The 144,179-nt window shown below is 35.9% G+C and overlaps 7 protein-coding genes and 1 long non-coding RNA gene across 10 annotated transcripts in view; 3 read left to right on the forward strand and 5 right to left on the reverse strand.

Moving 5' to 3' along the window:
• Positions 1-5,397: 5,397 nt before the first annotated feature.
• LOC107761669 (uncharacterized) lies at positions 5,398-6,836 on the reverse strand. The gene has a single exon (XM_016579914.2). It carries the CDS (start codon positions 6,532-6,534, stop codon positions 5,557-5,559), a length of 978 nt encoding a protein of 325 aa, XP_016435400.1. The 5' UTR covers positions 6,535-6,836; the 3' UTR covers positions 5,398-5,556.
• A 26,910-nt stretch (positions 6,837-33,746) lies between these two features.
• LOC107786898 (uncharacterized) lies at positions 33,747-37,754 on the reverse strand. The gene is made up of 2 exons (XR_001648243.2): positions 37,658-37,754; positions 33,747-34,352 (listed from the first exon to the last, which is right to left on the reverse strand). It is a non-coding gene; the product is annotated as an uncharacterized LOC107786898 (long non-coding RNA).
• Positions 37,755-51,379: 13,625 nt separating this feature from the next.
• Positions 51,380-72,506, forward strand: LOC107779009 (DNA-directed RNA polymerase V subunit 1). Its single transcript, XM_075238405.1, has 19 exons — positions 51,380-51,656; positions 52,272-52,369; positions 52,702-52,828; positions 53,055-53,170; positions 53,848-53,901; positions 55,563-55,727; positions 56,722-56,880; positions 56,972-57,127; positions 58,699-60,432; positions 60,530-60,705; positions 61,964-62,039; positions 62,126-62,250; positions 63,470-63,627; positions 64,121-64,395; positions 65,151-65,324; positions 65,429-65,569; positions 67,626-69,532; positions 70,453-70,567; positions 72,022-72,506. The coding sequence occupies exons 2-19, from the start codon at positions 52,289-52,291 to the stop codon at positions 72,235-72,237; spliced, it is 5,955 nt and encodes a 1,984-aa protein (XP_075094506.1). The 5' UTR covers positions 51,380-51,656; positions 52,272-52,288; the 3' UTR covers positions 72,238-72,506.
• Positions 72,507-77,312: 4,806 nt separating this feature from the next.
• LOC107779008 (uncharacterized) lies at positions 77,313-82,714 on the forward strand. Its single transcript, XM_016599347.2, has 8 exons — positions 77,313-78,026; positions 79,321-79,380; positions 79,462-79,671; positions 80,724-80,842; positions 80,933-81,030; positions 82,093-82,217; positions 82,302-82,392; positions 82,480-82,714. Exons 1-8 carry the CDS (start codon positions 77,511-77,513, stop codon positions 82,563-82,565), a joined length of 1,305 nt encoding a protein of 434 aa, XP_016454833.1. The 5' UTR covers positions 77,313-77,510; the 3' UTR covers positions 82,566-82,714.
• An 8,317-nt stretch (positions 82,715-91,031) lies between these two features.
• Positions 91,032-96,976, reverse strand: LOC107779007 (phosphatidylinositol 4-phosphate 5-kinase 6-like). Of its 2 annotated transcripts, XM_016599346.2 has the most exons (9): positions 95,300-96,976; positions 94,307-94,474; positions 93,854-94,019; positions 93,250-93,366; positions 92,958-93,151; positions 92,105-92,250; positions 91,947-92,025; positions 91,693-91,820; positions 91,032-91,599 (listed from the first exon to the last, which is right to left on the reverse strand). In XM_016599346.2, the coding sequence occupies exons 1-9, from the start codon at positions 96,466-96,468 to the stop codon at positions 91,532-91,534; spliced, it is 2,235 nt and encodes a 744-aa protein (XP_016454832.1). In that variant the 5' UTR covers positions 96,469-96,976; the 3' UTR covers positions 91,032-91,531.
• Positions 96,977-111,511: 14,535 nt separating this feature from the next.
• LOC107830424 (NAD(P)H:quinone oxidoreductase) lies at positions 111,512-117,179 on the reverse strand. Its single transcript, XM_075238406.1, has 3 exons — positions 116,971-117,179; positions 116,666-116,857; positions 111,512-112,050 (listed from the first exon to the last, which is right to left on the reverse strand). Exons 1-3 carry the CDS (start codon positions 117,071-117,073, stop codon positions 111,743-111,745), a joined length of 603 nt encoding a protein of 200 aa, XP_075094507.1. The 5' UTR covers positions 117,074-117,179; the 3' UTR covers positions 111,512-111,742.
• A 20,950-nt stretch (positions 117,180-138,129) lies between these two features.
• Positions 138,130-139,281, reverse strand: LOC107803476 (NAD(P)H:quinone oxidoreductase-like). The gene is made up of 3 exons (XM_016627215.2): positions 139,066-139,281; positions 138,775-138,969; positions 138,130-138,605 (listed from the first exon to the last, which is right to left on the reverse strand). The coding sequence occupies exons 1-3, from the start codon at positions 139,148-139,150 to the stop codon at positions 138,295-138,297; spliced, it is 591 nt and encodes a 196-aa protein (XP_016482701.1). The 5' UTR covers positions 139,151-139,281; the 3' UTR covers positions 138,130-138,294.
• LOC107803475 (uncharacterized) overlaps positions 139,215-144,179 on the forward strand; it is a 14,705-nt gene continuing 9,740 nt past the window's right edge. For both annotated transcript variants that reach the window (XM_016627212.2, XM_016627213.2), the window contains exon 1: positions 139,215-139,300. The gene's annotated coding sequence lies outside the window, so the exon portion shown is untranslated. The remainder of the gene's footprint in view (positions 139,301-144,179) is intronic.

The following is a 144,179-nucleotide window of genomic DNA, read 5'->3' on the forward strand; positions in this document are numbered from 1 at the left end:
AGCAGGAGCTGAATTACCACCGTCACCCAAACCAGCTGAAAGACATTTACGACGGTCGTATCCTGTTTGCGAGCATATGCCATATTTACGCGCATAAACGATATCACCAATATCCATTTGGTTCCGTATATGCATTCTTTTTTGCACTTGTCGTTGGTGTATATACTCCTTGTTATACACCATTTTAAATGGTTCCGATGGCCAATAATGCTCAGCACCCACTGACTACAACTGTCCACTATAGGTGTTTAAGTATGCAGCAACACTATATTCTTTATCAACGTAGTTGGTTGCCGCGAAACCTATATGTTGAAATCACTTCATGACATGTCAGAACGATATGTGGTAGATGGACCATTTCCCACAAGAGCATAACCTTCTGGCTTCATTTACGGTATGTGTATTATTCCCCTGGTTTTGATGGATAGCGGTACGAACTTCAAAAATATTTCTCTCGTTAAAATACTGTAAATATGAATGCCAATATGCTCGTCGTCTGTATTTCTCAAATATTTTTATTGGTATTGGCATATATTCAACACCCCTTTCCATCAATGACGATGCACCTCTAGTCCTTTCAACAAACCTCCCCGCCATCTGCTTGAATGACATTCGTACCATGGCAGTGACAGGCAATCCACGTGCAGACTTCAATAACACGTTGAAAGATTCTAACACATTTGTAGTCAGAATTCCCCATCTTCTGCCACTATCCGCATGCAAAGTCCACTTGTCAAGCTCATGTCGCATCAACCAACGATAGGCTCCTTCGTCTTCCTGCCTGATAGATTTCATGTGCCTCCTGAATTTACACTCTTGGTGATATCTTGTAGCCATCCACATTAAATCATGCAAATCCTTATTGGGATATGCCTTCTGAAAATTGGCATTCAGGTGCCTCACACAGTAACAGTGGTAGACATACGGTTCCTGCCATGCACGTAAATTATGTACAGAACTTAAAATACCACCATGCCAATCAGATATTAGACAAATAACTGAAAGTTGTCTGACAATGTGCTCCTTCAAGTGGTTCAAAAATAGTGTCCACGTCTCTTGGCTTTCATTGGCACAAATATCAAAAGTTAGGAGAAATATACTTCCATTAGCATCTACTGCAACGAAGATCAAAAACTTAATATCATACGTTTCTTAGACATGAGTGCCGCTTATGGATATTACCGGCCGGCAATGCACAAAACCATCAATTGCTGATTTAAATGCCCAGAACATATATTTACAGACTCCGCTCTAGCTTCCATTCAACAACAGTCGCGGGGTTAAAGTGTTGCAATGCGGCCATATACCTGGGTAGAGATGCAAATGACTTATCTCAGCTACCATAAATAATTTCAAACGCACGTTTGCCCCCTGAGAAATGCCTTTCTTTTGGTAATGGTACACTCATATTCCTGGTGGACAGATATTATACACTCTTTGATCTTGTACCTTATGAACGCTTCAATGTGTGGAATCAAGACAAGAAAAATCAAGTCAATATTCAAGTTAAAATGACTCTGATACAGTGATCTCACGACACTCTTTTACGTTGTACATTCGCACCGCCCTACTTAGGCGCACTTTATCAGGAAAACGCATGCCCTTTGATAGTACCGTTTCTCTAGATTCATCCCACATTGCTGTCCGAATTTCATCAATATCCCTTGTGAGGGAATCTACATCCGGCATACTTGGCAAATGATCAAGGTAGGGAATCTCCCTTGAATGAAACGGCACGTGGGACTCGTACACTCTTGGTCTAACAGGAAGTGGAGCATGCTCCCTCGTCAAATCAGGTTCAACATTCTCTTCCTCTTCATCATCACCCTCATCAGGGAAGGGTGTGTCATCTCCAAACTCTTCAGAATTGTTGTCATAATCACTATTCTCTTCTTCACTCTGCGCATCTGCCAGATCCCGATTAAATATATCGTCTTCGGGCAATTGAGTAAGGACAGGACCTTCAAGTTGCTCGTTTTCACTACACAACTAACAAAATAATGAGTTACTCAAATTGATCCAAACTTTACATATAACTTTATCACTTCACCTACAAATCGTAATGACATAATTTGTTGACATCCCATGATGGACATTATCCTGTTGGTGATGACTCTCAGATAGATTACCATGATCCAACATATCAGAACTAGGCATATTTCTACTCGGCGTTGGTTCATAACTTATAAAATTTATATCTGGCAGGTACCCCCTGTGGAATATATGAGTGTTAATACAAATTCAATACATCAAAAATAAACATCGTAACACAAAAGAAAATTGAAGTTTACCACTCGTCTTGTGGATTATGTAAACTAGGAGAGAAATTACCTCGCTCATCATTCGCCTGTGGAGATAAGTTTAGATCAGGCCAAACTCTTTCAGCCGGAACCTGTTCGGCTAAAACTGCTCCAAAATAATCACCCGATGACTGAGGGATATCCCTACTTTGCGCAACCTCATTATTGCGAACGTCTTCAGCTTTGACGTACATTTCCAACATTTTTATCACAAGAAATTCCCGGTATTCATCCGGAGTCCTCAAAAAATCTCTCAGAGTTACATCGTTTTCGATGTTAAACTCAGCATAACAAGCAACCCCTTGCGGAGTGATATAATATGGATATCTTCTGGTTACTTCAATATTCACCGAATGTTTGCTCACACTCATTTTTTTACATAACAACGATACCAATATATCGTACTCCATTGTAAGTGGCAACTTAACATGACACTGTGGAGATAAACTATAGCTTACTGAGTTATTCGCCACCACAACCTCACCCCCCCTCCCCCTCCCCCAATATAATGAAACCCTAATTCTTCGCTCTTCAGACATTATGGCAAAATACAAAATAACTTAACGAATAAATATTTTAGAAGACTTGAGAATATTTATGAATGGATTTTTACAAAATCTTTAACCTCTTTAAATTAAGGCAAAAACCAGTCCGGGGGTACAATTATTTGAGGTATAGCGCCTTAACTATGGGCACTATACCCAGTTGAATTATTGTTATGTTAATTAAGCCTAGAAGAATTATTGGTGGGCCCACATAATATATATATCGTCTTTTAAAAGGGCGTTATACTTTACTGGGCAAACGGTCGTTAAGGTATAGCGCCCTTTAAAAGGGCGTTATATATATATTATGCTCATTGCTCATTTTTTCCACACATTTTGGTTCTTTGAGTCCAAAAGAACCACATTTTGGTTCCGCACTCGCAATAAGAGTAATACTCTATTTAGCTAAACTTTTAAATTTTGCTTACTTTGAGAGAGTTTTCAAAAATTACTTTTGTGAGAGTAATATTTTGTGTTTAGCTAAATTACTTTTAAAAAAGCACTCTTGTTAGTATTAGATGAGCAACTTATATTAGACCAATCTTCCCAAAAATATGCTTTTGAACATCAAATTACCAGCTTTTGAACATCAAATTACCAACAAAAAAAAAGATGTAAATACTCACCAAATAAATTAATGATCTGAATTATTTATTATGAGAGACTTAATTAAGTTTAAAATCTTATTGAATTAGATATAAAAATGAAAACTACCAAATAAATAGAGGAAGCAAGTTTGTGAGACTTCGGCCATAGATGTGTTGTTGACTGGCTAGCTTTTGTCCATACAATGGGAATACATTGACAAATATAAATTATTTGTAAGTACTTTTATTTTGAAAATTAAAAAATAAAAATAAAAATTGTTTCTGCTTCTAAAAGAACAAACGCCATAAATTCTCCAAGATAAGCACTTAAGCACTCTGAAGTGAGCAAACCACTAACTGGTGCGCAAGAGGAGTTCCTACAAACTGCCTTTAAGATATAATCTATGTCAATTACTTGCATTACGTTCCAACAAGATCAGATTTGTAGCATTCCTTAGGAACTACAAATTATCTAACTTGACTAAAGAAGTTTTGTAAGGTAAGCTGATCATAATTTACATGAAGAGGTAGTAGAGATTTTCTTGCAAATTTCTTTGTTTGAAATATGCTGTTTACTGTGTATGAATAAATTTTCAGTTCTTCTGTATGTTTTGAGCCTCATAAATGGCTTCTGATAAGTCACTCTGCCTATTAATCAGTTTGTCTCTTTGTTCAGAAATCATCTCTGTTTTCAAATAAAGTTCTTGAATTTGAAAACCTCCAACATTTTGCACCCACCTGCATCTACCCAAACGAAGACTCTGATGCTATACTTGACATACCTTTACACTAAGGGGTCGTTTGGTAGGGTGTATAAGAATAATGCGGAATAAGGTGTATTAGTAATGCATGAGTTAGTAATGCAAGCATTAGTTATGCAGATATTATTTCTTATTTACTTTTTGGTGTGGTGTATTTAAATTATAATGCATTGCATAATTTTTAAGAAAAATAATTATTTACAAAGATGCCCTCCATATTCTCAACCTTTAAGGGACTTTAAGAATAATTTTGTCTTTAACCATACTAATGAATGCATTAATAGCCTTGGTATTACTAATGTCATGGTTTTCTATGCATTACTTATACATAGAATAATACCAAGTATGATATATAACTAATACAAACATTAGTTATACACATATTAAAAAAATATATCAAACAAGGTATTAGTAATACATAAAGCTAATACTTGTATTATATTTTCTAATACCTCCTACCAAAAAGCCCCCTGAGACTCTGTGTGCGCGCGCCCCTTTCAGTCTTGAAGAGTTGTTTGATTTGACTCTATCAAAAGTACTACTTGTGAAAGAAAATAAAGAGTCTTTTTTTTTTCTTTGGTTAAATAAGTGCTGAGTGTATAAAGTAAGGCTTCAAATGCAAAAAAAGCTAAGTACACATGAAAGCATCTATTTCTGTTTAGGTCGATGCAATGACTACGCTGCTTACTTGTAACTCAATTAGAAAAGAGAAGAAAGGCAGGGGAGGGGAAACTTTGTTGCCCTGTTTAGCAAAGATAGTTCACAACGAGCATTGTTAACTGATATCGAGTGCCCACTTCATGGTAAATTAAAATCTTGAGTTACAATTTTTATTGAATTCCTAAATTCATAAATGTATTATAAACAACCTAGTATAACTCCTTGGTGGACTAATAAGCAAAATTGATTACACTTTAGGGAATTTCATGTGATCTTTTATTTCTCAATGTTTTGGGCGTTATGCAATTCAGTTTAGTCTTGGATATGGTTATAAGTAAGAATATATATATATATATATATATATATATATATATATATATATATATATATATATATATATATCTGATGTTACTACATATCCAAAAGTTACTCTAATTTTCATTTTACAATTAAAGGAACAGAATATAAACAAAATGGAGGGGTAAAATTCCTAATGATTAAAGAATCACAAAGCTCTCAAAATGCAAGACAAAATAAGTAGCAATTAAGATGAATAGACATTTTGCGAGCACAGACAACCTTCATTAATAGAGCAGTATAATATATATACATCTCTTAATTAACTTCAAAATAAATGTGACATGATCTGATGTTTTTATATCTATACAGGTTTAATTTGCAATATATAGCTTATTTATCAACATCAGTATGAGAATGATGGATTGGTAATATGGATAACCCAGTGCTGACCATCGACTTGGACAGTGAGATTATGAACGCTGGCAAACAAATTAACAGCCCTTCTTACTCCTCTATTATCAGCTGCGGTGAAATAGTCATGTCCAAAAAGGACACCACCGGCACTACCGGGCTTCAAAAGCTTAAAAGCCCGGTTTATATCAGACCAAGCCGAGTGAAAATCATGTCCGGCATCAACCTCAATCAACTCACCAAACACACCCCATTCACACAGTTTCTCCAGTGCTGACCCGCTTGAAAAAGGCATGTAAACCACTGACTCCGTCGCGTTCCCGTTCACCACGTTTTGCATGAACTGATACATCAGCAAAACGTCGCCGTTCACCATCTTCATATCCTTGAACTTTTGATGATCTGAAAAACCTGGCCAGCCTCGAAAGTCGTCTATGCACACGACCTGAGTGTTGTTTAGACCCAGTCGACGGGTCAGCTCAACCATATGAAGCGCCGATGCACCCAAAAACGTGCCTACTTCTATTATGGTCTTGGGTCTCACCTTGCGTATGAGATTCTCGAATACCGCCCCTTTTGAACCCCAACCTTTGACCCACTTTTTTCGGAGGAGATTGTCCACGCGTGGCGGCGGGAAATTCTGCCACGGCGATATCCCCTTGAAGACACGCTCTAGAATTGTGTGGCGGATGTTTTGTGAAGGAACCGCCTCACCACACACCGCCCCGAAATTGTTGTGGTCGCCTTCTGTTCCGCTGCTAATTGCTGTGTTTACATAGCTGACGACAGCGTTAACATGCGCGGGTGGTTTGTTATGAGTATAATTATTGCGTGTGTAGCTAGATAGATAACCCAGCGAGTAGGCCAAGAGGAGACAGATGAAGTAAACAACAGGTTTAACGGCAGATGAAATTCTCTTTGAGTAGCGAAAGTGGTGCGGCAGAGGTGGGGATCGTGGTTCTTGTTTCATGTTACAAGACTAGTTCTTCGATCGGCGGGTTTAATTTTGGTTATAAGAGAAAAGGGATTGCTAATTAATGGACAATGGTATTGTATATATGGAAATTAAAAGAGGGGGAAAAATTTTCCTTTTACAGCTGCAGCAATAATATAACATTATAATGGCTTGGAATCCAGAGAAAGAAAGTTCTTAATATTTTCAAGTGAATTATGGAATTACGATCATGAAAAATTGCTACCCTTTCTTCCTGTATTATTGCAAGAATTAATATACTTAAAATGGTTGATAAATATTCATCTGAACGTCAGCTCACTCCACAGGTCAACAATAAATTAAGATTAATGAAAAGAGCATAATATTTCTTTTGTTTGCTTGCTTGTGTTTCTTCCCCTCTTTTGTCATGTTAAATTATAATATATGTATGTCAACTACAGCCGGATAATAATTAAGTACAGAGAGACGACTTTGTAGCTTACGCTATCGAGCCCTCTTAACTAATTTTCGACACTCTGGCCTTAAGTTTAGGTGCTATTTTGCATTATATTAACGTACTATTTTTTTCTTGATTAAACTTTGGCCAAGTAACCAATTTAACTTATTAATTGTATTTTAATGTCCTTAAGCTTCTAGAATGCAGTTACCTAACGTACATTTGGAATGTCAAGAACTTAAAAACTAGTAAGACGTAACAATCTGACATCCCCTGTAATATATTCTAAGTTCTTGGAGATCTTTAATTAAAAAAAGGATACATTAAAGGACTTGGATAATTATAAAAATAGAAAAATGTGACCCCTTCCAACAATATTTTAATAGATAATAAAGAAAATTGTGATTTCATATATTTTTATTTTTTTTATTCCCGACTCTCTAAGCAACCCCTCTTGTCCCGAGACTTCATTTCAACGAATAGATATGAAGAAACTTGTAGACTTTGAAGAGTTCAAAATTCGGTTGTCATTAGGGAGGTCTTTCTTTCTCAAGGGCTTCAGGCACGCCCAATCCTTAAGGAAAAAAGGGTGAATAGAAGTCATGAAGTTTTATTGTATAACCACCCTCGTTATTTCCAGTTACTAAGAAGGAACCGCAGTTTTGGATCAGAAGTTGTTGACCATGGTTGTCACAACCCGCACTTTGGGGTTGTGACTTCGGCCAAGAACTGATGAGAAAAGGCTCTTCTAATTGTCTGACATAGATCTGTCTACTCGGGTAACTTGGGCTTTTTAATTTTAAGTATATATAAGGGGTATAGGTGATGAAAGCTCCCACCTGCCTCCCCTATACGTACTGCCACCGAGCCGTATTGAAAGAGCTACCTGAGGGGAAACCTCAAGGGCCTGCCTAGATGACTCAAAGGAGTGTCCTAGGTATCCATACGAGTTAGGGAACTCTATGGACGGCGCAACGCCTTCGGGCTAGCGTTGGGCATCAAGTAGGCGCTGGAGGCTCGATGTGTGGGACGGCCTGCCCCACGGGCTGCCGAAATATTAAAAAGAGACCTCCGTGCCAATTGGATACTTGATGCACCTATCTTAGGGGCATCATGTGTCGACTTGTGAGCATGGCTTGGGTTCAACCATGCGAGCAAAGGTCCGTTGGCCTAAACGTGCAATTGTGGGCGACACTGCACTATTCAAGATGGAAGCGTGTCGCGAGGGCTATGTATGGGCATGGCACGAAAGACGTGCATGACAATGGCCAAGGACTAAAGGTTGCCTTACTCGGGCGAGGCGCGAGCCGATTACGGATGCACTAGGCGATTGTCAAGCTTCAGGATTGGGCTGTGCACGCGAGAGCGATGCTCAGTCTTGGCAAGGGACAAGACATGTCCTAAGCCAACCCCCAGGGCGCGCATAGATTATGATCCTAATATGAGAAGCGCCACGACATGTCTAGGGCCAAGTGCCTAGACATCTTACGGGCGGCACAAGTTGGGGCGAGCCTCTTGGGCGAGTCCTACCAACAGGCACACGATCGTGTTTGAAAACCTGGGAAAGAAGATAGGCTGGCCTGCAACGAGGAGAACTGCAGGCGCCGCACGGGCAAATCGGTGTTGCTGGCGAGCGTAAGGGAGTCGGTCCTTGACAATGGTTCTTAATTAGATACTACATAACAAGGTCTCACTTATATAGCAACTATAAAAATATTTTTAACGGTTCGCTATAACGCAAATTTCCAGCTTTGACGTTAGAGATGAGAAATCCATAACAAATATTCCGAAATATTTTACTTTAATTTAACAACATCAACCAGAATAAGAAACATTTATGCCATAAGACGCATAATGATAGCTTAGCTTCTTTTATCATCCAATCTTCCTGTCTTAGCACGTCAATAAATATCGTACTTCTGCAGATGTATGTTAAGTCCGCTTAATTAACAAGACTAAACAGTCTAGCTAACGAGCTTTGAGGAGATACCCACGGCCAACATTAGAAAACCATGCTAATTGATCTTGTTAGAACAAGGATTACAACAATATTAGAAAATAAAAAATAAACTTGCTTGGCTTAGAGGCACGTATAGAAAATATTTCTTGAAGATAGTTGGAGTCTCTTCCACGAGCAAACAGAAGAATAAATAACAACTCTATTTCAGGGATTCAACTAAGCCACACAACATGTAGCATTCAAGAATGTTGCTCTTCGATGAAAATCGAAATCCTTTGACACCTTACGAACATGTGTCCAGAAACCTTTTATCTAAGTGCTTTAAAATTTTTCTGTCAAAATCTTATTGAAACGGCCTCCACTTCGTACCTAGAGCGGTGATATCATCAAGAGTTACTTTGCATACTCCGACCAAATAGTCTATGAATTCATTAAGAGAAATTAATCTCACCCTCATTCACAACAAAATATCAGTAAATCTATCAAGAGTATTCCTACACACCCCAACCGAAATCGATCTTATAGATTTATTAAGAGAATAAAATCACATCCTCCTCTACAGTAGGAATATGCACATCTATCACAATTTTTTTGCAAATGGAATTTTGTTAATGTGCTCAATTATTGTAACATTACTTGTTTGTCCCTTTGAACCTAAGATGATACCATTAGGTAGGGTTTCTATAAAGTACAATCAATTTACAACAGGTCTTATTCCCATCCATGTAACGACCCGACCGGTCGTTTTGAATATTTACGTTTCTTTCAACTATTTAAAGTCTTGAATAACTTCCTATGAGGTATTATGACTTGTGTGAATTGTCTGTTTTGGTTTTAAGGTATTTCGGAGTTAGCTTGGAATAATGAATTTTCATGTTGGAAGCTTATGTTGAAATAGTTGACCGGATATTAACTTATGTGTAAATAACCTCGGAATTTAATTCTGATGATTCTAATAGCTCTATATGGTGATTTTGGACTTAGGAGCGTGTCCGAAAAATTATTTGGAGGCCCATAGTGGAATTAGGCTTGAAATGCCGAAAGTTGAATTTTAGAAAGTTTGACCGGGGGTTGACTTTTTGATATCGGGGTCAGAATCCGATTCTGAAAATTTAAATACCTCCATTATGTCATTTATGACTTGTATGCAAAATATGAGGTCAATCGGACGTGAATTGATAGGTTCCGGAGTCGTTTGTAGAAAATAAAAATTTCAAAGTTTATTAGGCTTAAATTGGGGTGTAATTCATGGTTTTAGCGTTGTTTGAGGTGATTTGAGAGTTCGACTAAATCTGTATGATATTTTAGGACTTGTTGGCATATTTGGTTGAGGTCCCGAGGGGCTCGGGTGAGTTTTGGATGGTTAACGGATTATTTTTTGCCTTGGTGAGATTGCTGATATTTGTTGCTGTATTTTTCGGATTTTTCTCTTTCGCGTTCGCGAGTGGGTCCCTCGCGTTCGCGAAGAGGAATTTCAGGCACGCAAGATTTACTCTTCGCGTTCACGAGGGGGCCTCGCGTTCGCGAAGGGAAGCTGGGTTGTGCATCGCGCTCGCATATGGGGTATTGCGTTCGCGAAGGGAAACATAGTAGGCACGGGTTTTTTGCCTTCGCGTTCGCGAAGGGGAGCATGTGTTCGCGAAGAAGGGCTCCGTAAAGCATCGCGTTCGCGAAAAGTGTCTCGCGTTCACGAAGAACAAATGTTGGAAAGCACATTTTGTGCTTCGCGAACGCAAGGGACCTGTCGCGTTCGCGAAGAAGAGAGGTCTGGACAGAAAGCTTAAGTTCACAAAATGGGACTTCGTCCCATTTTCCATTTTTAACGATTTGGAGCTCGGATTGAGGGGATTTTTGGGAGATTTTCAGAGAAAACAACGGGATAAGTGTTCTTAACTCAATATTAGTTAAATTGCCCGAATCCATGGTTGTTTTTAACATTAATTGGTGAATTAAGTTGAAAAAATTGTGAAAACCCTCTTGGTTTAATTTGGAGATTTGAGGGTCGAATCGATGTCGAATTTGAGTAAAATTTATATGGTTGGAATCGTGGTTGAATGGTTGTTAATATCTTATAACTTTCGTCAGATTCCGAGACGTGGGCCCCATGGGTGATTTTTGGGGCGTAATTTCGGATTTTATGGAAATATTAGTATTTTGATATGGAATTAATTCCTATAAATATTTTGGGCTGAATCAAATTAATTGTGACTAGATTCGAGCCGTTTGGAAGTTCATACACGTAGAGTAGAATTGTTGGAGCATTGTTTAGCTTGCTCGACATTGGATTTGGCTTGTTCGAGGTAAGTAACTCTTCTAATCTTGGAGTTCGAGGTAAGTAACATTGGATTGCTGATATTTGTTGCTGCATTTTTCAGATTTTTCTCTTTCGCGTTCGCGAGTGGGCCCTCACGTTCGCGAAGAGGAATTTTAGGCAGGCAAGATTTACTCTTCGCATTCGCGAGGGGGCCTCGCGTTCGCGAAGGGAAGCTGGGTTGTGCATCGCGTTCGCGTATGGGGTATCGCATTCACGAAGGGAAACATAGTAGGCATGGGTTTTTTGCCTTCGCGTTCGCGAAGAAGGGCTCCGTAAAGCATCGCGTTCGCGAAGAACAAATGTTGAAAAGCACATTTTGTGCTTCGCAAACGCAAGGGACCTGTCGCGTTCGCGAAGAAGAGAGGTATGGACAGAAAGCTTAAGTTCATTTTTAACGATTTGGAGCTCAGATTGAGAGGATTTTTGGGAGATTTTCAGAGAAAATAACGGGGTAAGTGTTCTTAACTCAATATTAGTTAAATTGCCCGAATCCATGGTTGTTTTTAACATTAATTGGTGAATTAAGTTGGAAAAATTGTGAAAACCCTCTTGGTTTAATTTGGAGATTTGAGGGTCGAGTCGATGTCGGATTTGAGTAAAATTTATATGGTTAGACTCGTGGTAGAATGGGCGTTAATATTTTATAACTTTCGTCAGATTCCGAGACGTGGTCTCCATGGGTGATTTTTGGGGCGTAATTTCGGATTTTATAGAAATATTAGTATTTTGATATGGAATTAATTCCTATAAATATTTTGGGATGAATCAAATTAATTGTGACTAGATTCGAGCTGTTTGGAAGTTCATACACGCAGAGTGGAATTGTTGGAGCATTGTTTAGCTTGCTCGACATTGGATTTGGCTTGTTCGAGGTAAGTAACTCTTCTAATCTTGGAGTTCGAGGTAAGTAACATTGGATTGCTGATATTTGTTGCTGCATTTTTCGGATTTTTCTCTTTCGCGTTCGCGAGTGGGCCCTCACGTTCGCGAAGAGGAATTTCAGGCAGGCAAGATTTACTCTTCGCGTTCGCGAGGGGGCCTCGCGTTCGCGAAGGGAAGCTGGGTTGTGCATCGCGTTCGCGTGTGGGGTATCGCATTCGCGAAGGGAAACATAGTAGGCACGGGTTTTTGCCTTCGCGTTCGCGAAGGGGAGCTCGCGTTCGCGAAGAAGGGCTCCGTAAAGCATCTCGTTCGCGAACAGTGTCTCGCGTTCGCGAAGAACAAATGTTGGAAAGCACATTTTGTGCTTCGCGAATGCGAGCGACCTGTCGTGTTCGCGAAGAAGAGAGGTCTGGACAGAAAGCTTAAGTTCAGAAAATGGGACTTCGTCCCATTTTCCATTTTTAACGATTTGGAGCTCGGATTGAGGGGATATTTGGGAGATTTTCAGAGAAAACAATGGGGTAAGTGTTCTTAACTCAATATTAGTTAAATTGCCCGAATCCATGATTGTTTTTAACATTAATTGGTGAATTAAGTTGGAAAAATTGTGAAAACCCTCTTGGTTTAATTTGGAGATTTGAGGGTCGAGTCGATGTCGGATTTGAGTAAAATTTATATGGTTGGACTCGTGGTTGAATGGGCTTTAATATTTTATAACTTTCATCAAATTTTGAGACGTGGTCCCCACGGGTGATTTTTGGGGCGTAATTTCGGATTTTATGGAAATATTAGTATTGTGATATGGAATTAATTTCTATAAATATTTTGGGCTGAATGAAATTAATTGTAACTAGATTCGAGCCGTTTCGAAGTTCATACACGCAGAGTGGAATTGTTGGAGTATTGTTTAGCTTGCTCGACATTTGATTTGGCTTGTTCGAGGTAAGTAACTCTTCTAATCTTGGAGTTGAGGGTATGAACCCTGAATATATGTATTTCATGAATTGTTGGGAGGTGACGCACATGCAAGGTGAAGGGCGTGTGGGCGTGCACTATAGAAATTATGGCATAATTGTTTTTGTGAAATTTTGTAGTTAAATGATCTTGGCATTTTTCATGCGATTTTATGAGTTAAAAGAAATTGAGCTGAAAAACATATTAAAAAATCATGTTGAGGCTATGTGCCAGTATTATTGGGACCCACAGAAGTCATATTATTGTGAAATATTTATTTTAAAATGAAAATTCATACCCAGTCATATTTATTACATTGCATATTATATCCTAGTCTCTGTTGTTATTTATTGATACATCATATCATTATTCTTTTTTGGGCTATTCTCATGACATTGTGAGCCCATGAAAGAGAGACTGGAGAGATTGATGACTGAGGGAGGCCGAGGGCCTGATTGTGAGGATATTTTTGGGATCAGGTTGCACGCCGCAGCATGCCATGTTGTATTTATATATATTATATTATTGCATGTGAGTTGGTCGTGCGGATCTATATATTATATTATTGCACGTGAGTTGGCCGTGTGGATCTATATATTATACTATCGCACGTGAGTTGGCCGTGCGGATCCAGATATTATTATAGCACGTGAGTTGGCCGTGCGGATCCAGATATTATTATTGCACGTGAGTTGGCCGTGCAACACGTAAGTTGGCGTGCAGATCCTTGTATTATTATTGCACGTGAGTTGGCCGTGCAGCACGTGAGTTGGCCGTGCGGATCCAGATATTTATATTATGGCACATGAGTTATCCGTGCAGCACGTGAGTTGTCCGTGCTTATAGCGCTTGGGCTGTAGGAGTCCCTCATGAGTCTGTACACCCCTAGTGAGCGCAGTCGACTATAAACAGGGATCGGGCTGCACACCGCAGCAGGTATTGTATAGCGTTAAGTGATTGAGTGTGCTGAGCACAGTGAGAGAGAATGCGAGACAATGAGATTGAGAAATCTCTGAGATACATTACATTGGCATGCACACATGACATATATGCATAGAGATGTGTTTTTCTCATGCTGTATGGTATCACATTATTCATGATTTCTCACACATGTTGACAAATAGTCATACTGAGGCATTTGTTTTACATCGATTATCTGGGAAAGAAAATGAGATATTTTATTTATTATTGAACGGATTTTGGGAAAATTATTGCTTTCAAACTTATTCATATTTTTGAAAATTTCGGTAAACGATTTGGGTTTTTCACTGTTGTACTTGAAAGGAAGAACTATTATTTTTGAAATCATAATTTGGCTGAGCATTTTATCTCTGAGTTATTTCTGGTATTATTTGCTTTATGTTGTTATGGACTGTTGTGGACTAGTGGTTTTGGACCCGACCTTGGTAGAAGCTCATCACTACTTTCAACCTACGGCTAGGTTTGTTACTTACTCAGTACATGGGGTCGGTTGTACTGATAATGCACTTCTGCACATTGCGTGCAAATGTTGGCTGCTATTGTTGTTGTGCTCGATGGTTGCGGGACCTGAAGATGTACCTGCGTTCCTGTTGTAGCTGCCTCTTATTCAGGGTAGCCTTTAATTTTATAAAAGCTCTGTTTATGTATTATTCAAACAGACTATGTATTTATTTCATTTCCGCTTTGTATACTCTATTCTTAGAAGCTCATGATTTGTACTACCAGTTCTTGGGGAAATGTATTGGTTTTAGATATTTTCTTTTAAATAATTATCATTATAATTGAATAGTTGGTAATTGGCTTACCTAACGGGTTGGGCTAGGTGCCATCACGACTAGTTGGATTTTGGGTCGTGACAATCCCTTTACAAGTCTCTACCACCAACTCTTTGCCTAATCCTTTAGATAAAGGATCTGCTAAATTAAACCTAGACTTTATATATTAAAGGGATATTATGTCATCCTCCAATAATCTTCACATGATTGTGTTTAAGACGAACTTGTCTTGATTTGTCATTATAACAATCACTTGAAGTCCGAAATATAGCAGCTTTATTATCACAATAAATAGTCAGAGGTGGTACTGGCTTACTCCATAGAGGAATATCTACCAGATTACTTTTAAGACAATCAACTTCTTCTCCAGCCGAAAACATAGCTATAAATTCTGATTCCATTGTTGAGGGAGTAATACATGTCTATTTTTTGGATTTCCAAGAAATTGTTGCTCCGAAAAAGTGAAAATTCAAGCATTAATAGACTTAGAGTCATTCGGATCAGAATTCCAAGTAGCATCACTATAGCCTTGAAGAACTGCTGGAAATATAGAATAATGTAGGCCAACATTAATTGTACCCTTTAAGTACCTTAAAACACGAATTAAGGCATTCAAATGCTCAACTCTGGGGTTACTAGTGAACTTGCTCAAGGTTCCTACTGCATAACCAATACCTGGCCTAGTGCAATACATGGCATACATTAGACTCCCAATAATTTTAGAATAAGTCAATTGATCAACACCATCACTAGAGTTCCGCACTAGTTTGATGCTAGAATCAAATGGAGTAGGAGCAGGCTTATCGTCAAAATGACCAAATCTCTTTAGAACTTTCTCAATATAACTGTCACGACTCAAAATCCCACTACAAGCGTTGTGATGGCACTTAGTCTCTAAGACTAGGTAAGCCGATTATAATAATAATTCAAGCCATTTTTTTAAACATATAATTTAATACAAGTGTCAAAACCAACAGCGAAAATATTCAAACAACCTCCCAAGAATGGTAATACTGAGTCACGAACTCTAACTGAATACATGGAATGATCTCGAGGACCGAATATACAATATTGTTCGAATAAGAAATTAACAGTACAACAAAAATGGAAAGACTCCAAAGGACTGCGACGACCAAGTAACTCTACCTTAAGTCCTTGCGATCACACTCTAACTTTGTCCGAGTCTAATATCTTCAATACCTGACTCTACATAAAAATTTGCAGAAGTGTAGTATGAGTACACCACAGTCGGTACCCAGTAAGTATCAAGACTAACCTCGGTGGAGTAGTGACGAGGTACAGTCAAGGCACTCACTAGTCTAATAACCTGTGCAATATAGTATTCAAAAGTAATAGAAAACAAATAGCAGTGATAGCAATAATAATCCACTAGTGATGTAAACAGCAAAGCAGTAAGAACTCCATAAATATTGCTCAAACAGATAATGAACACAAGTACAACCAATAATCAAGCCCTTCAAAGTATACACCTTTCATTTATAAGTTTTTCAATAAAAATCTCTAGAATATAATCCTTTCCAATAAATATATTTCGAATATACTTCCTTCAAATAAATATCTTTCGAATATAATTCTTTCAAATAAATATCTCTAGAATATAACATTCTTTCAAATAAAAGTCACCATGTGGCACCTCATTTCATAATCATAAAATATGTGTTTCAGCCCACTTTCATATTTTTCGTAACACGGGTCTCATCCCGCTTTCATATTTCCACGGCACCTCGTGCCCATATTTAAATCATCATCTGCACGGACAGTTCACATGCCAATAATAAAAACCATCATATTTTCCCCCGACACCTCGTGCCCATATTTCATATTTGTTGTGGCGTGCAACCTGATCCCATATAATATTAATCATATATGTTGCGGCGTGCAACCCGATCCCATATAACATTAATCATATATGTTACGGCGTGCAACCCGATCCCATATAATATTAATCATATTTGTTATGGCGTGCAACCCGATCCCATATAACATTATCTGCTCGGCAATAGCCACAAGCTCGCGATTTCAACATAGATCAGACTATTATCAAGTTAACCGAAACAACAAGACAAGTTGCACAAGATATAAGAATAAACACAAGGAAAATCACAACATCACATAAAAATCACCAACACAATAATCTCACATCATCACATATCATCCCTGACAATAACCACCCTTATCTCTCCGATAGCCGCCCTTATCTCTCCTATAGCCGCCCTTATCGCTTCATATAATAGCCACCATTATCACTCCGCCCAGACAATATCTCAGCACACATAACCACAGTGAAATGCCACCCTTATACCTATAAAATATTAACGGTGGAATGTCACCCTTATATCCTCATAATAATAACTCAAATCACACAACAATTTACACAAATTATTATCACGACAACACAACACAATCAATTCATATCACAATTTGCCCAATGACCACAATCAATTCCAAAGATATAGCAAATCAATAAATTTCTCAACAAATAGCCCAAGACTCCACACAACGTATATAAAACCTCAAAACAACAACAAAGATGGAAAAGTAACTCAGCATATGACAACGCCTTCATTAATTCAAATTTTAATAAATATAAATTAATGCCTCATTTTAAACTTATTTAATAATTATTTGCAGATAAGGATTCCATAATGAATTTAATTCCAAGAAAAATATCAAATCAACAACACACGGAATTCACATAAAAATCCATGTGACAATAACACCAAATTATCATATAAAATACAAATTCGACAAACAAGGAATGAGGCATGATAATTCAAGGACTTACTAAGTTCCAACAATTTTCCAATTTAATACATAAGGGCGTCTACGAATTTCAACCAATATAATTTGCACATATAAACCAAGTACGTACTCGCCACCTCGTGTACACGGCTTCCAATCACACAATATCCACATAAGACTCAATGCCTAAGGGGTAATTCCCCCACTCATGATTGGCAAGATACTTACTTTTTTTTGAAGTTAGGACGTTATTCCAAAATTGCCTTCTTGCTTGAATTGACCTCCAGACAGCTCAAATCTATCAAAATTAATTGTATAACTTCATTAAAATTCATCGGAAACAATTCCGGATACTAATACGTCGACTTAGAATTTCATATTTAAAAAGTCAACCAAAGTCAACGCAGGGCTCGTATCTCAGAACCTGGCATAATTTTTACGAAATCAGAACACCCATTCCGATACGAGTTCAACCGTACCAATTTTATCAAATTTTGATAAAAACTCGGCCTCCAAATCTAAATTTTCCGCTTTTGAAAGATTTTGCAAAAATTCCAATTTCTTCCATTTAAATCCGAATTAAATGATGAATATAGCCATGAATTTATGAAATATAATCACTTTTGGATATAGGACACTTACCCAAGTTGAAGTTTTGAATAAATCCCCAAAATGGCCCAAGAATCGTGCTCCAAAAATCCAAAACGAAATTAAGGAAATGATCATTTTTGGTCCTTAAATTTCTACCCAATAAAAACACTATTCTAGTCGCTAAAAGTCCAATTCTCGTCGCTAAAAGTGCCAAATCTGGTCGATAAAGGTGCGCACCAGAACTGTTTACACCCGATGTTTATATTTCACTAAAAAGGCTCTAACTCCTTCATACGAATACGGAATTCGGCGATTCTTAATCTTATGAGTCACAAAAAATCATACAAACCTACTCATTCAATCGGAACTCAATTCGGAGCTCATTTGCTTAATGCGATACCAATTTCGTTCGTTAAATAATTAACTCATGTTTCGCGCTAAAACCCAATCGCAACTTGATGAAATTAGACCAAACATTCCAGATCATTCCTATAATTCATTAGCAAACTCCCGGAAGTCTCGAAATCGATTTTCGATCTCTAGAACTAAAAATGGACCTTTGGATCATTACATGCTTGTGCTCAAAACACCAAACTCTTCCAAAAACTCTTCCCAGATAGCCTGTATTGTATCAACCATAACTTTTCGTACCTAACTCCACTACCAAACGGTTTAAATTTATGAAAACTAGATACAAAGGGATACAACTTTCATTTTTGTATCATCGCCAAATTCCTTATAGATTACGAGATATAAGCTTCCAAAGTCAGTCATGTGTATCAGAAATTTTTGCGATGCACTATATCAGGCAAAACAACTGCAGTACCAGGCTTTGGTTAATCGATCATAAGTTTCTGTACAAATGTCCGAATAATGAATGGTTTATATTTCTAGAAATTAGACTCAAAAGTCTACAACTTTTATTTTTGGATTATCTCCAAATTCAACCGTGTGCAACATAAATTTATGCGATGCATACTGCAGTAGCCAAAAACCAGCAATTAAAAATGGCCTAGAAATGGTCCGATACCATTTCGAAACTCACCCGAGCCCCTAGACACCCTGTCTGAACTTACCGACAAGTCTCAAAACATATTACGGACTTAGTCGAGGCCTCAAATAACATCAAACAACGCTAAAAACACAAATCATACCCCAATTCAAGCCAAATGAAACTAACAAATTTCAACTTCTACATTTGATGCCGAAACCTAACAAATCGAATCCGATTGACCTCAAATTTTGCACACAAGTCATAAATGACATAACGGACCTATAAAAATTTTCAGAACTGGATTTTGACCCTAATATCGAAAAGTCAACTCCCCGGTCAAACTTTCTAAAAATCTTCCATTTTTCAACTTTCGCCAAAATGCGTCGAATTGTCCTACGGACTTTCAAATCTAAATTCGGACATACGACTAAGTCCTAAATCACCATACGAAGCTATTGACATTATCAAATTTCTATTCCGGAGTCTTTTTGCTCAAAAGTCAAACTCCGGTCAACTCTTTTCATTTAAGCTTCAAAAATAAGAATTGTTCTTTCAATTAAATTCTGAATCTTCCGAAAACCAAACTCGACCAGACAAGCAAGATATAATGCACATTACAAAGATACTCGGGACTTTAAGTCACTGAACGGAACGTAAATTCTCAAAACGACAAGTCGGGTCGTTACAATAACTTGATTGAGTAAGAGTCAAGCCATTAGCTGATCTTATAATTTTAATGCCCAAAATCACATCAACTTCTCCAAGATCTTTTATTTCAATTTGAGAAGCAAGAAATGATTTAGTTTCCTTGACTCTTTCAATATCATTTTCAAATATCAATATGTCATCTACATATAGACAAATTAGAACACCAGAGTTTCCTTGAAATTTACTAAATATGTAAATATCACCATCATTAATTAAATAGCCATTAGAAATAATGATTTTTTGAAATTTCTCATGCCATTACTTTAGAGATTATTATAATCCATATAGAGATTTAAGAAAAATAAAAACTTTATGTTCCTGATCAAGAATGACAAACCCTTCTGGTTGTTTCATGTAAACTTTTTCATCTAAATTTCCATTCAGAAATACAGTCTTCACATCCATTTGATGAGTTATCAATCCATGAATTGCTGCTAAAGCAACTAAAAGCCGAATGGATGTGATCCGAGCTACTGGTGCAAAGGTATCGAATTAGTCAATATCTTTCATTCGAGTAAAACCTTTGGACACCAAACGCGCTTTGTACTTATCTAAAGTACCATCAGACTTCAATTTCTTCCTCAAACCCATTTGTAACCAATAGGTTTACATCCAGGAGGAAGATCCAATAAAATTCATGTGTTATTTGACATGATAGAATGCATTTCATCATTAATAGCTTCACGCCAAAAAGTAGCATCATGTGAAGACATTGCATTGCATCTTGGTTGACTTTCTTCCAATAATTCAACTACTTTTCTTTTAAGATGAGGTATAAAAGAAATTGTATATTGTTTTAGAGATCCTTCTTTTTTAGAAAAAATATGCTCAAAAAAGTTAGCATGTACAGATTCAATAATTGTGTGAGGGTTTGGAGTTTCAAGATTTAAGAATCTATAAGCCTTATTGGTTAGATAATAACCAATAAAAACCCAATTGATTCCTCTATAGCCAACCTTAGTCATATGTTGATCTAGTAATTTAACATGAGCCAAACAACCCCGTACTTTAAAATAACTAATATTTGGCTTTCAATTCTTCCAAAGTTCATAAGGAGATGTATTAAATTCCTTGTAAGAAATTCAGTTTAAAATATGATAGGCTAAAAATATAGCTTCAGTTCACAAATTTCAAGGTACACCAGATCCATAAAGCATAAAATTAACCATTTCTACGAAAGTCCTATTTTTTCTTTCAGCTATACCATTTTGTTGTGGTGTATAAGACGTAGTCAATTGTTTCTCAATACCTTCTCTTTCACAAAAATCAATAAAATCTGAACTCAAGTACTATCCACCTCTATCAGATCTAATTGATTTAATCTTCAAATTCAACTGATTCTCAACTTCTGCTTTATATGTTTTGAAAGTCTCAAAGGCCTCATCTTTTGTTCTTAATGGAAAGACGTATGTATATCTTGAATAATCATCAATAAAAGTAATAAAATATCTCTTTCCATTGCGTGACAAGTAATCCATCTCACAAATATTAGTGTTGATTAATTATAAAAGTGTGAATTTTCTTTCAACTGTCTTAAAAGGGTTTTTGTTATCTTGCACTTACTGCGAGTAAGACACTTAGCAATATGATGATTTCTATATTTTTTTAATTAAACCATGATTCACCATAAGTTGAATGGATCTAAAATTCACGTGACCTAGACATTCATGCCAAAAATCCAGAGACTCCACAATATAAACAAAAATATTTTCATTATTAATATTGAGTTTGAACATGCCATTTGTAGCATAACCTTTTCCCACAAATATGTTATTCTTAGATAAAAGTAATTTATCTGACTCAAAAATCATTTTAAAACCATACTTCAAAAGAAGCGTACCTGACACCAAATTCTTTTGAATATCAGGAACATGCAATACATTTTTAAATGTGGCCATCTTTCCGGAAGTAAACTTCAACTCAACAATTCATTTTCCTACAACCTTAGCAAAGGACAAGTTTCTCATATACATGACTTTATCGTCCCCCACTAATTCATAGGTCTTAAAAGTATTTTGATCACTGGATATGTGACGAGTTACACCGTGTCTATCCATAATTCGACTGGATTTTCTGCTACAAATGCTTTTGTGAACATCGCTACAAGTTCATCATTTCTATTGTTGTTGATTTTTCCTTTCTTCTTTTCAGCTTTAAGAATTTTACAATCACGAGCATAATGACTAATTTCATGACAGTGATAACACTCACTTGACTTAGAATTAGCATTAGTACACTTAAAATTTTTACTTTTCTTTATCTTTGTAAATTTCTTGTTTTCTGGTTCCCTTTTGGTTGATTTCTCTTTAACCATGTGAGCTTCCATGACTGGTTCTTTGAAAATATTATTGTCACGATTTCTAGTCTCTTGTTCAATTTGTAAATGTTGCAACAATTATTCAAGAGTCAAATCTTCCTTCTTATGTAAGAGTTTGCTTATGTACTCTTTCCACGACAGAGGAAGTTTTGAAATAATAGCACCAACATGAAAGTTTTCATCAAGATTAATTTCAGAAATAGCAATTTTATTAGCTATAAACTTGAATTCTTGCACCTGATCAATGATTGACTTGACATCAATCATCTTGAATTCCATATAATTTGAAACAAGAAACTTTTTTGAGCTCGCCTCTTCTGCCAAGTAAATAGCTTGAAGAGTATCCCAAAGTTCTTTGGCAGATTTTTACTTGACAGAATATTTATCATAATATTTGTTGGTCATTGCTCCAAGAATATAATTCTTGCATAAATAATCATCATCTTGCCACCTAATAATTTATTCTATAATCGAAGTAGCCTCATTAGTCGGGTCGGGTCGTTAATTTTTAAAACGACAAGTCGGGTCGTTACATTCTCCACCTCTTAAACAAACGTTCGTCCTCGAACGTGCTAAGAATTATTCTGAGGTTACCAAATTGATGATTTTACTTTTACACATATACTCCCGGTTAATCCCACATTACCGTATTTGAGATAAGCCCGACAACACCATCTCAATTGAGATTATTTCTTTTATCCATATTTGTAAACTTTAAGACCAATTTCTTACACTCCAAACATTTTCAAAAAGCCTGATTTTCACAACAACGCACGGTATTAGTCTCAATTGGCTATAGCAACTCGTGCCTACGCACACATTATTTTTTTTTTATAGTGTTAAGTACTTCAAAATTTTTGCGGGATGTTATATTCTCCCCCACTTAGGATCATTTGCCCTTGAATTAGAAGTAGAGTCCGCTCTCAAACACATAACATAACTTATCTCTTCTTTTGCACGTCTCAATCCCCCAAATTTTACTAACTCCCAAATTTTACAGAAATTTCGGTAGAGTCTCACGTGTAAATGGGGCCTGTCCACCTGCCAGAGTAACACCAAAACAACTCCTAACAACACATCCATAACCCAACAAAGCACCACAATGTATATATCAATAACACTAATCTCATCATTACAAGCACCACATTATCATAATGATATCATGACATGAAGCGCATCATATGTATGCCCATCACCACATCTCTTATCTTAATAGTTGTTCATAATCGATTACAACATCGCCAATTAACCTCATATTAACCAAAACCTCATTTTGAATTTTCACAACACTGACAGTAAAATGTGAGGCATGAAGACCTCATAACTATTTACCCGACTTAACGAGTCACATTTAATGCCACCTAGGCACTCACCTCGTAGGCTAAAACTCAATAATTACATTACAATTATGGCACAAAAACACATAAAAGAATTATCACATAAGCCTAACAGACATAATTCCCTATTAGTACTATAGTACAAATTAAACTTCAGAAAGGGAGAATTTAAACTCATAAATATTTTACCACAAGGACCTCGTCCTTATATAACCTCCACCGCGGCTTGTAGCCCGGTTTAAATATTTCACATCATATAAAAATGCGAGGATCTCGTCCTCAACTCCGAATCACAAGTATTTTGCACATTGCGCCAATTGATATTTTCAATTTCCTTTCTTTCTTCTTTTAAATAAATTTCGTAAACACATAATGAACCCTCATACCGGTAGGGCACAAAATTCATAGAAAAAAATTGGAATCAATTATTTCGAAATACATAAAACCCACTGTAGTGAATAATAAAAATTGCTTTTGGACTTATAACCCTCAATGGTACAAAAAAAATAAAAATGACCGACACAGGATCACATCTTTAACTCTCCCAACAGGGATAAATATATATGTGGGTCACACAATTACGAAGCTCACCCATGAGCGGAGCATAATAGGAGGATTCATCTCAATATTCAGAATCGAATCAAATTAAGGAAAAATATCCTTTTATAACAGAATCAGGATCGTACCTGTAACGACACCATTTGGTGTATCGGCCTCAGCCAAAATCATAGTGATTATAAAAATGGGTCGGGCCTCCACCTCTTAGGCGCCCTCTACCCGCCTGTCTTCCACCTCTAACTGACCATGCACGTGGAGTATTAACTGGAATAACCACTGTAAGAACCTCGTGCTGATGGTGCATTAAAAGAACTTACTGTAGCACCCCGAATATTTTAAAATTGTTGTTGTGACCCCACTAGTACTGAAATATAGAATTATTAAGGACGCATGAATACCGCAAGTCCCAGCATCATCCCACACAAATATCACCCCTTAATCATATACAAGTTTCAGAGAACCTTTCATTACCACATAAATACATCTCAGGCCAAAACTGATATAACACATGATCCCGCAATCTAATCGTTGATAGTAGACTCCCCTCACTTGGCGCGAAGCCATAGGACACATGTCGATGATCCACAATACTAACCTTCACCGATCATAAGACACCTCAAGCCATTTATTTGGCGCATGTCACCCTCATGACAGTTAAAATCGCTTTCTCTAGTGCCTTGGCTACCAGTATGTACCCTTCGCTAAATAGAAATCCCATACGAACCACTTAGTCGCTAATACCACCAACTATTTCAGATCTACAACCACTTCGTGACCCTACCACAACTGTGATGATTAGGCAATTAATTAAACTTTCCTTATATCATACTTATTAACCAGATGTCAGAACCCGCTGCACCCCAATGTGCACAACTGAATGATCTCTCAATACTTTCGCATCCTCAATCTGGACGACACGTCGTAATAATGGTTGAGCAACCTTGGCTTCCTTATAACCCCTCTGTAGTATCCCGAACCGTTTGCGCATAGTTGATACCGAGTGTGCAATTTCATACACGAGTGGATGCAAAAGAACATAAGATATATGCTTCAAGCTGAATAAATGCCGCACGATAAAGAATGAAAGAAGTGAAAAATTTTCCTACTAGCTCTGTAGCCTCTTGAAGATAAGTACAGACGTCTCTGTACCGATCTACAAGACTCTACTAAACTCGTTCGTGACTCGTAGAACCTATGAACCTAGAGCTCTGATACCAACTTATCACGACCCAAAAATCTCACCACAAGCGTCGTGATGGCACTTAGTCTCTAAGACTAAGTAAGCCGATTATAATCATAATTCAAGCCATTTTTTTATAAAGATATAATTTAATACACCTGTCAAAACCAAAAGTGGAAATAATTTTAAAAACCTCCCAAAACTGGTAGTACTGAGTCACGAACTCTAATTGAATACATAAAATGATCGCAAGTATCGAATACTCAATACTGTTTGAATAATAAATAACAATACAATAAAATGGAAAGACTCCAAGAAACTGCGACGACCAAGCAACTCTACCTTGAATCCTTGCGATCCCACTGTAACTCTGTCCGAGTCCGATATCTCCAATATCTGGCTTTGCATAAAAATATGCAGAAGTGTAGTATGAGTACACCACGGTCGGTACCCAGTAAGTATCAAGACTAACCTCAGTGGAGTAGAGACGAGGTACAGTCAAGACACTCACTAATCTAATAACCTGTGCAATATGATATACAAAATAATAGAAAATAAATAGCAGTAATAGCAACACAAATCAACTAGTGATTTAAACAGTAAGGCAATAGGAATACCGTAAAATATTACTCAAACAAATAATAAACACAGGTACAACCAATTAATCAAGTCCTTTCAATATACATCTTTTATCTATAAGTTTTTTAATAAAAGTCTCTAGAATATAATCCTTTTCAATAAATATATTTCAAATATACTTTCTTTAAATAAATATCCTTCCATTATAATTCTTTGTGAGAAATATATTCAACGTATCACATCAAATGGCACGGTAATACCTTTGTGCACTTGTCTCATTCTCACCCAGTACATATATGTAGATCAAATCAATTGGCACGGTAACACCCTTCGTGCATTTATATCTTTCTCACCGTGCATACATATAACAGTACCAACTAGGTGGGAGAAATGCCAATAACAATAAAAGAAATAAAGTGGAGGCACACAGTAAGCAACAACGACTACAAGTCACATAGAAAACAAAGGTGCACAATAACATCTCAAGATAAAGGCATGAATGTATACACAACAAAACGATATCACAATATAATGTATGTCTCTCGTCCTTGCCTGCACGGAAACACCCTTCGTGCCATGAATAATATGATAATATAAAAATAATTGCACGGCATCACCCTTCGTGCTTTTACTCTCATCCTCACCTGATAATATAAATGAAATAGCACGGCATCACCCTTCGTGCTTTACACTCTCAAATGGCACGGCATCACCCTTCGTGCTTTACACTCTCAAATGGCACGACATCACCCTTCGTGCTTTATACTCTCCCTCGCATGATAATATAGTTCAAATGGCACGGCATCACCCTTCGTGCTTTATACTCTCCCTCGCATGATAATATAGTTCAAATGGCACGGCATCACCCTTCGTGCATTACACTATTCCTTACCAAGCACATGTATATCATTAACAAGCAAGGTAGGAAGCATAAATAACATCAAGGAGAGTGTTTAAACCACAACACAATACAACAATTCATATCACAATTTGCCACTAACCAAAACCAAATTTCAAATATGTAGCAGAATCAATAAATTCTTCAATAAATAGCCCAAGGCTCCACAAAACGTATATAAAACCTCAAAACAATTAACAGAGGTGAAAAATACTCAGTATAGGGCAACACCTTCATCAATCCAAATTCTTGATAATTATATTAACTCCTCAATTTAAACTTATTTAATAAATATTTATAGATAAGGATTCCATCATGAATTTAATTCCAAAAAAAATATCAAATCAACAAACACATGTAATTTACATAAAATCCAAATAACAATAACACCAAGTTATTATATAAAATACAAACTTGACAAATAAGGAATGAGACGTGATAATTCAAGGATTTACTAATGCCAATAATTATCTAATTTAATACATAAGAATGCCTAAAACTTTAAACCAATAAAATTTGCACATATAAGCCTTAGTACGCACTCGTCACCTTGCGTACATGGCTTTCAAATCACACAATTTCCATATAAGACTCAATGCCTAAGGGGTAATTCCCCCACTCGAGGTTAGGCAAGATACTTACCTTATTGAAGTTATGCCGATATTCCAAAATCGCCTTCTTGCTTGAATTGACCTCCGGACAACTCAAATATATCCAAATTAATTGTACCACTTCATTAAAATTCATCAAAAATAATTCCGGATAATAAAATACCAACTTAAAATTTTATTCTAAAAAGTCAGCGCGGGGCCCGCCCCTCGGAACCCGACAAAATTTTTACGAAATCCGAACACCTATTCCGATACGAGTTCAACGATACCAAAATTATCAAATTCCGATGACGGATCGCCCTTCAAATCTTAAATTAAAGTCTAGAGGATTTCTACCATTTTCAACCCAATTCACTAATTTAGTGATAAAAACAACACTAGATTCATGTAATTTAACCAAAATCAAGTTAGGAATTCTTACCCCAATATTTTTCTTGAAAAACTCTCGAAAAATCGCCTCACCCGAGCTTCCTTGGTCCAAAAATGGAAGTATTCTGCTGCCCAGGGATTTGTTCTTCGCGTTCGCGACCCTTCTCTCGCGTTCACGATGAACAAATTCTCCAACAACCATTTTCAAACTCTTCTCAGACAGCCTCTAGTATAATGGTCATAACTTTTTGTACAAAACTCCAAATGATAAATGGTTTAACTTTATGGAAACTAGACTCAAAGGAATATAACTTTCATTTGTTGATTATTTCCTCATTTCTTATAGATTCGAGATATAAGCTTCCAAAGTCAGCCATGTGCAATAGAGATTTCCAAACTCTTCCCAAACAACCTGTAGTATATCCACCATAACTTTTGGTACACAATTTTAAATGATAAATGGTTTACCTTTCTGAAAACTAGACACAAATATCTACAACTTTTATTTTTAGATCATTCCAAATTCCTTATAGATTATGAGATATAAGCCTCCAAAGTCAGACTATTGCAACAAAGATTTCCTTCTTCGCGAACGCGAGAGTCAAAATCCCAGAAGTCAAATCCTTCTTCGCGAACGCGAGAGGCTCCTCGCGAATGCGAAGAACAACACCAGATATCAGCAAATCAGCATCCAAAGTAGCCCAAAATGATCCAAAATACACCCGAGGTCCTCAGGACCTCAATCAAACATACCAAAGCGTCCCATAACATCATACGAACTTAGTCGAACCTTTAAATCACCTTCAACAATACCAAAAATACGAATTACACACGGATTCAAGCCTAATGAACTTAGAACTTTCTGAATTCCACAAATGACGTCGAAACCTCCCAAACCACGTCCGAATGACCTCAAATTTTGCACACATGTCAGAAATGGCACAACAAAGCTATTCCAATTTCCAGAATCGGATTCCGACCCCGATATCAAAAAGTCATCCCCCCCCTCCCTTCAAACTTTCCAAAAATTCATCTTTCGGCATTTCAAGCCTAACTCTACTACAGATCTCCAAATAATTTTTCGGACACGCCCCTAAGTCCATAATCGCCATACGGAGCTATTGATATCATCAAAATTCTATTCCGGAGCAGTTTGCTCAAAAGTCAACTCCCCGGTCCACTCTTTACATTTAAGTTTCTAAATAAGGATTGTTCTTTTAATTTAATTCTGAATCTTCAGTAATTCAACTCGACCACACCCGCGAGTCATAATACATATTGTGAAACTGCTCGAGACCTTAAGTCACTGAACGAGGCGTTAATTCTTAAAACGACAAGTCGGGTCGTTATAATATTTCAGCCCTAGTACAATCAAATCTCTTTATAACAACCCCATATATTAAGTGTCGTTATAGTTAAGTGTTGTTATAGAAAACATATATTATAACTTAACATAAAAATTGGTTCCAAGAAAAATTTTGACTTTTATAGTGAGTGATTATTATATAGGAATGTTATTATAGAGAGGTTTGACTGTATATATAAGATCAGGGTTATTACCGAATAACTAGTGACCGTTTGGAAAAACAATTAATTACTACTACATAACGACATGCCTGAAAAAAAAAACTAATAAAAGCTCACGTCGCCTAATATACCAAAGGGCCTGTGAGATGTCTGGTTCGTAAAAGAGTTTTTTAACCGTAGAACTCTTATTACAAAACATTTATACAAACAATAGTACTTTTGCTCTTTTTTCAAAAATAACATATTTATTTACAGTTATAGCATTTTTAATGATTCTGTACCTTATTTAATGGTCTTCAATTTCTTAAAAATAAACCGTTCAACACAAATTCACAATTTAAGAGACTAGTTTTGAGCCATATTAATCTATCCATAACTCTCTCTCATCATTAATCAAAACTTTCTAAACTTATGTTTTTCTATGAAATTTTCCTTCTAATTAATAGTTGCTCTTAGACTCACATTTTTCGTTATTCTCTCGAATAGAAATGCATAATACATGCATATATTTTATGTATATATATTATATATTTAACGCATAATTATTTAAAAAATGTATAATTTTGTATATATTCGATGTATATAATGTGTATCCAATGTATAATATATGTATATTTGGTGAAATCTGTATATATTTTATGTATATCTGTCATTATAACATATATACTTTGTATATGTGAGGAATATATTATTTACTATTCAATATCTATTTTATGTACAAACAATAGCAAAATTTTATATCTATATGCTTATGTATACCATTATTATTCCTTATGTATATATATACGATAAAATAAATTTTAAAATTCAATATAATATAAATAATATTAAATAACCTTTTTATTGAATTAAATTCTTTTTGTGATAGAAAGTTCTCGCTCAAAACATGGGATACTATGCCTACAGGGAGGAAGAAATTGTTTTTGGGTTGAAATTATCCTCCTAATACGTTTCCACTCATATGTTCTTATTTTAGGAGTATGATTATTCTTGGGAAATTCTTTGGAAATTGAAGGCCTTGGACATTTTTTTTTTTTAGGAACTGAATACTTTGATTTTTTTGTTAAACGTGATTATTGATTCATGTTTATAGTTTTCTGCTAAAAAAATATATTTATTTAGCTGTCATGTCAGTATGCTAGAGAATATATTTATTTAATTGTCATGTCAGTAAAACACCTTCTACTGCTAGGTTTTAAAAAAAAATTCTTAAATATTGCCTCTTTGTGTTTTTTCGCCTTAGTAAAACTGAAGGTGTAATGGTGCATTGAATTCAAAACATAGCTTGTTGTACTCTATCTTTCTTTTTTTTTGTCCTTTTCTTTTTGTTGAACTTTGTCTATTAATTACCAAATCATGTTGTTTTCAGTTGCATTTTGTTAGATTATCTAGGCAAGTATGGGGTTATCGTTACTTATTAGAAGCTAAGCATTTGACGTGCCTGTCTTATTTAGGATTTAATTATTTTTATGCCAAAAAGCCTAAGCCCGTTTACTTTATTTTTTAGAGAACACTTATTAAAACTTTATTATCTTATAAACCGTACCACATAAAAGCTTGGGATCATTTTGTTTCATTTTTTGGGGGGGAAATAATTATCAAGATTGTTTTTTTCCAATCATGGAAATTATTTATGTTCATTTTTAGCTTAAAATGTGAGTCTCCTTTTTCAAACTAGTCCTACATTCCAGATGTCACATTTTAGAGCTCTTGGTTTCATCTAGAAATCCTGTTTTAAGGCTCTATATATTGATTTTGTTTGAAATATTCGATGTGGTAAACCTGAAATTTTAATTGAGAATCAACTTTCTGTGTTCTAAGTTAATTATTCCATACATTAAACTGTATTATATCCATGATTTTTGGGCAAGAGTATTCAAAGGAAGACTTCATAGCAAAAACATTGGGGACAATTGAAAGTTAAATACAATATAGATTAGGTTATTTTACGAATACGTGTGTGTTCACTTTTTTGATTTTGTTATCTGACTCCGGTTCCCATGATATATATATATATATATATATATATATATATATATATATATATATATATATATATATATATATATATATTTGATGTTTGAGACTTGGGATGTAAGAATAAGGATTGCTATAAATATGGTATATGAATAATGATTTTTACGTTTTGCAAAAGAATGAACATTTTATGTTGGAGTTTAGGTTACCAGACAATAAGAAACATTTAAGAAAAAAAAGATTATACATTGAACGCATAAGATTTTTTAGGTATGTTAGGTCACTATGATAATTTTAACGTTGAATCATTAGGGTATTTTAGAAATAATACTTTTTTCCTAGCTTAACGTATGTTAGATGAATATACATTTTTATACGGATAACTTTGTCCTAAAAAAATATATATATTTTTTTTATTTTTGCCTTTGCGTCCTAGAAAAATTGCTTTTTGGTTATAATATCTTTATCTACTAGATGGGGCATGGCCCGTGATAGCACGGGCCCAACATATTGTGAAGTACCTTAAAAAAAAGTTGTTAAACTAAAGTTTTGCGACCTATAAGTAGAAAAAATAGAATTTGTATTCTTTTTCCTGGTACTACGTGGGCGTTTGGACGTAAGAATTGTAAAATTCCAAAAAAAATGAAAAAAAAATCAAGTAAAAATGGTATTTGAAAATTAGAGTTGTGTTTGGACATGAATATAATTTTGGGTTGTTTTTAAAGTTTTGTGAGTCATCTGAGCGAATTTTGAAAAACAGTTTTTTGGAGTTTTTCAAATTTTTGAAAAATTCCAAAATACATTTTCAAGTAAAAATTAAAAACAAACGCTGATTTCGAAAAAAAATTAAAAAAAATCGAAAAAAGAAAAAAATTTCTTATGTCCAAACGGGCTCTACATCTAATGAACTAAAAATGGATAAGCATTAATTATAGCACCAAAATACAACAGCAAGATGCTCTTCTTATATGCTACCTTCTTCCGGGTATCAGCAGTTCAACACAGATAAATTTAACCTATCATAAGCTGAGCAAATCAACCCTCTTGAGTTCAACTGTTTATTAGCTGTACTAATCTACAATTGGCCAAGGATAGGGCTGGCAAGTGGGTCGATCCCGAGCCTAAACGGGTCAAGTGGACTGGTCCCGGACCCAAATTAAACTGGCCAAACGGTCCCAGGCTAAACGGGATTTTTGTAGGGACCGGCCCGGAACCGGGACCGTTTGATTCCGGACTAAACGGTCCCGGCCCGTAGGCTAAACGGGCTAAGTGGGCCCAACATATATTTTTTTTAAAAAAAATTAAATAAATATTAGAGACAAAAGGATGTTAAAAAAAATATCTAAGGCAATACTTTGTAAATTTTATTATAGAATTGTGACCTAAATTTTATTTAACATCCTAAATTTTAATATTCAATATTTAATATCGAATATATATAGTATATAAGATGTATATATAGTATATCGATATAAGATGTATATATAGTATACATGGCATGGACATTGTGATCTTTTAAATCCATGGCATGCATGACCATTTCTTCAGCATCATTATCGTTATTCTTTTTCCAGAGGTCAAACGTAGTGACCTCTGGATAAGATGTATTAGTATATAAGATGTATATATAGTATAGTATAGTATATATATTAAATATATAAAAAGTTTGGGATTAAAACAAAGTTGGGGGGTTAAATGGCTATTTTATAAATAGCCAACGGCTATTTTTGACAGCCCAACGGCTAATTAAAAAAAAAAAGCTGTTGGGACCGTTTGGCCCGCTAAGGGACCGGTCCGGTCCCGGTCCCTGGCGGGCTAAATGGTTCCGGGCTTGGCGGGCCCAAATCATATGACCGGTCCACGAGACCGGTCCAGACCCACTAAAACCGGGCCAAACACTCCTGGTCCGTTTAGTCCATTTGGCCCGCGATCCCGGGCCGGTCCCGGACCTGGACCGGCCCACTTGCCACCCTTAGCCAAGGAACAAACTTTAATGTTAATTCTGTAATCAGCTTAGACAAACAGGTTATTTGCATATAATATAAAGAAAATAACTTTCTACAACCACCTAAAATAATTAAATAACAACCAGAAAAATACAAAACCAAATGATCAGATTAAACAAGCACTATCTAAAAGTCGTTATAATGATGTAATGCAACAAAATTTGTCAACCACCATGCATACCACCAGCTCGCAAGCAAAAGATCACTCTATTTTTTGTCATCAAAATATCTAGCATATCATATGAATTTGAGCTATATTGACTACTCAACTCATATTACAACCACGAAGCAAAGAGAAATGTCGACATCTCACGTTCAATTCTGAATTAAATAGAGACATTTAGGATATGTTCAGCTCATGAGTTACTTTGCTCTTTAATTTTTTATTTTTGTTTGCATAAATAAATGAAGTTACAACCAGCACTTATTGGCTACACTTAAGTTGTTCATGAATTTATAATGTACAAAAAAATAGCATCATAACTTAGAGACATGAACAGTAGTAGTATGCACAAAGCAAGGAAACAAAATAAAAATTGACACAATACATATCTCAGCCATGGGACTCATTTCAACTCTCTTTGATAATTAATTAGTATCTATCAAAATCGAAAGATGGAAATTGTTTAGATGTTATAAAATATAGGAGAGCTTATACAATCAGACATATAATGTCTTTCAAGATATAGTCCGCTAGAAATGGTGCTTATCTGAACCTTTCAATCAAAAGTTAATCAATTAACTTCTAATGCTTGATCAGCCAACTAACATTGATAACTAGTTTGTATAATTCTATCTGCAAGAGCATCACATGCTTGAAATGCATTCGACCTAAGAAATATGTATTTTTCTTTCTCAAACTTTTGGTTTGTTCTTGGCATCATTTTTGCGTCAATTTATATTTTTCTTTTTTGATATGGTAACTCTTAACTTTAATTAACCATATTTCAACTTAAAGGAGTCCGCATAAGTTCCTGTGCATATTTTTCACCATCTTGACTTGAACAAATAAAAATCCTCCTGAAAGAGTAGCATATTATGTTAATTTCCTGGTGTACTTCATTGTACCTTCATCTCATGAATATCCTTTCTTCTTCTCTTCCTTCAGGCTTAACCTGGCAGTTACAATAATATATCTTTGATGAATACTTAATTTAGTGGCAGGCTACTCCTTAAAAAAGGCTTGCTAATTGCACAAAAAAGGATAATTTAATAATTGCCCTCAAGATTTATAATTTTTTAGTGATCAAAGGAAATCATCACTGCAAGCATGAGTTTGACTGAAATATTACCTAAATGCAACAGTAAAAAGCTCTTATTTAGCGTGCCGTCAGATGAAAGGGTTATGCGAAGAACCAGAGTGTCGCCTAGAGAACAAAAACTATCAAAGTCTAACTTCAGGCAGATCCATCGAAATGCCTGACTAATACTGTTTAATTCATCACAGCGCAATTAGGTCATGTATCACACACGGTATGTTAGCCACCAGAAAGCACAAGAAAAATGAAATAAGGTAGAATATGATATTTAAATGTAGGAGTTAATAGATACAGCCATAGTTTTCCGTAACATCTTGGGGAGCAGGTGAATAACGACATACAAATATATCAGACAACAAGTGACTCAGAGTAATTCTAGAATAAAAAGAAATAAACACATAGCTTGAATGAAACTATGCCATATATTGATATATATTCCATAACACCCTTACCTTTAAGAGTTCCATTAGCAATTGTAATAAAATTTCTACCTTCCTTTAAAAATAGTTTAAGGAGAAACTATTACGTCGATTAGCTGAGCTACTTGTATCCTACTGCTAACATATGACTTCGTGTAAACCATACAAAATGATATACCAAAGGCACTATTTGTTCATTACTTAGTTTTTGAAATATCTTTTGCTAGTAAGTAGCTACAATTATTGCATGACAAAGTTACCATAGATAAGATCAGATAAAAAGGTAATGCAACTCCTTCATACATCAATTATTGATGTTCCTAGGATGAACATGCATTCCAATCATATGTTAAAATAATAGAAATACAGGAACAACCATATTCTTGATCCAATAGTTTATTAGCTATAACAGATAAACATTTGGGCACAATTTGTTACTTTCTCTACCGTAAAGCCAAATCTCTACTATAACACAAAGAGTACTTTTTAGGCGTTTCACTTAATTAAAAAACAGTACGGTAAAGATGATCTCAAGCATAGAAGTGTTCAGAAAGAATGCTTGACTTCTTCTGAATGCTCGACTTCAAGAGTATATATTTCAAGAGATACATGTCTCGGACAGAACATGGTACTTGGTTTATTGTTACTCTACATAAATGAACAAGTGATAAAAGTAAAAATAACCAAATAGATAGCTAAGAATTACAAATCAAGCACCATAAGTCATGATGTGGAATGTGGTATATGGCATCTAATGGTGTGGGAGGCTTATCCTGAAGCTTAAATTGTAAAAGATCTATATATGATTTAAATAAAGATTATAGGTGGTAATATGGCGAGTTTCATGTTCAAAAGGAAACTGATGCTAATGCTGCTTTAGCGTGTCTATTTGTTGATATTAAGAAAGTGGCTAAAGCAGAGGAGAAGCCTATAAATTTTGTGACATGGTATCTAAGCACATGTGCAAATTAATGAAGAAGAAACCTATGTGGTTAGTCAATAACACCCTATCAGATATCAGAAGCACTGTTACTATACTGATACTAACTCTATAGTTTAAGTTCTGCCCTAGAAGAGGAAGCCTCTTCCACTGAAATAGGTTCATGGCTCATGAAATATCTAATAGTTTTTCCAAGTCTGTAAATATTTTAATTTTGCTACATAGACATACATCACTAAGAAGACATCTGATACAAAAATAAGAATGGTATATATGAAGCGTCGATAAACATTGTAAAGTGTCAAGCTTCATCTAGCTTCTTAGCAAGAAACTAAAAGAAAGATTTCATTATTTCTTAAAATTATTCATTTAAGGATTAAATAGCGATAATTTTTTTTATCTATCATAAAAGATTGCGGTAACAAGAACTATCGCTCAATTTCAAATAAGAAATAAAGAAATAATTAATAATAAAAAGATTTATGAAGATCTAATCGCTCACCTTTTGGCAAAAAGTGTCAAATTCTATCATGCAAACCATCAGGAATTTGCAATTTGGCCAAAACATCGGATCGCATGAACTATCTTAGCTTGCGCCTTCATTCTTTTAAAATTAACCACGGTTAACTTCAAGAAATTTTTTACCTTAATAATTAGTAATTAAAGATTCGGAGTATGATAAAGACTAAAGTTTGGGGGAAGGGGGGGAGAAAGAAGATAGGGGAAAAAATAAAAAGGAATTCTGACTGTTGCTTCTAGAACCAAATATATGATCAAAGAGAAAATGGACTTTTGTAGTTATAGCAACAATACTCATTGTTGACAAATGAGTAACTTCAATATAGCTACATTTATAAAATATTTTGAAAAATGCATACATATTGAAGACCCATTGGAGCAGTTCAATCAGGAACCCTTAAACCTTGAAGTTCTCAGGCTTTTAGTCCTTTAGTTCGTCAACAGTCCTCTGGATATGACTTTATTTCCTCGATTTTAGAAGAAAATTTCTAAACATCAAGATTGTTTTACAAAGTATATAGAGGGAATTTCTTTTCAATTTTTTTTTGCATAGGATGAATCAGTCTTAAAGTTTTACAAATCGCCAATTCTTAAAGTAAATCATAAATTTAACTAATAGTTCGACATTGGCTTTAAGACATTACTTTTAGGTTTGATGGGTTTTCAGAGTGCTGTCACTTTCTGCTATTCTTCATTATGCTAATATACTACAACTTATGACTGGAGTGTTATATTAAGATTAAGTTTTTAGTAAAGACAAACTCCTATAAACAAAATTTAAGAGAGAGCAAAAGCAAATTTTCTCTAGCACCAGACCAAAAAACTAACATGCCAGTTAATAGCGTATTATACATAAAATAAAATTGAAATCGTAATATGATTAGAAAAAAAGCAATTGTTGTTAAATTTTCGCTGCACTTCTTCAAAATCTGATCATGGTTCAATTACAGAGCTCTTATTTATGAGAAATAAAAATCTTCCTGACAAATATGATAGCAAGACAACAACTAAAAAGGATGTATATGCTAGCTTCAAGAATTAACCGAGAGGGAGAGGGAGACAAAGAGAAAGAAGAAGCTGTTATTGGAAATACAGAGAGAACAACCTAATAAAATTAGAAAAGCAAAAAGACAATGTTAAGGAAACATCATTGAAGCAAAAATGACCGGAGTTCTTCAAGAAACGAGCAACAATCAACACAAATATAACAAAGGTAGACCAAAAATTGGAAGGAACGAAGACAACAAAGAGAAATTTTAGTAAAAATTAAAAGGAAAGCATACCTGGATGAAGAAGATGAAGAAATGAGTTAGATGTTGCACGTTGGTGCTCTTTTTTTGTTAGAAATGAGAAAGAAAATGGATCCTTCTAGAGTTCTATTTTAACCTTGTGATGTAATTATCATTTTGCCCTTAAATACAGCTAAATTTGCAAAAATGTCATTGGTCAACCATCTTTGCCATTTCTATATAATAGAAATATCTTTTTTCGAATCAAAGCCAAATATCTTAACTCTTCAAAATAAGTATTATTCTTTAAAGATAAGCACTCCTAATCTTTCACAAGCTTGACAAAACAAGCTAGAATATGCAAAATTCATTTATAGCCACTCAGGCCAAATTTATACACCTGGTAGTCCAAAATTACAATATACATTTTATAGCCCAAAAGTAATTCTAGTGGCTAGCCACCGAATTATGTATTTGACCCACAAACACAAACACAGGTTCACTGGAGAAATGATTTTCGACCCAAAATGGTTTAGCCGGAAAACTTCACCGGTCGCAGCAGTGGCCGAAAAATTCACAGTCGCCGGAAAAGCTATATACATGCCTGATCTGCCGAAATCCAAATAGCAATCAAACCATATTTTAGATCTAGATTTTTATAATATCAAAAGCTCAAAAAACAGTAAATAAAACGAGAAGAAAGAGTCGCCGGATTTAATTGAGGGTCACCGGTGTTTGAGTTTCAAAAACTCTTCCTCCTATTGTAGGAGGAAGTTGTATTCTCCTATTAGGTCTTTTTGTAGGTTTTGTAAAAATATACTAGTTGGGTACTTACAGTATCATATGTTGTCGGAACAACATATTGGGTAAAAGGGTATGACATATTGAGGCGACAAGGTCCATTGTTTGTCGAACAAATACTCTTTGCTTTCTTTAAGTTGTATGTTGTTGATGAAATGTTCACATTCATGAGCAGTATGACACCTTTAGAGTTTTGATTTATGATGCCAATGTGTAGTTTCAATACCTTAACCAATGAGGTTCGCATTAATTCAAGGTTGTAGGCAAATTTACTACAACCAACTAGAAACAAAAGAAAGCAAGAGGAATTGTATAGGACTGTCACTATACAATTTATATACAATAGACTATCACTATACAAAATATATACAAAAATAGACTGTCATTATACAAAAAATATACTAAATAGACTGTCATCGTACAAAATATATACAAAATAGACTGTCACTATACAAAAATATACTAAATAGACTGTCACTATACATTTTATATACAATAGACTGTCACTATATAAAATATATACAAAATAGAATGTTACTATACAAAATATATACTAAATAAACTATCATCGTACAAAATATATACAAAATGGACTGTCACTATACAAAACTATACTAAATAGACTGCCACTATACATTTTATATACAATAGACTGTCACAATACAAAATATATACTGTCACACCCCTTTTCTATCCCCCCCTCCCCCTCCCCCCAAAAAAAGATATGATGTATGTTATTTTATGGATTGTGGGTTAAAGAGTTTTTCCAATTGAAGTAACAAATTTGAATAGGAATTATTTTATTTACAGAGTCGTCACTTGAAATTGATTTTTCGATGTTCCAAGTCACCTTTTATTTGAATCCCTAATCAAAGGAAGGTTTGACTCTATTATTAATTGATCTGCGAAAATAAAATCCGAGTAAGGAATTATGTTGACCGGGGAGAAGGTGTAAGGCATTTTCCGAGTCCCGTGGTTCAACCACGGTCGCTTTATTGACTTAAACTTTGCTTGAATTCATTTTGGATAAACTGTGTTTTATTTGAATTTTCATGTTTTACCTATCCACTTTTAATTATTAAAATTATTAAAGAAAAGATTTAAATAAAATTGTCCTAACCGCATCACGCAAACGAATGTGTGACTGGGATAAATTTTATTGATTTTGTCATAACCGCGCTACGCAAGCGAATTCGCAGTCATGACGAGAATTATTAGTACATTATTTCTTTTGGAGAAAATTACTACATTCGAAGAAAATAATTTTGAAATTTATTAAAAGTTAACTATCGCGCTACGCAAACGAATCCGCGAGTTTAGCAATGGATTTATTAAATTAAAAATTAACTAAAACTAACGAGTATAGTATGGCATTATTGAATTAAATTATTGAATGTTAAACATCACGTTACGCAAGCGATTCCATGAAGTTAAAGCCCGCCTACTAATTGCCTAGCGTCTAAATTAATTAAAAAGCGCTTCTTTTTTATTTATTACTTGTTCGACCGAAAAAAAAATATTATTATTAAAAACAATTTCTAACTAATGCAAGACATTAAATCCGGGTAATCTTATGTTAAACTTTCATAGTATTAGGCCACTTATTTTATTTCACAAAAGACAATTTATTGATTTTAAAGAAAATGCCCATCTTACTTTCTATTGTCATTGTGCCTACAGATTTTAGCTTATTTGGCCCGTGTTGCTTAAGTGCCTCGATGACCAAGACAATACAAAATAACAAGTATTCTTCTAAGCCCAAATTGCTTCTTACATTGATGTCCAAACTAAAATTATTTTTCATAAAAGAAACTTACATGCTAATTATTATCTTTTATCTTCTTAACCAACTGTTTCTTAAGGACTGACATAATATTTCTACTCATCTACACCAACATGGCACTAATCAAACTACACTCATTAGCAACATAAAAATCACGACTAAATATAAAAACTACAAGAAACGGCAATACTTTAATACTAAAGAGAAGAGTTATATTATAACATTATGTTTACTATAATTCAAAGCATCAAAACATTTGAAGCTAGAAGTCTTTCTTAGATAATTATAAATGAACCATGAAAGTAACTCACATAAAAGATCCCAAACTAAAAAAACATGGTTAAAAGTGGGGTCTTTATCTTTTTCTTAAACTAAGTAAACTTAACAGAATACAATTTCTACCACATATATAAAGAAGAAAACGATAATTTAACTAATTTTTAACAGATTTATACGATGACACTACAAGAAAGTGAGGATACGACGGTATTTATTTAGCGACATTTGAAATAAATGTCGGAAAAACGTGAAATTCATGTCATTTATGAACAAATGTCGTAAAAACTACGACATTTGATACAAAATGTCACAAAACAACGACATTTGATACTAAGTGTCATCAAAATATGACATCTGATACGAAATATCGTAATAACGACGACATTAATGAAGAAATGTCATCAAAGTTACGACGTTTGATACAAAATGTCATAAAAATAATGACATTCGATACTAAATGTTGTAAAAAAAAAATGACATTTGATACTAAATATCGTAAAAACAATAACATTTATGAAGAAATATCGTAAAAACATCAACATTTATGAAGAAATGTCGTAAAAACTACAACGTTTGATATTAAATATTGCAAAAAATAACATTTGATATAAGACGTCAATAAAAAAAAAAGATAATTGATACAAAATATAGTAAAAACACGATGTTTGAACAAAATATGTTAAAGGTTATGACATTTGATACAAATGCCAAAAAAATAATGAGTTTTACTTTAAATGTCATATTATCAGTCGATAATTACGTACGAACATGTACATCTAATATTGGAAATTTCTGTATTTTTTAATTGTTAAATTATTCTTTGTCTAGAATCAAAACATCGTTATTCATATTATTATATTTTTTAAAATATTGTGATGTTTATCCTTCGAATAGACGAGTTATGCAATTGTCGATTAATGTCTTAAAAATCTTTCTGGGACTAGTCCATGACTCACTCCTGGGCGAGGCACTTATTGCGGCGGCTTATGTGCGAGGCTTACGCCCCAAATGTCAAATTGTACATCCTGAACACACCTATCCTTAGCGTTCGGGAGTTACTACGTAAATCATATGTTAAATTTTATAATTAGTAATATTGACCCTAAAAATAATTTAACAAATGAATGATAAAAGTTCTATTCATATACATAAAAATGAAGATTCAGATTAACTAAGATATCGAGTCTTAATATTGCATATTTACTATTTGAGTGAGAATATCGCGAAGGTGAAAATCATTTGAATATTTATTTTGAAAATGAATAGCCGAAATTTATATCGTCACTTGCTATTGGCCTCTATTTCTTAGCATTATGTATACTTATAAAACAATTCTAGATATTTTATTTTTCTTCGATTTTTTTTTAATCTTTTTAAATTTTATAAAAAAACTAATGTACTTTATATATTATTTTATTATGTTATTTTTATAATTTATTAAAAAAAATTAAAGATTCCCGTATTAAGTAAAACGTTAATCCTTTTTAAAAAAATGTTGCCGATTTTAAATTTTTTGAGTAAAATTTCAATGTTCCATATTATTGCTAGATGTTGAATTTAAAGATGAAAATACAAAGTTAAACTATATGTAAATGGACCACAATTGCCAACTAAAGGCCCCGTGATACTCCTAGGGCTCCTTTGTTAGAAGCATCTCAAGACCCCGTGATTTCTCAAATCGGCTCATTCCCTTATCAAATTCAGTCCAATTTTAGTGAAATTAAAAGATTTTGGCGGTAAGATTTTGGGCTTCCCTCCTTCAAATTCAAAAAAATACAATTTTCTTTATTAGTTATAATTCTTTAAAAGACCTAATTTTTTGAGTTCTGTTGTGCTATCGCAGTTACTTTGAGAAGGACAAGGTTTTGGCGTTGAGGCTTTTGAAGGGTTTTATCTGTTTTCTTCTAATTGCTTTCAACGCCGCTAATCTCCACAAAACAGTGCAAATTCGAATATTTGCAGGTACCCAGTTTAGATAATAGTTTTCTTTATTTTTTAGGTTGTTCAGATGTTGTTTTTTAAAAGAATTTGTGCGTGTGATATTCGAGTTTTTGCCGGTTCCTAGTTTAGTTAATACTAATTTCTTTCTTTTTCGTAGTTTTTTGGATTTTATTAAATAGAACACAAGAAACATAGATTTTTATAGGCAACTTTAACTTGCTAGGTTCTGAGACATGGTTGACTAATCGATGGATGAAAGGAAGTTTGTTTTTCTTCTTTTTGGGTAGGTCTTTAATTTGTTTTATCTTTGTCGTATTTTAAATACGGGATTGTTGTGTTCTGGAAGTGCTTACTAGGTTTCTTCTTTCCTAGTTATTTATGCTCTTTAGTTTGCTTGCAAATTATGTTTCTAGTATTTGAACTTACTGTATGTGACCACCAAATTTTTGACTATATTTGAATTTTTATCACCTTCCACTATGTAAATATTTTCAGAATTTAATATATATATTTTTTTAGCTTTGTTACACTTATACACACATATATATATATATATATATATATATATATATATATAATTATTAATAATTTAAAAGATCAATTATTACTATTAGTATTATTATTATTATTATTATTATTTTTATCTTTATTTTTAAATAAAATGAATTAAAAACCGAAAATAAATAAAAAATAATTATTATTAATTTTTTTTAAAACAAATTTCGGATGGGAATTAAAAAATAAAAAAAGTAGAAATATAAAATTAAAAAGTAAAAGTAAAAGTAGGTAGAAATTGTTTAATAAAAAAAGTAAAAGAAAGTGAAAATTTAAAAAATAAAAGTAAAAGAATGTGGAAATTTAAAAAATAAAAAGTAAAATAAAGTTGGAATTAAAAAATAAAATTAAGGGTATCTGATTTTTTTTTAAATAAAAGTAAAAGTAAGTGGAAAATAAAAAAAGAAAAGTAAAAAAGTGGGATTTTAAATATATTAAAAGTAAAAAAAAGTGAGAAATTAAAAAATAAAAGTAAAGGAAAGTGGGAAATTATTTTTTTTTAAAAATAAGAAAAATGGGAAGTGAAAATTCTTTTTAATTAAAAATAAAAAAATAAATAAAAAATAAACATCTGAAAATTTCGGATTTTTTTTCTATAAATAGAAGAGAAATGTGATGAAAAAAAGAGGGAGAGAAAGAAAAAAGAGGGAGGAGAGAATTGAGAGAAATTTATTTTCTTCTTTTAGGATAAGTGAATTTCTACTTGTGTCATTCTTTCTTCGTCTTTCTTTCGAAAAAACCAGCAGCTTCACCACCCAAAAACAACATTTAAACCTCCATAGAACAGCCCTTTTAATACCATAAACTACCATCCAAACCCAGTCGAATTAGTGAGGTTTTTAGTTGAGGTCGTCAGCGAGTTTCGATGCTCCGTTTGAGGTCTTGCGTGCGGTCTGAATGAGTTTAAGATTCAAAGTTGTAAAACCGTAAAGTTTCAGATTCAACTTTTGAGGCCCACTTCTTATCTTGTTTTGATTAATGATATGAGTTACTTTTTTTTTTTTTTTGGTGTTCTTTGGTGTTCATTTATATCTTGAATGAATGAAATTATTCTCTGTTAAACATGCCAATTTTTTAGCTTCCTCTTTGTATATTTATTTTAGTTCATTAGCATGTTCTCTTAAAAAAGGGTTCATCCATGAATAATTTAATGAAATTTGCTAATTGATAAGTGAGTTGTGATTGTTTATAAATAAATTAAAAAAAAATTCTTATTGAAATGGAAGCTCAAACAATGTTACGTCTCTATTTGGTTATTTAGTCATTCATGTGTTAATAAATGAGCTTTAGTAGTTCCATCTTTATTTTAAATTAAGCTGTCAATTGTCTAAAGTATAGAGTTAAGTTGTTAAACAAGTTTAACTAGAATTATATCACCGGTGAATATCCAATGTTTGGGCCTAGACATATGGGTTGTTGAAGGAAGTGGAGTTGTGAGGTTACTATAAGCTAATGAAGAAAGTTATTTTATTTTTGGGCCAAAACTTAAAATTTGCTAGGCCCATTAATCTCATACAATGGCCCCCTTTTGTAGTTCTTGTATAATTAATTTAATCTATTTCATGCTTTTCTACAATAACATACTCTTATGGCTTTACAAATCTCAAATTAGTTTAAGACAAATAATTCATAAACTTCGTAGCTTGCTTTAGGCACGATTAATAAATTATCGTGGCCATGGGTACGGTTCCCGTGGCATGGTCACGATATGTAAATCCCAATTCGAGTGCGCGTTTCACGCGACTTGACCATAACTTCAAATAATAATAATAAACATGTTGTAAATCGCGGGTGCGTTTCATGTGACGCGGTTTGCAATGTGTACCAACCGACAAGTGTACGACATCGTAACTTGTTCAAGAAATAACTCCATAAATACTAAAAATTGATTTAAATACATAATTAAAAGCGGTCAAAGGTAAAATACACTATAGATTTAAAACAGGTAATAAATCAGATAATTAAAAAGTAAAATAATAATAATAATAATAATAAAAATCAGATAATTAGGCCAAGTATTAATTGTTAAGTGACCGTGCTAAAACCACGAAACTCGGTAGTGCCTCACACCTTCTCCCGGGTTAACAGAATTCCTTACCCGGTCTTCTGTGTTCGCGGACCAAAAATAAGAGTCAAATTTCTTCTATTTGGGATTCTAAAATAAATCGGTGACTTGGGACACCATAAATTATTCCAAGTGGCGACTCTGAATAAATAAATAATCCCATTTCGAATAATGTCACTTAAATTAAAAAAACTCCCTATCCCATATCCCCTCGGGAAAAAGGAGATGTGACATTGTATAGAAAGAACGGTTCTATTTGAAAAATATTAGATTAGCATGATCTCATTTAGTAGTTCAATCTAAAATTATCCTAAATTAAGTTCAATCAAATATCAGTCTGATACTAGTTTTATGGTAGTTGTATTTATTCAAGATGCTAATTCTCGTGTTCTATAGTTTGATTTTGCTTATTCATGATAAAATATTATATTTTTTTGCAGTAGAATGAACTAGTTTGCAAGATTCACTTCAGGAAAAAATTGAATCTAGATACGTGGCCCGAACAACATCAGGATAATACTATATTTAAAAGTGAAGAAGATATTGAATGGATTAGAGAAGGTGTCCCGGGAATAGAATTCGGCCCATTAACTTTGAAAAGTAATGAAATATATGTTGAAGAAAACGACATATCTTAGTTATTCTTCTTATGTTTGTCACTATTTTAGTAAATATTGTTATTAAAAATAGATCATTGAGTTTTTTTTTTTTTTTTACTATGCTTATTAATGTTTAAATCTCTGTCATTATTCTCACTTTTTCTCCCTTTTCCTCTAAATATTGTTGTTTTTGGTTTTGGTGTTTGACAGGGAATTGTCTCTAATATATAAAATTGTATCTAACTTTCTAGGAAAAGAGCGAGAGGAACAAACAAAGCCGAAAGAATGTGACTATACCACACATATAAGGAAGAAAAATCATTCTCAAATTATAAATAAGGTATGCCATATTCACTATCTGCTTTCTGCAATTTATATATCCGTACTTATTTTCTTAAATTTCTTTGATACACCTTTTTACTATATAAACATATGAAAAAAGGATGGTGTAATACCAAGTCGTATTGAGGTGTTAAAAAAACACATATGAGAAAGAATGAACAACCAGTAAATGAAATAGATGGTGAAGTTATGGTAAATTCTTATTCTTTATTATAAAAATTTATAACTTTTTATTGCTCGACTCTTTCTTAAAAAAAGAAAGAAGTGAATGAACTTGCTAAGGTGTATCTGAGTTAAATGTTCCTGGAATTGATCTCAATGATGTGTATGGATAAGTTATGGACCAGACACTCATGGGATTGTTCTAACTCCAGAAAAAAGAGCAGCTCCAAGTTTTGTTTACGGCCCTGTGTATAAACTTCTATATTATAATTTAGTTTTCTTTTAGTTACAATAATCTTCCTCTTTTGTAATAGATTTCTGATAACTCAATTGAAGATCGCCAACAATCACTATCACCTATATTTCAGTTGTTCAGGCAAATAAGGTGAGTTTGTACACTTGTTTAAACTATATATTTTTATACTTAGATTCGAGGAGTAGGAAACATCTTTGGCATTTGATACTTTTGCTTTTACTTGAACTGGGTAAAAGAATTTATATCAACATTGTTTGATCATATGGGTAAATGCTGTCATGTTTTGTTATCTTCTTATACTTAATTAATTATCTTTCATAAAATGAAAAATATTATATGGCTTTATCTTTTCTTTTTTTTTTGTATCTAATATTCTATAATTTGCCAAGTTTTAAATTTTGTACACTATCAAAGTAACCAATTTAATGTTTCTTCTCAGGTTAAACAATCAAGAAGACGCGAATTAGTGAAGTAGACACACAGAAAAACTGGGTAAGTTTGATAATATTACAAGATACTGATTCCTTTGCCTTATTTTCTCTGTTTGTTTTCTCTCTTCAGTTGGTGCTATTATACCCATTATTCAATATGTTTATTTTTTTGAATCCCAATCTGTTGTTTTTGGTATCCCAACAGATTGGGATACCAAAGTACAATGGGTATAATACCAAAACTATCTCTTCAGTTTTACTTTGTACAAAGTACTTTTTATACCGCTACTTTGTTCTTTAGTTATAGTATTAACATGCATTCGTTTTACATACATTTCAGGTTAGTTATAAAGGTTGACATTTGTGAATGTACAAATTAAATATAAAGTATTGTGATTAAACTAAATAGAGGATTATTATTAATATTTTAAAATTTTGGTACCGACATTAATCTAAATGTCAAAATTTTTAATACGACATTTTAAACAGTTGTAAAAAATGCCACTAATCGGTTTTTGACATTCATGTAAATGTGGATACGACATTTTCATAAATGTCGTAAATTTACCTACTGGCATTAAATAAAAATATCGGTAATTTTAAGTGACGTTTCATAGATGTCTTAAACTAAATGTCGTAAATTTTTTGTTGACATTTACGTAAATGTCATAAACTACATATCGTAAAATTCATACCAACATTTACCTAAATGTCGGAAAATTAACGACATTGAAATTTACGACATTTGATGCAAATGTAAAATAAATGTCGCTAAACGAATTTGCGACATTTAAGCATCTTAATATGACATTTAATAAATGTCATCATATCTCTAATTTCTTGTAGTACATGATAACACTAATATAACATTCAACTTGAAATAAAATCAGATCTAACATGTTCCATCAACCAAACCGGGATCAAATCCTTCTTATTATCATCAAGAATCTGCAATATAAGAATTTAAAAGTTACCTGGTTTGTAGAATAATAAAATACAGCAGTGCAACAACAAAAAATTCAGCAGCAAATACAGTAGAAACTACAGCAACTCAAGTGTTAAGACAACCCAAAAAACTCAACAAAGATGCTTGAAACTCGTAGCTATCAACTTCACAAATTGCCTAAGGGATCTTTTTATTTTTCTCAAAGTTTTTGCACTCAAATAATACTCACAAAACTCTGAAATTTTAGCTTGTTATATGTATTAAACTGCTGATTTTTCTCAAAGATATATGTCTTTAAACAACTCTCCAAGATGTGTGTTAGTGTAAGATAGTGTGTGAGTCCTTTTATAGGAGAAGAGTAGCCTTTAAATAGGCAAAATAAAGTCAAATTTTTTGGACAGATTTTAGTCCACCAAAAGTCTGACTTTGTGTGCTAAACACTGTTCAGAAGCTGTAAAAAAAAATATTGTATTTATCACCACACAATGACTTTTGAGTTTTGTACTCCAGAGTATTTGCACAGTAAAAATAACCAAACTTATACTATTCTTTCTTTAATTTCAAAATTCAAATACTCAAATCCAATATAAACAAATTCACTAAGCGCTTGAAAATTTTATTATCAACTATCATGACTAAGCAAATAGCTATTTTAAAGCTAATGAATAACTAATTATCAGTGATTAATAACTATGAACGACTAAGTTAATATAGATTAAACACAACTAATAATAAAAATAAAAACAAAAATCATAAATTATGCTAGACATAAACTAACTACAATACAATTAGTAAAAATAGGCAGAGGAAATGAGAATAGGGGTATACCAAACGAGGGCGTTCGGGGTGGTCGCCGGAATTTGGCCGAATTTTTAGTTGCCAGATTTTCGGGATGGAATTGGTATGTAGGTCTTGATGAGCTATATCCATTGATGTAGGTATTGTGGGGTGGTAGTGGCTAGAGCTTCAATAATTTGGGCAAAAAAGTGGCAGCTAAAGTTTTTCAGATATAAAATTCAAGAATTTTGAGGGAGTTTCGAAGGATTTGGTTTGGAGATATGGAAAGAGGAGGCTGTGGAGATTATATGGTATGAATTTGGGGTCATTTGGAGGTTGGCCGCCGCCGGTGGGCGATTTTCGGCGGGCGCCAGCGGTGGTGGGGGCGGATATGGGAGAGAGAAGAGAGAGAGAAAAGAGAGGAAGAAGAAAAAAATTATGGGGGAAATGAGGGCATTTTTCAAATTTTCGAGGCTTTAAATACCTATTGAGAGATCAACTATGGACCATTAGATCAAGGGGTGATCAATGGTTGAGATTTGATTTTGGGTCACTTAATGAAACGACGTAGTTTTGAGGCAAAACTACGTCGTTTCAGACCTTTTTAAGGGCAGCCCCTTATCTTGCACTTTTGGTCACTTTCTCTTTCAAATTTAGCCCAATTTCTTCCTTAATCCTACTTATTAAACTAAATTTACATAAAAAATAAATTAATTAAGTAACTTATTCAAATAATCAATTAACTATATTAATTCACCAATTGAATAGTTAGTTAATTCCTAAAATGCATAAATGAAGAAAGAACTATTTTTTGGTATTTTTATGATAGGAAATATGCAATCAAAGACACAAAAATTGGGTAAATAATTAAAGTAACAAAACACTAATGACTTTAGAAGGTGTTAAAATAGTGTAAAAATCAGGTATTCACATATACAAAATAGACTGTCACTATACAAAATATATACTAAATAGACTGTCACTATACAAAAAATATACAAAATAAACCGTCACTATACCAAAAATTATACAAAATAGACTGTCACTATATAAAAAATATACAAAATAGACTGTCGCTATACAAAAATATACAAAATAGATATTTCGGGCTATTAGATGTAATATGTTTAGGCCGGAGGGCCATTTCGTGTCAATGGGAAAAAAATATGGGCTATTAAAATTTTGAGGGGTTTCGAGGGTCATTTTTTCTTTTTTGTCGCATTATTTTTCAAAATCATTTTATCTTTTCAGTTTCAAACATGAACTTTAATTTGTAGAAAAGTGCACCACACCACGAGAGAAAACATTAATACGATTATCATAAATTTGATAACTTAAATACAAGTAATTAGCTTTTTGTTGTATGTGATCATTTCTATCCTACTAATCACGTCAATCATACTCAGTAAGTATCATTCAATTTTTTTTTTTCGAATTTCATGTAGTTCACTATTTACCTAGTAATTCATCAATAATCTTCCACTCATTTTAACAAGTATAGTGATTTATGAATGTATATGACATCTTCCAAATATAATAAAAATTACCTTGTTAAGATTAGCTTCAATCTTCTGATGCAACAATTTAACCAATTTGCGCATTATACCTTAGTGAAATAGAAGTGTTAGATATTGTACGCAGGCGTTAGTTGCATCTAATTGTGTTGAAATTCACCCCTTCATGCAATTTAACTCTAATCACATTATCAACGATCAATTAAGTTTCAATAGTAACAATATTACAACACAATTAATACTTCATATCAAATTTAAGATTAATCTTAACGAGATATAACCTTAAGATGAAATAAAAAAATTACCTTCAATAAAAGCAACGATAGATATACTTATAATGAAATTTAAATATCTTCTATAATCCAAACATGCATAATTTATGAATGTGAGGACTATGAGGGCATAAATTGCATATCAATGAATAATTTGACATATATTTTAAATACTATATCGATTTAAGAACTTCTATACGTCTAACAAATTTGTTGGAATAAATGCATTTGTCCTTCCATAAATTCACTTGTTATTCTATTAACCGATGTCACTATATTTTCACTATTAACGAGAATATAGTCATTGAAACAATTGAAATCGTTCTAATGAATCAATTTATTATCGTGATATTTTTTCTTACGTGAATAATGACTTGTTTGTGAATGCTTGGTCATACCAAATCTCTCTACCCATATATTTTTTGGAGAAGGGCCAAAGTTACTTTTGTATTGTTTGCAATTGCTAAATTTTGCCATACGTTACACTCTTATTCAAATTATACCTTACAATTAGCAGATCTTGTATTTGTTCTTATCATTAAGAGAAACTCTAATGTAAAATAGGTGGATTTCATGTGTCTAAATTTTTGGGAAAAATGTTTACGTATATCCCTCAACTTACTTTATATTGGAGATTCATTAATGGTCAAAGGTAAAAAATGAGTTTTTTTTCCTGAAAAAGAGGATAATATAGAGCAAAGATTTAATGAATGATAGAATTGGTCAATTTTAAATATATGTACAGGTGTAATTTGACTATGTTCACATTTTCTGGTCAACTTTTCAAACAAATAGTGAGTGTTGGCTAATTTTAACCCATTTTAAGAACCTTATTTTTTTATTTAAAAAATCTGATACGCACACCTTGATAAATGAAGCGTTATACTAGCCCGAGGTCATTGTCAATTATTTTAATAGGCAACGGCATCTTTTATGATAGCTACGTAAAATCGGTATAGCACATAGTACAACATTTTGAATACATATATGTATATCGGTCCAACTCCAATTTTCTTTAAAAAAAAAAGGGAAAAGGCAAAACCTTTTTTTCTCCTGGTCTCCTCTTTTTTCCCAATTAGAAGAGCGGAGCATCCAAATCACACACTAAAAGTGTCACTCACTCTGTAGTCTGCATGCACGGAAGAAGCAGTGTCCTTTTTAAGCTACTGAGAGCGAGTGGGTAGTGGGTACTGTAAAACCCTCCTCATTTTGTCCGCTCTTCCTCTTCTTCCCACTATAGCCACACTTGAATGTGATTTGAAGAATTTCCCCAAAACTCTGCTAAAACGTAAACAAGAGAAAACAAGAAAGAACAAGTGGTACAAATTCGGTATGCATTCTTTTCTTTTCCTACAATTTATGCTGAAAATTTCAATGGCTTTCATCTGTAATGCTTCTTTTGCGTTACCCACTTATTGAAAAGGGTATTTTTGTTTATTTGCATTTTAGAAATTGCTTTTATTATGTGTTTTTTTTTACGGTGTATTAAATTGGGGTTTATTGACATATGCCTTGTTGAAAGATTAACCTTGTTCTGTCTTGTTAGGTTCGCGCTGTTTGGTAGCTAAAACTAGGGTTTTGGGTTTTCCCTAGGGTTTGATTCTTGGTTGTGTTTTGCTTTTTTTTTTTTTTTTTTTTTGCATGGGGATTCTGCTTAGAATTATTTGTGCTGTTGGTTGGATATAAGCAGTAGAGAAATTTTTTGACATTCTTATCTTCACCTTTAGGTTTTGATGCATGTTAAATCCATTTATGAAATTATGTCACGTCTTAAAGATTAACAAAAAAGTCAATTTATGAATCTGATTTAGAGTTGTCTTACATTGACTATTTTTCTTTAGCTGGAAGCTGAAAATTTACCCAAAATGATGGTCAGAGGAGATCCTCCTATGTAGCTTTAGCTGCAGTTCTGGGGACCTAATGATTTTTAAACTTTTCTTTTCAGCTGCAGTGTATAAAAACATGGAGGAAAGTTCGTCATCTAAAGTAGCGGATGGAACTATTAGAGGTATCACATTCGGTTTGGCGACACCACAGGAAATAGTAAGTACAAGTTTATGCAGTTTTAATTTTATGTTTGTTACAAGGTTCTCAAGAAAAAAGTACCGGCCTTATTCCATACATGCTTTTTTTAAAAATCAAACTGGTGCATTTAAGGCTTTCTGAAGTAATGTTGATGAATGGTTCCTGTAATATTCTTACTTCTTTAAAGAAAAAATAGTATTTTGTTATTTTCTCAACTTTTCAAGTAATTGTACTGAATGATCTTAGTTCAACTATGAAACCAGTTACCCTTACAATTAAGTTTCTGAGTTGGCTAGTGTTTTTTTATGCTGTGTCGGTTATGAATTCCTAATTTTTCTTGTTTCTGGCAGTGTAAATCCTCTATTAGTGATTGCCCCATTACCCATCCCAGCTTACTTCTCAACCCTTTTCTTGGTCTGCCTCTCGAAGCTGGCAGATGTGAATCCTGTGGTACTGCAGAGCCTGGACAATGTGAAGGTACTATAACATTTTCATCTATTTCACTTCTATTATTTCTTTAAAACATAGAGGTAACGCTAAGGTGCAAGTGGAGTGTAATATGGTATGCGTATGTCGATAAATCAGTGAAGTCGAGAAGTCGACAGGGGCTAAATGCTGGCTTGGCTTAATGCGTAATTGGAATTATATGCAATTGCTGAGCCCTTCTTCTGAAGGGTCAAGTAACCCCAATTTTCCGTTTCAGGTCATTTTGGATACATTGAGTTGCCCATTCCTATTTATCACCCTGACCATGTCAGTGAGTTGAAAAAGATGCTAAGCCTGCTTTGCTTGAAGTGTTTAAAGATGCAAAACAGAAAGGTATTGGATCTTATTAAGTTCTCCGATTTATGATAAAAAAAAAAATTATTTTTGTTCAAAGATCATACATGAGGAAGTTTAAGATCAGTAGCGTTGAAACTGTTTTTCTTTAGAATTATTTTTGTTGCCGTTAGTCAATATATAAGCAAACATCACAATGTTACTGGTGATATGTCGGACCCTACATTTGGACTTGTTATTTTAACAAACATAATGTGGCCATTTGCTAATCTTTCTGGGCCCTTTTTAGATCAATTTTCTTTAATGCTGCCAAATGATGATTTTGTGGAGGTTACTGGCTGTCAGATATTAACTCTGGTAGTTTTCAAAATGAAAAAATAATAATCTGATACTAACTCGACAAAGAGTATTATTCAAGCTGATAAATAGCTAAACTATTTTTGGTAGGTTAAGTGGTTGATATCTTCGATTCCCATCGAGTCGAGTTGCTAATTCTGTAATTTGTTGCGAATGTACTCCAATTTTATAGGCCTAAATTGTTCCTTTTCCCCATCTAAGGCTACGGAAGTTGAATTGACGATTTTCATGGACTTGTCTTTGGAAGGTGCTTAGTCCATGAGTTTTGGCTTGTTTTCTGCAGAGATGTAAAATAATTTAAATTTGATGTGAAAGTGCTCTCTGTGCGATCTTCTAACCTTTATTGGGATAATACTCAGGTTCAGGTCAAGCATGTTGGTGTTCTTGAACGAATGTTGTCCTCATGTTGTGAGGTGAGTATCTAGCTGCCGTGCAATTATGTTTAGTTGCTAATAAAAAATATATTGTTGTTGAGTATCGGCATTTATGTGCCTCTAAACTGTTCAGAGTTTCTTATGTGTTGTAAACTCAGTTATTCATATTCTTATAGCAAGGTCAGGTTTTGGTCTTTTCCTTGTCTGTGTTTTGATTTGCATGGTTTCCTTTTTTTTTTAAAATATATATATAATTCCTTTCCTTTTTTGATCGGTTATAAATTGGAAATTCTAAGAACCAACCAACAGCAGCATTGTTATCGATCGACCTGATAGTAATTATTATATGGACTACATATGTTCTCAATAAGACCCTCTATCACTTGGAGTGTATAACTATTTTGTGCCCTCTAACTGGGTTTGTAGTGTCATTTATTTGTCATGCTTCATAGAAATAGTGTGCTTCAACCAACCTTTTTTGCTTGTCCCTCTGCCTCTTAGTTAGTAATGCAAGTTTTCTTAGGCACCTGCATGGAACAATGATTTTTCTTTGTAAGGGTGACTAAACCCGTGTTGACAATGGTGGCTTTTTTAGTTTTTTATTGAGGGAGCTCTTTGAGCTTTCTGTGGAAGAGTCGTTGTCCTTGAAATTTATTTGTTGTATGCCATAAAAAGTAAATGAATCATAGAAAAGTATGTGCAGAGTTGAGATTGCTGTATATGAGATTGTTATACCTGAGTACGATCTAGTTATTTGACTTCTTTCAACGAGGTAATGAAGTTATCTTGTTGGGGGCATAGAGTGGTGGTCCTTTTCCTGTCTTTCTTTAAACAAAAATGAAAGTTTGATAAAAAAAGTGAATAAAAATGAATGAAGTTTTGAAGAAGAGGCTTTTCTTCCTTAGCCCCACCCTTACCCACAGAAGGGGCATAACAGGCAGGAAAAACAAAATAAAAACCAGTGGGGAGGAGGATTGGGCGAAGGGCAGAAAGAAGGTGAGGTGTCTAACACTGTTAACATTTTATTGATGCAATATTTAACTTTCAATTGGCATCGTTTCATTATTTCTTGTATAGTTTTGGTTAGATTAAGTAGATCAATACCCTAAAATTGGTCATATTTAAGCCACATAGTTCAACACATATAGGAGCAGACATGTACTTATTGTTTTGTGTGGCGAGGAAATCACCATGTTTAGTTCATGAAATTTTGATGAAAATCAAAAGGGATATCCCTTCTTCTGGAGATTCGTGAATATAATAAACTGATTGAACTGGCAATTTCTTCCACGTTCACCTGTGTGCTAAACTGTTCATCGAGTTATGTGCTAATGTCAATTCTATCAATAGTTATTCATAGCAAAAGGAGATAGTTGGTATCTGTTTGTATTTTTTGATTTTGTTTACCAGGAGGTTCTTCGAGGAAAAGCTTCAAGTGTTTATCCAAACAGTGTTGTCTTACCGACAACCTGTTAAGAAGAGATTCTCTGTAGGTACTAAAAGAGAAGGAGCTCATGTCTTGTTGCCTAGCCATAGTCCTAAACTGAAAGACACTGAGCACTTTATTTGACTATGAATATTTATAAGCTGGAGTCTGTTTAAATTTGTAGCAATTTTTCTTATTGAATTCATAACCAGAAGCTGAACTTTACTTCTTGAATAAAGTGACTTATGGATTTAATATATTTGATATGATGTAGGATGTCGTACAAATCTCAATAAATGAGGGTAAAACCTCAGATGGTGCTTCCTATTTGGAACTGAAAGTTCCAAAAAATGCTGCAAATCTTCCAGACTGGAACTTCTTGGAAAAATATGGCTACCGCTATGGTGACGGTTATTCTCGACCTATGCTTCCTTCTGAGGTTAGCTTCTCAGTCGCTGCAGAATCACCACACCATTTAACAATTAGGGGCTGAAGAAAATCAGCTTATAAAGAGTTAACTTCTGTAATAAGCTGAATTGAATTGGATTGGATTAATGTCTTTATTTTGCTTCTTGAGATGCTCGTAAAAGTTAGTATACATTTGGTGCCTCTTGGTCTATCTCTAGTGGTTAATGTATTTGATATTGGTTGCTTTTTCTATGTTGCCCTTCTGATATGGGATATCATAGCTTCATGGTTCCATCACTTAGTCTTTCATGCAAATCCATTACCTGTGAAGTCAAATCTTTGTCATTCACTGGCAAACTAAAATGAACGGCAGCTGGGAGAATTGTGACTGCATTACAATTAGGTGCTAATCCCCTTGTCCTTTTGGTCATGCCTCACGACTCTGCCACTGGGACATGGTCAGAAGAGTATGCTGCTGTCTTTACGATTTTATGAATTCTGACCTCCCGCAATAAAACTCACTCATTTTATAAATATTTTTAACCAGTGCACTCCTATATACAGCCTAAAGACATTGTTTAGGGTAGCCGACTAAGAGATGGAAAGATACACGAATAGTGATAACAATAGTGCTTTTTGAAAAATACTAATGCTGTGGTAGTGCGATTAACCTATAAGGAGAGTGGAAATAACTAGGATGAGTTCTTTTTCGCTGGAACTCAGTATTTTCTGCTAGTGACAATGTTTAAGATGGGCTATTATGAAGTACATAATCTGGTATATGTTTTTACTTTTTAAACCTTTGATGACATTGGAGATTTCATTTGTTGGATCGTTCTCCTTGATATATATCTTGGTGGTTGTACCTATCATAAAATAAATGTCTGGGAGTTTGCTTTCTGGTTCATCAATTAATTCCATTTATTGATATTATTTTACATTGCAAAATCAGTATTTTGCTCTGGCTAATAGATATCTCAGTTTAATTTGCTTTCTCTTGTTTTTGTTATCACACACGATTTTAGGTTCTTACAATTCTGAGAAGAATTCATGAAGATTCTAGGAAAAAGCTGTCAGCAAAAGGCTATTTCCCACAGGATGGATACATCCTGCAATACTTACCAGTACCTCCTAACTGTTTGTCTGTGCCTGATATATCTGATGGGAATAATATCATGTCTTCGGTAAGACACATAAGTAGAATCTTATATATTGTTGGTATTCTCTTGTCTACGTCAAGTTGCAAGTTATCATAATTTTATGTTGCTTTTTCAGGATCATTCTATAACAATGCTCAGGAAGGTACTGAGGCAGATTGACATAATTAAAAGTTCAAGATCTGGTATACCTAATTTTGAGGCTCATGAAGTTGAAGCCAATGATTTACAAGCATCAGTTGTCCAGTATCTCCAGTTTAGGGGGACAGGCAAGGTACTGAGACTGCTTTTATTGTTGGATTTGAACAACGATTTTAATTTCCCCATCTGTTTAACTGTTAGAGTGCTTTGTGATTTTATTGGTGAGGCTTCCAATGTTATGACACTTCTTATTTGGAAGAAGTTTGTTGCATTTGCAATTTCTAACAAATAGTTACTGCACCACTTTGTGCTTTGAGTGTTCGACAGTTTGCTGTTTCTTTTTAAATTCCTGAGTATATATATTAAGTGTCTGCATCTATGAGACTTGACTAATTTGCATTTCTAAACAAACAGAAAAGTCAATGATGCCAAAGTTCAGGCAGTGATGAGTTTCTTCAAATTGCTCTGTTTCATATCTGAAGAAATAGTGGCGGGCATAGTTTGGGCAAACCCGAAATTCAAATCGAAATCCGAATATTTTGGATTTTTGGTTTGGATTTTCGGATTACGGATTGGATTTTGGATTTAATTTTTAAAATTTTTGGATTTCGGATTTGGTACTTTGGATTTTTGGATATCCAAAAATCTAAGTTTTTTTATATTTTATATTTAGTCCATTATCCATATGTCAATCGTAACAAGTTCAATACCCTACCCATTAGATAGTATCTCATATATTCAATATTAATTACTAAGTTACTGTCAGAAAACTTTCTATTTGGACATGGTTTTACTATTGCTACTTCTTATCGGCCGTATTAATATCTCTGTTGCATTTCCTTGATAATAATTTTATTACTTAAATACTTTATTTGGATGATTGCGGTGAGAATGAGGAACTTTTCATGAGTAATTCATTTGGCTATTCATTTTTGTAAACCGAAGAAACATCTCAACTTATAAACTCAAAACCGAAAATCCAAAATATCCAAACCGATCAATACGAAACCGAACTTAAAAAATCCGATCCATTCCGAGCTTATTTGGATTGGATTTGAATTGTCATTTCTTCAATCCGAAAACCGAAAATACAAACCGAAATTTTCATATTCAATCCGAACTGCCCGAACGCCCACCCCTAGAAGAAATCACAAACCATTTTCTGTTTCTATGTTTTCTTTTATACTTTATTGAGAGTTTGTTCACTGTAGCTAGTGGAGTATTTTTGTTACCAAACAATTTAAGAAATATCACGTCCACTCGAAGAAGTTCCTCAGTATACTTTGCTGAATATAAATTGTCGGCTCCATGTAACGTGGAAGGAAATGGTGAGGAAAAATGAAGATGGTTCTGTCTTAAACTGGACAGTGCACTCCAACAGTGTTGCAGGGGTTGATATGAGTTGCCTTGACCTTGTAGGAGAGGGAGGTATTTTTTTTTGGTTGGGGGGGGGGGGGGGCAGTAAAGGCCTTGACCTTGTTTTGCAGTTGGAGAACAGGAATGCAGCCTTTATCTGATTTCAAATGGGACTGAAAATTTGGTGAATTTTCTGAATAGTACCTAATTTAGGATGAAAAATCTATTTTCTCAGTGAATCATGGAATGTAGAAAAACAGAGAATTGCTGGGTTTGAACAGAACCCAGAAACTTTAGTTCTTTGATATTTAATTCAAGAATATAATTGATGTTCATTCTCAATACTAGGCATCTCGTGACGTTGATAAACGTTTTGGAACAAACAAGGAAGCAGCTGATACCACCACTAAAGCCTGGTTGGAGAAGATGAAGACCTTGTTTATCAGGAAGGGGTCTGGTTTCTCGTCTCGAAGTGTCATAACTGGTGACCCATATAAAGGGGTGGGTGAGATTGGCTTGCCATGTGAAATTGCTCAGAAAATTACTTTTGAGGAGAGAGTAAGTCAGCACAATATGGCATACTTACAGAAATTGGTGGATGAAAAGCTTTGTTTAACCTATAAAGACGGGTCAAGTACTTACTCTTTGAGAGAAGGGTCAAAGGGGCACACATTTCTACGACCTGGACAAATAGTGCACAGGAGGATAATGGATGGTGATACCGTTTTCGTTAATAGGCCACCCACAACACACAAGCACTCCCTCCAAGCCTTATCAGTGTATGTCCATGATGATCACACTGTAAAGATCAACCCCCTCATATGTGGTCCCCTTAGTGCTGATTTTGATGGGGACTGCATTCATTTGTTTTACCCTCAGTCCCTTGCTGCCAAAGCAGAGGTTGTGGAGCTCTTCTCTGTAGGGAAACAGTTACTGAGTTCACACACTGGTAACTTCAATTTGCAGCTTGCCACTGACTCATTGCTGTCATTGAAGTTAATGTTCTCAAAGTATTTCTTCGATAGAGAAGCTGCCCAACAGTTAGCAATGTTTCTTCAGATGGCCTTACCTGATCCTGCACTAGTAGATGTTCGTAAATCAGGTACCATGTGGACTGCCTTACAGATCTTGGGGACTGCCTTACCTGATGGCCTTGATAGTTGTGGGGAGACGCATACAATTGGGAAAAGTCAGTTCTTGGGGATTGAGTACAACAAGGACTTGCTTTCATCCATTCTGAATGATGTTATCACATCTATCTATTTTATGAAGGGGCCAAATGATGTGCTGAAGTTTTTCAATTCTTTACAGCCTCTATTAATGGAGAATCTGTGCACAGAAGGTTTTAGTGTTAGTCTCCGAGATTTTTACACGTCAAAGGCTGTTAGGGATGGTATCCAGGAAAGAGTTCAGTGCATGTCCAAGTTGTTGCATCACTTGCGGTCATCCTATAATGAGTCTGTGGAAGTACAATTAGAACATCACTTGCGTAATGAGAAACTTCCAGTTATTGACTTTGTGCACAAGTCATCTGGCATTGGTGTTCTAATTGATTCCAAGAGTGAATCTGCCCTTAATAAGGTGGTTCAACAAATTGGGTTTTTAGGCATGCAAATATCCGACAGAGGAAAATTTTACTCAAAAACATTGGTAAATGACATGGCTCGACTGTTTCAGAAGAAGTATCCTTCTGCTGGTAGTAACCCTTCGGAGGAATTTGGGTTGGTTGGAAGCTGTCTGTTCTACGGGTTAGACCCTTATCAGGAGATGATTCATTCGATCTCTAGTAGAGAAGTGATTGTCCGCTCAACAAGGGGATTGACTGAACCTGGGACTTTGTTCAAAAACTTGATGGCCATCCTCCGTGATGTGCTAATTTGCTATGATGGGACTGTTCGGAATGTCTCCAGCAATTCCATTATTCAATTTGAGTATGGGGCTAGTGGTGGGTCAAATTTCCCAAGTGAATTTGGTGCTGGTGATCCTGTTGGAGTGTTGGCTGCAACTGCTATGTCCAATCCTGCATACAAAGCAGTTCTTGATTCCTCTCCGAGCAGCAATTCCTCCTGGGAGATGATGAAGGTAGTGCTTCGAATACAAGTCCTTTTCTGCCACTTCTGACCAGCTACTTTATATGCACTCACCTAACTGTGTCCCCAACCCCTTTTTCTTATTTCAGGAGATACTGCTTTGTGGAGTGAGCTTCAAGAATGATGTTTCTGACCGTCGGGTAATCCTTTATCTGAATGATTGTGGGTGCCGTAGAGGGTGCTGCAGAGAAAAAGCAGCGTACCTCGTCAAGAATCATTTGAGTAAAGTATGTCTTAAGGATGCTGCTGATGAGTTCTTGATAGAGTAAGCACCCTAATCTTTCATTTTTTATGCTACCACTTTCTTGTCTTCTAATAGTGTGTCTGTGTACCTACTATCTGCCCAAAACAAAAGTACACTGTTGAAACCTGACACATGAGGCTTGTGGAACAGGTGCGTCATTGGACTTGAGACCTGAATCTCAATAAGGAAATAATAAAAATTAGTAGGCTGGCTTTAAAATCTAGTGCGTTTTAGGGGGTTATTAGGCCAATTTTGCCAATAATAATTTATAGAAGTTGAGATAAGAACCATGGAAGTTAGTTTGATGGGGGTAGGGGAAAGACAATGATTACCTTAATATACTCCGACCAGATTGTAGCCAACTTAGTTACTGCGTCAAAAAACATTTTTCCTGATCTAATGGAATTGCATTACACTGGTTTCACAGTTAAATATTTATTTTATTAGACTGCCTTGGTGAGGTTCTGCAAATTTTCAGTTGAACTTTTGCTGCTATTCTCTGATGCCTGCAGTTATCTTTTCTTGTTTATAAATTTTTGAACTCCATTTTCTTTTGCTGCCCAAGTGGTATTTCTGGTACTACATGAAAGTGAAGAGTTTCTTTCTTATTTTTAAGTTTGGGATAAAGTAACAAATGCTGTTGATTAAACTGGAAAATTCGGCATAAGATTTATCCAGAAAGTAGAAAATCGTCATAGAAAACATGATTATCTGCAAATAGCACCCATCATTTATGCTTACTGAAATGTCGAAGGTACTCAAAAAGTGTGAAAGAACGAAAAGGTTCCTCTAATATGTACAGAAGACTTTTTTCACTCCCTTGAAATCGAAGAGAGCTAACGCAACTGCTGCAAGGTGGCGACAATCTTCAGAATAGGAATGATTTCAAGTACTTTTTCTTCTCATGATAAAGATCTGGCAGTTTTTCCCAAATTATTAGACATGAACAGCTTTTCTGTTCATAAACTATCAAGCACGTTAGTTCCATTATCATCATTTTGAGTTAGTTATTTGTTTTACCTCAATTTAATAGCAGCACTTCTTGCACATACAGTTCATTGCTTTCATTATAAAGGTACTCAAACTTTTACATCTCAAGTGTCATGCTAAAACCTGTTGATTGTTGATAAAATTTGGATTCGAAGTTTGCACTATTGTATCTCAGTTTAACTTATACATATCCAATATGCTATAAGATATAGTAGCGACCTCTGTGAAGAGGTAAAAGGAAAATAATCTAATTATTTTAGTCGGTGATCTTACTGCTTCTTTCTTGTAGATATGGAGGGCAACAAGCAGGATATGAGAATTCTGAAACAGGGACTGGCCTCATTGGTCATATTACTCTCAACCAGGTTCTACCTATTTTTCGAACTTACAAGCTTTGGAGTATTTTTTTCGTGAACTATTTCGTCATTGATGCTTCTGTTTGGGTTAACAGGGACAGCTGGAAAATCTGGGAATCAGTGTTCTTGAGGTTCTTGAAAGATGCCAAGAAAATATCAGTTCATTCCAGAGGAGAAAAAAGATTGGCAATCTTTTCAAGAGAATAGTTTTGTCAGTGAGGTCAAACACCATTTTTTTCTTATTGCTTCAATATGACTTACTGATCTTGCTGTTTTATCAATCGGTATGTTGTTAAATTTCTTAAGTTTTTAGCATCACAGACCATTATGTTAGACGGTTTAACTTTAGTGACAGTATGTGATGTAAAGACAGTCATATGTGTATGCATCTCTAGAGCGGGAAATCTTAGCAGCTCTTTATTCATTTTAGTACTACAGGTCCTATCATCTGTGGAACTGTAAACATGGCATGCGCCTTGTTTTCAACTCATCCTATTTACCTGAATATGTTTAAATTCACTTATTGTCCGACTGAGAGACTTGATAGTCATGCATGAGGAATTGTCCGCATGTTGCACCAACTGTGTAGTACTTTTATGCTTAAAGGCTACAAGGTCAATATTAAAGTGATGAAGGACTCTGATCGGTTTAATATTTTTAAAATAGTGTAGAATAGTGTCCTACACCTATGTCAAGCAATTAACTGTGCCTCAATCCGAAACTACTCGGCTTCAGCTATATGAACCTTTATATGCGTTCTTCTCTCCTTGGGTCCATTTCATCCCGAATCTATTTCTATATGTCAGGCAGATGTGGCTCTTTATTCGTGGACTTGGAATGCAATTCATCTCTTTACATATCCTAGAAGACTATTCATCGTTTATGTGGCAATTTCTATAATAAATAAGCTCAGGCCCAAATAATGTTAGGATTGGCTAAATGAATCCTCTGGAACGATTTTGCTCTATTAGGTCATTGTAGTCCAAGTCATTTTAATATTACTTTGCTTATAGTTTTTTCGGCAAATTAGGGGTTCTCTAAAACTAAAGTTTTTTTTTAACACTTACTCCTACACTTGCCACTAAAAAAGCGACTGTTTCATTGAAAGAACCATTTGTAGATAAATTGGCATCAATAACTAGTATCCCTTGCATGAGCTATTGTTAGTATGTATCCATCTTTATGGACCTCATCCTAAGGATGCCTTCTTGCCTTTCTTGTTTCATTAATTTTGTCACAGAAATCAGCCTACAAGTCTTTGTGCTGCGATTCCTGATCTGTTTTATACTCTTCTATCTACCTTGCATCTTTATCAATTCAAGAGACTAATCAACTGCTGTATAATCTTATTACCCATCTTTAATTATTACTTTGTGTGCAAAATAAATCCTATGCGCTTACAAAACATTTGCATCATTATGATTTTTTATGTTATGCAGTGAATTTTGTTCGTTTTGCTACAATTCTGGAAGCAAGTGTTTGAACACACCATGCTTGAGGTTCTCTTGGCCAGATGCGAGTGACGATCACTTAGAGAGGGTTTCTCACATTCTTGCTGATATGATATGCCCAATTCTGTTGGATACAGTTATCAAAGGTAGTTTTGGATTAACTGAACATGTTTCACGGTATTTGAGTGTGCGCGTGGTCATTTTGAGTATAAATCCAATCCAGTTTTTACATCTAGTGTACTGTTAAATTTTCTTTTTAAATTGAGTTTTGTCATGGAAAGAGAAAAAGGAGAAGGTTGATAGTATAGGTTGGACCAAGGTTCCAAACCTGTTTGTGTTGAACTGGTTTATTAGTTAAAACGGAGAACTGGATAGTTACGCTGGTTCATTAGTATAAATGTAAAGAATGATGGTTGTTTTGTCATGAATAAGGTAAAAAGGTTTCAGGGTTTCTCTATTCTTATTGATGTCATCTTAAGGTGTTACAGTATATCACATTTAAGTACTATGCACATATATGCATTTTCTGTTATGGCTTCCTAGGATAACTGCAGTTGCGAAGAATTTCAAGAAAATTATACCGCGGTTTTTCTTGGAAATGAATGCTTGATTCTAACAAAGTACACTCATAATGGACAGGTGATCCAAGGGTTTCAAGTGCAAATATAGTTTGGATTTCTCCTGACACAATGACTTGGATTAGGAACCCGTCCAAGAGTCAAAGTGGTGAATTAGCTCTGGATATTGTTCTCGAAAAAGAAGCTGTTAAGCAAAGAGGAGATGCTTGGAGGATTCTCATGGATTCCTGTCTTCCTTTCATCCATTTGATAGACACTAGGCGCTCCATCCCATATGCAATAAAGCAAGTCCAAGAACTGATTGGAATTTCTTGTGCCTTTGAGCAAGCTGTTAAGGTACACCATTAAATGCGTTGACTTTCTTTCTATTGTGCGGGTAATGCTCTGTGTGCAGCCACACACGTACCCTGAGGCATTCTCATGAACAAACATCGCGGCCACATCACAGTCTCTGAAAACAGACCTATTTGCAAAGCCACTTGTTGACCCCCCCCCCCCATTTTTTTTTTTGTTATTGATAAAGTTGCTTCATTGAAAGGCATCAAGCAGATGCAGTGATTACAAAAATAGAGATGCTAGCTCCATTACAAGATGTTATGATAGGATCTGGGAGCTAGCCAATAACCAAAAAATATACCTTAAAGAGGCTAGTCTAGAGTGAGGGAGCTCAAAAAATCTAAAAAGACAGTAAAACTATTTACATAGGACTGTTTGGCCCAACAAAAAAGACTAAGCAAACATCTGGCCTTCAGCAAGTGAGTTGGAGGTGAGACTCCATCAAAACATCTGAGGTTTCTTTCAGTCCATACCCTTGTTGAACCTTGAAACTTGAAAGATATCCTTACCATGAGAGATAGGATTTTTGAGTAGTAATTATAAATCTGATCTATCCACAATATCTGTGGACTTCCTGGGATGACTATGGTGATTGGTTCAGCTACAATTTTATTCTTAAACATTTTGATGATCAACTTTTCCTTCCTAAAGTGTACTTGACAACCAACTGTGTGTAAAACAAGAAATTATATATTTTCCAAAGGAGTTCCTTTACATTGTAACTCGAAGTGCTTACAATATGGTTTGTTTTGCAGCGCCTATCAACGTCAGTTACAATGGTCACAAAGGGTGTTCTCAAAGACCACCTAGTTCTATTGGCTAATAGCATGACTTGCGCAGGAAATCTGATTGGTTTTAATGCTGGTGGAATAAAAGCATTGTCTCGAGCATTAAACGTGCAGATACCATTTACGGAAGCAACGTTATTTGTAAGCCGCATTAGTTTTCTTCTGTTCTCTACAACATTTTACATTGACTACTTTCCCTGTGAGCTATCTTTTTAATGAGAGTCCTATTTTATTATCTTTCTTAGACCCCAAGAAAATGCTTTGAGAGGGCTGCTGAAAAGTGCCATGTTGATTCTTTGTCAAGCATTGTGGCTTCTTGCTCCTGGGGAAAACATGTGGCAGTTGGTACAGGATCTCCATTTGAAGTTCTCTGGAACACAAAAAATGTACGTCTTTTGCTGTAACATCTTTTAATATTTATTTGGTATAAGAATGCGTTATATTGGCTTTTGATTTGATTGTGTCATGCGATTGGTTGATATATGCTATCAGATACAACCATTTCTCTATATTGTTATGTCTCGTTCTTTCAATAATTGGCCGACCGGAGTTATATTAAATTACAGATCATTGCATGCTCTGACGAATCTTTAGCTGTGTGACATCACTTTTCTCTAATTATTGCTCTATTATGTTTGCATCTTATATTTTGGAACACCTGTTTTCCAGTTCTACAGTAATAATTTTTCCTAGTTTGAATACAATATAACCTCTATTACTCCAGATACAGAAGTCAAAAATTGAACCCACCACTGCCCCCTCCAACAGCAAGTAACTCAACTAACACGTTCAGTTCTTCTCTTGATAGTCATGCCGATCAACTAGCACAATTGTAATGGAGAGAGTATCTGGCTAGAGGTTGAAAGTTCAATGTTTTGGTGAACATGTATTCTCTTTTAGGATGATGAAATTTATGCTTTGATGTTTACAGTCGTCCACTATGATCTTTTTGAGATAAGTTCACAGTGCGAGAACCAAGAATGTAACCAAGGATGCAAGAAGTGTGTGGTTATTCTTTCCTCTAATGATTGACTTGTCTAAATTGGTTCATGCCACTGTAAAAACTAAAACTCCAGGAAGAATAATTACCTATGTACTATGTATCCCAAGTGTAACCTGTGCACCTTTATCCTAGTTTATCCAATACATGTATGGTAACAAATATGTGGAGTAAAAATGGTCTATACTAACTTATACTTCGTGCCAAAGAAATGCATTTGCTTTTCCTAGATGGCTTGATCTTATGTTTATATAATGTTAGAAGATTCAAATCACTGAACCATCTTTTCTATAATTATCCGTGACAAATTATGTAACCTTAAGGAAGAGAAGACATAAATAACCTTGAAACTTGTGCAAAAAATGCATGGAGCAGTAGATTAGCGGTGCAATATGATTTTCCCATTCCATGCAAAGGTGATTTTATTAAGGTAAAAGAACATAAGATGGAAAGGTTGGACAACTATGGAAGCAACTTTTCCAAGGACTTGGAAATTTGAATGCAATTTTTCTTTTTCTTGTTGTAAATATAAAAAATTGGGGACCTATGTGCCTCAAACAACCAGAGAGTTTTGACACTGTTATCTGATCTCTGTCCTTGGCTAAGTTTGATTTCTGTGGTAGCATGTTGCAGTAGACTGGAAGGTTGCTATTTCTTGTCACCTTGAAATGGAAGCAAACACATTCTGTCTTATACCAAAAGTAAAGTAGACACCTCATCGATCAATAAAAGTATAAATGACTCAATGTATTGCATGTATGCTAACTCATGCATAAGAAACTTATTTTCTCATGTCTGGACAATTCATGTAATAAGATATTTAATGAAACATGTGAGTGATCCTTTTATTTATCCCTCCCCAAGAGCTCCCCACTTTGCTCCCTTGGGGATTCGAACCCACAACCTTTGTGGTTGGAAGTGGAGGGTGCTTACCACTTGAGCAACCCTCTCTTGTGACATGTGATGATCCTCAAAGAATTAGTTGACTGCTCTATACAGATTATGATGTATTATTTAAACAGTGAAATACTATGTAAAAAATTTAATTCAAATTTGGACAGCTGTAAAATCAGCACAACGCATTGAACTTTTTTGGTAGGCCAGGAGCCATTATGTTGAAATGGTGGTTTTAATTGTTGTATTCTCAGCAGCCATTAAATGCAAATTTGTGTTTCAAGCAGGTTGATTACATTTTACTTGGTTGAAAGTTCTGTAGTTGTCATAAATAGCTTTCTTGACCTGTACCATTAAGCTGAAATCTTAACCAGCTTACCACTAGCATGTGTATTTTCATCCAACACATCCAATTTTGGGCCTAGTTTAATGGTCTATGCATTTAAGTTCTTTTGTTTGATAAGCAGCTGAATATCTATTGTCGAAGTTGCACATTTTTTTGGTTTAAGGGCCTTGAGGCTAACATGTGAAAGTCTTTTTTGTGCAAGGTTGAATTGAATATACCGGATGCACATGATGTTTATAGCTTCCTGCACTTGGTGAGGAGCAGCTCTGCTCAAGAAGTAGAAGGTACCAGTTGTCTTGGTGCGGAAGTTGAAGAACTGGAGGTGGAAGACGAAGATATGGGATTATACTTGTCTCCCGATCGGGACTCTGGTTCAGATAAGCCCACTTTTGAAGATAGAGCTGAATTTGATAATGGTATAGAAAATGAAAACTTAGATGAAGGAAAGCTAAGTGGCTCTGCATGGGAGAAGGCATCATCTGAGAATGTCAAATCTGGTGGTAGCTGGGATATGGCTAAAACCCAAAATGGTGCTGAAAAGGCTGTCAATCAGTCAGATTCCTGGTCTTCTTGGGGCAGAAAGGTTGATGAAGCTGAGAATAATCCTCGTCAATCTGGGAACGGAGAGCAGCTAGAATCATGGTCTGCCTGGGGAGGAAAGGCTAAGGAAGTGGACAGTAATCCTCAGCAATCCGGGAATACAGCGCAGTCAGGGTCATGGTCAGCATGGGGGAAAAAGGTTGATGAAGCTGGGAATAGCCCTCGCCAGTCCGGGAATGAGGAGCAGTCAGGATCTTTGTCTTCCTGGGGGAAAAAAGTGGAAAAAGATGGTGGTTCGTGGGGTAAAAGGGTTGAGGAAACGGAAAATCATAATCACCAATCTGGGAAAGATGAGAAGTCAGGATCTTTGTCCTCATGGGGGAAAAAGGTGGAGAAAGATGGCGATTCTTCTTGGGGGAAGGTGGAAATTGATGGTGGTTCGTCTTGGGGGAAAAAGGTGGAAATTGATGGGGGTTCTTCTTGGGGGAAAAAGGTTGAGGAAGCAGAAAATCATAGCCACCAGTCTGGGAAGGAAGAGAAGTCAGAATCTTTGTCCTCATGGGGGAAAAAGGTGGAAAAAGATGGTGTTTCTTCTTGGGGGAAAAAGGTGGAAAAAGATGGTGGTTCCTGGGGTAAAAAGGTTGAGCAAGCGGAAATTCATAGTCAACAATCTGGGAAGGAAGAGAAGTCAGAATCTTTGTCCTCATGGGGGAAACAGGTTGAAAAAGATGGTGGTTCTTCTTGGGGGAAACAGGTTGAAAAAGGTGGTTCTTGGGGAAAAAAAGTGGAAAAAGATGGTGGTTCTTCTTGGGGAGAAAAGGTTGAAGCTGAGAATACCCCACGACCATCTGGGAAAGGAGAACAGTCAGGATCTTGGTCCTCATGGGGGAAACAGGTGAAAGAAGATGGTGGGGCTTCTTGGGGGGAAAAGGTGGAGAAAGATGGTGGGTCTTCTTGGGGGAAAAAGGTTGATGAACCCGAGGATAAGCCTCACCAGTCTGGGAATGGAGAGCAGCCAGGATCTTGGTCCTCATGGGGTAAAAAGGTGGAAAAAGATGGTGGTTCTTGGGACGGGCCTAAACAGTCAAATTCTGAGTCGTCTTGGGGAAAAACTACTAAAGGTGGTGGATTTGGTTCAGCGGCTGCTGAAGGCAATAGAAGCGTTGACCAGTTAGTTAATGGATGGAGCTCTAATATAAGCGGAGACGAACAGTTAAATGAACCAACTCGTGATGACGCTACAAAAGTTGGTGGTTGGAATTCTTCAACAGTTGGTGGTTGGAATTCTCAGAAGGTTGGTGTTGAAGAGAGTGATAAGCAACCTCAGTGGGGTCAGCGCAGACGTAATACAAGAGGAGATTTTAGGGATAATTCACGAGGTTGGGGCTCTTCTAGTGGTGGAGAGTGGAAGGGCAACCGGCCTGCAAGATCAGCTGATGACTCCAATAGAGGTGGGAATTTTACAGCAACAAGGCAAAGGATGGATATATTCACAGCAGAGGAACAAGACATACTTTCAAATGTTGATCCTATTATGCTGAATATCAGAAGAATAATGCATCAGACAGGGTAAGTTCTATATATCGCTGAATTCACTATATACATTTGTGACAACTGCTACATGATGAAAATGTTAATTCCAGCAGAGAAATTGAGTCTCATTTCCGATTATTTATTTTTTAAAATTTATAACCGTGGTTGGGTAGCTGTTACCACCCACCAGCGCATGTCAAGGATGACTTTATCCACCAAGGCTTCGATAGATGAGAAGAAATCACCTAGTGTTTGCCTCCATTGGGATTTGAACTTGAGACCTCATGGTTCTCGACCCACTTCATTGACCACTGGGTTACACCCTTGGGTGCCGTTCCCTCTTAATTCTTTCTGCAGAAAACTGGCTGCTATTGGATTTACAATTTGTTTGTAGTCTACCATATCAAGTACTCTGCACCTACTGCTCTCAACAAAAAAAAAAACAACAAAAAGGTTCCAAGCACCTATAGACAGGTCACAGATTCAAGAATTTGAACAATTATTTTTTTTCAATCTGCATATGTTTTCCCCATATTATATTTTGTTAGCAGTTTCCTTACTGTTAATGGAAAACAAGGGATCACAACTACCCTTGGTAGGGTCAAGTTATGAGTTCACAGAAAAAGAAAAGGCTGACGGATGTTTTGGATAGAAAGAGAGAAAGGAAAAAGAGTATGGTGTCATTTTGAGTTTGGATTAGTTCTAGTGAGAGGGAGGATTAAGTCGTGGATAAGGTAAAAGTCAATTTCGTTTCCATCCAATAATGCCGAAAAAGGCCAAGCATTACAAATAGAATAGGTACAATATTCAGGATGTCACGAAAAATGACATCCATTATTTGCTCTGCTAGTCAATAATGAAAAGCTTATTCTCTTCCCCTTCCTTTATTCTCAATTCTGCTTAAATGGTCTATTTTCCCCCTTATAACATTTTCTGGTTACATTTTCTTCGCGAAGGTACAATGATGGTGACCCATTATCTGCTGATGACCAGTCATATATCATTGACACTGTTCTCAATTACCATCCGGATAAAGCTGTCAAGATGGGAGCTGGTCTTGATTATATCACGGTAAGTGACTCTTTGCCACTTTTTTAAAACCTACAGTATTTAATGATGCTTTTAAGATATTTTCTTACTCTGGACCATATTCTACTCTAGACAATTAGTACCAAGGTTTTGAGCAACAGTATTTTTTTCTTCTTGACATTGTTCAAAGTGGAGCCTTGGAGCAACGGTCTTACTCTGGACCATATTCTACTCTTGACTGTTATGTTAGGTCACGGGTTTTTGCCGTTGGAATTAGCCACTGATGCTTCCATCAGGGTAGGCTGCCTACATCACACCCCCTTGGGGTGCTTCCCTTACCCTGCGTGAACGCGGGATACTTTGTGCACCGGACTGCTCTTTTACTTGTTAAAGACAGTTCATTAATTTTACAGCAAAATGTGCGGTTAAAGATGTTGGGAAAGGCAAGAAAAGATATACTGAAAGGACTATAGAGTTGATAATTAAATTGCTCCCATTGTAATCAAGCTTGTGTGAGCATCGGGGTATAATGGTGTTTTCTACAGCTTTTTTCAAGTTGTACATTAGTATTGATACCTGTGGCGGTCAGCCCATCATATTCCAATTGATCCTATATTATCTAATTTTAAGAGGTGATAAACATTCGTGATATGATAGTATTATTTTCAGCCAAGTGGATAATGCTAAGTCATTATGTTGCCAATGTTTGCAGAATTTTGCTGCTTTCAGTGCTGGAAGTTGTAACAGTTGGTCTGAAGAGATTGAGAACCTTGTGTTAGTTTTGCAATTAGACTCAAGTTTTTTCTTGGTCGCCATTAGACTTAAGTTTTTTCTTGGTCGCCGTTAGACTTAGCTTTCAGTTGGTCATTACTTACTGCTTGAGGAATTTTTGAAACTCTCCACTTGGTTGTCATTAGACTTGAGGAATTTTTGACCCTCTCCACTTTTCATGATTGGATAACTTCTCCAATGCAGATTAGAGACAACATAGAAGCATATACTTTGCTTCTTTCTTCTACTCCCCAGGTCAAATGCACCTGGGTCCTACTTGCCGAGTGCTCCCCTGCCCTATATATGTCATTTGCTTTTAGGAGAGCAGTTTATTCCATTTTCCGACCAGTTAATTCAATGAAAGGAAATTACAGTGGCAGTGTTTAAATCACATTATCTTCTGCATCTATGCGAACTTTATTTTTATAAGCACCAATACAAATGGCTTTCATTTGTTCCCTTGCGACAACTTGAGAAGGAAGATAATGTCTTTATTTTGGTTTGAATGCGTTCTTGAATAAATGAGGATGGGTGTTAGCTGTTACTCTGCTACATAACTTACATTGTTGAACTACTTGGTTTTCAGGGGCCATGAATTTTGTGTTAATCTTGTTTCTTGCATAATTTTAGTTGTGTTCATATGTTACACGCGTCATATTTACTGTGAGCATTGATGACTTTTAGGTTTCAGTTTAACTGGGCTAAGATTTAACCTGTGTAAACAGGTTAGCAAACATACCGAGTTCCAGGACAGTAGATGCTTCTACGTTGTTTCTACTGATGGTGCTAAGCAAGATTTCTCCACCCGGAAATGTCTGGAGAACTTCATCAGGTCAAAGTATCCTGATAAGGCTGAGACTTTCAATGGCAAGTATTTCAAAAAGCCTCAACCTCGCAGCACTAGAAATGCATCTCCATCTCCATCTCCATCAGTTGGTTGACCTTCTCTTGAGTTCAGATAGTTGTACAGTTAACTTAGTTGCTTTGTGTAATTGATGGTAAGACAATGAGCTAAAGGACACGTGTATGTTGGCAAAGTTGGCAGTTAGAAATCTCTCGTGTATATAGTTTAGTCCCTAACTTATAGAATTTTCAGTAAAGTCCTTTTCAAGGCTGTTTGGTAGCCAAGAGCTGTTAGCCTATTCACCTTTGTAAACCACCAGCACACTAGCGTTGATGAATGATTGAAAGCTTTAGCTTTTTCTGTTTATTTCGTTATTCCATTCCAGTGTCTTCTTCCGCATTTTAGTCTCAATAGTTTTCTTCGTTTCCTTTCGTCTCAATCTTGGCATTTGCTGGAGCTAGTAACGATTCTCGTTACGCCTTGTAGAAAATTGTGCTGGTAAAATGTGAAGACATGCAGATGAAATTTGTATGCTTCTTTCATCTGACTATAGAAGAGGCAAACAACCTGATGTATATCAAAAAGTTAAACTGTGCAGATTTTATTTTGTTTGAAAAAACCCCCAAGTGCAGAAATGTCTTTGAACATATTGTTGTATTGGAGTTATGTCAATGCTAGAGCAGAGACCATCAATGTTTCTAATATATTGACTGTAAAAAAAGAGTTTCCAAATAAATAGCAGACGTCTTTTACAAGAAGTTGCCAGGTAGTATCTGAGTAGTCCTGAAAGTCAGATTGGCTCAAGAAATAAGCGAACAGTCGCTGCGCGAGATCGATGCCAGGTCGCCCTCGTAATAAATGGGCTTAACTATACTACAACAGCTTATTTGTTAAAACAATTTTCGCTAATATGATACTACTAATAGGTGGATGTTATAAATATATTATATTATGGATGTTGTAAATAAGCTTCCTGAAGAAATGTATCCATATGAGACTCCGCCGTATATATGTTTATCTATTTAGTACTCTATTGGAAATAAGCCTCCTGAAGAAGCTTATCATTTTGGTACTCCGTTATGGATAAACATAACCCCGATAGAAGATTATCTATATCTGATACAGTAGCAACTTACAAGCAGCTTACACAGCAGCTTGCAGTAGCAGCTTACACAACAGCTAGTGAGGATTTTGAACCCCGATCTGTCGAAGAATGTCGACAAAGATTTGATTGGCCAAAATGGCAAGGGGAAATTCAATCAGAATTGAACGCACTTGCTAAAAGAGAGGTCTTTGGACCAGTAGTCCAAACACCTGCTGGTATAAAATCAGTTGGTCATAAATGAGTTTTTGTGCGAAAAAGGAAGGACAAAAATGAAGTTGAAAGGTACAAGGCTCGCCTTGTCGCACAAGGATTCTCACAATGACCTGGAGTCGATTATGAAGAAACATATTCACCCGTTATGGATGCCATAACATTTCGATATCTCATCAGTTTAGCCTTACGTGAAAGGCTTGAAATACATATGATGGATGTGGTTACAGTTTATCTGTATGGGCCACTTGATAATAAGATTTACATGAAAATCTCTGAAGGATTTAAAATGCCTGAAACATATTCAAAATCTCGGAAAATGTACTCAATCAGATTACAAAGATCTTTGTACGTTTTAAAGCAATCTGGGCGCATGTGGTATAATCGCCTCAGTGAATATTTGCTGAAAGAAGGTTACATAAATGATGTTATTTGTCCATGTATTTTTTATAAAGAAAATGGCATCCGAATTTATTATACTTGTTGTTTATGTTGATGACATAAATCTTGTTGGAACTTCAGAAGAGCTCCAAAAGGCAATTGAATATATTAAGAAAGAATTTGAGATGTAAGATCTTGGAAAGACAAAAATTTATCTTGGTCTGCAAATTGAACATTTAGCAGAAGGGATCTTTATCCATCAATCTGCCTATACAGAAAGGGTCTTAAAACGCTTTTACATGGACTAAGCGCACCCATTGAGTACACCAATGGTTGTTATCACTTGAAGTGAATAAGGACCCGTTCACCTCCAGAAGAGGAAGAGGAACTCCTTGGTCATGAAACACCATATCTAAGTGCAATTGGTGCACTTATGTATCTTGCTAATACTATAAGACCTGGCATAACATTTTCTGTTAATTTACTAGCAAGATATAACTCTTCTCCTAGAATGGGATTAAGCATATTTTGCGATATTTAAAGGGAACTCTTGATATGAGTTTGTTTTATGCTAACAAAGGTAGTGCAGATCTTATTAGTTATGCAGATGCAGGTTATTTATCTGATCTCCATAAAGCTCGATCTCAAACAGGATACGTATTTACATGTGGAGGTACTGTCATATCATGGCGCTCCACAAAGCAATCTATTGTTGCTACTTCTTCAAATCATGCTGAGATAATAGCTATTCATGAAGCAAGTAGGGAGTGCGTATGTTTGAGATCAGTGATTCATTTTATTCACGAAAAATATGGTTTGGAATGTGATAAAAGATCCACAATTTTATATGAAGACAATGCTGCATGCATAACCCAATTGAAGAGAGGATTTATAAAAGGAGATAGAACGAAGCACATTTCACCAAAATTATTCTACACACACGATCTTCAGAAAAATGGTGACATTGATGTGCAACAAATCCGTTCAAGTGACAATCCGGCAGATTTATTCACTAAATCTTTGCCAACTTCAATTTTTAAGAAGATGGTATACAAGATTGAAATGCGGAGACTCAAATATTTGAAATAAGATTTTCATGAGGGGGAGTAAAATACGCGATATACTTTTTTTCTTACTAAGGTTTTTCCCACAGGGTTTTCCTTATAAGGTATTTGAAATAAGGTTTTTTTCAGGGGGAGTAAAATGCGTATTGTACTTTTTTTTTCCTTACTAAGGTTTTTCCCACAGGGTTTTCCTTATAAGGTTTTTAATGAGGCAGCCAGCAATGCGTATTACTAAATATATGTACTCTTTTTCCTTCACTATGATTTTTTTCCCACGGGTTTTTTCCTAGTAAGATCCTAGGGCTGGCAAGTGCGCCGGTCCCGGGCCTAAACGGGCCAAATGGGCTTGTCCAAACGGTCCCGGGCGGGTCCCAAATTAAATGGGCCAAACGGGCCCGGGCCTAAACGGGCTTTTTATATGGACCGGCTCGGGACCGGGACCGTTTGGTCCCGGGCTAAACGGTCCCGGCCCGCGGGCTAAACGGGCTAAGTGGGCCCAACATATAAAAAAAAAAAAAAAAAATAGATATTAGAGACAAAAGGATGTTAAAAAAAATATCTAAGACAATGCTTTGTAAATTTTATTATAGAATTGTGACCTAAATTTTATTTAACATCCTAAATTTTAATATTCAATATCGAATATATATGGTATATAAGATGTATATATAGTATATATATATATAAGCTATATTCGATAAGCTATATATACATCTTATAATATCTTATATATTATATATAAGATGTATATATAGTATAGTATATATATTAAATGTATAATATATATATATATATATATATGTATATAAGATATATATCAGTATATATATATATATATCGATATAAGATGTATATATAGTATATATATATATAAGTAATAAGCTATATTCGATAAGCTATATATACATCTTATATACTATATATAAGATGTATATATAGTATAGTATATATATTAAATGTATATATAGTTCGATCGATATAAGATGTATATACATCTTATATACTATATATAAGATGTATTAGTATATAAGATGTATATATAGTATAGTATAGTATATATATTAAATGTATAAAAAGTTTGGGATTAAAACAAAGTTGGGGGGGTTAAATGGATATTTTATAAATAGCCAACTACTATTTTTGACCGCCCAACGGCTATATTTTAAAAAAAAATAGCCGTTGGGACCGTTTGGCCCACTAAGGGACCGGTCCGGTCCCGGTCCCTGGCGGGCTAAATGGTCCCGGGCCTGGCGGGCCCAAATCATAAGACCGACCCACGAGACCGGCCGAAGCCCACTAAAACCGGGCCAAACGGTCCTGGCCTATTTAGCCCGTTTGGCCCGCGGTCTAGGGCCGGTCCCGGGTCTGGACCGGCCCACTTGCCACCCTTATCCAAGGGGGAGTGTTATAAATATATTATATTATGGATATTCATTTACTCCATTGTAAATAAGCTTCCTGAAGAAGTTTATCCATATGAGACTCCGCCGTAAATATGTTTATCTATTTAGTACTCTGTTGGAAATAAACCTCCTGAAGAAACTTATCATTTTGGTACTCCGTTATGGATAAACATAACCCCCGATAGAAGATTATCTATATCTGGTACTGTAGCAGCTTACAAGCAGCTTACACAACAGCTTGCAATAGCAGCTTACAAGCAGCTTGGAGTAGCAGCTTACAAGCAGCTTACACAGCAGCTTGCAATAGCAGCTTACAAGCAGCTTGGAGTAGCAGCTTACAAGCAGCTTACACAACAGCTTGCAATAGCAGCTTACAAGCAGCTTGGAGTAGCAGCTTACAAGCAGCTTACACAGCAGCTTGCAATAGCAGCTTATGCAGCAGCTTCCTTTCTTCTATAAATAAAGGAGTTTTCAGTCCATTATGTACATAAGTTTGAAATTTGAATAATATATCAGTTTCTCTCTATACATGTCTTTACTTTACTGTTTTTATTTTATAACAGTGGAGTAATTTTTGCAAATACTCCAATATTTAGTGGCTTGTTGACTTGCATTTGAGTTTGTACGGCACACTTAACATTATGAAGTTGTGTGATCCTATTAGATATTACGGAAATATTTTTTACTATTCATACACCAAAATAATATGGGACATGTGAATTTTACATATAGTTTATCACTTTTTCATTGTTAATTACTCATATGTTTTTTTACTTTAATTTATCACTTAATTCAATAAACTAATATAATTTGATACATACATCACTTAGTTCTGAATGCTAGTGAGTTTTTCTATGATATCAGAATAATTAATGTTACAAATCCAATTAAGACTAAACAAAAGAACAAATGATGAGGCAGTATGCATAAGGACTATTTAGAAGAAAAAAAAACACCACTCTGCAAAAAAGTGATTGTATATACAATAAATATGTTCAACGGGAAAAGCATACAACAATGAAATATAATTTGGGAAGTTAGTGTGTACGCATACAGACGTTACCAACAGTATAATCCCGTTTCAGGGTGTTTACCTTGTCCAACGGGAAAAGCATAATAGCAGATATTTCTCCTACCTGGATATCATATTTTCCCGCAATATCCAGAGAGAAGAAACTGTGCGTAACAGAGAGAAGGTGAGGGAGCTATGATTGGTTTGGGCGCTTGTCCATGGCTTTGTGGAGCCTATCCCTATCCTTCTGGATTCTTCAAATTCCCATCTTCCAACACTACCACCTGCTCCTCTGTTCCTGCCTTTATCATACATTGCAGTAATTCCCAATTTACACCTCAAGGCCCGGGCCCCTCGCAAACTGACCTCAAATTTGTTCTTCACGATGCTCTCGACGCGTTTGGTGTCAATACAACCCATGCCCGTATAGCTAGAGAAGGTTTCTGCTCTCAAATTCGAAAACTATCGGATATAGAGAGAGGAACGAGTATTTGCATAAACAGAGGGGTTGATTTAGGGCAAGCCGCTCTTCATATAGCGGCGGAACATGATTCCCTTATTTCACACTCTTCTGTTCCACTCCCTGTCGCTGATTTCCTTGAGAGATTAGATCATCTTTCTATGGAGTACTGCTCGCGTTATAGCTCTTCCTTTAAATCTTCTCCAGAACACTTCATTCACTGTTTAGAAACGTACTTGTACGTTAATAAGGTAATTTTAGAGTATTTGATTTTATCATGTTTCTTCTTTGCTATATCTGTTTGGAAATGGATGCTTACTCGTTGATCATTTATAAACTGCTTGAATGCCTCGCATTGTATTTTGGATACGAAGAAAGAAGCTTGCATACTCCATGAACTTTTAAAAGGTTGGAACTTAAAGCGTTTTTTTTTTTTTTTTTTTTTTTTTTAAACTTAAAGCGTTAATAAGTTAATTTAGGGGATTTTAAGAACAGGAGAATGAGATGTGTTATTGCATCATTGAATGTACCGTTCAAGTGGGAGATTAACAGATATTTTTCAGCCTAAGGAGCATTCTTACCCATAAAAAAAAATAGTATTCTATTCGTAGGATGTATCGCTGTTAGATTCCTGACTGATGTGTGGTTCTCATTGTTGGCTGAATGGCGTGGCAGTTGACAGCTTTTTTCCAGTTGCGTGGAAAGTTTCTAATTCAAAATTGTGCGCCCTATTGCCATGAATGGCCATAATTATTGAGTTATGCTAAACTTGTTTTTTACAACAGTGATTTGAGAGCCGATACGTTGCTTGGATGTTTCTTTAAAAGAGGTGAGGGAGTAAGAAGTTAGTTGGAGTTCCAAGCAATTTTCAATTTAAATTGCTATTAGTTGTGATCTTTGGCCTTGAGGCTTAGCTGGTTGAATTCGATACTTCTGTTCCCCTTTCACCCTTTCCCATTATTACATAAAGCTGGAAAGGTGGACCATTTGTGAAATATTTCAAAAAGATGGCTCTCCTAGAGAATTACCTTCTCTGCCTACCCTTTGCTTTCCGTCAGTGGGAAAGGGAACATACCCCATTACTAGAAGACATGCATAGTGAAATAAATACAGCTTGGCAGAGGGAAAGAATGGAATTATCATGAAGAATTAGAAAATTTTGAATTTTTTTCTTCTAACTTGAAAAAGGGCATGCAGTTGAATCCTATAGGGATCAGATACACAACCTGTTCCACCATACAACTAAATACAACTGCAAAATGGTTGCACGCTGAAGAAGTTCTATTTTCATGACTGAGGCTGACAGGTATTATTGGATCTGATTGCAGCACAATATTTCATGAGGGGAACATGAATTTGATGGCATATTTAATTGTGTTAATGCGAAACTCCGTTCGTATTCAACTATAAATTGTATCTGCTTGTATGTTTTTCCTTAATTTGTGAGTAGAAGGTACTATTTGGTTGTTTTAAGTTTATGGCTGGTCTTATTTCCTTCAATGATCGACATTATCTTCAAAAATCCTGACCTGGTTCAATTCACAGGGTTTCCGAAGGACTGGTGATAGGAATCAATCAGAGCCACGCGCTCTTTATCTTCACTCAGTGTGTCCCTTTCTCTCTTCTGTTTTCCATGGCTACTAACTATAGCCTTCATGTTAAACCAACATTTTTGCTTAACTTCAGGTTTTAACACATCGCTTCGGTTCTGCTTCACTACTTTCACTTATATACTCAGAGATATTGAAGATGCTTCGCCTGTGCGGTCTTTTAAGTTTTGATATTGAGGTTTTCTTCCCTCATGATTCTTATAGCTCTCCTCGAGGCTACTGCAAACAAAAAATGAAAGAGTCTGATCAATCACATGTCATGACTACTCAGTCGTTGCTAGTGGAGGTAAATTTTCCTGCGAGAGTGATCGAATCTATTTCCTTCTGATTTTCTTTCATTGACTTATCATATATTAAATGTGTGTTCTAATGTATTCTTTCGATAAGTGTTCTGCATTCCATTCTTATTAGGTTCTTGGAAAGTATTTTGATCAAGTAGGTTCTTGGAAAGTTATGGAGAAATATCTAGGAATGCTCCCTGAAATTATAGAGGACCATAAATAGTTCATTGTCTAAGAATGCTCCCTAACAACTTCTAAGAGACCAGAACATTTGGAGTCTTCAAGATTCTCCTTCCCGTTTTAGAAATGCTGCCTCTTTACTCTTTGTTCAATTCAAGTTGTCATCCCTGATACTGTCTTTTGGTAATGTCTTTTAAGCGAAAGTCAGGTTCATTTCAAGTCCCAATAATTTTGTAACCTTTTATATGAGAGAGGAGAGAAGTTACAAAGCTGTTTTTGGCTTTCTAATTTACTTCAGTCAACGTTTCTTAAGAGATGGCTAATTGTTCCATATATAAATTCTACAACTTTACTATTTAGTTATTTGACCAGAGTGTGTAACTGATTGAAAGAGGTAAATATCACTTTCACTGTATCATACCCTTATTAGCTGGGTGTTTTTTGGTTGCTTGGCTTTTATGCCGTTGGCACCTTTTGTGCCAAGGCTGGGGCCCATTTGGGACTGCACTGATCTAATTTACTTATGAAAGAGGTATACTGTAACTGCTCTGATTTGTTCTATTTCCAGAATCTGAGAGGATATTCTGAAGGTAGAGGTAAGGTCTGCGTTAACACTACCCTCCCCAGACCCCACTTGTGGGATTTCACTGGGTTTGTTGTTGTTGTTGTTGTTGAGAAGATATTCTGAAGAGAAACCTGCTAAAGCTAATTTCGAACGATACAACTAATCTTCATTATTACATGCCTTCATTACATTTACATTTTCTTGCTGTCATATCTTGAAAAGCTCTCCATCTGACTGTCAATTGAATTAACTAAAAGTCTGATGTGCTTTTTTGCTTAATTCTACTTATAGTTGCTCCATGTCTGTATATAGATGCTGAAAGATTTGAAGGATGCTTTCTGGCCATTTCAGCTTGATCATACTAAGAGTCCTTTCCTGAGAGCAGCACGAGCTGCCAACTGTTCTGAAAGTGCCAATGATTCTGAAGAAAGGTCTTTCAGCAGTTGAGCAATCCATAAATTCCCTTTCACAAGATAAGACTACACTTGTTTACCCATCCTTATTATATTATTTGCATGCAGTGCATTCGAGCTTGCATCTGTCAAGGCTGCTCTGCATAGGCTACAGCGTGGTGTTTGGACCAGTGTTCGATTTGGGGACATGAGACGTGCACTCTCTGGTATGTGCATTTGACCGTTTCCCTCTTTCGCATGAATTGTTATACTTTTAAGAATTGTCATTGGTTCCATTAAGGCTTAATCATTATATATTTCAATTTTGATACGTAATAATTATACATTTCATGACATTCCAATAAACCTGGATGTTCATTTTATGTCTGAAAAGTTCAATAGCAGTGATTGTTTGGATAGAAATGAAGGGTTAAAATTTTGTAAGAACATGTTTCTTGGTAAATAAGGCAGCTTAGGATGCTCTGTAAAAAGTTACCGATGGAATATCAGTTTTTTGTTATAATATTGGTTTCTAGTTGATGAGATATAATAGGATACAGTAGTTAGGAGTAGGTTCAAATTTACTTAATGTGCCATATTTGGCTGCACAATTTCAAGAGAAGGGTAGGTTTATCTTGATTACACCTTTTTTTCCTTTTTTCTTCTTATCTTGATTACATCTTAAAATAGAGTCTATTGTTTGGAGACTAGGTTGCACCTGAAGCAAGATTTGATTCTGTTTAATGAGTGATGTTCCTGGGGCAACTTCGGTTAATTAGTATTTAAATCTCACCTGACTTAGAAGATCAATCACTGGGTTCCTTATAATAAAAAATAAAAAAAAAGAATCAATGACTAGGTTAGATAAACACTTCAGAGGGTTTTGACAAGTAAAAAAAATACAGATGAACTTTCATCAGCGGAACTTCCCCAGCATGAAGAGACCCACACTTCTATTTGCTTGTTTCTTCTAAAAGGTGTTGGAGGGTACAAAGGCGTCGTTTCTTAGAAACCATTATGTTCTAAAAATAGGCTTGAAGACAGTTATTTCTGACTCAACTTGTATATTTCATAGGTTGTTCAAAAATAATATAAAGAGTCGGGGACGTTTGGATTCCTCCGTGCAGTGATATAAAATGCTTCCCAGGCTATGTCAATTCAGTTTGAAGTTTATGTGCTTTTCTTCTGATATGATTCCCAGAGGATTTTTATTACTAAGTTGACTTGCTGTTATAGCCTTACAATGTCTGGTCTATCTTTGCCTGTTATGATCATTATTCTCTTGGCAGCATGTGAACATCTTATCCTCTTGCAAATTGATCGTAAGGAATTGAGGGATTATGGTGTTCTGCTCTACCATTGTGGATTTTATAAGGAAGCACTCCAGTACCTTACATTATACCAGGATAGGAAGGTAGTTTTCCTCTGCTTAGTGACTCTTGATTTGGTTTCGTTTCATTTCTACCATTGACTAACTTTGCAGAATTGCATTATACAGAAGGACTTGTTTGGTTTGATTGATAATGTGGAGGAAGAAGAAGCTTTGGAGAAATTAATTATTCGCCTTAACCTCATCTTGATGGAGGAAGGTTGGTCTCCCCCCTCAGATAACAGAAATTTCCTGAGCAACAACTCTGAGCCCTGGTAATGCTTGTAACATCTTGTTCAATAAGCAGGTTCAGGTGTACTTGAAGTATGGACAAGTCAAACTTGTGGAATCTGTCCCTCCAAAGGATCTAAAGATAGAACCGATCCTCTGTAGATAACTGTACACCAGGAACTAACGTATCTAAGAATAGGTTAAATGTAACACAAATTCATAGTCGTGTATAGGAGAATGCTAATGTCCCTTAACCCATAACAATACGCTTAACAATTCCAATTAACCAATGAAATAATACAATGCTTCGTGGAATAATACGTTTGTGGTGACAAATACCATTAGAAACTCTTCTTGCTAATAAGCTTCTCTAGTAGGCTCTTCTTGTTAATGATTCTGACTTACTGAGAATAAATAGGGTATACCAGAATCCTTATCTGTTATCAATTATTTTTTTAAGTCTAGCTTCACTAATATAAGTATTTTTAATTCGTTAATACTGAGTAATTGTTTTGCTTATGATGATCTTTGTTATGATGCTGTTTCATAAACTTGCTTTTCCATCGAGTGGCTTAGATATTCTCCTACTGAGAAGGAAAAAAGGAACTCAAATAGCCTTCTAGTCGCAGCTTATTCTTTGCTAAATGCAATACTTTGGTAAATTGTTTTCAAATTCAATTAAGAGAATCGTGCAAAGTTTTGTGCATTTTGTCGTTAAATTTGTGATGGCATATTAGAAGGAATGGAGGAATTAGCAGTTAATCTACCCGTTCAAACATTACATATGGGCGAGGCAATCAATGGTACTTTTACAAATATTTGTTTGTATAAGTGAACCAAACACCATTGCAGAAAAAGATTTCAGCTTTTGTAAAATCAATAAACAACTCTAAAGTTGTATAAGTATTTAGTTGAAAAAAGTTCTCAAATTTTAAAAAAGAAAAAAATTCGGAAAAGGTTTTCGATTTGTTTTTCAAACAAACACCAGAGACAACCAAGGCTCTAAATCCCCTTTTCCTCTCTTGGATCTCCAATTCTCCATTCTCCTCGACAGCATTTAGATGTTAAATAGTTTCTGTGTGAAAGCCTTCCTCTACTTCATGACTAGCAAAACTTGTACTCCTGTTTTGAATTTTGAATTTTGAATTTTTGTCTTCGCAAGATTTAGTCAACTTTTTTTCTTTAAGAAAAAGAACTTTTGCAAACATATCACATAGTAGCAAAGTTTTGTTATAAATCTGTATTGTTGTAATAAACAATTAAACCATTATACTTTCTGAAATATATAAACAAAACAGAAAGTTAGTAACACTTGTTTAACGAAATAAATTCTGGAAAAACAGTATAGCAATAAATCGAGCCCACTGAATACACAGTGTGTCCTTAAGGAAATTATTCCTCTCAAGTACCCGAGGTGCTGGAATATATCCTCACAGGATAGAACGATTTAACTCACCGGAGTGTTGGTACCAAAAACGCCGGTGAACAGCGAGCCACTCGAATGCTGTAAAAACACACTGGAATTTTTGTGCACAAGAAGAAGAAGAAGATCAGAAAATTTCGTAAGGAAAGATTCTGGGATTCAAAGTATATTTATAGAGTTGTTGGCATTATTTTTGAAAAGGTTTGCAACCTTTCAGAAACAGCCATGGTTGTTGGAACAGGTTGTGTGAAACATTGCGGGAAAATGGATTTAAAATAATACGGGAAAGAAAACGGGACAGACCGGACCGGGTCGTGGGTTATTCCGGATTGAATATTTAGTCAATTATTTAATTAATTAATTAAATAATTGAAGAATTTTTTTTCAAAAAGATTAATCAATCAATCGTTGACCAAATCCAAATCCGAAGCCGAAGCCGAAGCCGAAGCCGAAGCCGAGCGAGCGACGACGACGGCGCGAGGCTTGCCTTCTTCTTAACTCTTTAAGAGCTAGAAGAAGAGCAATTATATATATACCCATCAAAAGCCTTTTCTTCCTCCAATATGGGACAATGTCCCTTTGCCAAAGAGGGAAACTCAAATATTTTATTTTTCCTCCATTTTTCATTCACCCTCTTTAAGCTACACAAGCTTAAAATCCCAACAATCCCCCACATGAATGGGGAATGGCTATAAAATAAAGGAATGCACGGACGCGTGTGTGTTTTACATGCAAGAATTAATTGCATCTGGATAAGTAGGTTTCCCTTTGAACTTTCCGTAGTGAACTTATATCGGATATACTCGGTCAATCGATAGATTTGATATCTTTGAACCGTCGAGCTTTGTTGTATACCTAGACAACATAAGTCACACAATCAATCCTTAACCATCTATGGTTCTCACGGTTGTGTTCGTTTCAGCCATGAACACCGCCTGGTTTCATGAGTGCTTAGAGAATGAGCCTTTACTTTCATTCCCCTTGAAGCGGCTTACACTTCACACTCACATAGGTGATTTCTAAACGTGTAATCCTATAGACACACTATCTGGTCATTTCCTGCCAGACTTAGCAAATCATTAAAAACCTTTAAGCTTTGTTGACTCATCAAAAAGCCTTAATACTTTACCTCGATTTCTGAACATTGTCTTCATCACGAGAATGGGTTGAGTTATTTGACAATGTTGAACCGTCATTCATAACTTTGTTTGATCTCTTTGAACCTAGCTCGTGGGATCTCCAGTCTGCTAGGTAGAGTTACGACCATGATAACTTGTCCTAGACCTTAACCTCATTCCCTTTGATGATCTTTCAACTGCCTCTCTAGATAGGCCTTTTGTAAGTGGATCCGACATGTTATCTCTTGACTTTACGTAGTCAATTGTGATAACACCACTAGAGAGTAGTTGTGTAATGGTATTTTATCTCCGTCGTATATGACGAGATTTTTCGTTATACATAACGCTCCCTGCCCTGCCTATTGCCGCTTGACTATCACAATGTATACAAATAGGTGCCAAAGGTTTGGGCCAAAATGGAATATCTTCCAAGAAATTTCGGAGCCATTCAGCTTCTTCACCGGCCTTATCTAAAGCTATGAATTCAGATTCCATTGTAGAACGGGCGATGCATGTTTGTTTGGATGATTTTCAAGACACTGCTCCACCCCCAATTGTGAAAACATATCCACTTGTGGATTTAACTTCAGATGATCCAGTGATCCAATTTGCATCACTATATCCCTCGATCACTGAGGGATATTTGTTATAATGTAAAGCATAATTTTGGGTATGTTTGAGATACCCCAAAACTCGTTTCATTGCCATCCAATGTATGTGATTGGGATTACTTGTAAACCGACTCAGTTTACTAATAGCACATGCTATATCTGGTCGCGTACAATTCATAATATCCATCAAACTTCCCAATACTCTTGCATAGTCCAGTTGTGAGTCACTTTCACCTTCATTCTTTTGAAGTGCATAACTCACGTCAATTGGAGTCTTGGCAATTTTGAAATCCAAATACTTGAACTTGTCAAGTACCTTTTCAATGTAGTGAGACTGTGATAATGCTAGACCTTGTGGAGTCTTGTGAATTCTGATTCCTAAGATCACATCAGCAACTCCTAAGTATTTCATATCGAATTTGCTAGCCAACATGCGCTTAGTAGCAATTATATCTGCCATGTTTTTGCTCATTATCAACATGTCATCGACATATAAACAAACAATGACTTCATGACCTGGAGTGTTTTTAATGTAAACACATTTGTCGCACTCGTTGATTTTAAACCCACTTGCCAACATTGTTTGGTCAAATTTGGCATGCCATTGTTTGGGTGCTTGTTTAAGTCCATAAAGCGACTTAACAAGTTTGCACACTTTCTTTTCTTTGCCAGGAACCACAAAACCCTCATGTTGTTCCATGTAAATCTCTTCCTCTAATTCTCCATTTAAGAAAGCTGTTTTAACATCCATTTGATGGATTTCAAGACCATACACGGTCGCTAGTGCCACTAACACCCTAATAGATGTTATTCTCGTTACTGGCGAGTAAGTGTCAAAGTAATCAAGGCCTTCCTTTTGCCTATAACCTTTGACAACAAGTCTTGCCTTATATTTGTCAATAGTGCCATCAGCTTTCACTTTCCGTTTAAAGATCCATTTCGAACCTAAAGGCTTATTTCCCGGAGGAAGATCTACCAATTCCTATGTATGGTTATCCAAAATTGATTGAATCTCACTATTGACTGCCTCTTTCCAAAACGCTGAATCAGAAGATGACATAGTTGCTTTAAAAGTTTGAGGATCATTTTCAAGCAAGAATGTTACAAAATTTGGTCCAAAGGAAGTAGATGTTCTTTGACGTTTGCTATGCCTTGGATCTTCTATACTTGGAGTATTTTCCTTTGGTTCTTCCCGAGATCGTTTAGGTATTTCACTTAACGACTCAAATTCAATTTTATACGGATAGATGCTTTCAAAGAATTCAGCATTATCGGATTCCATTACCGTATTAACGTGAATTTCGGTATTATCGAATTTATGAACCAAAAACCGACATGCTTTATTGTTTGTAGCATATCCAATGAAAATACAATCAACGATTTTTGGTCTGATTTTAACCCTTTTAGGTAAAGGAACTTGTACCTTTGCTAGACACCCCCACACTTTGAAATATTTCAAGTTGGGTTTTCTTCCTTTCTATTTTTCATATGGAATAGATTACGTTTTGCTGTGGGGTACTCTTTTGAGTATTCGGTTAGCTGTAAGGATAGCTTCGCCCCACAAACTCTGCGGTAATCCGGAATTTATTAATAAAGAATTCATCATTTTTTTTAATGTCCGATTTTTCCTTTCCGCAATTCCATTGGATTAAGGTGTGTAAGGTACAGTACTTTGATGGATAATTCCATATTCCGAATATATTTCTGCAAACGGAAATTCATATTCTCCACCCCTATCACTTCTAATCATTTTGATCTTTTTATTCAATTGATTCTCCATTTCATTCTTGTATTGATTAAATGCTTCAATTGCTTCATCCTTACTATTAAGCAAATAAACATAACAATATCGAGTGCAATCGTCAATAAAAGTAACAAAATACTTTTTCTTACCTTTAGATGGTGTCGACTTCATATCACAAATATCAGTATAAATTAAGTCTAAAGGATTTGAATTCCTTTCAATAGACTTATAAGGATGTTTTACAAACTTAGACTCAACACATATTTGACATTTTGATTTATTACACTCGAATTTAGGCAATACTTCTAAATTAATTAACTTCCGCAAGGTTTTGTAATTGACATGTCCTAAACGAATATGCCATAAATCATTTGACTCCAATAAATAAAAAGAAGCTGAAATTTTATTCATACTGTCAACAACCATTACATTTAGTTTGAAGAGGCCCTCTGTGAGGTAGCCATTTCCAACATACATTTCATTCTTACTTACAACAACTTTATCAGAAATAAATACACATTTGAATCCATTCTTAACAAGCAAAGAAGTAGAAACTAAATTCTTCCTAATAGTAGGAACATGAAGAACGTTGTTGAGCATTAACACCTTGTCAGAAGTCATCTTCAGAAATATCTTCACATAACCTTCAATATTGGCTGTTGCAGTATTTTTCATGGAAAGCTCTTCTTTGGGACCAGTAGTAGAGTAAGTCGCAAATGCTTCCTTGACAGCACAAACATGTCGAGTGGCTCTAGAATCAATCCATCACTCCTTCGGATTTCCAACTAGGTTGCATTCCGAAAGCATTGCACACAGATCATCAATGTCATCATTCTTCTCCACTATGTTGGCCTGTCCCTTCTTCTTATACTTTTTCGGGAGACGACAATCAGGGGCTTTGTGACCGATTTTTCCACAATTGTAGCAGCTGCCCTTGAATTTCTTTTTGTTCTGCTCCTTAGTCTGTCCAGAAGACCTCTTTCTCTTCTTACTTTTTGGAGCAGTCTCCTCAACGATATTAGCTCCCATGATCGTTGAATTTCCACGAGACTTCTTCTCGGCTGTTTTGTTGTCTTCCTCAATCTTGAGACGAATCACAAGATCTTCCAACTTCATTTCTTTGCGCTTGTGCTTAAGATAGTTCTTGAAATCTCTCCACGAAGGAGGCAATTTTTCAATCATTACAGCCACTTGAAATGCTTCATTCACGACCATACCTTCAGCAATAAGGTCATGAAAAATAAGTTGAAGCTCCTGAACTTGGATTCCAACAGTTTTGCTGTCTATCATTTTATAGTCTAGAAACTTGGCAACCACGAACTTATTCAAGCATGCATCTTCAGTCTTGTACTTCTTCTCAAGTGCGTCCCATAATTCTTTCGAAGTATTTATCGCACTGTACACATTGTACAAGTCATCCTCTAAAGCGCTTACGATATAGCCTTTGCAAAGAAAATCTGTCTGCTTCTACGCCTCAACAATCATGAATTTTTCGTTGTCCGGCATGTCCGCAGCAGGCACTGGAGGTTCTTCACTAGTGAATTTCTGCATACCAAGTGTGGTAAGCCAGAAGAACACCCTTTGCTGCCATCCTTTGAAGTTGGCTCCGAGAAAATTTCCCCGGTTTCTCTGCCGGTGGAACAACAGTCCGGCTTGACGAGGCTATCGTCGTTGCCGCAACAGTCGCAGAAGAATTTCCGTTATCAATTGCCATTTCTCACTGTAAACAACAGAAGAGTTCAATTAATGGCAAAACCAGAACAGTAAACAATACTGTTATTAACAATAACCAGTATGTATAATAAATAAAACCGAAGTTTTTATATACTATTTCACAGAAAACGATGAAGTTTTTATGTTCTTCAAATCGTTTTCTGAATTTCAATACTCTGATGAAGTTTTTATATCTTCAAATCAGAATAGTAAATTTCAGAAGGAGTAGAAAACACACAGGTTTTAATCTCCACAAATAAAATATATTATATAATGGAGTAATTTCCTTAAGATTGTTATAAATCTGTATTGTTGTAATAAACAATTAAACCATTATACTTTCTGAAATATATAAACAAAACAGAAAGTTAGTAATACTTATTTAACGAAATAAATTCTGGAAAAATAATATAGGAATAAATCGAGCCCACTGAATACACAGTGTGTTTTTAAGGAAATTATTCCCCTCAAGTACCCGAGGTGCTGGAATATATCCTCCTAGGATAGAACGATTTAACTCACCGGAGTGTTGGTACCAAAAACGCCGGTGAACAGCAAGGCACTTGAAGGTTGTAAAACACACTGGAATTTTTGTGCAGAAGAAGAAGAAGAAGATCAGAAAATTTCGTAAGGAAAGATTCTGGGATTCAAAGTATATTTATAGAGTTGTTGGTATTGTTTCTGAAAAGGTTTGCAACCTTTCAGAAACAGCCATGGCTGTTGGAACAGGTTGTTTGAAATATTGTGGGAAAACGGATTTAAAATAATCTGGGAAAGGAAACGGCCCTGACCGGACCGGGTCGCGGGTTATTCCGGATTGAATTTTTCATCAATTATTTAATTAATTAATTAAATAATTGAAAGGAATTTTGTCCAAAAAAATTAATCAATCAATCGTTGACCAAAGACGAAGCTGAAGCGCCGAGGTCGAGCGACAATGACAGCGCAAGGCTTGCTTTCTTCTTTAACTCTTTAAGAGCTAGAAGAAGAGCAATTATATATATATACCCATCAAAAGCTTTTTCTTTCTCCAATATGGGACAATGTCCCTTTGTCAAAGAGAGAAACTCAAATATTTTATTTTCCCTCCGTTTCTCATACACCCTCTTTAAGCTACACAAACTTAAAATCCCAACAAGTTTAATGCAACCCACTCTCCAACTGCTCCATATTTTGATATAGCTATATGGCGTGCACACATGTTCCTTTCATCAATATTAACCATTATAGTACACTTTCTTGAAGTCCAAATGGAGGACTTCCATTTTCTGTTTAGAAACGTGCTACAGATTATCTCTTATATTCATTTTCTTGAGAACGAAAACAATTCGAGTCCGTCTTTTCAGATATTTTTCTCAATTTCTCTCCCGTCAATTCTTACTACATCTAATTCATCACACGTTAGACTTAGACATTTCTTTTACTCTGCTGTAACTCTCTCTCTCTCTCTCTCTCTCTCAAGTCTGCTCACTATAACAGTAAGCAGAATAACAACCATTTGATCGATTGCTCTTACTCTTATCATTCTTTTGCTGCCACAGAAAAGAGAGAGCACTTCCAAAACCAAGGATAAGTATCAAAGATAAGATGCACAAGCAAGTTGGTTTGTCATCCCTCTAGTTAACAGCAAGAATCTTTCCCTTGAATGGGAAATGTTAATATGCCTCTAAGATGAAAAGAGTAAAACAAACCATGAAACTTTTGCTATTGATCTTACAATTGCTGAAAGTGGAAATAGAGCTTGTACCTAATTCCCTTTGAACTACTATATCCAAAATTGCCGCCCTCCATTACTCTACAGAACCAGCATAGCTCACAGACGAACATGCTAGCATGAGGCCCTGAGCCGAAAAGATGAAGACGGATGGTTAGACTTGTACTGCCTTCCCAGTCCGATCCTCCTGCATCTATATATAAATACTAGTTTATCAAGAAAAGTACTACGAATTGTTGATTAATCCTGATTGATGGCTTAGAACCAATAGTTCATTGTCTCTCTTGATGTTATAAATATTGTTGTAGAGAAGTAGAACGTCTTGCCCAATTTCAATTTCCTCTTTTCGTTGGCGTGCTATACATTTTTATTCCATAAGTAAATTTCCAGAGACTTGACACTCTGGATCAAAATAATTGGGTTGCAAGAAAAATCCACCCTACCTCAGCTTCACCCTTCTATATTCATGTACAATTGGGGCAGGCAGGCTTAAATATTACATGGCTGGACATTTACTCACAAAACTAATCTATGCCTTCTGCTGAATTATGGATTATATGCCTGTAACTATATGTATAAATAAAAGGAAGAGGAAAGTGCAGTGCCCTTCTTTTGCCATGGCAGCTTGTCTTGCTGGGGCACATAGCCAGATCCGTCGTTCCAGGGCCAAGCATCCGAGCTTTCATGACCAGATAATTCTCATCATTGCTGTGTGGTTAGCATGGTTATCTCAGCGAATGTCGACTGTACATGGAAGGCCTACTAGCTGGCAGTGAAAATCCTGTGTCATGATTTTCTGAAATTTTCAAGTGTCTTCTGCAAAAACTTTTAATACGAAGTCCCGAAAACGTTTCGAGTACTGCTTGGGATCAACTGCAGAGATTGAAGTTGGATCATATTGGAATGCTTTATATGCATGTTCCAGCTTCTTGCTTATGTCATAATTTTGTAGTATGTCAATTATACCAAAGAATAGGATGACATCATAATACTGCCCTGTGGGTTCTCCCACTAGCTGTGCCTCGAAATCGCTTCTTCTCATTGTTAATTCAGCCTTTGCTGGCATGTTGATGCCCAATCTAATGGAAGCCCACCTGCCAACACTCAAGGGAGAAAAAGAAAACTGCCTAGTCAAAATCCAGTTCAAGTTAAATAAAATAGCAAAAGCACAAAAAATTGGCAAGTAAATCCCAAATGATATTCTCATAAATGTGAATTACCCCGAAGGATCAAAAAGAAGATCCATGTCAGCCCTGGAAAGTCGAGGAGTTGATCCATCACCACCCTGGTCTACATTAGCTGAAAGACGAGAAGAAATGACAATCCTCTCCTTCATCAAGTATTCTGAGAACGAATGACTAAGGAAAGACATACATACCAGTAGGAGTCCGAACTCCAGAACTACGCGTCTCAGTTGTGACTGGTTCACCAGAACCTGAAACTTCTCGAAAGTGAACTCCAACCAAAAGACTGTAGTCCATGATTCTCTCCTGTTCAAGGAAATCACAATCGCGGTCCACTTGCCTGTGCAACATAAAGTTCAGCCCACATTGTGAAAGGAGCAAAACTGAAGGTAAAATTAAGAATGTCATTTGACCCTGGCTTAGGCTGCAAAGGCTACATGTATACAGCTACGGATATTGATACAAAGATACAATCCTTGTACTTGTGCAGCTAATTAGAAATTATGCTGCACTATGCTGAGCTTTTTAATTTTGGAATATCAAGCATAAAGTTCTAATGATTCTTCTTTTAACAAGTTTTAAAAGCCACATTTTCAGGCTTTCTTTTTAAGGTCCTTTTTTCTTTTTACTAAATCTAATTTAGACCTTCTATTTTATCCTCTTTTAAAACTTTTAGTGCTAGAAAATGCTTTAGTGTTGTCAAACCAAAGGGATTAGGTACTTTGTTAATTCCAAGGCACATTTTGTGTAATACTAATATTTTCAACAAACAAGCACTTGAGAAAACCATGCAGCTACAGTTGTTAGGCCTCTCTTGCGTAAAAGCCGCCTATTTATTGAAACAGCCAAATCAGACATAAAACAGAAAAAGCATCTACTAATGGCGTAGGTCTTTTTGTTTTCTCAGCTTATCTCCTTTTTACTGGCAAGAATTATGGCATGTTCGGTCACCATTGTAGCAAAACCATGCTTTTCTTCATTTGTATAGCTATAACGTTGAAAAGGATTTCTTTTTTTCAAATAAGAGAAAGAGAAAAAAGAAGTCACCTGCAGAACTCTTGGAACCAAACTTTCTGCAGCCTGAATATAAAATTGAGATCCAGGTCCTTGAGGGTAGTAGTGGACTCAATTTGAGATTCAGGTTTCTCAGTGACGCGGCCATGGGAAGAACCTTTCAAGTCAAAACGTCTGTGAATGGCATACTCAGTACAGAACAAGTTCCCCATAATGACAAAGCGAACCTGCTCAACAGTTGTTATTAAGGACAAACTCGATGAAACAAAAGCATGAACTTGTCAAATACTATATTGAAAATCATTGTTATACTTGTCTCATATACCTTTTTCTGAGCAGGTCCATTCAACTTCACACAATGAAGGCCAAAAAATTTAGTAACTAGAGTGTTCTCAAATGCTCGGACATGATTGTAATAAGCTGGAAGCATTCCTAGAAGAACCTGAAGTTGTGTGAATAAAGCCCCATTAAATTGTATAAATGTTCAAGTAAACTGAGAAAATTTGTGATATGATTATCCATGATGTTTCACAAAGGTGTTTTGACTAGATTGATTACTTGAAAGACATCAGACATCCCTGGTGTTAGACTTTAATTTTCATAACAGCTATATTTAGAAAATTCACAAAGATACTGAAAAGAAATTTGATGACTAAGATCTAGGCATCAGTGGAGAGGCATATCAAAATGACACTGAGCAAGTAATTTATATTTTGTCTGGAGAGAAGAACGGTGTTTTTTATTTTGTTACGAACTTAAATCAAAACTATTTGAAATATCAAGAACTTATTAAAAAAAGTATGCATCAAAAACTTAGTTTCATATTTTTATCAAATCTATACAACTATTCAGAAGAAAACTGACGGAGAAAAAGATTCAGACTGCAAAAAAATTCACTTTAAGAATCGACAAGCAGAAATTTAACTCACCTTTACTTCTGACTTCTTTAAGGTCTTTATCATGTACTTGTCATCATTGGTCAAGTAAAAAAAGCTTCCACTTTTTCCCGGGGATGAGAGCTCCCGAAGTGCATCATTTCCGCATAGAGATATCATGTAATCAGCTGGATCCACCTTAAACAGTTTCCTTAGGGTCCTGAAAACATTTATCTCAACTGATGTTATAATGCTGAAAGATTCTCAGTGATATTCTGTTCTATGAAACATCAGTGAAGTTAATTTGATAAAGGAGTGTGAGTTTTGATGTCTCAATTAAGGTTCATATTTATAAAGGAACTGTGAGTTTTGATGTCTCAATTAAGGTGCATATATGCAATGCATGGAACTGCAATATTTGTACTATGTTATGTATTTTGAGTTAACATACATAGAGGGGCAATCAACATAGTCTATTTATTTCAGAGTGTAGCGCATCAAATCAACCTGAAAACTAACGGGCAGTAATCCTTCCATTTGAAGTCAGACGACTGGTGTGGAGGAGTATGCTTGGATCCTTCTGGAGGGAACTTTGTCCAAATCTTTTCCTTGGTATCAAAAGCTGTAGCTCTAAGATCAAGTGATGTAGCTGGAGCAGGCCTTCCTACAGAATGTCTGAGATGGCACCATAAATGAGCTACAAGCATCAAGATATTGAAAAGGATATAAAGATCTAAAAGCACTGCCATGAAAAATGCAAGCTGTCCTTCTTAGATATTTAATATATATTTGTGCATCCAGTAAAGATAAGGTAAAGATCCCAAAATGGAATTCGTGTGTAATGTCCAATACCATCGCTAGGACTTAACCAACTTGTGATCCCCATAAACGAAAAAGCCTGGGGGCTTCTAATACAGATTAAGTTCTTCTATTTCTACCTCCACTAGATTTGCAACTAAATACAGAAAGAGGGGGAAAAGTGTCTCCGCTTTCTTTGTGTCGAAAATATATCAATCATTCATTCACTATTGAGCTTCTTCTGCCAGAAAGCTAGCAGCATTTACTCAACTATTGACATGCAAAACATAGTAACAAGAGTAATTTCAAATGCCACTTTCAATTATATTACCATGTTTAAAGGATTTGCTTATATAGCAACATATTGAAAGAAAAGCTCTAGTGAGTTATGAAAGCTAAATTGGAGTCAATAGTTAGTGGCTAAATTTTGAAGTACCATTTTTGAAAGACGAAAGCCTTAAGTTTTTTTTTCACAACATTGATGTCTTTATATAATGAAAAGTATATATACCAAATTTCTTTTCTTAAGGTCACTGAGGATTAAGGGCCTTCCTTATAGTACTACTCCATATATATGCTAACAAGAAAACGGTAAACTGAAGACAAGGTCAATGCAGAATTTTCCCCAATACAACGAAGATGGTACTAAAAACCACAAGAAAAAGACAAGAATAACAGTGGTTATCCAATTCAAACAAATACCTTATTCCCAGCTGCAAATTAAGCATAAGCTCATAGTTCTTATGCCCTTTGGATATTGTTTGTCCTGGCTTCTTGGTTGGTTGAATTTTGATGCAATGTGGTTGAAATCCTCTTGAACTGTCTAAATCATCAGCTGAAAAGCTTCTCAATCCTTCACTTGACTCTCTTTCTTGGCCTGAATACACATTATCATTATTCGAACTCGTATCAGCTTCTGACCCCCAACTGTAGCCATCGACAGAATTTCGCCTAGACTTTGCATCATTTGCTCTTGGAGTCTTTGCTATTGGCAACTTCTGCAGAAATTCCCCTTCACATGGCCAACTTACCATCTTTTGTGAAGGATAAACTGATATTCTTTCACCTGGACTAATCTGACATTCTAATAAATCAATTGAATAAACATCCTGAGGATCCCAATCGAAAGTACCTGTTCTTGAACTTGATGGATAATAAGTTCCACTTTGCTCTCTAGAATCGTTACTCCAAATACCAACATAAAAACTCCCATCTCCCCATCGATACGTGCCATTCCCTTTAGGAAATCCATCTTCCCAAGAACCATCATACCTATTCCCATTAGCCCAAATCATTGTACCATTCCCATTCATCTTCCCATTTCTCCATTGCCCAATATATTGATTCCCATTGTTCCATTGATACCTCCCTTGCCCATCTGGCTGCCCGCGGCGCCATTCTCCTTCATAGTGATCTCCATTCACATAATCCCTTGTCCCTTTACCATGTTTCATATTGATTACCCAACAACCTCTATATGTATCATTTGAGCAACCTGTATATGTTCCTTCACCATCCATATATCCATTCTTGAACTGGCCTTCATATGTAGCACCAGAAGGCCAACTGAATTTTCCTTTTCCCATTGTTTTTCCTTTAACCCAATCACCAACATACATACAACCATCTGACCATAAATATTTCCCATGTCCATTGGGGCAGTTATCACTCCATTGACCTGTATATATATCACCATTGTTCAAGATTTTCTCTGCATAATAAATCTCACCAGGGGTGTCAAGCTCATCATCAACATGTGCTACTGACATTGTTGCAAAGATAGTGTTTTTAGCTCTTTTCTTTGCAGCTGCTTGTGATTTCTTTACTGTGAACTCCCAGGCCTTCACAATGCCACTAAATTCTTTGCTCATCTCTCACCTATATTCCCTTTTCTTTTGTTTCCCTTCCTTTTCTCCCCTCCACAAAACCACCTTTTCTTTTTTAGCCCCTTCCTCCTCAACCTAAATCAATCTTCATTTGAATCACCAATATGAGCTTCACAATATCAACAATCATTTTGAAATATCCAAAATCAGACCAAAAATCCAATCTTTGATGCTATGTTGTGTTTTTGGTACATTTGCAGAAAAGGGTCTGGATTTTCTTTGGTTTCTAATATGGCAAATTGATAGGAAGCTGTTGGATTGAAAAGAAAATGAGTAGGTCTGCAAATTAACATGAAAAACAACAATATCGTTTTTTACTTTTTTGTTTTGTCTTTGTTTCTTAGATTGATTTGCTGAACTGGATTGTCTTTCTTCTTTTTTTTCAGCTTTTCAGGAATTTGGTGTAATGGAGTACTTTGAAACAGAAGCTGTTAGGTTGATGGAATAGCAAAAAGAGCAGAACAAATGAAGGAATGGTTTTTTATTTTGTTAGAGCTTTTTTCTTTTTTCTTTTTGTGTATTTAGATTTTAAAAAAACATTAATATCTCTCTTGTTCTTTTACTTTTTTTTTTTTTTAATGTTCTTTATTTTTAATTTAATTTAATTTTATGTATTTTCTCATTGGATGTCAATTGTCAAGTTGTCAACTAAAGGTTGAACAGCAAGGTTGCACTTTGTCTCCGAGTTTGGCTCCTAAATCCACTAAAACACCTGACAAATGTAAGGATGAAAGACATGTTACGCATTATGTGTTGCCCAATTTATTGGTGTCTTAATTTGGTAGAATTCATAAATGATACTCCTAAGTCCTACTTACCTACTACTACTATTATTATTAATATCTTATCTTTTATTGAACTTAAATGTTATTTCTGGAGTTAAATAACCTCTTTACCATAATTTTGAAAGAGTATCGATTTATCGTATTGTGTAATTTCTATTTTTGAAACTAGTTTTTAACTTGCACCATATTTCTAGGTTCAAAATCAACTCAAGAATAATTCTGTAAATTTGAGTTGAAGTTTGCAACGACAGATATGAGTTTTGTTTGACCATGAACTTCTATTAGGGAAAAAAAATTATTTTGTGAAAATCATTATTTCATTTGAACTACACTTTTAAATCACTATTCCAATATATTTTTTTGATAACCGTAATTTTCGGCTTAACTTGCCAAAAAATTACTACCTATTATTTTTATCTTTGTTGGAATTTGAATATGAGACTCATGTTTTCAATCCACTTCATTAATTACTAGGCTATGCTTTTGGGTGCTAGTATTCCAATATTTTACTCAAGTTCATGTATTAAATTCAGAATTTGCAAATACTCATGACGACAAATAACAAATGACAAAGTAACCAATTGCAAGTATTTAAATACTGTAATATTTATGCACAAACGAGACTTATATTCTTTTTTCCTGGTGCATGTTGGATATGTTTAAAAATTGCCTACTTAGTGAGAAATATGTTTACAAGACTGGCTACTTTTAGGTGAAATATGGTAGTAATTCTTGTTGGAGTAGTTTGTACTAAATGACAGAAAGTCCTCCATATCGTGAAACTTAGGCTGCAGGTTACATGAAAATTGCAAGAAATTTCATTAATATGAAAAATCTAACACAACCTATATCAATTTATTTCTTAAGCATTAATATTATCTTTAAGAATGAAAAAAATATAGGATATTAACAAGAACTCTCTTCCTTTTTATTCTTCTACTACAAGTAAATAAAAAACTCGTACCGTCATACAGTAATCAGTATAATATACTAATGAACTAAAAATATTCTAGGCATTTGATGCATGATATATATGACTACTATGAGAAGTTTCTGATAAGTTTGCAAGGAGTAAATAAGAGTGAGTGGTGAAGCATTTTTGTCATTCCTTCCCCACGTTTTGCAGGGAATATAGTAGTATTTTCTATACTTTAAATAATACTTATACACAATTGGGGATAATATTGCTTCCTAGTGCATGTTAAATATGTTTAAAAATTGCCTACTTGAGAAAAATGGTACTTCTTATTGGAGTAGTTTCTACTAAACGATAAGATAATCCCACATTGGTTGAGTTAAGCTACACTATATCTTGTGCTAATACTTTCTTAATTCTGGTTAATCCTCTCTCTCTCTCCAAACTCCTTATTATTCCAATAAACATATTAAACCGATATTTCAGGTATTTGAACCTGAAACATCTTATTAATTTGAGGTATTTGTACATAAAACCTCTTATTAATTTGAAACTTAGGCTGCAAAATAGATGCTATCTGGTTAGATGATAATAGCAAGAAATTTCAGTAAGATTAAGGGTGTGTTTGGTACGAAGAAAAATATTTTTATGGAAAATGTTTTCATGAAAAATGAGTGGTTTTGTCACTTATTTTTTCTTGTTCGGTTGGTGAGTGAAAAGCATTTTCCGGAAAATATTTTCTAGTGTTTGGTTAGAGAAATACTCTTTTTTTGGTTGAAAAAGAAAGTATTCTTTCTAAAACATGAAAATAAAGTATTTATTTTATTGAAATAAAAGAAAATACTTTTTCTACATCATGAAAAGAAAATACTCATTTTGTTGAAATGAAAAAAAATACTCATTTGTTGAAATAAAAAAAAAAAATCTATCTATAACATGAAAAGAAAGTACTATTAATAATATTTTTATTTAGGGTGATGTTGGGGTGGGTTGGTGGGAATGGGGAATAGTATGAGGAATGTTGAGAAGGAGTTTTGAAAAATATTTTCCCTAAAATGAGTTCATGAGAAAAATATTTTCCAAAATATTCAGGTCAACCAAACATGAGAAAATTGGAAAACATTTTTCGGAAATATTTTCCTTCATACCAAACACACTCTAAGAATCTAACACAACCTACATTAATTAATTACTTGAGTGTTGGTATTGGAAACAACACAGAGGTAGGGGTAAAGTCTGCGTACACACTATCTTTTTAGACCTCACGATGTGGGACAATAGTGAGTATATTGTTGGTGTTAGGAATGAAAACATAAAATTATACTAGTAGATAACAAGAAGTCTACTGTTTTTTTCTTTTTGTAATACAAGCAGGTGGATAGGATTCATGAACTTCCGTTTGGTTCACTAATTAATGTGTAAGGTGTTATCCGAAAACTCAAATAGAAAAAATAAACTCATAATATTAATATACTATAATGAAGTAAATAAGAGTGAGTGGGGAAGCAGTTCTGTCTTCCCTTCCCCGCGTTTTGCCGCGAATATAATACTAGTATTTTCTATACTTTATTTTGAGATAATATCTCCGACCCTAATCCCTATTACATTTAGAGATATATTTTAAATAAAGTTCTTCCTTTTGTCGGAAGAAATGCAGAGCAAAAGTAGTGCTCAATTGGAACCATTAACAATATAACAAAATTACACTATGGGATTTCGTCATTTCTAGACTCGATTGATTGAGAAATTATCATAATTGAGAGTTGAATTAATGTTTTTATCTTTTAGTGGTAATTTATTCTTTGATGACTAACCGTGGAAAGAGTTAGTTGACAGTTTAAATTTATGAGAAAATTAAAGAAATCTTTTAATTTATTTAAATATATTAGAAATGATTCATTATAGACGATCTCGAGTTACAAAAATAGGATGAACATATCGTGCGGCCCTTTATGAAATGAAGGACTATGTCAAGCTGAAAACAATAATCTTAACTCTAAGGGTCCGACACTTGTCCTTTCCAGGAGACAAGTCACTTATTAAGGATGTAATTGATGATTATGACTATTTACTTTACTCATCTACCCTTTTTCGAAAATTCTAGAAATTAGAGTAGACTCCCTTACAGTTTTCATTTGCTGTAAATGCCTTCTCCAACAGCTCATTAACAATAACATGAAATTGTTGATTGTAATTTGTATTATACAACTTGGCTTCAATACTAGTACCGGTAAACAAAGGTGATTTTCTCGTTTTAGCAGTAGACAGAAAGAAACAACATTTACTGTCTAGAAATGATATTGATATTGTCATAGAAATTTCTTCTTAACAGGGAAATTGGAAGATCTCGGAAACAAAATTCGGTGTATAAGTTTTATAAAATTCAAAATTGAAAGTCTAACTATAGTTAGACTTGTTGGAATAAGCTCTTCAAGAAACTGACGTGGAGCTTATTTGATCAGTCAATGACAAACAACCACGATCAGAGAACAAATTTATTTACCCTCGAGAGTAAATGCTTAATGTTTTGTTTTCACGACTTTCAAACACAATGTCTAATGTCAGCAAGAAATGAGTTAAAATTCTTTTCTTCTTTTCTCTACGAGTATTTTGTATGGTGGAAATTATTTTCTATGGAAAACTTTTTTCATGGAAAATTTTCTTGATTTTTTTTCCTGGTATTTGATTGGTGTTTTTCATGAACTTTTGTTATATATTAATCTTATTAATAGCAAATTGGAGAGTACTATTTAAATAAAATTTTGAATACTAAAGATTATTAATAATTTATTAACCTTAAGGAAAATGAATCCCGTCCATATGTGCGAGAATTGATTTTCCTCACTTCGATGGAAAATATTCTTCCTCTGCTTCTTATTTATCTTCTTCTTCTTCTTATTCTTATCCTCCCTACCTTTCTCAACCGAGAATCTAATAGAAATAACCTCTCTATCTTCGCTAGAAAGGGGTAAAGTTTGCGTACACACTATCCTCCCCATACCCCACATGTGTCAGTGTGACTATACAACCAAAAAAAAAAAACTCAGTGCAATCCTCACAGTGAAGTCTGGGGAGAGTAATGTTTACGCAGACCTTACCCCTACCCTATGGAAAAAGAGAGCATATTTCCGATAGACAACATGTAGGACTATACTGGATATATTCCATCGAAGTAGGATCTATCGGAAACAGTTTCTCTACCTTTATAGGGTAAGAGTAAGGTCTGCGTACGTTATCCTCCCCAGACCCCACTTATGGGATTACACTGGATTTTTTGTTATTGTTGATGAAAATTATTTTCCTTGGACATTTTTCTCACTTCGATGAAAAAAAAAATAATTCTGGTAACAGAATATCAAAAAGTAATTTTCTCATGGCATCAACCACACCATCTTATATGGTTGTTCTAGAATTAACCATCTGATTTCCCATTTGGGCAGGAAAGCTACTTTGCCTAATCACATTAAAATCAACATGAGGACTGATAGTAACAACTAACATGTGATGAAGAGCAGTGGCCCAGCATTGTGAGCATGGATGAAAGGCAATAGGAATTTGGGAAAATGGCCATTAGCACTTTTGCTACAAGTATTCTACGTGTTGCTCAATTTTGTCGCAAAAGTGTGGCCCCTCCATTTATTGAGGATGTTTCTTTGTTGGGTGGATTTTCACGTGAGTCAGATACCAAGTTGTCTCTTAAGTTGGGTTTAGTTAAATAGAAAATTCGGAATTCTTTCAATTCGTTTAAGCTTCTGATTGCCAGCAGAATGAAAATGATTGTGATTTGCATGAATGAATTCTTCTGGGTATGCTCCTCTTCCCTTCTTTCCTGATATTGATGGCTAGAAAATAGTCTATCTGTTATAAATATATTATATTATGATTGTTCATTTAGTACTCCGTTGTAAATAAACTTCCTGAACAAGTTTAGCCATATGAGACTGCGCCGTAAATATATTTATCTATTTAGTACTCTATTGGAAATAAGTCTCCTGAAGAAGCTTATCCTTTCGATACTCCGTTATGGATATAGAAGATTATCTATATCTCACACAACAGCTTAGAGTAGCAGCTTGCACAACAGCTTCCTTTCTTCTATAAATAGAGTAAAACTCAGTTCATTATGTACAGAAGTTTGAAGTTTGAATAATATATCAGTTTCTCTCTATACTTGTCTTTACTTTACTGTCTTTATTTTATAACACGTTATCAGCACGAGACTCTGCCATCTCGAAAAAATACTTTGAAAATATCAGAGGTACGAATTTTCTTTTTTTAAATAATGTCAAATCTTTCTAAACTTGAGTTTGTAGCCCTGGATATATCGGGCAAAAGCTACATGTCTTGGGTGCTTGATGCCGAAATTCATCTTGATGCGATGGGTCTGGCAGACACCATCAAAGATAAAAATCAGGCATCAAACCAAGACCGTGCCAAAGCAATGATATTCCTACGCCATCACCTTGATGAGGGCCTGAAAATGGAATATCTTACTGTTAAAGATCCAGTCATACTGTGGAATAATTTGAAAGATAAATATGACCACCTGAAGATGATCGTTCTTCCACAAATACGTTATAATTGGACTCATCTAAGGCTACAAGATTTTAAATCTATCAGTGAGTATAATTCTGTTATAGAATTATTTCCTAATTGAAACTATGTGGTGACAATATTACTGATCATGATATGTTGGAGAAAACTTTCACCACTTTTCATGCCTCGAATATGCTCCTGCAGCAGCAATATCGAGAGATGGGATTCAAAAAGTATTCTGAACTAATCTCACATCTTCTTGTAGCCGAGCAACATAATGAGCTATTAATAAAAAACCATGAAAGTCGACCTACTGGTTCTTGTCCATTCCCTGAAGTGAATGAGACGAACCTCCACCAAGCTAAGCGTGGAAGAGGACGTGGCCCTAGTCGTGGTCATGGCCTTGGTCGGGGAGGAAACTCTAATCGTGGTAATAACAAAGCACCAAAGAACCCTCCTCACCATCAGCAGTGGAAAAGGAAGGAACAAAAGTATGAAGCGGTGCAAGCAGCAAAGCCAAAAAATGCATGATATAGATGTGGAGGAAAAGGGCACTAGTCACGTACATGTCGTACGCCAAAACACCTGGTTGAGCTGTATCAAACCTCCCTGAAGAAGACAGAAAAAATGCTGAAGCAAATTTTATTTTTGAAGATAATTTAGACTTCATGCATTTGGATGTAGTTGATTATTTTGCACTTCCAGAAGGAGAAACAAGTCATGTGATCGGTAGTGAATCTGTAGAAAAGAAAATATTTTAATTTTTGTTGTTTGTAGTAGATAGTATGGTTATGTAATTGTTGTACATAAATAAAAGTTATGCTTTGAAAATGATATTTACTATTATATTAATTTTATTTATGTCATTTTGAAGAATATGGATAATTCTCAAATTATGTTTGGATCAAAGACCAATCATGAAGATATTTGTGTAATTGATAGTGGAACAACTCATGCCATATTCATAGGTCAGAAATACTTTTCTTATTTGCATAAGGAAAAAGCAAATGTTTCTATAATTTCTGGTAATATAAGTTTGATTGAAGGCTCCGGAAGAGCTACTGTATTTCTGTCTAAGGGAACAAAACTTATTATCGACAATGCATTGTTCTCCTCCAAGTCCCGAAGAAACTTGTTGAGTTTTATAGATATCCGCCGAAATGGATATTATGTTGAGACAATAGATGAAATGAACGTGGAATATCTTTGTATTACAAAGAATATTTCTGGCCAGAAATACATTGTAGAAAAGTTACCAACTTTATCTTCTAGTTTATTCTATTCAAAGATTAGTACAGTTAAAGCACACTCTATCGTAAACTAGAAGTTTACTGATTCAAATACTTTTGTGCTTTGGCATGGCCGTTTGGGCCATCCTGGATCAATAATGATGAGACGAATTACTGAAAATTCGAGTGGGCATCTATTAAAGAACCTTAAGATTCTTACAAATGATGAATTTTATTGGCTTGTTATCAAGGCAAAATGATCACTAGACCATCACCAATGGAGGTTGGAATTGAGTCCCCTGCCTTTTTAGAACGTATACATGGGGATATATGTGGACCTATTCACCCACCAAGTGGGCTGTTTAGATATTTTATGGTCCTAATAGATGCATCTTCAAGATGGTCTCATGTGTGCCTACTATCATCTCGCAACCTGGCGTTTGCAAAGTTATTAGCCCAAATAATTCGATTAAGGGCAAAATTCCTAGATTATCCTATAAAGGCTATTCGCCTTGATAATGCTGGAGAATTCTCATCTCAAGCTTTTGATAATTACTGCCTATCAGTTGAAATAAAAATTGAACATCATGTAGCTTATGTTCATATTCAAAATGGTCTTGTAGAGTCATTTATTAAACAACTGCAATTGATAGCAAGACCACTACTTATGAAAACAAAATTGCCCACTACTGTTTGGGGCCATGCTATCTTACATGCAGAATCACTTATCCGTTTCAGACTAACACGTTATAATAAATATTCTCCGTCACAATTAGTTTTTAGTCATGAACCAAATATTGCCCATCTACGAATTTTTGGATGTGTTGTATATGTACCAGTAGCACCATCACAGCGCAGTAAGATGGGGCCCCAAAGAAGGTTAGGAATATATATTGGGTTTGAATCACCCTCTATTATTCGCTATCTTGAACCATTGACGGGAGATTTATTTACTGCTCGATTTGCAGATTGTCGATTTGATGAAATAAAATTTTCACAATTAGGGGGAGAGAAAAAAGAATTCAAAAGAGAAATTATGTGGAAAGTTTCATCATTATCTCACTTTGATTCACGTACCCCTATATATAATCAGGAGGTCCAGAAGATTATCCATTTACAAAATATAGCAAATCAAATACCAGATATATTTACTGATTTGAAAAGGATAACTAAGTCGCATATCTCTGCAAAGAATGTGCCTATCCGAATTGATGTCCCAGCAGGACCATCTACTAGCATGATAGCTAGTGAACCTAAAGCACGCCTAAAGCGTGGTAGACCTTTGGATTCTAAGGATCGAAATCCTAGAAAAAGAAAATGGACAAATGATATTATGAAGGGATCTCCTGAAGAGACCCAAGATCTGATTAGTTCTGAGATTCCTGAAGAAATCAATGAACCCGAGACTCAAGTGAGTGAGGAACTTTTAATAAGTTCTACCGGTGATGGGATTAATTTAAATCGATCTGAAATAGTGGTGGAAAATATTTTTGCATATAATATTGCACTTAACATTATGCAAGATAGTGAGAATCTTGAACCCCGATCTATCGAAGAATGTCGACAAAGATCTGATTGGCCAAAATGGCAAGAGTCAATTCAATCGGAATTTAAGTCACTTGCTAAAAGAGAGGTCTTTGGACCAGTAGTCCAAACACCTGCTGGTATAAAGCCAGTTGGTCATAAATAAATTTTTGTGCAAAAAAGGAATGATAAAAATGAAGTTGAAAGATACAAGACTCGCCTTGTTGCACAAGGATTCTCACAACGACCTGGAGTCGATTATGAAGAAACATATTCACTAGTTATGGATGCCATAACATTTCGATATCTCATCAGTTTAGCCTTACGTGAAAGGCTTGAAATGCATCTAATGGATGTGGTTACATCTTATCTGTACGGCTCACTTGATAATGAAATTTACATGAAAATCTCTGAAGGATTTAAAATGCCTAAAGTATATTCAAAATTTCGAGAAATGTACTCAATCAGATTACAAAGATCTTTGTACGGTTTAAAGCAATCTGGGCGCATGTGGTATAATCGCCTCAGTGAATATTTGCTGAAAGAAGGTTACATAAATGATGTTATTTGTCCATATAATTTTATAAAGAAAATGGCTTCAGAATTTGTTATACTTGCTGTTTATGTTGATGACATAAATCTTGTTGGAACTTCAGAAGAGCTCCAAAAGGCAATTGAATATCTTAAGAAAAAAATTTGAGATGAAAGATCTTGGAAAGACAAAACTTTGTCTTGGTATGCAAATTAAACATTTAGCAAATGAGATCTTTATCCATCAATCTGCCTATACAGAAAGGGTCTTAAAACGCTTTTACATCGACAAAGCGCACCCATTGAGTACACCAATTGTTGTTCGATCACTTGAAGTGAATAAATATTTGTTCCGACCTCCAGAAGAGGATGAGGAACTCCTTGGTCCCAAAGTACCCTATCTCAGTGCAATTGGTGCACTAATGTATCTTGCTAATGTTACAAGGCCTGACATAGTATTTTTTATTAATTTACTAGCAAGATATAGTTCTTCTCCTACACGGAGATATTGGAACGGGATTAAGCATATATTGCAATATTTAAAAGGAACTCTTGATATGGGTTTGTTTTATGCTAATAAAAATAGTGCAGATCTTGTTGGTTATGCAGATGCAGGTTATTTATCTGATCCCCATAAAGTTAGATCTCAAACCGAGTACGTTTTTACATGTGGAGGTACTATCATATTATGGCGCTCCACAAAGCAATCTATTATTGCTACTTCATCAAATCATGCTGAAATAATAGCTATTCATGAAGCAAGTAGGGAATGCGTATAGTTGAGATCAATAATTCATTTTATTCGAGAAAAATGTGGTTTGGAATGTAAGAAAAGACCCACAATTTTATACGTAGACAATGCTGCATGCATAGCCCAATTGAAGGGAGGATTTATAAAAGGAGATAGAACGAAGCACATTTCACCAAAATTATTCTACACACACGATCTTCAGAAAAATAGTGATATTGATGTGCAACAAATCCGTTCAAGTGATAATCCGGTAGATTTATCCACTAAATCTTTACCAACTTCAATTTTTGAGAAGATGGTATACAAGATTAGAATGCAGAGACTTAAATATTTGAAACAAGGTTTTCATCAGGGGGAGTAAAATACGCGATGTACTCTTTTTTCCTTACTAAGATTTTTTCCCACAGGGTTTTCCTTATAAGTTTTTTAACGAGTCAGCTAGCAATGCGTATTACTAAATATGTGTACTATTTTTCCTTCACTAGGATTCTTTCCCACAGGGTTTTTTCCTAGTAAGGTTTTAATGAGGCACATTATCTTTTAATGAATATCCAAGAGGGAGTGTTATAAATATATTATATTATGGATGTTCATTTAGTACTCCGTTGTAAATAAGCTTCCTGAAGAAGCTTATCCATATGAGACTGCGCCGTAAATATGTTTATCTATTTAGTACTATATTGGAAATAAGCCTCCTAAAGAAGCTTATCCTTTCGGTACTCCGTTATGGATAAATATTACCTATGGTAGAAAATTATCTATATCTGGCACAACAGCTTAGAGTAGCAACTTACACAGCAGCTTGCAGTAGCAGCTTCCTTTCTTCTATAAATAGAGGAGAATTCAGTTCATTATGTACAGAAGTTTGAAGTTTGAATAATATATCAGTTTCTCTCTATACTTGTTTTTACTTTACTGTCTTTATTTTATAACACTATCATATTAGTTACACCAAATGACCTATTTTGATACAACTATTTAATTTCCGTTCTCATTTGTTCGATTGGATAAATTTCACCTTTGAAAATAATTGGATCAATGAATTTAACCCATTGAACTAACGGGGACAAAATTTAAAGAGTGAACTAAAAAAAGGTTATTTTCTATTTTCTTGCATGAACCTAATTGACCCGTCCAAGACGTCCAAGGTTGAGCACAAATCCATTTGACCCGTTCAAGACATTCAAGGTTGGGCTGGTCATTGACCCGTTGAACTCATGAACACATTTTCACCTAACTCATTTCGGTCAATCTAAAGTTGAGATGATTTTTAGCCCAAATTGATCCATGAGTAACTTTTCCAAAACATCTTAAAATAATTTTTTTTGTTTGATCTGTTATGTATGACCATAACATAACAAAAGAAAAAATGGTAGTTGATAATTAAACAATTCATAAGAAAATAATACACATTAATTAAAGCGTAATAAGAGTTGGGCAAGTTGGGCTATGACCCAAATTTTAGCTCAACTTGACCCAACTCATCTCAGCCCAAGTTACTTTTAGGCCAGTCAAATGAACCGTTCAATTATTGACTCACTCTATTTTTGACGGGTGAAATTCAAAAACAGTCAGATTTACAAGTGGTAATTGAAAAATAGCCGCAGTTTCAAAAATAATCGAAATTTAGCCACTTTTCATGTAAATATAAAATCTGAACGAAAACACTGTTCAAAATCCGAAAAATATTCCAGCATAATATACTGGAGTTCCAGCATAATATACTGGAAGTTCATACACAAGTGCTCCATTCTCCAGTATATTATGCTGGAACTTTCCGTGTGTTGGAGTTCCAGCATAATATGCTGGAAGTTTATACACATGTGCAGCAATCTCCAGTATATTATGCTGGAACTTTTCGTGTTGCAGCAAAATAGTGGTTATTTTTCAATGACTTTGCAAACGGTGGCTATTTTTTAATTACCAATCCGAAAATTGACTAGCTCGTGCTATTTTGACCCGCCCAAAATCAGTCCAACCCGCCAATTTGATACCCCTAACTTGGATGAACAGAAAAGAAGTAAGTAATATTCCACATTCTGGATTCCAGCAAACGTCAAACAAATTCATCCATGGAAAGCACTAGGGGTGTTCATGGTTCGATTTGGGTCGATTTTTTCCGAAAAAGAAACCAAACCAACTAAGTCGGTTTTTTAAATATTGGAACCAAACTAAACCAATTAAGTCGATTTTTTATCGATTCGGTTTTTGTCGGTTTTTCGGTTATTCATAATTTTTTTTCCTTAAATATGAGACATACACTACCAAACGCATATTCCGACGACTATATTTTCAACGTAACACTATCAAATCAATTGCTCTTTGAGAAATCTATCATTTACCAAGATACATTGATGATAATTGAATCAAATAGTAATGAATAATTAAAGTACTCAATTAAAAATCGATTATGTTTAACATGAAATAAATTCTTGTACTTAGCAAAAGAAAACTACCAATCAAACTAGAATGTTAAGGCAAAGAATTAGATTATTATAATAGCAAAAAACTAAACTAAAAATATAAATGACTAATATGTACCATAAAATTTTAGAAACTTTATATAAAAATATACATATATATAGGTGTAATAATAAATTTAAATAGCTACTTTTATAGCCGGTTTAGTTCGATTTTTTCAGTTATTTTTTAATTAAAATCAAAACCAAACCAAATTTGATCGGTTTTCAAAATTCAAAACCAAAATCAAACCAAATCTAAAAAGTATCAATTTTTTTGATTGATTTGATTCGATTTTTGAGTTTTTTATGAGCACCCCTGGAAATCACAATGCCAACAAAATGGCAGCCCCTACCTTAAGGATGCGTCTATAGACTATAAGTACAGGGACCTCTCTTGATTGGCAAATGTTATTTAAGAAAGAAAAGATCTGCTATAGGCCATCGATATTTGCCACCTCTATGGCATGGGCAGGACAGGGGATTCGACTAATATTTGATTTCGCTAAATATTTCCAACCAATGCCGGCTGAAGGGTAAGGCAGCCCAAGCCGTCACTTTAGCCCCCAAATTTTAGGGTCCCATTTTCCATTGGTAGTAATTTTATGAATTAATTTTTTATATAAAAAGTTGATTATCTTAAGGTTAAAAAGTACAATATTTTAATACAGAAAAGGAAAAGAAAATTTAATTTGTTAGTGACATTGATAGTTGAGATTTGAATAATCCGAAGCATATAAATATATTTTTTCTTTTTTATTTAGTAGGTAAAATTTAAGGCCACGAGATGATAAAACTTTGAAAAAAATATTGACTTAACCTCGATTAAAACATAATAGCCACCCTGACATGATAGTTTAGACTTATTTTTTAAATTATATAGCATTAAAGGAAATATTACAAGTATAAGATAAGATTCTAATCGATATATTTAATAAGATAACAAGACTTGATTTTCTGCCAAATGTCTATATTTCTTATAGAATAATATTACTATAACAATTACATTCGGGGAGAAAAGTTTTTTTAAATTAAAATTGATAAAATCTTGTATAGGATCAACTCACGAGGAGTTAAATAGATCGGATTAGCATTATTATCAGTTGAAAAATAATTATTAGAATAACTCGATTAAAAGAAAATTATTAACAATTTTATATCTAAAAAGGTTAGGAAAATAAACTTCAAATAATATATAAAAAATATTTTAAAACAATTAAGGCCTCTCATCCAAATTTTGCTTTAGGCCACCCTTGTTTCCAACTTAGGATAGAGCAAAAGCATGGCATTGAAGCCTTCCTGATTTTGTGATGACTGCACTCACTGATTTCAAAATAACAGGTCAATTCTAATTACCAAACAATTGAAAAAGACTACAGGGCTAAACGAAAAAATTAAGCGTAAGCAGTGTTTTAAAAGGTGTGGGCGTAAGGCGAGACGCTTTACATATACCTCAGCGAGGCGTAAGCTCCGAGGCACGGGACGTAAGCCTCATGAGTATTTTATAAAATAATATAATTACAGTAAATATTTATAAACAGGTAAAATTGTATAAAAATTGAAGAAACTATAAATATGTGGAATATATATATATATATATATGTGCTCCATCTCCACTAAAAACTAGTCAAAACAATCTATTATACGCTACCTACAAGCACAAATAACTTGAGTCGAAAAGAATGAAGTTTTCTACGTGAAGGAACAAAAAGGATGACTAACCTGCAATTTGAACTTTGAATTTGATGCTATGAAGAAGAATGGAGTTCTCTTTGTATTTTAAAAAAAAAAAAATATTCATTGCTTTTGGAAGATATTAGCAGACTAGCGGACAAAAAAAGAATTAGAAAATACCATAAATTAGGGCTTCAATCAATAAAAAAGTTCTTGACTTTTAAATTTAATACATTTCAGTTCCTTTTTAAAATTTTTGAGTAATTACAAGCTGATTTTTGAGAATTTGGGTATTATATGAAGGACTTATTCAACAAATTTTGTTTTAATTTGAAAAAGTCTCTGGGGCTTACGCCTCACTACAAAAATGCGTCTCAAACGCCCGAGCGTACGCCCCGAACACCCGGGCGTATGCCCCGGATTGCTAGGCATACGCCTCTTGAAACTTTTGTCCCACACCATCGCCTCGGAATTGCTGGGCATACGCCTCTTGAGACTTTCGTCCCACACCATCGCCTCGGGGCATTTTTGGTGCGCCTCGTCCCAAAAACGCCTTTTAAAACACTGAGCGTAAGTAAATTAGAGAGCGAATATTAAGCCAGATAATAACTTAAAACAGCCAATACTCGTAGACATAAATTTTATTTATCCAGCCATTATTCATCAATCTCCATGAAACTTCCATATGATTTCATCCATGCTAAGTGCTAACACACAACCAATCAACTGAAAAGATGTTTCAAATCACCGAGTACAAGAAAAAATTTCTCCCCTCAGAGCGGGAAACATTGACTGGGGATAATTTTCACCATCCCATATTGGATGAATAAATGGATCACATTCGCCGGTAGAAGCTATTCACACTTGCCTTTGAGTCTCAAGGTAAATGCCTGTAAAGATAACAGAACTGCTCTAAGTTTCTGCTTGGTTTCTTCATCTGTCAGCACACCATCACTGTCAAACTTAGATGGTGGCTGGAACGCGTTCAGGAAAAATTCAGGTTTGTTAATGAAATGAAGATCAAGGTAGACTCCTATCTGTCGAAGGTGATACTGTGATCGTCCTCCACCAAAGCCACCTCCAGCACTCACTATTGCTGCTGCTTTATCAGCCCAAACATTTGGAGGCCGAGATGCCCAATCAATTGCGTTTTTCAAGGGTCCTATCCAAGGAGCCGGAAATGATAGTTCATTAGTACCAAGAATATCACCACAAGAAGCAAAATCGATCAAACTATTTGCACTGCTGTATTAACATTGTGAGTCTATAATGTGTACGAGGATAGAACCCTACTTATGGGACTATACTGGGTATGTTTTTGTTGTTGTTGTTGTTAATGTGTACGAGGATAGTCTACAAACTAATCAAGCAACCTATTGCTACTTGCATGTCCAGAGTCTAATCGATGCTTTCAAACTATAGGTCTTGGATTCAATCTAGGCAACCAAATCCTCCATTTGGATTAATATGTACAGGCTATGATTACTTCAACTCTTACGGTCCATCCATTACCATAGCAGATAATAAGACTCCCATGCTACTACTATGTAATTGGTTTCTTAAACAGACCAGAAATAGCAGCTAACAAACACATAAAACCCAATGGTACAACACATTTAACACTCACTTTTCCAATGAAATGAACAAAATTAAACCACAAAAGAACAGAAGAGAAAAAAAACCAAATATTCGTCATATCAACCTGAAAGATGAACTGTGAAGATATCTTTCAAGCACCTTAACTTGAACAATTCTTTGGGAGTATTTCAAATGTCCACAGATGTTACACGTTAAGTTCCAGCTGTAACCACATTTATTTATAAATTGTTTTACAACCAAATACATTTATAGGTATTACTATCAAGTTCTTAATTTGCTCTTATTGATCTCTTAAAGAAGGCAGCTAGGAAGGAGGCTAAGCTGGCAGTCACAGAGGCTAAGACTTCGGCTTATGGTCGTATGTACGAGGAATTGGGGGAAAAAGGTGGGGAGAAGAAGTTATTCCGGCTGGCCAAGTTGAGAGAGAGGAAGGCTCAGGATTTGGACCAAGTGAGATGCATCAAGGACGAAGATGGTAGAGTATTGATGAAAGATGCCCATATTAAGAGGAGATGGCAGACTTACTTTCATAAACTTCTGAATGAAGAAAGGGATCGGGATATTGTGCTAGGCGAATTGGAGCATTCCGAGAGTCACCGTGACTTTGGGTACTGCAGGCGTATCGAGGTTGAGGAGGTCATGGGAGTTATGCGTAAGATGAGTAGGGGCAGAGCGACCGGGCCAGATGAGATTCCGATGGAATTTTGGAAGTGTGTGGGGAGAGCAGGTTTGGAGTGGTTGACTAGGTTGTTTAATCTAATTTTTAAGGGGAAAAGGATGCCGGATGAGTGGAGGTGGAGTACGGTGGTTCCATTGTATAAGAACAAAGGTGATATCCAGAGTTGTAATAATTATAGGGGTATCAAATTACTGAGTCATACCATGAAAGTGTGGGAGAGGGTGGTTGAAGCGAGGGTGAGGATGGCAGTGTTTGTATCCGACAACCAGTTCGGGTTCATGCCGGGTCGTTCGACTACAGAAGCTATACACCTTGTTAGAAGGTTGGTGGAACTATACAGAGAGAGGAAGAAGGATCTGCACATGGTGTTTATTGACCTAGAGAAAGCGTATGACAAGGTTCCTAGAGAAATTCTCTGGAGATGCCTGGAGGCAAAAGGTGTGTCGGTTCCCTACATTATGGCGATTAAGGACATGTATGATGGGGCTAAGACTCGGGTTAGGACAGTAGGAGGCGACTCTGAGTATTTTCCGGTTGTAATGGTGTTACACCAAGGTTCTGCGCTCAGTCCATTCTTATTCGCCCTGGTGATGGACGCGTTAACACACCATATTCAAGGGGATGTGTATGGTGCATGCTATTAACCGATGACATAGTTCTGATTGATGAGTCGCGAGCCGGTGTTAACGCGAGGCTGGAGGTTTGGAGACAAGCTTTTAAGTCTAAGAGTTTCAAGCTGAGCAGGACGAAGACGGAATACCTGGAGTGTAAGTTCAGCGCTGAGCCAGGGGAAGTAGGCGTGGATGTGAGGCTTGATTCGCAGGTCATCCCCAGTAGAGGCAGCTTCAAGTACCTTGGTTTGGTTATCCAGGGGGAGGGGAGATCGACGAGGATGTCACACACCGTATTGGGGTAGGATGGATGAAGTGGAGGTTAGCATCTGGAGTCCTGTGTGACAAGAGAGTGCCACCGATACTCAAAGGTAAGTTTTATAAAGCGGTGGTTAGACCGGCCATGATGTATGGGGCTGAGTATTGGCCCGTTAAGAACTCACATATCCAGAAAATGAAAGTAGCAGAAATGAGGATGTTGCGGTGGATGTGCGGGCACACTAGGATAGATAAGATTAGAAATGATGATATTCGGGAGAAGGTGCATGTGGCTCCCATTGATGACAAAATGCGGGAAGCGAGGCTTAGATAGTTCAGACATGTTCAGAGGAAAAACCCAAATGCTCCGGTACGGAGGTGTGAGCAGCTGGTTGCGGAGAGCACGAGAAGAGGTAGAGAGCGGCCTAAGAAGTATTGGGGAGAGGTGATCAGGCAGGATATGGCGAAGCTCCAGATTTCTGAGGATATGACACTTGATATGAAGATGTGGAGTATTAGGGTTGTAGGTTAGGAGATAGTTGAGTCGTGCCTTACTTCGTACCATGGTGGAACTAGCCATGTAGGGTTTTTATCTAAGATAACTAGTGGGAATGTTGTGGCTTACTATTTCGCTTTTCAGTGCATGTCCTATTTACTAGCTATCGCTTTTGCTTTACATCTTTCTTCTAGATTTCATGGTGTTTCTATTTTTCTTATGACTATTGTGGTGATACTAATATTTACTAATATTTTCTCCCTTTGCTTTGCATCTTTCTTCTGGATTTCATGATGTTCCTATTTATCCTATGATTGTTGTTGTGATACTAATATTGTCTTCCTTTTTGCCCTTTTGACTTTTTTTTTTTAGCCGAGGGTCTTTCGGAAACAGCCTCTCTACTCCTTCGGGGTAGGGGTAGGGCTGGCAAGTGGGCCGGTCCCGGACCTAAACGGGCCAAGTGGGCCAGTCCAAACGGTCCCTGGCCGGTCCCAAATTAAACGGGCCAAACAGGCCCGGGCCTAAACGGGCTTTTTATATGGACCGGCCCGGGACCGGGATCGTTTGGTCCCGGGCTAAACGGGCTAAGTGGGCCCAACATATATATTTTTTTTAAAATAAAAATTAAATAGATATTAGAGACAAAAGGATGTTAAAAAAAATATCTAAGGCAATGCTTTGTAAATTTTATTATAGAATTGTGACCTAAATTTTATTTAACATCCTAAATTTTAATATTCAATATTTAATATCGAATATATATAGTATATAAGATGTATATATAGTATATCGATATAAGATGTATATATATATATATATATAAGCTATATTCGATAACGAGTTTACCGAATTGACGAATAACTTGTTGAAAATTGATTATCGTTGAAGACTTCAATTCACCAACTTCACAATTGTTTCACAAATTGTAACAATAAAGTAAGCAATAGTAGCAATTATAGAAGAAAATTAGAGAGAGATTGTGATAGATTGATGATTTTGTAAGAAAAAATAAAAGAATGATGGGGTATTTATAGTTGAAAATAGGGAAAAAGTGTAATTATAAAAAGTTTGGGATTAAAACAAAGTTGGGGGGTTAAATGGCTATTTTATAAATAGCCAACGGCTATTTTTGACAGCCCAACGGCTATATTTTTTTTTAAAAGAAAATAGCCCTTGGGACCGTTTGGCCCGCTAAGGGACCGGTCCGGTCCCGGGCCCTGGCGGGCTAAATGGTCCCGGGCCCTGGCGGGCTAAACAGTCTCGGGCCCAAATCATAGGACCGGCCCACGAGACCGACCCAGGCCCGCTAAAACCGGGCGTTTGGCCCGCGATCCCGGGCCTGGACCTGCCCACTTGTCACCCTTAGGTAGGGGTAAGGTCTGCGTACACACTACCCTCCCCAGACCCCATTAGTGGGATTTTACTGGGTTGTTATTGTTGTTGTATGTTACTATCATTTTGTGCTAAGCAGGAACTTTTTCTTTAGTTTTCACCATATACAGCTTATTTGCTATCACTTTTTATAAAAGAAGCATCTTCCCAGTTCAACCTTCATCAATAAAAGCTAAAGTTGCACAGAATAAATTGGCATACTTAATTAGCAATAGTGATCATGGGTCCTAATTCACACCAAAACCACTAATCAAATCATCCATCTAAAACACCAATTATTGTCACTTTGCTAGCTTTCAACTTTTTCTTAATCCTCTTTCCCTTTATTTCTTTCTAGTATTCAAAGCTCTGTGCTCACCAGATAAGCATCATAAATCATCATTCTTGGTGTACAAGTCTTCAGATTCTCAGTGCATATAAGTCGAAATAGCACTAAATTGATCAGATCCAGATTCCAAAACAATTAAATCATAAATTAGAAATGTCAATCCATAGTTACCATCCAATAAAGATTAAATAATAGCTATACTCATGTTCTGATTCCTAGAGCCAAACTAATTTTTATACGAGGAACCTTTGCAACTTACTCTGATTTTTGCCCAAATTTTGAGTAACAAAGTAAGATCTTCAAAAAGAGTAACCATTTAAAGTCTAAATTAGCTTCAAAATAGATAAGTGGAGCATCGGTTAGAGAAGGTGGAAAAAAGGGATAAAATTAGGAGGGGGAAGAAAAGTGGAATACCAGTGACGGAGTAATTGTACTCGGGAGAAGCAAAAAGGAAACAATCTGCTTCTTCAATTTTCTTACGAAAAGCCTCCACAGCGGCAGGATAAGTGCCGTTGACCTCCAGATCAGTGTTCAGAAACGGCAGTGGCGATATGTCCACGTACTCGATCTCCATACCCTTCATTGAATCCTTGCATATCTCCATTGCTACGCCCAATTACAATCATCAATCAAATATCAATCACAATATGAGTAGCAATTACAAGCACCATTGCACCAAAAGGATATGGTGAAACAATAATTTAAAAAAAGAAGTATACCGGCATGGAGGAGACCACGATTGTAGGAACCTTTACGGAGGGAACCGCAGAGCCCAGCAACTTTGATTACTGGTTGAGATGCCATCACCGCTGCTGCTTGCATTTCCACTCCCGATTTTTTTTTCCTTTGTCTTTTTCTCACTACTTCTGAATTCTCAGATATATGATTGATGGCTTTTCATAAATTTATACAGAGGAACTCGGAAGGTCTGACGAATAGGACGGCGAACCGTCATATGTTTTTTAAAACAAATCGGACCGTCACTGTTGACTTGACTCGGCGGCTTTTGACTTATTTTTACTGTTTCCTGTCCATTACATCATTGTTTAGCTGACAAACTTTGTAACTTAACAACAAACACTGGATCAATATTACTCATTATTGTATTGTATTATATTATTTTATAAATATAATATTTAAATAAATTATATCATTTATTATTGTTAAATAATATTATTGTTATTTGGTTTGACTGTATCGTAATTGATAAGTTTTAAATATTAAATTTATCATGAATTACTCATAAAAATAATTGAAGAAAACCTCTTTCTACTAATTTATCACTAATTATGTATTGTAAATATATTAAGCAATTAAACTCGTGCAAGTTCTAATATATATTTATATCTATACTATATTAAAAGTGGGAAGCCTCTAAGCCTAAAATTAATTTATCTATCTATCTATCTATACTATATTAAAAGTGGGAAGTTCCTAAGACTATAGTTAAATTACAAAAATGCCCATAAAAATGATGGAATCTTTTACCCATTTTAAATATTAGTTAATGATAATATTCAATTAAAAAGAATAATACTAATTTGAAGTGTTCATTTTTTGAATAGTTGTGTCCGTTCAATCGTATTATAACTAACCTTTTCATTCAGTAATAGTCTTTAACTGTTGCAACCTTTAGAGTTTATGCTCTAATACATAGCCAGCGGATGGGCATCATCGACAAATAGAGAATTCAAAGAGATCTTCATTTTGCCAACTTCTCATATAAATGATTTTTCTGGTATAAATTTAACTAATTCGTCTCATGTCATAAAAAATAAACTCCTTGCCTTTTTGTAGTATTTTTCTTCTACTATATATCCTCAATTTGGTCTAACCTCTAATACTAAAGTGAGTTGATTTCATATAGGGTCCGTTAAACACCACTCTATATTATCTCTATCTTTGCGGACTTGCTTTTCTCAAATCCCGTTACAGTTACTTGTGACTTGTGAGTATCATTTTGGTGTTTATTAAGAGATTCTATCATTTTCATATGTTTCATAATTCTTTACAAGTTTTACTAAGTTTATTTTATTTTAATACTTTATCTTTCATGTCATGTGACTCCATGAATGGTATATAATCAAAAGTAATATCTTTATAACATATAGTCTTCCTTAGAAAATATCTACATTAGAAATACCTAATTAGTAATTTCGTAAAAATTTTATTATATTAATCAAGAAAATATCTTAGTTTACATGATTAATGCTAAAGAGACCATTTGTTTTAACTTATTTCTATTATAATGTCATGGACATATATATTTTGGGCATATATAATAAGGTCCATGTATTATAAATTTAAGACATACAATTTTTTTGCATGGGTATCAAAAGTAAAAGAAAATTATTGAAGATGTGTTTAAATGTATGACTCTTTGTCTGAAATCTTCATTTATATATAAGAATAGATCAATCTCAACGGTTGAAATAAATCAACTCATGACCAAAAAGTAGCCCAATAGAAGATCGAGTCAACGAACACACACATTTATTGATAGCCCAATAGAAGATCGAGTCAACGAACACATACATTTATTGATAGCCCAATAGAAGATCGACTCTTTGTCTAAAATCTTCATTTATATGTGTGTGTTTGAAAACTAACAACAGTGGAATTTCAATACGTTGTATATGCATAAAAGAAAAGAAGGATCTAACAACCTTACTTGACCTAATAATCGACAAGACGACAACCATCCTCAAGGTCAGGCTAGTTTAAGTTACTTTTGTGACTATAGCAAATTGTCTACCTAAAAAACAAAGGAATAGAAAATTTTGAGATCTTGAAATTTTTCTATGTTTTTCCTTTCTTTAGCTTTCCTAGACTAAAGGAACCAAAAATACAATGACTATCATTAAAAATTATCACTCTACCATGCACGTCAAGATTGATATTAGGTTTGATAGCGACATTTCAATCTGAACCGAGGAGTGATCGCCTATATACACCTTTCCATAAGACTAAATTATCATGCTAACTGAATGGAGTTTTTCATTGTTTTACATTCTCCGATAAGTCATCCGAAATCACATAAGAACTTTTTTGAATCATTTAAGAGCTATTATATTATTAATGGTCGTTTAGGTCGTGTTAATCCTAACCAGTCTTCGGTGCATAGAGTAGTCGAAATGCCTTTTACTAACAATACCTTTATAAAGAAATTTGACAATGACATTTGCAATTAAAAAAAAAATTAAATGGCTTATCCTTGGAAGAGCCGAAAAATTTAGTAACCACACTATTTTGTGGTAATTCTTTATAAAAATTTATGAATTATTTTTTAGCACAATTACTTTATATTTATCGCTAAATTAATTTCATAATTTTCATGTTAGTAATAACGAATTACTTATCGGAGAAGGATGAAGTAGGAAAAGATAGATACTAGTTACGATTAAAGGTAAGTTAGAATTATATAAGTTTTCATGAAAAATATTAGTTTTTTGTACTATATAAATAAGACAATGTAATTTATGCAATTTCAAAATTTAAAATATAATAAAATTTAAAATTACGTTATAGGGAGATTTTGCTGAAAATCACATGTATCTAATTGAATATTGATTGTTTATCTTAGTAGGATCAGATGATCCAATCATTTTGACCAAGAGTATATTGAAATTTATCTACCACTATTTGTTCTTTAAAAGGCACGAGAACATATAATATATTTGAAAACTAAAGGGAAAACGATATGTAAATTGCTGCTTTCATGCCTCTTAAGGACCCAGCTGCTCCTAAGTTCCATTATATATAAACAAGGCAGAATAGCCTAGAGACAAAACTACTCTCACCAGTTCTTCCTACTTTCTGAAATTTCATCCGAACACTTAAACTTGTTCAAATCTAATATCTTAAATCTCTCTGAGTTGGACAAAATATGTGATATACACGCGTTTGGGTAGCGTGAATTGGTGAATTTAATTTAAAAATGATTAAAAAGTAAAATGAAAAAGAAAAAGTGATAAAGGATCCGAATAATACTAAATTTTCAATGTGAGCCTATTTCCTTTTTTGTCTGTCCAAAAAGAATGATCCCTTTCTAAATTTGAAAATAATTTTGCTTAAACTTACAATTCTACCCTTAATGAGAAGCTTTTATAACCAAACAAATACTCTGGGCCTCTTTTTAAATTGTTTAGAATCACAAATTACAAACCTTTCTACAGTCCCTAGACAATCTCAATATGATTGACTTAGGGTTCACGGGACCCAGGTTCACGTGGACAAATAAAAGAAAAAAGGGTCCACCAAATCCTGAAACGGCTAGACCGTTTCCTTGCCAACCCGGACTGAGTGGGGACATACCCTGATGCGACTGTGGCTCATTTTCCTCGCACGCACTCTGATCGTTATCCGGACATCTTGAACTTAACAAAACCTATGAATAAAATCACCCACATATTCCGTGACGTTGATAAATTCTTAATTGAATAAATATTTCTCTTTTCTGGGTTTTCCTGGTTTCATCATCCAACTGTTCAAATCTCAGCTACCAAACATTCTTTTTTGCTGTTTATTTCAAATTTTTATCTATATTCTAAAGAGAAAATCGATTGTCTAATTTGATTTTATTCCTTGAAATCAAACTTATCAATTTATTTCACAAAAGTCACTTATCTATTTTTATCACTTAAAAGTCACTCAACTTTACCTTTGTAACTTAAAAGTCATTCTAGTTCAAAACTTATAAAATATTCAGTAAAAAATATGACATGGCATTACATTTAATTAAAAAAATCTAACAATAATGCCACATAAGCTTAAATAGACCATATCTAAGTTAGACCCTGTATACGGTCGAAATAGATTTCGGTCATAGCACGTCCGATCGAGTTCGAACGATGATCTATCGAAGTAAGATCCCGAAGGTAGAACAAATTAACCTCGAACCCGGGGAGACTGATCCGTGTCGAGTTTAATATCATTATCAAGCTCGAATCGAAATCGAACCATGATGTAGAGTAGATCTATCATGCTCATAATCTAGAGACCAACCAACATTGACCTCGAATCAATTCAAGGGCTCGAGCCAGGATTGAGCTCGAACCAAGATCACGAGCTCGAGTCGAAATCAAGCTCAAACCAAAATCGAGGGTTCTAAGCAAGATCGAGCTCGCAGACAAAAGCCGTTGCAATCCCACTAGAGAGAATCTTGGCAGAAATTATGGAAAAACTAACTTATCATGGGTCTCCCACTGAATGTTTATTTTATTATGCTTAGAGCCAAATCCCTCCACTGTAAAATGGTTTGGTTACCATTTCTATAAAACAAGTTTTTCTCAGACTTACATTGTAATAAAATCGCTATATTCTTCTACAGTAAAGAATCGTTCTTTCAGATTTCTTAGATTGATTCTATTTGTTGAATCCTAAGATTCATTGTTTCTGACAACCTTATCTATTTCGCATTCTCTACAATCTATATTTACATTTCTATTTATCATTATATTTTGTGTTAAGTTACCCCACATATCCTCGGAACTGCGTATAAATTCAACTCTATCCATTTTTCGGATAAACAATTTGGCGCCCACCGTGGGGCCGAGGATAACAGTGGTTATTTGATACAAATCTGAAAAAATACGTCATTGTGCTTTGCGCTTATTTCCGAAAACATCTTGAATTTCGGATCAGCTACGAATAACCACCAATCAAATGGCTTCACCGATCGATAACGAAACCGGCCTTCAAGATGAAACCAACAACTTGGCACCCGGGCCCGGAAGGCCAATAAACAATGGCACCGATGCTCGAATCGAAGTACCCGAAATTTGAGCCGAAATACCATTGGATGTCAATTCACAAATAGCTTTGGAGGCGAATCAACGTTCCGAACCGGAAAGAAGCATTCAGGGCGGTACTCGATCCGTAGCCCGAGACATCCAAAATGCGGGGGAAATCGGGGCCAGCTTACGTATGATCTTCGAGATACTACAAGCCCAACAAGTAGCGATAGCTCAGCTACAGATCCAAACTCGCGCACAAAGCAGGCCGGATTCCAATCCACTTCGAGAAGTCACCCCCAGAACAGAGCCCACCATAGTGAAATCTAACGAGCAAGAATCGGGGACTACTCCCGGAATTACTAAATTGCTCGAGGAACTTACAAAACGAGTCGAAGCCAACGACAAGAGAGTGGAAATGTACAATGCCAGGATCGATCAAATCCCGAGGGCTCCACCAATGATAAAGGGGGTTGATTCGAAAAAATTCATACAAAATCCTTTATCGTCGAGTGCGGCGCCGAAGCCAATCCCCAAAAAATTTTGTATGCCCAAAATTTCCAAATATAACAGTACGACTGATCCTAACGAACATGTCACCTCTTACACATATGCCATAAAAGAAAACGATTTGGAGGACGATGAGATCGAATCCGTGTTATTGAAAAAGTTCGGGGAGACCCTCTCGAAGGGAGCTATGATCTGGTACCACAATTTACCGCCGAATTCTATAGATTCTTTTATCATGTTAGCAGATTCGTTCCTAAAGGCACATGCTGGTGCCATAAAGGTTGCAACAAGGAAATCAGACCTCTTCAAAGTAAAGCAAATGGAGAATGAAATGATGAGGGAATTCGTATCCCAATTTCAAATAGAACGCATGGAATTACCCTCGGGCATGGAATTACCCTCGGTCACTGACGATTGGGTCATACAAGCTTTCACCCAAGGGTTGAACGAGCTAAGTTTGACAACATCACATCGGCTGAAACAAAATTTGATCGAGTATCCAGTGATAACTTGGGCAGATGTACACAACCGATACCAATCGAAAATTAGGGTCGAGGATGATCAGTTGGGGGATCCGTACAGACACGTTCATCAGAACAGGACAGTTACTAAAAACCAAAAGGAGATCGATAGAGAACAAAGGACGAACAGAGACCGATATCGACCGTACATTACAGATCGGGTGAACAACGGTTCAGCACACAATGCAGTTCGGAACAATCGAAGGATTCATCGAGTACAAAATTCTCGGGGGCTTATGAGTAAGAGCGACTTCGATAAATATGCCGATCCTATAGAAGCACCTCGATTATCAGAATATAACTTCAGCGTTGGTGCATCCGCTATCGTGTCAGCCATCAGACGCATCAAAGACACTAAATGGCCTCAACCCATGCAGACCGATCCTGCCCGAAGAAATCCCAATCAAACGTGCGAATATCATGGTACCCATGGCCACAGAACGGAAGATTGCAAGCAACTAAGAGAGGAAATAGCTCGCTTATTTAACAAAGGGCACCTTCGGGAATTTCTGAGTGATAGGGCGAAGAACCATTTTAAAAATAGGGATTTCAGCAAGCAAAACGAGCAAGAAGAACCGCAGCACGTCATCCATATGATCATCAGCGGCATCGATACCCCTCAGGGACCAGTGCTTAAACGTACTAAAACATCGATGGCGAGGGAAAATCGATCTCAGACTCAAGATTACGCACCCATGGGCACTTTGTCCTTTGATGATGAAGATGCAGAAGGGGTCATCCAACCTTACAATGACGCACTGGTAATATCCGTACTCATGAATAAAACTAAAATTAAGTGTGTGTTAATCGATCTAAGTAGCTCGGCCAACATCATCCGATTGAAGGTAGTAGAGTAGCTCGGCCTACAGGATCAGATCGTACCCGCAACTCTGGTTCTAAACGGGTTCAATATGGCATGTGAAACCACCAAAGCTGAGATAATCCTACCAATAAATATGGCCGGAACCATCCAGGAAACAAAGTTTCACGTGATCGAAGGCAATATGAGATACAATGCCCTTTTTGGAAGGCCATGGATCCACAACATGAGAGTTGTACCTTCGACCCTACACCAGGCCCTCAAATTCCCGACAATGAGAGGTGTCAAAATAGTGTACGGAGAACAACCAGCCGCAAAGGAAATGTTCACCGTCGACGAAACTAAACCAATATCCTCACTTTCGCCGATAAAAGGATCGGGCCCGGAAGGAGAACGGGATACCAAATAGCAATCACAGACATCGGCTTCAACCCAGCCAGACAACCAGAAAATCGAAGAGGATGATGATCAAAGAGTCCCTCAATCTTTCGTGATTCTCGATGACTCCGATGCCACCAAATCAATAATCGAGGAGCTAGAGCAAGTCACATTAATCGAGTAATGGCCCGAGCGAAAGGTATACTTGGGAACGGGGTTGAGCCCCGAACTCAGGAAGAAACTCGTTCAATTTCTTATCGATAACATCGATTGTTTTGCCTGGTCCCATTTAGATATAACAGGTATCCCGCCGGACATAACGATGCATCGGCTAAGTATGGACCCCAGGTTCAGACCGGTGAAGCAAAAGAAAAGACCCCAGTCCGAGAGAAAGCACGCATTCATAAAGGACGAGGTAACCAAGCCTCTCAAAGTAGGGTCCATACGGGAGGTGAAATGTCCCGAATGGCTAGCCAACGTAGTTGTAGTCCCTAAAAAAGGGAACAAACTTAGAATGTGTGTGGACTATAAGGATTTGAACAAAGCATGCCCCAAAGATTCCTTTTCGCTGCCCAACATCGATCGCATGATCGATGCTACGGTCGACCACGAGATCCTCACTTTTCTCGATGCCTATTCCGGGTATAATCAAATCCAGATGAACCTGGAGGACCAGGAAAAGACTTCATTTGTCACTAAATATGGAACGTATTGTTATAATATGATGCCCTTCGGGCTAAAAAATGCAGGGGCTACTTACCAATGCCTAGTAAATAAAATGTTCGAAGAACAAATGGGAAAATCAATGGAAGTTTATATTGATGACATGCTAGTTAAATCCCTGCGCGCAGAGGACCATTTGACCCATTTGCAGGAAACATTCAAAATTTTGAGGAAATATAACATGAAGCTCAATCCAGAAAAATGTGCTTTCGGGGTCGGTTCGGGCAAGTTCCTCGGCTTCATGATGTCACATCGGGGAATAGAGATTAACCCTGATAAAATCAAGGCCATCAAAGACATCGTTGTCGTGGACATCGTGAAGGCCGTACAAAGGCTAACAGGTCGGATTGTAGCCTTAGGCCGGTTTATTTTAAGATCATCTGACCGAAGTCACAAATTTTTCTCTCTACTCAAAAAGAAGAACGATTTTTCTTGGACCCCGGAGTGCCAACAAGTATTAGAGGAACTAAAGCGATATCTATCAAGCCCACTACTACTCCACACTCCAAAAACAGACAAAAAACTTTGTTTGTACTTGGCAGTATCGGAAGTCGCCGTAAGCGGTGTCCTAGTTCGAGAAGGTAGAATGCAAAGAATAATGAGGCGATGCGCTTGCGAATTTGGGGTCGTCGGTCGAGGTGGATGACTCAGGCTCGGGGAATGTTGTTCAACTTTTGAGATCAGTAATCGAAGAAGGTCACGCCGAAATAAATTCTACAAGCTTAACCTGGGATTGGAGAAACAAGTATATTGAATACTTGAAGAGCGAAAAACTTCTATCGGACCCTAAATATTCCAGAATCCTGCGGACTAAAGCTGCTCGATTCACGTTGGCTTCGAACCGAACGCTGTACCGAAGAACATTTGATGGACCGTTGGCAGTATGCTTGGGTCCGGAAGATATGGATTACATCCTACGGGAAGTGCACGCGGGTACTTGCGGGAATCACTCTAGAGCCGATACATTAGTTCGAAAAATAATCAGTGCAGGGTATTATTGGATCGATATGGGCAAAAATGCGAAGGAATTTGTTCGTAAATGTGACAAATGTCAAAGGTTTGCACCGATGATCCACCAACCCGGAGAGCAACTCCACTCAGTCCTATCCCCATGTCCGTTCATGAAGTAGGGAATGGATATCGTCGGCCCTCTGCCATCGACCCCAGATAAAGCCAAATTCATTTTATTTATGACTGACTACTTTTCTAAATGGGTTGAAGCGCAGGCGTTCGAGAAAATAAGAGAGAAAGAAGTTATAGACTTTATTTGGGATCATATCATATGCCGATTCGGGATACCCGCCGAAATAGTGTGTGACAATGGAAAATAATTCATTGGCAGCAAAGTAACAAGATTCCTCGAAGACCACAAGATAAGAAGGATACTATCAATGCCATACCACCCCAGTGGAAATGGACAGGCCGAATCAACGAACAAAACTGTCATTCAAAACTTAAAGAAGAGGTTGAACGACGCGAAAGGGAAATTGAGAGAAATCCTGCCCGAAGTCCTTTGGGCATATCGGACGACGTCAAAATCCAGTACGGGGGCGACCCCATTCTCCTTAGTATATGGGTCCGAAGCATTGATACCAGTCGAAGTTGGTGAACCCAGTGCCATATTTTGATTCGCAAGGGAAGAATCAAATAACGAAGCTATGAATACCAGCCTCAAACTATCGGACAAAAGACGAGAAGCTGCTCTCGTCCAATTGGCCACCCAAAAGCAGCGAATCGAAAGATATTATAATCGAAGAACCAAGCTCCGCCATTTCAAGCCAGGGGACTTAGTATTAAGAAAAATTACCATCAATACCCGAAATCCGAACGAAGGAAAACTAGGACCGAATTGGGAAGGACCATATCAGGTGCTCAAGAACATCGGAAAGGGATCATACATGCTCGGCATTATAAGCAGCAAACAACTATCAAGCAGTTGGAATGTATCACATCTAAAATGGTACTACTGCTAAGGTACGACCTTTCCATAGTCGGTTATATTTCAAAACTGACCCCTGCAGAAGTCCGAACAAGGGCTAAGATGGATCTCTCGCTTGAAAGCACGCGTTGCACTCTTTTTCCCTTAGACCGGTTTTATCCCAAATGGGTTTTTCGGCAAGGTTTTTAATGAGGCAACCATTGATCGTGCAACATTTACAACAATATCCGAGGCCTCGCAAGAGAGTTATTTCACAATAACAGGGTTCCAATAGGAAAAATTATAAGAGCCAAATGGTCGAAGCAAACCATGATCATATAGATTGGCCCGAACCCATGCATGTAATAATGTGCGAAGAAAGTTCTCTTCTTTATCGGCATCTTATATCCAAGAAAAATTCCTCTATTTTGAGATTTATTATGCAATCAGAATTAAGATAAACTCGACCACTAAGCCTACGGGCTACTTTTATTTCGAGTTCGAGCAAACACTCACTCGACCATTACGCCTACGGGGTACATTACTTCGAGTTCGAATCATTCACTCGACTAAGCCTATGGGCTACTTTTATTTCGAGTTCGAGCAAACACTTACTCGACCATTACGCCTACGGGCTACATTGCTTCGAGTTCGAATCATTCACTCGGCTAAGCCTACGAGCTACTTTTATTTCGAGTTCAAGAAAATGCTCACTCGATCATTACGCCTACGGGCTACATTACTTCGAGTTCGAATCATTCACTCGACTAAGCCCACAGGCTACTTTTATTTCGAGTTCGAGCAAACACTCACTCGACCATTACGCCTACGGGCTACATTACTTCGAGTTCAAATCATTCACTCGACTAAGCCTACGGGATACTTTTATTTCGAGTTCGAGCAAACACTCACTCGACCATTACGCTTACGGGCTACATTGCTTCGAGTTTGAATCATTCACTCGACTAAGCCTACGGGCTACTTTTATTTCGAGTTCGAGCAAATGCTCACTCAATCATTATGCCTACGGGCTACATTGCTTCGAGTTCGAATTATTCACTCGACTACTAAGCCTACGAGCTACTTTTATTTTGAGTTCGAGCAAGCAGTCACTTGACCATTACGCCTACGGGCTATATTTCTTCAAGATAGAATCATTGACTTAACTAATAAGCCTAAGGGCTACACCGCTCCGAGTTTGAGTAAGCGCTCGCTCGGTTACAAAGGCTACGAAGTCCAAATTTGATTAAGTTATTTAAATCATTGTGAAAATATTCATAAGGCGTGAATAAAGTCCTCACAAGACAGGAAACAAAAACAGAAGCAAGTCGGCAAAAAAGGATATATATATATATATACACAAATTTATCTGCATGGGTGATTACAACGTAAAAACTAAGAACTAAACAACTAGAGCTTCAGCATCGGCTTCGAGTTCTTTGGCCCTTTTTATCTCTTTAGCGAGATCGAAACCACGAGCATGGATCTCCTCGAGAGTTTCCCTTTGGGATCGGCACTTAGCAAGTTCGGCGACCCAATGTGCTCGAGTATCGGCGGACTCGGCTGCCTCTCTTACCTAGACTTGGGCAGCTTCAACATCGGCCCGATAGACAGCCACGAGTGCATCCGTATCGGCCTTTGCCTTTTCGGCATCAGATTTGGCCTTGGAAAGTATAGAGGCCAACCGAGCCTCAAGCTCCTCAATTCTTCTTGCTTGAACCAGGCCTTTTCCCTTCATTTTTCTGAAGTTGGGTTTCAGACGATGATAACTGGGCTCGAGCAATCTCTTTTTCTGCAGCAAAGCGGTCCATACCTTCTTTCTACCGCAAAGACTCCGTTCTTATTACGTCGACCTCCTCACGAAGCTTCCCGATCATCTCGATTTTTTGCTGTAGTTGTGAGACCGAAATGTTAGCTATCGTTCGATATTAAGCCCATAGGCTTTCAAAAGCATCATCACCTACTCAGAAAAATTGGTCTAATCTCGATAAGCCTTGGCCAGCTCAGCTCGGAGGTCTTTTATTTCCTCTTCTCTCTGCCCTAAGGAATGTCTAAGAGAGTTCCTCTCATCAGTAGCCCCTTGTTGGTCGGCCTCATATCGATGCAGCTCATTTTGGGATCGAGAACATTGTTCTCGATGAACTGCCGCTGCCTACAAAGAAACAAGAAGCGAAGTTAACAAAAAATGAACATAAAGATAGTACCGACAAAATAATTTTAAAAGCTCACCTGATTCAAAGCCTGCCGCAATCCATGAAAAAGATCCGATTCATCACCGGCACCGGTAACGTCCTCATTGCCGGTAAACAGGTCACGAAAGGGATCTTCTTCATCGTGAGGCCTGCCTAGATTAAGGGCTCCCAGAGCTTGAGCTTCCCGAATCACCTCTGCGGAAAAAGCGGGAAAGGTAGGCGAATCCTCGATTGCTGCTGCCCCAAATGAATCGCCTGGAGCATTCTCCTCGGTTCGAAGGGGTTCGAGGGCCTCTTCGGTCGTATCCCCTGCCCGTTGACTCCGATGAGATGCGTCTTCGATATCCGATAGTTCGGGGACTCTACCCGAATCTTTCTCCGGTATATCCTCAGTTCGAGGCGGAGCCTCATGGAGCATCATCGATCCAGCCGCCGATGAGGCATCGATGGTTCTCTTCATTCGGACCGCCAGCACGGACTCATCATTTTCTTTCTTCTTCTTCTTCTTCTTCTTCTTCTTCTTCTTCTTCTTCTTCTTCTTCTTCTTCTTCTTCTTCTTCTTCTTCTTCTTCTTCTTCTTCATCTTCATCCCTTAGGCGCAGAATGGATTCTACGGTCAAAGGAATGACATTCTTGTTTGGATTACGAGCCATCCTCTTCTTCAGTTTTGGATCTTCGGGAATGAAGGCTCTTTTCCTTTAGTTTTCCTTCACCGGCTTTGGGACAAAGGCCGAAATTTCCTCCTCATTGGACAAGGGCCTCAAAATTGCGTCTTTACCCAAACCTGCATATGGAAAACCTTAATAAAATATTTTGAAAACCATCTCATTCGGATCATCAAAAGTACGAGAAATGAGCTTATCGTGATTTTTGGCCTCCCACCGATCCTTTGACAAATCACGCCATGAGCGCTCGACGTATGTAGAGGTCGAAATAAGGGCTCGTACCCAGTTCTTGAGATCGAGAACTGCTCCGGGCATCCAGGGAACCACTACATCACAAAAAGAGGAGTGTCGATGAGAGAATAAATGAAAGAACAAAGTAGAAGTAACAGCAAGATCACACTTACGTTTCATATTCCACTCCTCGAGAAAGGGCATCTTTTCAGTCGGAATCAGGTCCGAATTCCTTACTCGAACGAACCTGCCCATCCAACACCGGTCCCTGTCCTCGTCAATACTCGAGAACAGAGCCTTGGTAACCTGACGCTGAAGTTTTATTAACCCTCCTAGAAAAATTTGAGGACGGTACAATCGGATAAGATGGTCAAAGGTGAACGACATCCCCTCGATTTTGCTAACAAAATATCGGATCAGGATAACGATCCGCCACAAAGAAGGATGGACCTGGCCTAGGGTTACCTGGTATTGACGTCAGAAGTCGATAATAATGGAATCGAGGGGACCTAAAGTGAAAGGGTAAGTATACACATTCAAAAACCCTTTCACGTAAGAAGTGATATCTTCGTCAGGGGTAGGAATTATTATTTATTTTTCACCTCAATTGCAATCCTTCTTTAGCTGTTTGAGGTGCTTCTCGGTTATCGAACACATGTACCTCGATACCGGCTCACACCATCCAGGGACCGATGAACCTTTATCGACCTTAAAATCTGAAGTAAGAACACACGCCCCGGGAACACACTCCTCAGGCCGTGGTTCTGCCGGTGTCTCACCGGCGACACACTATGAAGATGAAGCCTTCTCTTTCTGAGGAATGGTTTGTGATGTTTTGGCCATTTTTGAATTCAAAGGTGAGGAATAGAAGAAAGTGACAAAGATTTGGTAGAATTGAAGAGGGACTTTTGCAGAAAGAAATCACAGATTTACTGGTAAGTTGGAGAGTACGAAGAAGAACTTGGAAAATTTTGAAGATAGAAGATGTAAAAGTGGTAAAAGATAAAAGAAAGGGTTATTTATAGGTTCAAGCGATGGCGATTCAGTATCAGCGGTGGCCGACCACCGCCTGACATGCATTAAATGCCTTGAAAGACTAAACCGACGGGACAACTACCAGATGCGTCATGGTCGAACCCAATGGAAATGTCAAGTTATAATCCGATTGAGCTGTTAAAAAATCATATCGTTTCTCGCCATGTTCTTTCTGAGAAATGAGGGGACTATTTGTATACGGTCGAAATAGATTTCGGCCTTAGCACGTCCGATCGAGTTTGAATGATGATCTATCGAAGTAAGATCCCGAAGGTGGAACAAATTAACCTCGAACCCGGGGAGGCCGATCTGTGTTGAGTTCAATATCATTATCAAGCTCGAATCGAAATCGAACCATGATGCAGAGTAGATCTATCATGCTGATAATCTAGAGACCAACCAACATTGACCTCGAATCAATTCGAGGGCTCGAGCCAGGATCGGGCTCGAACCAAGATCACAAGCTCGAGTCGAAATCAAGCTCAAACCAAAATCGAGGGTTCTAAGAAAGATCGAGCTCGCAGACAAAAGCCGTTGCAATCCCACTAGAGAGAATCTTGGCAGAAATTATGGAAAATATGACTTATCATGGGTCTCCCACTGAATGTTTATTTTATTATGCTTAGAGCCAAATCCCTCCACTATAAAAGGGCTTGGTTACCATTTCTGTAAAATAAGTTTTTCTCAGACTTACATTGTAATAAAATCGCTATATTCTTCTACAGTAAAGAATCGTTCTTTCAGATTTCTTAGATTGATTCTATTTGTTGAATCGTAAGATTTATTGTTCCTAACAACCTTATCTATTTCACATTCTCTACAATCTATATTTACATTTCTATTTATCATTATATTTTATGTTAATTTACGCCACATATCCTCGGAACTACGTATAAATTCAACTCTATCCATTTTTCGGGTAAACATGCCCATTTATTCCTTATCTCGATTTGACCTATAACCAAAATGAGTTATTAATATTTGAACAGTTAACTAGACTAGCACTTTGATTTTGTGGTTAATTTGTAGAAACCGAAGTCTAAGATTTTGTGGTTGTACATTTACGGTCAATGACACAATACGTTGTCTCTTTCTTTTGTCCAAACTATCACTTTAGGCTGTCTACTATTGCGGTATGTATTGACAACTTCTACTATGCAATTTTATTGTGGGTGTTTCTTACTAAGCAATATTTTTGTCTGTTAGTATTGCTTAATAAGCAATATTTTGACTTTAATGGAATAGTAATTTGTGAAAATAAGTTCTTATTAGCTTGTTGATCTTGTCTATTAGTGGTACGTTTATATGTTATGTGAGATTGATATGGTAATATTTTAACTTCATGAAAAATTATAAAATGATATGAATGATGCAAAAACTAGTTCTGTACTAGTTTTCTTCATATTTTTAATGAAATTATAGGTGGTGGCATTAAGGTTACTACTAGAAATACAGACTTTTCCCATGGAAGAATCAATGAAAAATCTGTGTGAAATTTTAATATTCCCACGACATTCCCAAGGGAGACGCTCGGTGGAAAAATGGTTGGTGAAAAAATAGTTTTCCATGACATTCGTGGGTGATTCCCAGTGAGTTTTCCACTGAGGGTTTGGTGGGGTCACCTAGTGTAATTTTCCACGAACATCATTGGAAAAGTAAGAAAATAAAATAATTTAATTTTCTTAAGTTTTCCACCAAATCCGTGGAAAGTATTATAAATAATTTAGATATTTTTTTATTTTACCCATGGAAGCAGTGGAAAATATTCATAACCTGAAAATAAACATATGAACATTTTCACGAAAATCAGTGGGAAATATTAAAATTCTGGAAAAAAATGCACAAAATTCCCACGGAGTCGGTGGAAAATTCGTGAAAAATCTGAAAAATATTTTCATGGTTAAATATATTTTTAGAACTACACCACCTGCCAAACAGAAAGTACAACCAGCAATACAAGACTAAATACAATTAAGCATTCAAATACCAAATTCAGCATGTAATCTAATTCATTTCATAAACAATAACTAATCAATCCATTTCATAATTAATCCAACTAATCCAAAAGTAGAACAAAAACTAAAAAAATTCAACATTCAATATTCAACATCCAAGTACCATCCAAGACAAGCTAATAAAAGAAACTACTCCTTAGTTATCATCAAATGCTGGAGAACGGGGCACAAAAAATACACCAGATGCTAAGAGGGAGTTTATCTGAGATTTGAGACTTTTAACATCACTAGTGACAAGTCTTAATGCATCGTCCTTTTGCCTCATTTCTTCCCCCCTTCGCCTTTCCTCTTCCTCTTTTCACGTATCTTTTTCTTCCCTCCGCTTTGCCTCTTCTTCCCTTGCAGCCCTTTCTTGAAGATACAACTCAGTAATCTTCGCTACCTTCCTATTCAATTCCTCAACTCATCCAGATCAACCGAGCAATGTGAGGAAGAATAAGAACCAGACAATCCAAAAGTACGACGACCTAGACTAAACTCTGATCCAAGGCCGTAGACTTTCCCCTTATGCACTCCACCAGCTTCCTTAATCCACATGTCCATGATCTCCTCTTGGGATGGTTGGATTGACCTACCTTGATCATCAATCAGCTGACTTTGAATGAACTCTTCCAAGTTTCGTTTGAAAGTATCCTATAAAAAAATTATAATTATTATAAAAGTAAACTTTATTAAAGAAAATTTATGCAAGTATCTTTATTTCTCAAACTTTAAAGTAAAACACACGAAAAGATAATGTATAGATAATGTATTAGTACTTCTAATGGAAAAAAATTACTACACCTATCTCTTTTGTAAAAATCAATAACCATAAGCTACTAGCTACTACTTCTCTAGTACTTTTAATGGGGAAACAATAAAATAAATTCCAGCATTTATATTTCAGTTTGTTTATATATTTTCACTATGACCTATCTTTGGTAGTGAAATAGCTCACTTTTAGTGCTCTGTCTGTTATTGACGTACTTGTATTCCAAGTTCAGTCTCAATTACCATAACTAAGTGTGTTTCTCCAACAGATATATGCCACAATAGCCGAAGCTAGTGCTAGCTTGAACAAGATTCTTACTTTACCTTTCAAAAAGCTTAGTCCTCGCTACGTGCTAGGCTAAAAAAAATGATATTGCCCAAACTGGAAACACTATCAATAATATAGATCGGTCTAGCAATAACTACAGAGGGAATAAGTTGAATATTTATAATCAGCCTTGTCCCACATAAGAAACCACATAACAACCGTCTTGAAGAAAGCAGAAAAATTTCAAGTAAAGGATTCAGCTTGCAACAAATCAACTTAAGTTTACATGTTCCCAATATTAAGAATCTCATTAATTACTTCAAAATACAAATAAGACAAAGGGCACTAAGTAAAAAATTGGACCACATACTGCTTTTGCCAAGAGGAAGACCACACAATCATAAATTGCATATGTTGAAGGGAATATTGCTCAACCACATCTAACTGCAGACTATAATCGTATAATATGTCCAAAAATCTGCCAAACTAGCTAACTAAATCTGCAGGTCCCCTATATTCTTCCCTTACATAGGCAAGAATATGTCATTTTTTACAATTTATATCTTAGAAATTTAGAGGATCATTTCTTCAGCATCAATAATGTGCATGCTGGAAAAACAAATAAGCTTGTGCAACTTTCTATAGGCTTGTAAGCTAGATAGATAAAAAATAATGCAAGTGAAGCTTGTATTGGATGTTGAAATTATTTTTCTTTAACATAAAATGACGTAAAAAGAGATGATCCAGTAGATTTAAGCAGCAATAAAATATTTTCCAGAGAAACACACATTATATAAGATCATGGTACTTCATCTGAAATAAGAGACCTGCTTTATAAATTAGAAATGAGATTCCACACCTTCAGAGAGCTTTGCGCTTCAGTTCTACTCTTTTCAGACTTTACAAGCAGCCAGAAACAAGTATTGTACTGATTGTTTATGTGAAACAAAAGGGAAACAGAGAAATTCTGGCTAAATTAAGGGGACTTTGTTATTAACTGATAAAGGAAACAATTTAGGCACAACTATGTCAAAGAAGCGGGGATACTGATTCTTTACAAAGAATTAGAAAAAGGGAAAATAAGGGCTAAAGTATCGGAAAGTACCTCTTCATCATATGATGTCTATGATTTGACAAAGAAAAATACTAAGGCACACCCATCTCAGAGCAAGAGCATTCCCAATCATTAGCATTAAAAATAAGGGGAAATTGGATTGAGTATCAAGGAGAACATATTTACCAACAAAGAAACTCAAAAATAGATGTTAGTTGTTAGCATTCTGATTCTTAGAATTACAGTGGAAAGAAAATATTTTAGGCACACCCATATCAAAGAAGCAGCATTATCGGCTAAAGTATCAAAAGTACATCTTTAGTAATAAAATTAACTCTAAAATAGACCTTAGCAACTATATTCCTAGAACTTCATACAAAAAAGAGATTGTTCTTTGGTTGTGGTTGGTGGCACTTTTATAAAGATGGAGATCTTCTGATATCCATAAATTTCACAGTGCACGCTCGCAAAAAGGGCCACAATAAAGAGAATAAGGAGCATACAGAGGGATTCCTTTAACTCTTCACTGTCTAGAATAATAAAATAAAAAGTAAATGGATGTTTTTACATACAATTTCATAGCACATAACAGTCAGACTCAGTATGTTACAATCGGATCAAGTAAAAATATAGTAATGTTAAGGCTGACTTACCAAAGAGCATTCAAGAGATTAACTCACAGTGCATAGAAGCTCTGTTTTCCATTTCAATTTCAATATTCTGATGCATATAAGTTTAGTATTGCTCAACAATATTCTGATACAAACGGAGAGAGTAACAAGAACAGGAAACTAGCAAGGTCATTATGTAATTTCAAAAATAAAATAAGATATATTTAGCACAAAATAATTGTTCTCTTCTTTTCCTTCTAATATTCAAAATATTAAAACTCATTTGGATTATGGGTCAAATAAAATTGTGGATGAAATGAGTCTAAATTGGGTATAGTCCATCTAAGCTTATGTGGCACTATAATTATATTTTTTAATTAAATTTAATGCCATGTCATATTTTTATAGGATATTTTATAGGTTTTGAACTAGAATAACTTTTAAGTTACAAAGGTAAAGTTGAGTGATTTTTAAGTGATTAAAAATAGATAAGTAACTTTTGTGAAATAAATGATAAGTTGGATGACCATCAGTGAAATTAACCCGTATTTTGGGTGAGCTTTGGAATACTTTTAGTGGGGTTTGATTGATTTTGCTTTATATCCCAAAAAAAAAGAAGGAATAGGTTAGTCGATTTGAATTCTTAAATTTTTTTGTAATTTTTTTTTTTTTTTTTGGATCCTCTTTGTGGGTTCTAGTTACGGTGACAATTCAAGAACTTACTTTTCTGGTGGGGTTTGATTAAAAAGTTTTATTTTATAAATTCAAATGAATGAGGGAAAGGGTGTCAATGGCCGCACAAAGAGTTTATAGGTGCAAAGAGAATAATAATGGAAGATACAAAATGGTGTGAAGAATTTGGAGAATTCTGGTGTTTTTGGTGATCTCCAATTGCAAGTTGTGCGTATATCTTTTTCTATCTCGAGTTTTGAGGACCAAAGAGAAGGATGGATTTTTTTTTTTCATTCTTTTTTTCTTTTTCTGTTTTTAAATTTTCAATCAAATTTATAATTGCTGAAAACGATTATGACGTGGCAACTAACATGTATCTGATGTGTCATTCACACATGAGAGAGTGAGATACACCCGGGGCGGAGGGGTTTAAAAGAGAGTATTTGAACAAGTACAAATGTCCGGAGATGAAACATTTTAAAGTACGAGGACAAACCGATGCAAGTAGAAGTGCCAACTAGACTATTCTGCCTATAAAAAACCCTAAGTATCAATAATCATTGACATAATTTGGCTTTTTTCAAGCTAAAACTCGTTGTGAGTTAATGATTTTTAAGATTTTGAATACTCTATAATTATCATTCAAATTGTAAAGTTTAATTCTTGCCGCCAATGCAGGAAGCCATCAAGTGAACAGAAACTTGATGAACGAACAGAAACTTGATGAACGAACAAAGTTTACGAACCAAAATTTGGACGACGGCAGAAGGAATACAAAAGTTCGGTAATTGGGTGGAGTAAAATATAAAATAGGGTAAAATAAAATTATAAAGTAATAACCAAGGTGGTAGTTAAAAAGAAAAATAAGAAACAATCCCACCACATCAAATTAGTTGTTTCATAAAATGAGATTTTTCATTGTTCCGGAACAATAGATTTAACAATACGGTACAATCAATTTTAAATAAATAACTAAAACAAATATTATTTTGGAATAACAATACAATACCTGGGTAACAACCATCCAAACAAGATGTAAGAAAATTCCACCTGATTTTAAGATTTTGAGATTAAAAATGATAAACAGAAAATTAAGCGTTAGATGTTTGATAACTACAATTAGTGTCGAAAAAAGATTTTCACGAGAGAAATTAGAAAACAAAAAGCTTTAGTTGTGTCAAAGGTATTCAATAATGTAAATGTATACAACAAAAAATATATCCGAATAATTTCTGATGGGGGATTCAATTCAACAAATTAAAAGTGGCTCCGCTATGGACTACAATACTACAACTTTATAGTTTCCCACAAAAAATAAAACAAAAATTAAAAGGTAAAATAAAGAAAGTACGGAGTTCTAAAAAATGATATTCAAATTTCAAATGAAAAAGACCATATTTAACTAATCTAAAGGTTAGCGTCCGCCAGTTTTTGTCCAAACATAAAAAGTCATGGCTGTTGTTTTCATTATTCTATCGTTGTTGTTATCTTCAAATTCTGATGTAGTGCTGGAAATCTTTTATTAAGATGCGAAGGCACGAAGAACGACGATTGCCTAAGCTTAGTGGGTGTTCACCATTTTTTACTGTTCAATTATAAGATAGAATTTGAAGTTATCGCAGAAAATTTGTCAAAATGTAAAAATTATCATGGCTATTCTATTGTTGTTTTTAATTATTCTATCACGATGATTATTGAATATAGTCGACCACAATTTATTTGATATTAAGGTATAGTTGTGATATTATTGTTTTTAAATAATTCTGATATAATCTTGGAGAGCTTTTCACTTAATATATCATATGCTTTCATATAATAATGAAACACTCTCATACAATTTCAACCCTGCTGACATAACTAAACAAGTGAACAGATGTTCCAAATCTACCAATACAAAAAGAAGAAGAAACTGAGAGCTGGAAACAATTTTCGTCATCCCATATTCACTCTATTCACTAAGCTTGCCTTTGAGTCTCAAAGAAAATGCTTGTAAAGCCAAAAGAACTTGTCTAAGTCTCTGCTTGGATTCTTCATCTGTCAGCACACCCTCATCGTCAAACTTTGGTGGTGACTCGAACGCGTTCAGGAAAAATTCAGGTTTGTTAATGAAATGAAGATCAATGTAGATTCCTATATGTCTAAGGTGATAGTGTGATCGTCCTCCACCGAAGTTACCTCCAGCACTCACGATTGCTGCTGCTTTATCACCCCAAACATTTGGAGGTCGAGATGCCCAATCAATTGCATTTTTCAAGGGTCCTAATTAAAGCAATTAATTTGCAATGTCAATCCATATCTATATATAGTTACCATCCCATACAGATTAAAAAATAATTATATATGTATATTTTTATTTTTATTATATATAAACGATCGAACTCATTGAGTTGGTGTAACTAAGTTTTCACGGTAAAAAAAAGTGGGATACCTGTGACGGAGTAATTGTACTCGGGAGAAGCAAAAAGGAAACAATCTGCTTCTTCAATTTTCTTACGAAAAGCCTCCACAGCGGCAGGATAAGTTCCGTTGACCTCAAGATCCTCGTTCACAAACGGCAGCGGCGAGATATCCACGTACTCAATCTCCATTATTCCCTTTATAGATTCCTTGCATATCTCCATCGCTACGCCCAATTGCAATCATCAATCACAATTAATAGCAGCAAGCGCCAAAACTATATGGTGAAACAAAATTAATTAAAGGGGAAAAATGAGTGTACCAGCACTGAGGAGACCATAATTCCAGGAGCCTTTACGGAGGGAACCGCAGAGCGCAACGACCTTGATTACTGGTTGAGCTGCCATTGCCACTGCTGCTAATTGCTTTTCTACTCTAGATATTCTTATTCTTTTTCTGAATTTTCAGATAATATTTTGATGGCTTTTCATCACATACTCATATAGGGGAACTCAGAAGGCCTGACGGATGCGATGACGAACATTTAAAACTGAAAGGTACTCGTCATAATCGTCGTATGTATTTTCCCGTCTTTTTTCGTCCGTCTTTCTCATGAATCATTATATCTTTTTGGTTAGATGTCAATTTGAGAAGAAAAAGTAAGTGTTAGTAATAGATTAATCCTTAATTTCCAATAATTTCCACCTGATCTGAAGGGTATCAATTATCATCCACCACTTCTTTAATTTGTCCAAACAAAAAATGAGTCATGGCTGCTGGCTGCGATCATTACTCTATTGTTGTTGTTGCTTTCAAAATCTCATAGTGTTGGAGATCTTTCCATAAGATAAGAAGGACGAAGAACGCTAGCTGACGCTTAGTGGGTAATGACCTTTTTTCACTGTTCTATTATACAATAATTTCCCTTTTCCGTTTGTTTTAGGGTTTATATTTAGCTTAGGACTAAATAGGTCCAGCTTTTGCAACATGAAAGCTTTTATGCTTACTACTTTGTAGTATAAACTATTGGTGTAACTTAAGATTTATTGGAAGCATGATCTCTGAGCCAGCCAATAGGAGCTACAGAGTAACTTAAGATTTATTAGAATGAGTTGGAGAAGAAAGGATGTGTAGAGATTAAAACATCACACAAAGATGTATAAAGGTTTACCAAATGGATTGATTATAGTCACGGCCTACTCCACCCATAGGCTATAGCCTTAAATTTTGGTGTGCATACTCAAATATTTCCACATTCCAGAGCTAAACTTTTCTTAGCTCTCGTTCCTTCTCCCTTAAGTCCGTTTTCGCTGTTGTTTCCTCTCCACATCTAGCCAATTGTGCATTGTCTCTGCCTACTCCATTGCTCTAGACTTCTCTCTTTCAATTATGCACATTGAGCCACTTGCTCTACTCCAAGCCCATTTTTACTCATTAAGCTAACTCTCTCGCCTCCAAAAGTGATCTGCTAAGGTTTAAACTTAAATGGTTTTGATACCCGGATACAATTTCTAATTTAATGATGAGCTAAATTAGAATTACGTAAACTGTGTGCATCTATAAATAGGTTTTTTTTTTCGATCATCCCATCGTTGGAAAAAGTAGAACGACTTACATCTTGGTTTGGAAGACCGTAGACCGTAGACCGAAAGATCCAGTGACTTCTGTGGCACTCATAAATTCAAATACATTTCTGCATCTAGTTTTTATTCTCAATAATTTGACACGATAGTTCTTCTGTAAGAGATGATAGTTTTTATTTTTAAAGTAATTTGATTCCAACAATTAATATTAGGAGCCTATATGATGCTGGATCATTAAGAACTAAGTTTTCGTAAAGTGGACAGAACATGGACTCGGTCAAAATTGTTTTACGTTTTCGAAAGCAGAGCAAATATAGATTTGTAACTTATGTAAAAGTATGTTTCGGATATTTGGTACCGAAAACGGCAATTTGCATCGTGCATATTTCTGTTGTTTGAATTCTCAAGCTTTCGTTTGACTTTAAAGTTGTTTACCCCAAAAATCGGATAACAATTGAATTTACACGTGATTTTAAGGATATATGATCTAATTTGATATAAAATGAGAAATTAGTTTTAATATGGAAAAATAAATAGAAAAATAAATACAAACGCAGATTGAACAACTTAAGCCTCGCAAGGTTAAGTTCCTTTGAATTTAGATGGATATTATTGAAGACAAAATAGTATGAACAACGCTTAAAAAAAATGGTATCTTGTTCTCTTAAGTATGTTACAATGTCCTCCTTGAATTACTTCATTCCTTCTATATATACGGGGAGATAAACCTTTAAGACATTATTTTATAAAAAATTATGTAGACCGTTGGCTCCCCTTTTGACTAAATTCCGTAATTTCCGTTATAATAATTGGTCAATGGCGAGAATCACAGATACTTGTCATGTGAGTGGGTGAAGCTTTTCCCCGAGGCCGTTAGAAGCAGGATCGGTGGTGCCTTCGGTAAACTCGAGGGCGAGTATGATAGTTTTGTTGAACTTCTACTCTCAATGTCGAGCTTAGTTATATCGGTAACTTCGATCTCTTACGTAGGTACCGAGCCTTGAACCATTGTTCCAGATGCCTCGATCGAGCATTGAATTCGATTCTACCCGTATACAGATAGTCCCCTCATTTTTGGAGAGTAAGCGACTAAAACCGATATGAACCCTCGGTCCTTACTTCGATAAATCGTGACGACGGGTACATGATGTAGGTGATAAGAATAGTGAAAACGTCTTGTCAGTCCGGTCTTCGAGGCATTAAATGTATGTCAGTTGACAGTCGGCTACCTCGGGAGATGAACCACCGCTTGAGTAACCTATAAATACCCTCAAATCTGTTTGTTATAACTTTTACGCTCAAATCCTTCTTGCGTTCTAAGAACTCCATCTTCTTCATCTTCTGGTTTTGCCATTGCTAACTTCAAAGCTTCCCCTTATTAACAATCTCTTTCTGTTTTTTTTTTTTATAAAAATGGCAAAAACTTCAAAGTCTGTTCCTCAAAAAGAAACACCATCTTCTTCAAAACCTTCTGAAAACACTGCTACTGAGGAACCTCCTCTGAGATCATACATCCCTACTGGGTGCCCTACTGTGGCTGATTTCAAAGTTGAAAACACGCCCATGGTACCTGATCGATGCGAACCGGTCTCGAGGTACAGATGTACGATCACGGATAACATCCTCGATAACGTTAAAGAGGATTGCAACTGGGCAGGAAAACACGTAGTGGTCCCTACCCCTGAATAATCATTTACCACCTACGTGGAGGGTTTCTTACGTGTTTATACTTACCCTTTCACGTTAGGTTCTCTAGACCCGGTTATCATAGCCTTTTGCAAAAGGTATGATGTGACGCTCGGGAAGATACATCCTTCATTTTGGAGGATCGTTATTCTGCTTCGATTCTTCGTGAGAAGGGTCGAGGGATGTCCATTCACCATCGACTATCTCACGCGTATGTACAACCCTCGACTTTTTCGAGGAGGGTTAATTAAGCTTGCACGCCGAGCCACCAAGACCTTGTTCTCGAGTATCGACGAGGATCGAGACCAGGGTTGGTTAGGAGGATTTGTTCGAGTGAGAACCTCAGACTTAATCCCGGCTGCGTACATTCCGTTCCCTGAGAAATGGAACATGAAACGTAAGTTTAGCTTTGCCTTCGGTATTTCTTTTATTGCTTTTCATTCCGTTTGGTTTCTCATCGATGTAATGTGATGCAGCTGTTGTCCAAATGCCGAACCTCATTCCTGAACTTAAAGAGTGGGTCGAGGGCGTTGTGACACAGAGACCTTACTCCGAGCGTTTATGGCGTGAGCTATCGAAGGGCCGATGGGAGGCCTGTAATCATGGTAAGGGTTTTTCCCTAATAATACATATGATCTCATTTTTTTTATCATCGGTATATGATCCGTTATATTCTCATTTTATAGGTTTAGGAAAGGACGTCGAGATGAGGCCTCCCTCAGCTGACGATGATATACATGCTGACCCCCTACTCCGAAACAGGGTAAAGAGAAAAAGAAAAGAAAAGTTCTGAGTCCCTCTACCCCTGAAAGGAAAAGACCGAGGAAACGGCTTGCGCAGAAACCTAAGAAAACTAGCGCTCGAGAACTTTCATCGGACTCACTCAATCGTTTGAGGGATGAGTCCGAGGAAGAGGAGGATTCTGAGTTAGTAGCCCGCGTGAGAAGCGGCTCCGAAATGCCTCGAGCCGTGGAGGCCGTAGAAGAAACAGTGGCTGAAGTCTCCGAGAGGGCCGAGATCGATTTGGCCAGAGCCAGTGAGGTTGAGAAAGAAAATGTGACTAGCATATCCCGGTCAGAGGATAACGTACCCAAAGAGGCGCTTGGGGTGATTGACCTTTCCGGGTCACCTTCATTTACAACTTCTATGATAAACGAGGCCCAGGCTTTGAAAGGTAACCTTGGTGAAGGGGCCCAAGGAGTAGTCTATTCTTTCCATAATTTCTTCGATGACCTAGAATCCATTTCTTCAGAGGATGTTACCGGTTTGGGCGACTTACCGGTACCAAAAGTGACAATGTCCCCGGAAACCGGCGGGCCTTCTTCAAGCCCTCGATTAGTGAACTAGTTCCCAGCTCCGAGTGTTGATCCTACTCGGAGGCGGGCAATTTACATGTCCATCCCGGAGGATGCTCGGGTTCTTTCTACCCCGGTGGGAATTGCCAGTTATGTTCGGTGCTTGGTGACCGAAGAGGATCAAACAAAAATGAATGAGGTAGAGGCGCCCTGCCTATTCAACGAAGCTCAACAGGCGCTAAATCGGGTAATTTCGAATGCCCCTTGATTATGTACTTAGCTTTAATCATGAATAATCATAACATTTTTCCTTTGTGTTTGTAGGCCTCGGTGCTTCATCACGAGGCTTTTCTTCGATACCGGGTGGAGTCAAAACATTTCGAAGCTAAGGCTCGGGAGCTTGCCGAAAAGAGGGATGCTTACAAGCTCCTTAATGAAAAATCTTAAGCTGAGCTGGAAGCGGCTCGTAGGAAACATACCGAACTGGTTGAGCAGGTAAGGAGAGTTTTTGGAGTTAGTAATGATGAGTCAGACTTAGTAGCTAACAATCCAAACTCGCAGGTTCAGAATAAACTTGACGTGATCGAGCAACTCCGAGGTGATGTGGATGCGGTCAAAGCCGAGACCGAGGAATGGAAGAAAAATATGGATTGCTTAGCCTCGGAAAAAGAGACTGCCCGGATACAGTTTGCTTTTGCTGAGATTCAGCTTCGGGCTGCATAGGAGAAGAACTTGGCGCATGCCAAAATGATCGAGGGACTCCAATATCAGCTGAGTTCGGTTGTTTCTGATTAAGAGAATCTGGCCAAGGAGCTCGAGGCTGCCAAGTCAGAAATTATTATGGTCCAGAACAAACCTGAAAAAAAGTGGCC

Source organism: Nicotiana tabacum, chromosome 19 (genome assembly GCF_000715075.1).
Source record: "Nicotiana tabacum cultivar K326 chromosome 19, ASM71507v2, whole genome shotgun sequence".
NCBI lineage: Eukaryota > Viridiplantae > Streptophyta > Magnoliopsida > Solanales > Solanaceae > Nicotiana > Nicotiana tabacum.

Excerpts from the sequence above, each read along its gene's own strand:
- LOC107803476 (XM_016627215.2), bottom strand. The coding sequence starts at position 139,150 with ATGGCAGCTCAACCAGTAATCAAGGTCGTTGCGCTCTGCGGTTCCCTC. Across the intron at positions 138,970-139,065 it reads TTATGGTCTCCTCAGTGCTG|CGATGGAGATATGCAAGGAA; the intron begins GTACACTCATTT and ends AATTGGGCGTAG. Across the intron at positions 138,606-138,774 it reads GTACAATTACTCCGTCACAG|GACCCTTGAAAAATGCAATT; the intron begins GTATCCCACTTT and ends TGCTTTAATTAG.
- LOC107761669 (XM_016579914.2), bottom strand. The coding sequence starts at position 6,534 with ATGAAACAAGAACCACGATCCCCACCTCTGCCGCACCACTTTCGCTAC.
- LOC107779009 (XM_075238405.1), top strand. The coding sequence starts at position 52,289 with ATGGAGGAAAGTTCGTCATCTAAAGTAGCGGATGGAACTATTAGAGGT. Across the intron at positions 52,829-53,054 it reads AGAGCCTGGACAATGTGAAG|GTCATTTTGGATACATTGAG; the intron begins GTACTATAACAT and ends TTTCCGTTTCAG. Across the intron at positions 70,568-72,021 it reads CTGGTCTTGATTATATCACG|GTTAGCAAACATACCGAGTT; the intron begins GTAAGTGACTCT and ends CTGTGTAAACAG.
- LOC107779008 (XM_016599347.2), top strand. The coding sequence starts at position 77,511 with ATGATTGGTTTGGGCGCTTGTCCATGGCTTTGTGGAGCCTATCCCTAT. Across the intron at positions 78,027-79,320 it reads CGTACTTGTACGTTAATAAG|GGTTTCCGAAGGACTGGTGA; the intron begins GTAATTTTAGAG and ends TTCAATTCACAG. Across the intron at positions 80,843-80,932 it reads GCCAATGATTCTGAAGAAAG|TGCATTCGAGCTTGCATCTG; the intron begins GTCTTTCAGCAG and ends ATTTGCATGCAG.
- LOC107830424 (XM_075238406.1), bottom strand. The coding sequence starts at position 117,073 with ATGCAAGCAGCAGCGGTGATGGCATCTCAACCAGTAATCAAAGTTGCT. Across the intron at positions 116,858-116,970 it reads TCGTGGTCTCCTCCATGCCG|CAATGGAGATATGCAAGGAT; the intron begins GTATACTTCTTT and ends AATTGGGCGTAG. Across the intron at positions 112,051-116,665 it reads GTACAATTACTCCGTCACTG|GACCCTTGAAAAACGCAATT; the intron begins GTATTCCACTTT and ends CTCCTTGGATAG.
- LOC107779007 (XM_016599346.2), bottom strand. The coding sequence starts at position 96,468 with ATGAGCAAAGAATTTAGTGGCATTGTGAAGGCCTGGGAGTTCACAGTA. Across the intron at positions 93,152-93,249 it reads ATGGACCTGCTCAGAAAAAG|GTTCGCTTTGTCATTATGGG; the intron begins GTATATGAGACA and ends ACTGTTGAGCAG. Across the intron at positions 92,251-92,957 it reads TGGTTCCAAGAGTTCTGCAG|GCAAGTGGACCGCGATTGTG; the intron begins GTGACTTCTTTT and ends TATGTTGCACAG.